Source organism: Peromyscus maniculatus, chromosome 2, assembly GCF_049852395.1.
Source record: "Peromyscus maniculatus bairdii isolate BWxNUB_F1_BW_parent chromosome 2, HU_Pman_BW_mat_3.1, whole genome shotgun sequence".
Taxonomy (NCBI): Eukaryota; Metazoa; Chordata; class Mammalia; order Rodentia; family Cricetidae; genus Peromyscus; species Peromyscus maniculatus.
In genome coordinates this window covers 3,350,790-3,494,260 of record NC_134853.1, presented here as the reverse complement: position 1 = coordinate 3,494,260, position 143,471 = coordinate 3,350,790, and the positions used below count along the sequence as shown (strand labels likewise).

The window sequence follows — 143,471 nt, the reverse complement described above, 5'->3', positions numbered from 1 at the left end:
GGTCTCCGTTTTATCTAGAGTAAACCTTCTCCTCCACCATACCCAGGAGCAGTCACGCCCTTCCTTTTTTTAAATTTCTTTTTTCACTCAATCTCCTCTTCTCACACTGCTAAATTCTACTGCTTTAAGGTGACTTTTGACTTTTGTCCTTTTCAGGGGACAAAAAGAAGGCAGGGCCTGCACTGCATTAAATTGTGGAGGGGGACATGTTTCTGAAATCTTTGTCACAAATTCAGGTTTCATGGTGGAGGAGGCCTTTCCTCCTGGAGGTCACCCCTGTCCCCTACACACACACACACACACACACACACACACACACACACAGAACCACCCAGGTGGGAACTAGGTCAGTGGTTTTATTTACCCAAGGCAGAGCACAGAGGTTAGATGTCCCTGGGTGGAGGAATGTTCTCACATCGTCAAGAGGCCTGCCTGCTTTCCCTGCCCCCTCTCACCACACAGGCCACGGGGGACTTTCTATGTCAGGGAGGCCAGGGCACTGACCTGTGTTGTGCACACTGTTTGTGCTGTTGCCCTGGACGTTGGGATGACAACTGAGCCACTGTCTTTCGCAACTAGCTTACCTGCTGAGTAACGGGTTGGCTCGGGCCCTTGTTGGCCTCCTTCCTGGGCCTCCTGCCTCCTGGAGCCACAGGCAACGTTTTCCTTCTGAAAAGAAGCGGCGGCTCCAGTCAGGGACATGGAGTCTCTGTCCTTCTAACCCTGTGTCGGGGCCACAGAAGCCCATCCATCCCACTGTCTGGGGAGGAAGATGGCAAGCTGAGTACTTCAAGCACTTAGCTCAGCGCCTGGCACATACAGACTGTGCACAGCTCCTGTTAATGGAGCTGTGTCCGTCTTCGTATGCACCAGTCCGCTGAACCCAGAGTGGAGGGCACAGAAAGATGTGTGGCTTCCCCCGAGGATTCCGGTCCATCCGGGCTTTGTCACCCAGTTCAGGGACTAAGGAGAGCTTTTTACGCTCCTGCTTGGGCTGGGAGAACAGAGACTGAGTAGCCAGCACAGGCAGCACCCCTCCTCTTCCCAGCTCCTGGCTTCCCCTGAGCTCTAGCCACATCCCAGCGAAGAGCAAGTCACAGATGGGGAAGTGTCGTTTCACAACCGCGTCCAGCTCCCCGCAGCTGCATGCCGCAGGAGCTAGCCAGGCCCTAGAGAACCAAGATGACGACAAGCAGCTTCGACTTCCTTCTGGTGGCAAGAGGGCAGGACCTTGGGGGTGAAAGCATCCTTTTACCCCTGAGGCATATGGGGAGGTCTCTTTAGATGAGAGAGCTCCCCCCTCTGCCTCCACACTGTACCCCCTATTCTGCAAGCAAGGGCACTATTCTCAGTTTTCATGGTACAGAAGTCTCCTGGATTTGTGGGACCTGTGTGTGAGACGACGTGGCCTGCTTTCCTGGTGAGGTCACTGCTTCTTGAGCTATTGTCTTTCTTTCCTCGGCCTGAGTGAAGAGCAGGAATGTGGTACAGGAATGCCTGTCACAAAGCCACAACCCCTGCCTGCTTATACTCAACTGGACAAGCTTGCCACCAGACCTGGTCCCTCAGTAGTACTTCCATCCTGAGGGTCCTGGACTCTGCCTTGAAGCCTCGTGGGGCTGAATGAGCAGGGCTTGGCCTCCTTCCTCTGGGTTGGAGCACACAGGCAGGGCCTGTGGTCTCCTGAGCCAATGCACTTTGTAGGTTTCAGCTGAGGCTAATTTTGCTGGCAGGGAATTCAGGCAAGAGGCCAAGGGCAGCAGTTGGCAGCACGTAGAATCTTTTGAATTCAAAAGAGTAGTCACCACCCACGCCTTGCTTGTGAGCCAGGGGTCACTGGCCTGTACTGACCTGGTGCAGTGTGTTGCCACCTGGGGCTGCAGGATCAGCCCAGATGCTACAGGTGGGAAGTGGGGAGCCTTGGGTTCAGCCAGCCTGGAGTCCCTCCCCTGCTCCCCATCTTCTGAGAACCCCGGGCCCTGGGCTCAGGAAATGATTCTATTTCAGTCCCTGCCTAGCGTTCAGTCCTCACGCCTGCCTTGCTGCCTGAGTCACCTCTCCCCACCCAGCTCTGCCTCTTCTGAATGGGGCGGATTATCACAACACCACATGTTAATGCCATTCACAATTCCCCAAGCCCGGTTAGGCCTGGGCTTTGTTGAGTTTTCATCAGCCTGTGAGGTAGATCGGGCAGGTAATTTAATTCACATGCATAGATGAGGCCAAAGAGAGGCCCAAGGAAAGGAGAGCATCAGGAAAACTGTTCAGTTCCACAAAAGTGAGGTGGGGTCTCAGCATGAGGCTTCTTGCCCCAAGTCAGGCGCTTGTCCGAAGTTTCTACCCTGTTGGGGTCCATAGCTATTGGGCTGAATGGTGGGACCCTGCCAACAGTTTCCTGTCTTCTTTGTAGAGGACATTTGCTTCTGAAGAGTGTCACACTCTTTGTAAATGCAAAGACTCTAAAACATTACTTTCTAGTCCCGAAGACAGTCTCAGCTCCACCCTGCAACACCTTCTGTAAGGTCTACATGGCCTGCAGCAGTGGAAAGGGGAAGCCCTTCATACCCTGGTCCACTTCACACTTGTGTGGTCTAGACTTCAGACAGGCACATTCCAATGCATTGCTCCAGGGGGACAGTCAGGCAGAGCCTGCAAAGTGACGGATGAGGATGAATACTGCTCATAACACCAAGTGGGTTCTGAGCCTCCAATCCCTCCGACATACGGGGCACTGGCCATGACTACCGTCCATAGAAAAGTTAGTGAGAACCCCAAGGGAGGGGCCCAGTAGCCAGAGACAAAATGGGACGAAGGCTTGGGTTAGCCCTAGGCATTTTCAAGTAGTGTGGAAGTTCTCCAATATTCTCACTTGAGCAGCCATTCCAATACAAATCAGCCACACACTGGCACACGTGACTTTGTGTAATCATTTCTGGGACACGGAGGAAGGCAGGACATTTTCTTTTCAACCAATGAAGAAAGTGAACTCAGAAGTCTTTATGAGGTTCCACAGTGACCCAAGTTCTCATTGTCAGGGTTTCTGCCAGTTGGAAGTGCAGAGCATGGGGTACTCAAGACCAGAGGCTTTGGGTAGAGGAGATGAGAATCCTGGGTGGCCAGGGGGCACTGGGGTCTTAGGCCCTTCTAGAGGTCAAGGTGTAGTGTGTGAGGAAAGCAAGGAAGGGAACAGAGAGGGTGTGTGTGTGTGTCTTTATGTGTGTATATGTGTGTGTCTTTATGTGTGTATATGTGTGTGTGTCTTTATGTGTGTATATGTGTGTGTGTCTTTATGTGTGTATATGTGTGTGTGTCTTTATGTGTGTATATGTGTGTGTGTCTTTATGTGTGTATATGTGTGTGTATTTATGGGAAGTTGGTGAGCAGAGGGGACAACAGAGACACTGATAACAAGCTTGCCCTCACTGATTAGGTTGGTCTGAACTAGTCCTGGGTGGTACCAAGAACAATTTGCATTAGTTTATGCTGCCTCTTGTCTTTATCTACAGGCTGGCATCCGGGGAACAAGCTTGTTCTTGGAGCATTTATCTGCAGAATCTAGCATATTACAAATAGCTGTGTCTTGTTTAGTGAGAGCTGCCGCTGAACTCCTGATGCTCCCCCAGCCCTCGGCCCAGCCCCTCCATTTCCTGACTGGAGAGCATGCTTAGCACAGTGGAGTGTGACCTGAGCAAAATAGCATGACATTGAGATGGGCCCTTGCCAGGAACTCAGGTGTTGAATAGGACACTCAATTTATTTCTCTGTAGTTAGATCCCAGATATGGGTCAGCATTCCCTCAGCCCTCCAGGGAAACCTGCCTATCTGGGGTCAGGCAGGATTCAGACCACCTGCCCTACTGGAAAATGTAGGCTTCTTCAGGTTGACACAACGCCTCAGGCACCTGGGGACAAGGGAATTCGCCTTATGGCAAATGTGCTCCAGGGGCTGGCCCAGAGCTCAACACCGTGATCCCTGCCATAATCCCAGCCGTCTGGGAGCCCAGTGGAAGAGGACTGCAAATTTGGGGTCAGTCTATACAACTTAGTGAGAACTCGATTCAAATAAGCTTTAAAAATGAGACAGGGGAGGGCTGGGTCTGTGGCCCAGCAATAGAGTCCCCGCCTGGTGCTGGAGGACCCTGGATCAAATCCTAATACTGAAGAAAACCGGAGGGGTGAGATATGGCATGTGGTGTCCCAGAAAGAGCACTTGCCTTGGGCCTAGAAGTCTGAGGGACGTGGGGAGAGACTTGGACACGGTTATAAGAGCCTCTTGCTTGGGTCTCCTGCAGACCCCAGCAAGGACCAGGAGTGCAGCCGGGATAGGCTTAGCCACCCCGTCCATGACTGAGCCGGGGTCAGGTTCCCTCTGCTGCTGTTTCTCTGCTTTCCTGCTCCTTCCCAATGAAGGGTATTGGTAGATATGAACCTTGTCCCGGGTCCCAGTGACAAATCAAATGGCCAGGTGTATGGCTGGTCTTCAGAGCAGTCTTCTTGTCCTTTGAGAGAGACAGGGATACACTTGTGGGGGACTTCCTGAACTTTTTGGTGGAGGATGGCATTCTGGTGAACAATTTGAGATGGAATGCAAATTCTAACCCTCCAGAGGCTCATCTTTGCCTGTGTTCTTCCTCCTCATTTATCCCTCTGGCTCTGCCAACTTTGTGTCAGAGACACAAGATTCCTTTTCAAAATCAGGCTTGGCTGGCTTGCTTTTCCTACCCACTGCCCATCTGCCAGCTCCAGGCAACCTTAGTGCTGGCTGGGGTTGGGTATCTCCAGAGTAAGAACTGAAATATGGGACTGGCCACTGTCCCAACAGAGGCAATTTTATTACCCTACATGTCCTGGAAATCCTCTGGTTCAGGCAGACACCGGTCTTGGTTATTGCCAGACGGCAGTCTGCAGTCAGCCTTGGCACCCTTCTGTGAGTGGCTGTGCTGTGAGTCATGGGGTAGTCTCTGGCAAGGAGCATGAGGTGGGTACAGAGGAGGAAGTCTGCATCTTTCCAGGCCAAGGGAGAAGCCAGCAGGCTGGGGACTGTCACTGGGACCCTGGAATTTGTGGTGGGTACTGAAAGGTCACAGCAATGGAGGAAGATAAGCCCTGGAAAAACAGGTCATGTAGCCAGTGCCTCCAGCTGAGGCCTGGTGCTGACTGGTGGGGAGGACCTGTAATATCAGACCCAGACATTGCCTCGGGATGGAAAGAACACGCTGGCTTCACATTTCCCTCTTATTTCAGGGAACGGTGAGGCCCAAATGCATACGTCTTTCCCCTGTGCAAATCTTCCCTCATTGAACAAGGGAGCCTCAGATATGTTCTTGAAGTGGTTTATTAATGTCACAAACAAGGCAGACTTTATTTTGATTTGAATTGGCCATTTGAATTGAAATGCTCTACACGAGGCAAACACTTCACCATGAAATAGTTAAAGATAAATAGGAGTCCCAGTCTGTACATAAATCTGCAGGTGCCACACACACACATTTAAGAGATCCATTGTAAGCTAAATTAATCCAGTCATCGGAGACCATGACCTGTTTCTTCCCTAGCTTTGTTCTGGACTCCAACTTAATATTGTGTACAACATTGGACCGGCCACAGGGACTGGCCCCTTGGTGACAAAGCACTTGAAGCCCGGATTTCCAAACTGTGTTTGGATATGAGGGTCAGATGCTCAGAGTCCAAAGCAGAGCTGAAGGGCAGGAGTCAGCAGGGTGAGAGCCTGGGAGCCCGGGTTTTGACCTACCCCTGCCCTTTTACGGTTCACTTAGAGGGTCAGAAACAGGAGAGCAGAGGCCACAAAGCACCAGGCAGGAGGAAGTCCGAGACCCAAACTGTTCCAACTCTTCCTTGTGCCAAGACAGGGCGATTCTCAACACAATCGTAGGGTCAGTTTACCACAGTGTTTCTGCTTTCGTTAAGAGGACTGGATTAATTTAAACCTCTTAATTAGGAAATAAGACTTCTGGGGCAGAATTTAAACCACAAATGAGAAGTATAGAGTCTGTGTTATGGATCACTCCACAAGCAGATACCACTCATCAATTTCTGCACTCTGATACCTCAGATTCCACCTCCACACTGTCTCCAGCAGCCTCTCCCGGTCCACCGAGGGGGAGGTTCTTTGCTGATTTCAGTACTTCCCTGTTCCTTACTTTGTGTGAAGGAGCAGATGTAACATGGGCATTGAAAGCTAGGTGAATTCGAACTAATCATTTAATCTTTTTGAATTGGTATCTTCCTGTGCAGTGGGCAAATTCACCTAACTTAGTTGTTAGAAAGGATACAGGCCTTCATGTGAAGGGCTCAGCACTGTGCCTGGCACAGGGCGGGTAGGCATCGAACAAATGAGAGCTATGGTTACCATTATTTCTTATATCATCATTTTAAATGAGAGTAAATATTAGTTTGAGCCACAGGAAATGGTTTTCAACCTACAAAAATGGCAATTTCTTCTGGTTTCATCTAATGCATAAATCTCTCTCTCTCTCTCTCTCTCTCTCTCTCTCTCTCTCTCTCTCTCTCTCTCAGTGTGTGTGGTTTTTGAGACAGGGTCTTGCTAAACTGCTCAGGTGTGTCTCAAACATGTGGTCCTCCTGCCTAACCTCTTGGGAAGCTGGGATTTCCATCCTCTGCTCTCACCCATCTTACTAATCTAATACATAATGATGTATGTCATTCAAATCACCTTTTAGTTCCACCTGTACTGGATTCTTCTCTCCATTTAAAAACGTCCTTAATTCAGTTATTAGAGAGAAGCTAAGACCCTCTGACAGTCCTACAACCTGCTGTCTAGTCACATGACTTCCAGGGACCCCAGTCCCAGCGGGGACCTGAAAGTTGGGAACAACAGTGGTTTCTTAACAGTGGTTTTTCGATGGTAGGAAGAGGCAACAAATGGGAAAACACTCTGGGGGTTGACAAGGCTGGTCGATTGCACCGCTTCACAAAATATAAGACACTAAAGTTAACGCTGCAGTTTGAAGCGCTTTTCTATAGAAAAACTGCACGTCAGAGAATTCATGCCACCATGCCCATGGTTAGCAAAGCAGAGAGATGATGCTGTTAAGCAGATATTAGGACAAAGGAAAGATGAAGTGCTTCGTATCTCATCAAGGCGAAAAAGACATGAAATGGGGGAAGTAAGAACTGTTGTGTTCGGAGTACCTCGGAACCAAGCTTTTACATTTATACCGGAAATCATACATTTTGGGAAAACTCACAAAGGAGACAGAGCAACTGCCTTCTGTTTTCCTTGGAGGGCTTTCAAACTGGCCAGGGAGGTTTGCTTTTGGCATAGTTTTCCTAAAGAGAGGGGTATAACCTTTATGGTCTCCCAACAAGACTTTAGACCAATGGCTCTAGCAGTTCTGGGAAATGGCTCTCCCGCCTTCCGGGACGTTGCTTCGTTACTTCCCATGCCCTATGCCAGGGTGTGAGGGAGGGTGACGTGTTTGGACTAGCAACCAGTGGAGGGGAGGGTGGCTCAGTCCCAATCCTCAACTCTTCTCTCCTGTGACCCTTGGCCAGTGCAAGGCTCCCAAGAAAGGTCACCTTTAGTCAGCTTCAAAGGCGCTGTTGGTGGCTCCCACGTATTCAGACTTCTTCTTGTGCCTGGTCCACATTTTTCTTAGGATGCCAGGGACACCACAGGAAGCACTGCCTGTTAATGGCAGGGAGGCTTCGGCCCCCTGGGGAAGGGTCGGGTACTCTTCGGCTATCTTCTTGAGGTGTCTGGATCTAAATGATAAACCAAAGGGGGGCAGGGGATGGAGGGGGGCGGGGCTGGTGAATACTGCACTGAGCCAGACTTAATTTGTAACTTTGAGAAGCATGTCCACCCAGAGTTCTCCTCTCCTTCTCCATTCTATGACCGTGATCTCCACAGCTGGAAGGTCACTGTAGACTACCCACAGGAATGCCCCCTGGGGTGGATCTCTAATGGAGTGAGAAGAGGTGACCATGAGCACAGTGGTTCATGGGATATGGGGTCCTGTCCTCTTGTTTTGAGAATTGCTTCCCTAACCCAGAGAATGCCTGAGGCCTGGGGGGGGGGTGACTCAGTGGTACAGTGCTTGCCAAGCTGGCATAAGGTCTGGATTTGGTCTCCAGCACAGGGATGGGCAGCGTGGCGGGGGAGGGGGGGAACTGGGTTTAGAGAAGCGGTTTGCAGTGCTGTGGACTGGAAAGCTCCACTTCTGTCAAGGCGTGGTGTAGTCCTCCTGGTCTGCCTGAGCAGTCTGCAACAGCTACTGTCCCTCAGAAAAATTTGCTAGCCAGAATGAAATCCAAGCCCAGTGAGTTAAAACACACAAACAACTTTTCCCCGGTTAAATCCCAATGCACCAAATGGCACATAACTTGGTTTTCACAACTCTTTCCAGGGGAATTCTGACATGCAGAAGTGCTCCATCCTGTGGGTTCCCCCCCTAACTACTATGGCTTTACTTCCCTTGATTAATATTTGCCATGGTTTGATTGTGGGTGCTTTTCTACAACTTATCTTGAAATCTCATCTCCATTTTGAGATATTAAGAGAAAGGACCAGGGATCACACTTGTATTCTCAGCACTTGGGAGGCAGAAGCAGGAGATCTCAAGTTCTAGGCTAGCCTGGATGATACAGTAAGCCCCTGCCTCAAAAATCAAACCAGGGCTGCAGCTACAGCTCAGTGGTAGAATATTTGCCACACGTATGTGAGCCTGGGTTCTAGTCCTGGCACCCAAAATAAAAAGAAGATCAGGGTAGGGTCTTTTAGATTAGGGTTTTGCCTCATGAATGGATTAAATGATTCTTGGGTTAATAGAGTATAACCCAAGAGTGGGTCTGCCATAAAATCCAGTTTGAATATATCTCTCATACGTTTTCCTAACTCTGGTTGTGTAAATGTCCTGTATAACCTCTGTCCTCTGTCCACAGAGAGCTCATCTTTGGGCACAGTCTACTGGCATTAGATCATACCCAAAGTAACCTCTATTCTTTATAATGTACCAGCCTGTAAGTATTTTGTAATTAACAAAAGAAAATGGGTTAATATGTTGTTTCAGCCTGCGTCCCTTCATATGTGTCCTGAGCATCTCACCAAACGTGCTGTTTCCCAGTCTCTTAAAAGTTTAAAATTAGAAGTTTCTCAAAAAGTGTTAGCAGTTTGAGTTAAGCTCTCTATGCTGGCTAGTTTTATGTCAACTTGACACAAGCTAGAGTCATTAGAAAGGAAGGAACCTTAATTGAGAACATGACTCCATAAGATCTGACTGTGGTGCATTTTTCTTAATTAGTGATTGATGGGGGAGGGGAGCAGTTTATTGTGGTTGGTGCCATCCCTGGGCTGGTGGTCCTGGGTTCTATAAGAAAGCAGGCTGAGCAAGCTGTGATGAGCAAGCCAGTAAGCAGCACCCTTCCATGGCCTCTGCATCAGCTCCTGCCTCCAGATTTCAGCCCTGCTTGAGTTCCTGTCTTGACTTCCTTCATTAGTGGATGACAATGTGGAAGTGTAAACCAAATAAACTCTTTCTTTCTTTCTTTCTTTCTTTCTTTCTTTCTTTCTTTCTTTCTTTCTTTCTTTCTTTCTTTCTTTCTTTCTTTCTTTCTTTCTTTCTTTTCCTTCCTTCCTTCCTTCCTTCCTTCCTTCCTTCCTTCCTTCCTTCCTTCCTTCCTTCCTTCTTTCCTCCCTCCCTTCCTCCCTCCTTCCTAACTCCTTCTTTCCTTTCTTTTTTTTTTTTGTGTTTTGAAACATGACCTTGATATGTAGCCTAGGCATGGCCTTGAACTCTTGCCGCTGCCTCCTGAGTGCTGGGACTATAGGCATGCATCATCATATCTGGCTCTGCATATGATTTCACCTAATCTCCATGATAACCACTTTTATCTTGCTTGTGTATGTGCATTTTTGTTTGTAGACAAGGCCTCACTGAGTACCTTAAGTTGGCCTCAAACTCTTGGCCCTTTATCTCTACCTCTCAAATATCAGGGTTACAGGCATGCAGCATCATGTACAACTATGTTTTTAAAAAGGATTTATTGCATTATTTTAACTGTATGTATGCATGTTTGTATGTGTTTCTGTGTACACATGAGTGGAGATGTTTTTGGAGGCCAGAGGCATCGGACACCCTTGGAGCTGAATTTCCAAGTGGTTATGAGCAGCCTGGCCTGGGTGCTAACAATCAAACTTGGATTCTCTACAGGAGCAGTACCTACCCTTAATCACTGAGCTATTTACCTAGCCTCTCTGTTTCTAAATAGATGAGAATAATTTTCCCAAAGTCAGAGTGAGTACAAGTGCCAAGCTAGAGAGCAGATTTGAGTCCAAAGCTTTCATTTTTTCATCATCACCTTTACCCCTTGCCATGACCTACAGTGTGGAAGGCAGTTATTGAGACATAAGAGTCCATGTTCAGTTGCGCACTCTGGCTGTCTTCCCACACTGAAGGCCTTTGGGTGCTGCGGGAATAACCTTCCTGCTACCCTAGGCTGGCTCTTTACCAGACGGAATTAACAGGGGCCATGGGTATGGTTTGTTTTCAAACCCGGCCTTTATTGTTTTTTGCAGCAGTGGAGGTGGACTGGAGAGCTGCATTCTCAGCCTGAAAACTATTTGAGTCATTTCTGTACCTGTGGGTGAGAGTTCCTAAAAGAATTCACAAGGCATTTGTGACACCATCCATGGAGGTTCTGCATATGGCTCCTCATTACATTCATCTAATTAAACAAAGCCCCGAAAGCAGTGTTAATGAAGTAGAAGCCATGAAAAGTACTCCAGCTTAATCCTAGGGAAGCGATTGATGTGTCTATAGCTGGACACATGTTTGCAGGCCTCATTACAAGGTCATTTACAGCTGGCATGGGTTTTTTTTTTGGGGGGGGGCGTATATTAAGTGTGAGAAGTGCTGGCCGCCTGTTGCTCTCCTGCATGACTGGGATGGGCGGAGAGCCACGCAGGCAGCATAGCTGGAAGGCACAACACTTACCCTCTTCCCGGAACAGCTCCTTTTTCGGAGCCCTTGGCTGTCACCTCCACCACAGCTGGAGCTTTCACTGAGATGCGGGCCACTGGAGAAATCTGCGTTTTAAGGGAGTGGGGAAAGAGTTGAGGATGGTGCCGCATTCCCACTCTGGCACTTACTGGAACCATTTGTAAGAGGGCTGTCCGGAGGTACCACCCCTAACCCGGACAACTGCCCGCCCTCAGTCAGCATCAGACATGCTGGAGGCTTCTGAGGTTAGTGCCAGGACCACACAGTATCTGACTGAGCAGGCTGGGCGTTGCCTGAGCCGCTGAATTGAACAAAGTCTGTGAAACTGTTGGTCCTGGGACTCTGCTTTAAGAGCCATTGGCCTAGAGACATGTGTGTGTGTGAGAGAGTCATTCAATCTTCCAAAGGATCTGTCGCCCTTCCACCTCCTCTGCTGGTGTCCGATCGTCAGTCCTGTAGGGGCTTTCTTCAACCATCCTGCCCACACCAGCACTAGCCTTTCTGCACTTTTCAAAGGACGGTCTACTCAGACCTTGTTTGTGTCCAGGCCCACTACACTCTCCAGGTCCTACTCGTCAGGAGTCCCCATCCCAAGCCCTCAGCATGGAAGACTCAGGCCAACCCTGCATCCTTCTCCTTGAGGTCTTGCAGGGCTGACCTGCAGCTCGGCCTTTTAGGACTGTACGAGTCAGCAGGTCCTGGTCCACGCTGAGCCGGCTTCCTGCCTTGTCTACTGCTGGCCCACAGCTCTGCATGTCTTTATACTTGTCTGGATCAGGGCGTCATTTCTATCAGCCTTTCAAGCTCACTTTCACCCTGAGTCTCCTGGCCACGTTCCTCTTTCTCTGTCTCAGTGTCCCCAGAGCACTAAACAGACAATGTGACGACAAATTGTGCCTTCTCACTTTTTCTTTTTCCTTTAGTTCTCTAGTTACTGTCTTGGTCCCTAGAGAGGTTACAACGACAAGTGGGAGAGTCTGGGACTGAGCTCCCTTCCAACGGCCCTGTCCTGAGCCGACAATTAGCTGATGACCTAATCAGGGCTAAGTCCAGGGGTTGCTTCATCAGTGGGCATACCCTACGCTTTGTTCTTCTGTTCCAAGCCGCATCAAAGTGTCAGGTCACCACATTTCCAGTCTCTGCAACAATTCCAGGTCAAAGACATCATTATTTACACCTCTCTCCTGGGGTGGGGAAGGCCGAGGGCAGAGTTACTACGGTACCACCGTGCGGCCTCTCCCTAGCTGTTCCTCCCATCACGTCAATGCTCAGCTAACATGAGCCCATAGCTCCTGAGCTCGGGCAGGAAAGCCTGGTCCCCACCCCTTCCCCATCTTCCTCAGTCCCATCTCCTCCACGTCAGCATTGATTCAGGGTTAGATGGGGGCAGGCTCTGAGTCTCTCTCCTGCCCAGGACAGTGAGCATCCGATGGATGGGGCATAGCTCTTCTCTTCTCAGGCCCATGGACATGCTGCTCCGCCTCTTCATCTTCCTCACCACCCTTCACTCTCCCAGCTTTCTCTGGTCCCTTTCTACAGCTGCATACCTGCCAAGGGCACCGTCTAAGCCTACCTTGAGGCCTGGGCGCAGGAATCGCAGCCTACTAGACACTCTTTCTCCTTAACCTTGGCTGTTTCTCAGCTCAGCACCTCTCAAGACTGTCTTCCTTCCCTCTGCCAGCTGCCTCGCCACACTATTTGCTGAGTCTGAGTTTGGAGAGGGGACTTCCTTGACAACAGTTTCCCCTGTCCCATTTGTATAGTTTTTCCAATACAATGACCTAACTTGTCTAATTTGTCCATAAGGACGAGGGGCTGGCCCAGTTAGCTTCTGGCATTTCTTCCGGTTTTCATGTTGAATAGTAGCTGCTGCAAGGGCCTAGGATATCGGAGATGTTCTCACCTCCATGCAACCTTGACTCCGTTAAGTGAAAGGGAACCCCACACCTATCCCTAGAAGACTACAAAGGAGAAGAGGAGATAAATCTGGAGCCATGCCCCCAATCCCTCTTTAAGAAACTGTTCAGCTTCAGGGCGGGCAGAGGGTAGGCAAGAATCTCTCTGCTGCCGAGGACCACCTTGCCCAGAGTCACATGCTTGTTGGGACAGCCCACACACCCTGATGGAGCCAGGAAGGAAGACAAAAGGTTGAGCCATTTGGGCCCAGTTGAGACCCATCTGTGTAGGTAACTCACCCTAGAGCCTACACTTGAAGGTGCTAATCCTGGATCATGGTTCAGTTGCTCCCTCCACACAAGCTGCCTCTCTGTTCTCAAGACGGTATCGATGCCTAATGTACATCTTATGCCTCAGTCCTCAAATCCCAGTGAACCTGGCCTGTAAGAGATGCTCTGAGAAGCACCCTGCCCTCACATGACTGGTGGTTATGGATTGAGGGTTTGTACCTGACTCAAACTCATCTGTTAAGGCCCTACCTACCCTCTATGCGATGGCTTTTGGAGGTGGAGCCTCTGGGCAGTAACTAGGTTAAGATGAGGAGGATATTGAGAGTGGAACATCTATGATAAGATTAGTGCCCTCAGAAGAAGAAAGAGACTTCAGCAATGCCTCCATTTGTATGCACAGAAAACATTTAGCATGAGTCATGCACCTGCAAGGCAAGAGGAAGACCCTCTCCAGACAGCAAATCGGCTGTCACCTGGATTTGGATTCCCCAGTCTCTAAAAGTGAGCAGATTTCAGTGCTCTAGCCTATGGTGTGTGATAGCAGCCAGGCTGACTGAGACACTGCTGTTCTGTGCTTGGGTGGTGCTGGAGCCCCCCTCAGTGCTGGGGAACTTTATATCACTCTACCCCAGAGCTGCACCTGGGAATTAGTCAGGCACTGCTGTCAGGCCAGACCTACCAGTTCTTCCCCCATGCTTGAGATGCTAGCAAGCCACAGCTTCTGTTTGCATGTGAACTGAGTTCCTGTTGAGAAAGAGAAGCAGCCGGGTGGTGTGTCCTAAGCACACAGAGTGGCGTCAATGGCTAGTTCCAAGAGCAAAGAACCACAGGGCCGGGGCTGCTTTCCCAATGATTCTCAGCCCAGGGCAAAGGACTCAGGCTCCCTTTCTGGCACCAGTGAGACATTTCAAGACGGTTCAAGCACCGCCGATACAACGAATCTGGCTTATTTTACTTACCAATGATTTTCCATATGCTCGACTCCCACACAGATTCGAAGCTTTGGGTTCAGAAATCCCCACTGTGAAATTGAACAGAAGAGGCATTACTCAGTTGGACTCTGTGTTCTGCCTCCCTCTGCTTCTGAATCAGTTATCTCGCTAGCCATCCAGTCACAGAGGGACTTCCTCAGGGCCTCCAAAGCAAGTAGCAAAGCAGGGCAGTGCTGGCCACGCAATGCTGACTGTCTAGTGGGGTCCCCCCCACCCCTGCCACACTCTCCCAGGAAGCCAGAACTCAGGTCCATGTAGTTCAACAGACGAGCATGCCATGGCGGTGGGGATGTTCAGAGTGGAGGAGTCTGCCCGTGTGCAGGCAGAAGGCAGATCCAGGAAGTCTGTGTACCTTTCAGCTCACTTTTTGCTGTGACCCTCAAACTGCTGGGGGAAAAATTAAGTCAATTAAAAGAGAGCATTCGGCTCTGTGTCTGCAGGCAGTGGGTGCTCAGAGAACGTGGCCTCAGCACTTCCTCCTTTCCTAAGACCTCAGCTCACAAGAAATCAGTTCAAGGAATGAGTTCTGTTATCATCCCCTTTGGTGCATACTTCATTCTCACGGGTCCTACGGTGCTTTAGGCATTGCTTTGTTCTCACGGTCCTCTCTCTCTCCCTCTGGCCTCCTTCCCTCTCTCATCCCAGTCTTGTCTGCTTCCATCTCACATTTATTTTCTTACACCGCCCCCATCTCTTCTCTCCCTCTCATGCTCTCTTTCCTAATTTCATCATGCACATGCCTATATAAAAACATCTTGGGATCTGGGAGATGGCTCAATTGGTAAAAGCACCTGCCATGCAGACCTCATGGCCTGAGTTTGGAAGCCAGGAACCCATGTGATACTGCAGATCTGTAAATTTTGTAGGCAGCTTTAGATCAGATGCCCAAAGTCCAAGCAAACAGCATTTAATCACAGTAATTGAGTTTACATGGTTGCCTATGGCTTGCTGGGTTAGAAACTAGGTAAATGGGAACTAACTAGTTAAATGGGAATCAATTGACTGGTTGATTGACTGGGTTGTAGCTAGGCCTGCTGTTTTCCGAGCTTTGCGGCAGAGGCTGCTGTTCCCTGCAGATGCTGCCTGCCAGTGGTGCTGGTTACAGCGAGGAAGCTGCTCCGGGAGTTGCCTGTGAATTCATGAATCCCTTTTCCTATGACTTTACACAAAAGCACACGCTACTAACTTCAGCGGGTCTAGGAAAATCCCTTTAACACTGCCAAGGTCAGACCAGAGCGAGTGGTGCCCCTGAGGAAACAGCAACAGCGGCTCCCTTTCGAAGTGCGCCAGGGATTGTGGTGAGCATGAACTGCACAAAGGTGGGCCGCCTCACTACCCGGAGGCCCCACATTCACGGCTAAAAGGTGCTTCAAAGTATTGAGTCTGTGGAGCTGGGGACGTAGTCCAGTGGTAGACCACTTGCCCAGCATAGGAAAGAGGGTGCCTTCCATCCCCAGCACGGCAACAACAACAATAACGGTGAGATTGCATTTGTGTAGCAAAGCATGCTAACACATACATGTAATCCCAACACTGGGAAGCCGAGACGGGAGAATAGGCTAGAGTCCTAAGCAAAGTGAGTCCAAGGCTCCTTGGATCATGAGACCCTGTTTTAAAAATCAAAACCAAACAAGAAAAAGTGACCTTGTACTGAACAAGTACATACTTATTTTCCTTGTTGCCCTGGCCTAACCAATACAGTAACTACTGCTTTTGTAATATTTGTGTCATGTGAGGTGTTTAAGTAATCATCTGCAAATGATTGGAAGTAGACATAAAGACAGATGTGTAAGTTATATGCAATTATTGTGCCATTTTACATAAGGGAGTTGAGCATTGTGGAGTTTGACATCTTAATTGGGTCCTGGAACCAGTTGTGCCTGATCTGGAGACAGCTACATCTCATCTAGTCCTCACTTCACCTTAAGTGGGGAGGACCCTGATAGTTGGCATATTCTAGTTGGGGAAACCAAGGTTAATGGTGATACATAACCATTAACCTGTAGGCAGACAGGATGGTGGAATGAGACGTTCCCTATATTCTCAGGCATCTCAACACTCAGTCCCCAGTGGGTACGCCCACCTGTGCAGGCTTAGAAGATGTGAGCGTGCTGGAAGAAGTATATCATTGGGGGCAGGCCTCGAGAGTTTAAAGACCTGTGCCATTTCAAGTTCACTCTCTCTGCTTCTTGTTTGCAGCTGGAGAAGTGAGCTCTCAGCTGCCGTTCCAGGCGCCATGTCTGCTGTCTGCTCCATGCCATCCTTGTCATGGTCACTCGCCCTCTGGACTTGTAAACCCCAAGTGAACCCTTCCTTGTTAAGTTGCCGTGGCCATGGTGTTCTATCCCAGCAACTGAAAAGCACTAAATCAGGAGATGGAGATGGCTTCAGGAAGTGTGAGACCTCTTGTAGGCCCGGGGAAGCTTGATCAGGGCACAGCATAAAATCCCAACTCAGGAGGAGGCGGAGTTTTGCACACAGGGAGAACCCGCAGAACCTTCATCAGTGAAGATTCAGGGAAACATAATGGAATGGGCCATCAGGGATTTACCCTGCAGCTCAGGGTTGTTCTACCTTACAGAACGGTATGGACAGGAGGTGGCTGTGAGATGTCATCCTGGCGTGGAGGACAGGTGGGAGGGAAGAGATAACAATGTTAAAAAGATGACAGAGGAGGCTACCCGTCTTAGGAGGGCATCCTGGGAGCTGTGTAGAGAGGACTTGGGGGCGGAGGTCCTTCACTGGCATTGTCTACAGACGTGAGGTGTTGGGGTCTGAGCCTGGGGAGCTTGAGGTAGGTTACAAAAGTGTCAAGCCAAGAGCTCTCTGGGGGTGACCCTGTCAGGTTAGTGTATACAGTGGGTGGGGAGGACACAGAAGTATTAGGGAAGGAATCAGAGACTTTCTGGAAAGCTGGACGGTCATCCCCATGATCTCCAAGTTTCCTCACCTGTCCGCTGCCTGAGAAATCTGTAGCATCCAAGACCTTATCCTATAGTTCAGAGAAAGAGCAAGGCCCCTAGACCTGGGGTCCCCAGAGACATGCAGCAAATTGACAGGAGGAAGTAAGAACTCATCCCCATGGGCTGGTGCCTAGCCTTTCCTTGGAGAGCACCAGGGTTTGGCTTCGGCTCAGCAACACTCCCTCCTACCCATTCTGGAATCTATCCGATTGGAGGCACTGAGGGAATTGAATCAATGCCCAGCTGAATCTATTTCTTTCCCATCCGAACCTGACTAGCACACCCCTGCATGAGCTGACTGTCACGTGTCGGGCAGACGCTCCATTTCATAACTTACCGCTCTTGTCTTTCAGAATCCAAGACTGACTTGGGCAGTACAAGATGACATCAACTACCTACAAAGTTGTGAAAGCAGCCAAGCATGGCAGTGCATTCGTAATTCTGGCTCTTGGGATGCTGAGGCAGGAAGATCATGAGTTTGAGGTCAGCTTGGGCTACACTACGAAATACTGTCTCTTAAAGACTGTAAAAGTGACCTCTAAAACTAGACAGTTGGGGGAAGAGGCACTGACCATAATACTAATATGAGAGTCTGGAAGCGTGACAGCAGAGGTCAAGTGTGTGTGTGTGTGTGTGTGTGTGTGTAAAACACAGATTGTGATATGCCTTAACCCTGGAATTTCTAGTGAAATAAAATGTACCTTTCCAGCATATTTCCAGGTGCTGCTCCTGGGACCCCACGTTGAAACTCACTGCAGTAATTTCTCTCTAAAACCTCAGTTTGTTGACCCTGTAGCTGCAAGAACAGCACCACCTGGGAGCAGGTCACAAAGGAAACCTTGGGATTCATAGGTGGTCTAGCATCCCTCTGAATTAAACTCTTCGTCAGGAAAAGGCCCCGAGCTGATTCTTGTGTACACAGTAATTCAAGCAATATGGCTTCTAAATTCACTTTATGATTTTTGGAGCAAAGAGGAATATTCTGCCTATTTTTCTCTTTCCACACACACGCACCCACCCACTCACCTATACATAGACACAGAGAAAAATCTATCTCCTCTTAATTTGCAAGGCAGATTGTGGCCTTCCTAATGCTTCAATTCTATTTACATGTATGCAATCGATCTTGACTGAGAATGCAGCTTGGTTTATGTGTTCTTGTACTGTCCATCACGAGTGCCGGGGGAGACCAAAGAAACCTATTATGACACCTAAGAAAAGCAACAATTAAAACAACAACCACAACAAAACTTGGAACAAAACACCCACAAAGGAGGGGCATGGAATGGGAAAAGATGAGTGAAAGACCATACATAGTCAATAGAGACTTAGTTCCTGTAAAACACAAAACTGTTAACACCAGAAGCTTTGACAACATTTTGGATTTGTGTGTGTGTGTGTGTGTGTGTGTGTGTGTGTGTGTGTGTGTGTGTACGTACCGATGTGTGTTCATATTAGTATATGTGGATGCATGAAATGAAGGGGGACATGTGGAAGCCAGAAGTTAGCCATAGACATCAACCATCTTGTTTTTGAGACAGTCTTTCACTGAGATCTGAGGCTTGCCTATTAGACTGGCCAGGGAGCCTTGGGGTTCTCCTGCCTCCGCCTCCTCAGCCCTGGGTTACACTCACGCTGCACACCCCACTGTGTGGGTTCAGGAGATTAGACTCAGGCCCTAGTATTTGTGTCACAAATACTTTATCAACTGAGCTGTCTTCCCAGCTCCTAGTTTTTGTGGTAGGATCTCCTCCTCAAGTCCAGGCTGACCGTGAACTCATGACAATCCTCCTGCCTCAGCCTCTCAAATGCCGAGGTTACAAGTGTAAGCCACCATTCTTAACTATGTGTTATTGGAATCAAAACATGAGTAACTTTAGGTTGTTGATACAACAGAAAAAAAGCCTAAACTATCAGTTAAAGAGAAAATACTATTAGCAACTTCAGAGGACTAGAAGTTGAATCCTATGTTACGACTTAGGGTAGAAACCATTTCAGAAACATGATATCCAAGGTAGCATTACTGTTTCCAGATTTCAAATCGGTTTGCCCCTAAATTCTTTTTATGGATTATTACGTCATTCAAATGAAAAAAAAAGATACAATTTGGTTGTTATGACTGTGGTTATGGTCCTGGGGATGATTCCAGGGCCTTTAACTGAGCATCTCACTCACACTGCGCCCAGAGAGGCAGCGCTGTGTTCGTGGGCCCGCCTCTGTAGGTCAGACCCAACAGCGGGTGCTTTCTCAATGCAAACAGGTTTTTGGTTTGTTTGTTTTGTTTTGCGTGTTTGTTTTGAAAGCTCAATGCTCAGTCAGCCTGCCTGGAAGGACCACAGGACAGGACATATACAAGCCGCCGCGCTTTTGGTGGAACCTCACTGGCCCTTAGGTCCCCTCACGTACCAGGTCTGATGGGGGTTTTGGTGGGATGCGTCCCCGGTGGCCGGGCAGTTTGCAGCCTGCCAAACCTGCGGTCACTGGTTTGCGGTCGCTCGCAGCGTTGAGGCAGCAGCTCCAGAGGCCTTGGTGCGTACAGGTCCGACTCGATCACCACCTGCAGGGCGCAAGGAACACAGTCAGTCATCCTCCCGAGGCGCCCAGTGCCCGGGCCGCACCTCATGTCCACAAGGGTACTGTAATGGGCCTGAATCAGGGTGGTGGGAAGTGAGTTTTCACCGAGTGGAGATTGCGAAACTCAGAAAAGCTAAGGTGGTTTCGTTCCAATCGCCTGCAAGTGCTCAACCACAAATGAAACATCAATAACCTGACCCCAGGACTCAGGGGCCATTGAGGAACTCACAGCAACTGTGGTCACTCACACAAGATCAAGCCAGTCCACATCCCAGCACAAAGTCCCACCCCCTCGCCCAGAAGCTATTCACAATTGACAGCCACTCTGAGTGACCCCGGGTAGATCAGCCACACTCCAGAGCAGGCGTCATGCTCAGGAGGAGTCAGTCAACACAGTTCTGATCCCGTGATTGGTTGTTGTTTTTGTTTGTTTGCAAGAGAGAGAGGGACCTTGAAGTTGGGTGGGTTGGGGGGGGTTGGGGGAGGGAGCTGGGGGGGGGAGGGAAAAATAAGATCCAACTCTTGTATGAAATTCTTAAAAACATTGTTTAAAAAAACACCTGCCTCTGCCCTGAGCACACATAGAACTTGCTCTTTATCTCCTAGCTGATGGCATACAAAAACAGTTTACATAGCATTTCGTTCTCTTTAGGTAATTTATGATCTGGAGATGATTTAAAGCAGGAGTGTGACTGAGGACTGTATGCACAGGGTATACCATTTACACAGGGAACTAGAGCAGGTGAATGTTGGTGTCTGTGGATGTCTTGGAACCGATCCCTGGGGGTACTGAGGGATAGCTGTACTTAAATCACTGAAATAGTTTAAATGTAAAAACGGGAGGCAAATAATAGCAGCCATTTTATCTTAATATGGGGAGTCATGAAGGGGATCTTGGCAGCCAGGGAGCAGATTCTGCATATTTTATCCATTTCCAGGACACAGGGTCATTCATTCTGATTGTCCTACTCCATGGCCCATTCATTAGAAGCTCCAGTATTCCTCAACACTGCAGCCTCCCCGGGGCTTGCCTTACCCCCAGCCACTTCCTTGTGTGCACAGCTGGTCTGCAAGGGCCCATTCTGTGTCAGCTCCCAGCTCCTGTGCATCTGCCAGTGAGGCGGATGGGCTCGCCCCTGATAGTCTAGCTTTTGGCAGTCCCCTCCAGTTGACCACACAGAACTGTAGTGTTGGTTTTGGGAGATGCCAGAGCAAAATAAATGGGCTCTTAACAACGTGATAACAGGGTGGTGTTCAAGTCAGTGGAGGAAACTGATCTTTGATGGTATTGTTGGAGTAGATTTCAGGCCACTGGGGAAAAGCATCTCTATTCGGTCTGGGTGATGAGTCGGGTCAAAGCTGTGTGTTGAACAACAAACAGTAAAATAGGGTATAGCTTAATATGCTATATTATTACATATGCATTACATATGATGAGGAATTATCCCTGTGCTCAGAAAACTCTTTCCCAAGTAACAACATTGAAAAAGCAATAGAAAGATGGAGGGAAATATGAGCAAAACCCATAAATTTGCTGAACACTAGTGACTAAATGCATATTAAAACAATAAAATCTTCCTCTCCTATCAGATTACCAATGAAGAACAAGGTAACTCCACTTGGGGTCAAGCCAACATGAGTTCAAGATCCAGATAGCTCATTTTTAGATACGGTCTCGTGTAGTCTAGGCTAGCCTCCAATTTGCTATGGAGCTGAGGATGTCTTTGAACTTCTGACCATCCTGCCCCCACCCATAGAATGCTGAGATTACAGATGTGTACCCCCAACCTGGGGATCAAAACCAGGGCTGCATGCATGGTAGGCAAACATTCTACCAACTGAGCCACATTCTAAGACCTTAGGCCCCTGTCTGGACAGTTAGTAGTGGAGCAGAGGAGGGCTATTCATGCCACCCTTGCTGGACTGGCAGAATCAATGCCTGCTACTAGCAAAGACTCCTGATGTCTTCAGGGCACACATTCACCTGTCACATTTCAAGTGTTTTAACGTGTTCCGAAGACTGAATCTTCATGTCTCCCATAGAGGAACATAGGGAAGCCATCTTTCTTTCAGTCCACCACAAAGAGCCCTTCACTTAGAATTTGAATATCACAAATTTGGTCTTAAATGGGGAAGGATAGTCACTCTTCTCATAGCCATTAGGACCCAGTCACATCTTTGGGGGAAAGCTGGGGGCTATTCTGAGCATTTAGGATTCATCATTAGCCTGACAGTCCTTGCCTTTGCCTGCTTTTGGCATTTCAGAAATGGTAATTTGCTGGGTTCCCTGCAAGGCTTTTAGATAGGCTGAGCAAAGTTCCTGTCCACATGTATTCTCTCTGTCTCTGTCTCTGTCTCTGTCTCTGTCTCTGTCTCTGTCTCTGTCTCTCTGTCTCTCTCTCTCTGTGTGTGTGTGTGTGTGTGTGTGTGTGTGTGTGTGTGTGTGTGTGTGTGTGTGTGTGTCTGTGTCTGTGTCTGTGTCTGTGTGTGTCTACTTTCCAGGTCATCATTTAGGGTCACCTACTTCCTTACTGTGTATTCCACAGTACCCCAAGACATGACAATTGCTGGCTGCTGAGACCCTGCCTTATTTTCCTGTCTGTAGAACACACTGCTGATAGCTGTAGAACAAAGCAGTCTGTGAGCATGTCCTTAGCATCCGAGTATAGAGCTAAGATTGGAGAGGTGGGGAGCTCGAGATGTTAATAGGGTAGAGGAGAGAAAGCAAGAATTTAGTGATGGTTTTTCCTGTTCTAGGCCATCACACTGTCTACTGCAGAGTTACCTTACCACATTGCTGGGGAGTCCATCCCCTGACACCTCAAACCCATGCTTCTGTTGGCTGGCCAGCTTGGAGGTCACATGAGGAATTAGTCAGCTGAGACCTAAATGGTGGGGCACAGTCACGGCTTGGGGCAGAAGGAATCTATAGAAATGTTCAAGCTGACTCTAACAACTTACACAGAGGGAAACCAAGGTCAAAAGGAGCTTTGTGTCTTTCTTAAGGTCACAGAACTGCCCTTACAGAACCAATGTGTACCATAGTTTCATGCCTCCTGAATAAATGTTCTTTGTAAAAGCTCAGAAACACCTTCACCCAGCTGGGATTTTCAAGTGCAATTGAATGCTTAGTGCATAAGCCAGGAGATGCCACACAGATGTCCCCGCACAAGCATCAGATCTGGGGACAAAAGTGATATTTTTCTCTGTCTTTCCTCTAGTCAGCTCCCTGCTCATTATCAAAGGGCTCCATTATCCTGGGATGCTTAACAGCTCCACTCCTTGTGTGGGAGCATTCTCTTGAGATATTTCTATGCCATCCACAGACATCGGAATGATCAGGACGTCAATAAAACAGACCGGGCATCAAAAAAGGAGAGGGAGGGAGAGAGGCAGGGAGGGAGGGAGAGACAGCACACTGCTGCGGAAGTGGATGTGCCTTAGGATTTGGAAGAAAATGCCGCTCAAGTGGCGTCCAAGAGGAAGTGACTTGGGCACTGAGGATGACTCAGAGAGGAGTGGTGTTGGCAGAGGAAGGACATGCATTTCCATCCACGTGGCAGCCCAGGGAGCGACAGGAGATGCAGATGAGCCATTGGAGCCAAGGAACTCTGTAAATGTTAGTGTCGGTGCACAGTACGGTGGGTTTTCCTGTGGCACTGTCACTGGAGAAGAGGACAGAAACCCCTGTCTCACCAAGGATTTCAGGCTCGAGTCGCCCTGCCCAGCCTGGCATGTGTTCCGTGGTTAGGCCTGAGCTTTCTAAACTGAGGAGGAGCAGGGCAGCTATTGGCCAAGGCTTAAACACTCGCAATGAAGTTTCCTGACTCTGAATTGTCTGTGAACACCCTTTTCTTTCCATCTCCCTTACGAACTATCTTGTTAATTCCCGGGGATTATGAATGAGGTCAGGATCTCGTGACTCACAACCCTTCTAATATAGCAAATGTTCCCAAAAGTCCTCAAGAAAAGATATACAACTGACATAAAAGCAGACAAAGGAGAGGAATAAAAAACCCACAGGGAAAAATATTGAATGGTTGATAAATCTATGAAAGAAATGAAGAATTACATTCAAATGGAAGAAATACAAATGGTAAGGCATTTCCACCTATCAGCCTGTGAAAACGTAACAACAGGAATATCCTACGGTAATGGCATGGTGTTCTGGAAAGGGGCGGTTGCAGGACTTTGGCGATGACTACAACAGTCTCTTTACATCTACAAATACACCCTCAAAGATGTGTGAGAGGTGTGTGTCACCATACCCAGCTGTCCTGGAGTTTCATTGCTGTGAAGAGACACCATGACCAGGGCAATTCTTATAAAGGAAAATATTTAATTGGGCCTGGCTTACAGTTTAGAAGTTTAGTCCATTATCACCATGGAAGGAAGTATGGCAGCGCACAGGCAGGCATGATGCAGGAGAAAAAACTGAGAGTTCTACAACTTGATCAAATGTATAAGAACATAACAATATTCTCAGGAAGCTTCCTTGGGGTATTGTCCTAACAGAAAAAGTGAAGAAACTCTATTTATTGATGACTTTGGATAATGAATTTAAAAACTCTAGATTTGACTTGGATAAGTAAATACTGGTAATTCATACATTGGAATATTATGCAGACATTAAGAGAGGGATATGTACACACACACACATATTCTACACACATGTATCAGACACATAGATATTCATATACTTTTTTTGGCATGGAAAGATATTCAAGATCTATTGTTAATTGAATAAAAACAACTCACAAAAATAGTCCTTTGACAGACAATAATTAATTATCCTGTAGTATATGGAAAAATTTCACTTAAAAACACACCAATGGCTGGTGTGGTAGTTTGAATAGGAATGTGTTTGAATGCTTGGCCCACAGGGAGTGGCCCTATTAGGAGGTGTGGCCTTGTTGGAGGAAGTGTCACTGTTAGTGCGGTCTTTGGGGTCTGATATGCTCAAGTTAGGCCTAGTGTGGTAGTCTCCTTCTGCTGCCTGCAGATCAAGTTGTAGAACTCTGTTTTTTTCTCCTGCACCATGCCTGCCTGTGTGCTGCCATACTTCCTTCCGCAGTGATAATGAACTGTAAGCTAGCCCCAGTTATAAAAATTGCCTTGGTCATGGTGTCTGTTCACAGCAATGAAATGCTAAGACGGCTGGGTATGGTGACACACACCTTTAATTTGGCACTTGGAAGGCAGAGGTAGGTGGATTTTCCTCATGCCATCTTTCCTACTTGTTACCAAAGGCTCCATTATCCTGGAATGCTTAGCAGACCCACTCCTTGTATGGGCGACTTCTCTTGAGCTACTTCTATGATATCCATGTGCACCAGCTAAAGGTTGCAACTGCCAGGCCATCCTGGTCTACATAGAGAGTTCCATGCCAGCCAGAACTACAGACTGGACCCTGTCTCAGTCAAGTGGAATAAACCCAGATCAAAAACCACACCAGCATTTATTGAATGCTTGGTATGTGACACTCTCTGAAGCAGACACTTGCTGTGTGTTAAGCCATTTGTGCCTTCTCCTTGAGATGCATGTTTGTATAAACCTCATCTTAAAGCTAAGGAAGTAGAGTTCCATGGCAGCTAGGCACCTGGCTCAAATATACAGACATTGATGGAGCTGGGATTTACACACAGGCAATTTGACTATAAAAGTCTCTACATCTTCGACTCTCTTGTACAGCATCTCAGAATCTTGTGACACTAAATTGAGTGTCCTTGTGAGATTTTGTAATGCATACATGCTGACTTGGAATTGGAGTTTAACAAAACTGTAGGAAATGCTGTTGTTACTTCATGGCCACTCTGCCCTGTTCAGGGTGATCAGTGTACCTGTGTTCTTTAAAAAAAAAAAAAGGCCGGGCGGTGGTGGCGCACGCCTTTAATCCCAGCACTCGGGAGGCAGAGCCAGGCGGATCTCTGTGAGTTCGAGGCCAGCCTGGGCTACCAAGTGAGCTCCAGGAAAGGCGCAAAGCTACGCAGAGAAACCCTGTCTCGAAAAACCAAAAAAAAAAAAAAAAAAAAAAAAAAAAGTATAAAGAATGTTTATAGGAACAACAAATAAACTCCCTTTAACTTAAAAAGAACCATAAAACAGAGAAAGGATTTTTTTAAAAAATTACAATGCTTAAAAATCTGTAATAGTATCGTCTAAAATTTTTTATAGCAATCCCACATCATCAAGAGGAGCCAATCAGTCTTCCTTTTGAAATACAGTGCAGATATATTGATAGTTTAGACATAAAGAAATATGTATGTAAAGTGAGAAATGCTTAGCATTATTAGCCTCTAAGAGTGCGTAAACAACTTTAATGCAGTAAAGTACTGCATTAAAAATACCACAACACAATTTAAAATTCAAAACGAGGCTGGAGGAAAAGGAGAGTGCAAGGCTGGAAACCTCTGAATTGTTCAGAATTTCTGGCATTACCAGATAAACCAGTAAGCAAAAACAACTTTTTAAAAAAAATGTTATGCCTATGGTGCCAGCATTTTGGAGGTTGAGGCAAGAGTATTTCATGTTTCAGGCTAGCTTGGGCTACGTGGTGGGCTTGAGGACAGCCTGAGCTACACAAGGACTATTTCAAACAAGCAAGCAAACAGCAACAATATTCCTCTCATACTCTGTACATCTACTTCTCTAACATACCAGAAATGGAAATACTTGAGGGATGAATAGGTGGGCAGATGGATGCTCTGTTCTTATTCTGTAACCTGTTTGTTCTGCTAAGAGGCCTGTCAGATAAGGAATTGTATGAGTGGTCCACTGCTGTCTATAAAGGTGAGAATAGATAACACTATAAAGACATAGATCAGGATGCTACATCCACATCATGAACTCTGTGTGCATGCAGAGTGAGATCTCCCCTGTGCCTGCGGAAAATGGCCAAATGAGGAATCTCCCGGGGGACTATTTGGTGTATGGTTGGTATTTGCCAGTTATTTTGGCTAAGTGAACAATCAGCCACATGAGACACCCTTGCCTCCTCACCCTTGAGAGCATCGGGGAGGGCAGGAGTCAAGAGGCCATCTCGGTTTTTGTACTGAAAGTTCCATCAAAGAGAATGAAAACTAATGAAACACATTTCCTTACGTTTTTGGTCAACAGGTGTTGAGAGCTTTTGACTCTTCTCCTGGATGGACTGGACACTGAAAGAGATAAAGAAATGATTTTAGAAAATGCCTGTAAGGCTACGGTACAGACCTGAGAATGTTTGGCCCTGGTTGGGGGTTCTTGGGAAGGGGGTGGGAAGAAACAGCAGCGTTCCATTGCAATTTAAGATGTCCCCCAGTTTGACTGCAACAAAACTTCTGCAGCATCACTTACAATAGCTAAAGGTTGCTAAGAACCCCGTGCCCACCAACAGATGAATGGGTAAATATGGAATACCCACACACCGGAACACTGCTCAGCCTTAAAAAGTAAAGAGAACATGCACAAACCCTGAACGACTGTGCTAGGTTAAACAAGACACAAAAGAGGAGCTGTTCCGTGCACGAGTCTACATATCCGGGGTGTCTGGAGCAGTCGGTGTCATAGAGATGAAAACAGAGTGGTTGTTCCCAGGGCCTGGGGGGCTGGAGGAGCGGGAGATATTAGTAGTTGGCATGGAGTTTCAGTTTGGGCTAATAAAGAAGTCCGGAGATCAATGGGGGCAGCGGTGTCCAGCACTATGAGTGTGCTTGTCAGTGATCTGCACACCTGGTGTGGTTAAATGGTAACTTTTACTGTGTATGTGCACGTGTGCGTGCGTGCGTGCGTATGTGTGTGTGTGTACCATAACTTAAAATCAGCTTAGTAGGGAAAGATAGCTTAGCTGCTAGGCTGCTTGCCTGCCATGCCTGCAGTTCAGTTCTGGGGTTGACCCTCAGCACCACATAAAACCTGGTGTGTTGGTTCACACCTGTAATCTCAGAATTTGGGAATTGGAGACAGGGGGAGGATTAGGAGTTCAAAGTTCAAAGTCACTTGGCTACATAGTGAATTTTAGTTAGCCTGGGCTAACAGAGGAGACCTTATCTGAAAAAAAAAAAAAAAAAAAAAAACCTTGAAAAAAATCAATTAGCTATTAAAAAGTTACAGTGCTTTGCTGGGCCGAGGCGTGGATCTCACTGCAGTAATAGCCACTGTCCCCAGGCCTGGTAATTAGCATTTCCCCCTTCTCATTTCTATAAAGTTGACCGCTCAAGGTTCCTCACATCAGGGGAACACATACATCATGCCTGGCCTTGTATGTTTCAGGTCCCCCTACACCCCCTCATCTACCTTCCACATGGCTATGATCTACTGGAACCCAAATCCGTCTTCACCCTGTTCAGAACTGAACTGACGTCAAATGAGTGACATAGAGTGCTGCCCGACATCTTCTGCAAAGTCCTTGTAGCTGTGAAGCCTGGAGTTCAACATGCTGACTGATAGCCAGGGACCCCAACTTCCTCCAGGGCATGAACATGACCATGACGGGCCAGCCAATTTTCTCACTCTCTCAGAGTCTCACTTTCTCCATGTGACAGACAAGGATGACTGTCACTTACAGTAAAGGACTGTGTCAAGGAGTACATGAACCAGCCTCCACAAAGCCCTTGCCCAGAACCAGGCAAAAAACAAGTACCCAGGAAATAGTGTGGTCCGTAGAACTTTTCTGCCAGACGAAGGCAGGAGGAAGATACCGTAGTGATGGCTGCCCTTCTGCTTGAGCTAGGAACTCTTCTTGCTGCCTATCTTACCGCCTCCTGCTGTTCCCTGGCTCCCCAACTCTCCTCTGTGGTGCTTGTAGGAAGTAAGTTCTGGTGTAACATCTGAGTGAAACACAGCTTTTATCTTCAGACGTCACCGTGAGCTGTGTCTACGACACATATTTCCTGAAAGGGCTCTTTCTCTCTAGAATGGAAGAGGACACACATAGTCTCAGCTATAGACTTGACCTATTGTCTGTGTTTTTAAGATACATTAGAAACCAGGCTGGAGCCATGGCTCAGTGGTGAAGAGTGCTGACTGCACTTCCAGAGGACCCGAGTTCAACTCCCAGCACCCATATGTCTGTAACTCCAGTTTCAAGGGACTGGAAACTTTCCATGGCAAAACACTAAAGCACATTAAAACAAAGATACATTAGAAACACCATAATATATTCTGTTGCCAAATGTTACAAGGTACTAAGACAGCTCAGTTGAGCAGTGTAGCTATCAGGCTGATCCCAGCACACATACACTGGAAAGAGAAACAGTAAACATGTGATCACCGCTCAACTGGAGCCTGGTGGTGATGGCTGGTCACCCTCATCTCCACTCTGAGTCGCCATGCTTCATGGGTCCCACCACATTGTGAGTTTCTAGGGACACAACATTCACTCAGTTCATGGAAAAATGGAGGCCACACCGTGTATGTTTATGTATGCGTGTGGTGTGTATATGTACTTGTTAGTGTGCGTGTGTGTGTGTGTGTGTGTGTGTGTGTGTGTGTGTGTGTGTGTGTGTGTTGTGGTGCATCTACCCATTAGTGTGTTATGTATGTGTGTATATTGTGGAATATGTACTTTTTAGTGTGTGTGTTTTGGTGTGTGTACATGTGTGTTGTGGAGTATGCACTTGTTCATACATGTGTGTCATGGTATATGTACCTGTGTGTTGTGTGTGTACTTGTGTATGTGGGGAGGGCAGATGATGACACTGAATAGCTTTCCGTCATTGGTTTCTATCTTTATTTTATTATTTATTTTGAGGTGGGTCTCTCATTGAACTCATCAATTGATAGCTCATCAATTTGGCTAATCTGGCTGCTAATGAGCTTCAAAGATCTGTCGGTCTCTGGCCTCCTAATGCTGGAGTTATGGCCAGGTGCCACTTGCCCAGCTTTTTCCAGGTTCTGAAGATCTGAACTCAGCTCCTTGTGTTTGGGAGGGAGGCACTTAGCGTACTGAGCCCTGCCTCCATGCTCTTGGAGATGGGGTTTTCTTATTTAGCCCAGGCTTGCCTGAAGCTCGTGATTATCTCACCTCAACCTCTCTAGTGCTGGGACCTCAGATTGTACCACCACAGCAGATTTAGGGCTTTTACTCCTAACCACCAGGCTATACTGTCTGCAATGCTGAGCCTGTCCTGGGGAGAATTATTGTTCATTGATGCCCATGGCTCATGCATAGCTTCTGAGAAATGGCCCACTCAGGGGACTCAGACCTTGTTAGACAAAGTCGGGCAAACTTGTCTTTCTGCAGTTCTGTAGGTGACCTGGGATAAGGGTCATTTGTTGCTTTCATATGCAGTGGCTCAGAATTGAGAGCATTAGCTCCTCTCCATAGAAGCCTTGTGCTCAGAGGCTCTCAGGAGGCCCCAGAGTAAAGCAAGGCATGGAAAGAGATGTGCTCTACCCATTGAGGTCTCTACAAAAGCTGCAAATAATCCTTTCTCGAAATTAGTCCCTAGCAGTCAATGTCTGTGAATACTTAGTTCAAGGCCCAACGACGGATGAAGACAGAGGGGATATAGGACCAAACATTTATCTTTAATGCACATATTCACAGCCACACATGCAGGCTGAAAACATAAGTCACTTTGAATGTGATATGTTTGATGCTGTGTGATCGTACCAGCTCCATTATAACTGTTCCGTCTATCAATCCATTTATTCTCCATGATAACCTTGGGAGCTAAATTTTGTTTCTCTTTTACAAAAGTGGGAACTCATGTCTGGAGAAGCTAAGTAGCTGGTCCAAGGTCACACGGTACAGACATGGCAGAAGTCTTAGAACCACTTTGTCAAGGACGCCTTCTCCCTTACCTTTTAAATGACAAGAAATAGATATACTTTTTCTCTTCCTTTTGGAACAGTGTGCTGCACTATACCCAGCTGGCCTTGGCCCTGAGATCCTCAGGCCTCAGCTTTCTTGGATTATAGACATGAGCTGTATGTTTCAGTGAAAACAGACATCCTAATATTTTTGCTTCCCGAAGATCAGCGATGAGGTTTAAAGCCCCTTTTCGCCTTGTCTAATTCTCCTTCCTCCCTTCCCCAGGGCCACTGAGCTCGCTGGCTTTATCACATAGGGGCCTTTCTTGTCTTGTTCTCATACTTTGCTCCAAAAATACGTCCATAAACACCATGCGGAATTATCCGTGGTTCCAAGCGCACTCCCGAGCATATACAAATTTTCAGCTTGCTTTTTCTTTCCCCCTCAACATCCATCTGCAGGTCTTGCAGGGTAGCTCAGTGGTACAGCACTTGCTTCCCATGCATGGGCTCCTGGCTCACCACTAGCAATGCAACCCCTCACCCCCCCCCAAAAAAAACCCCACCAAAACAAAAGGCAGAGATGAAATAAATGGAAAGGTCATCTTTATTCACACAGATCTAGCTCATTCCTCTTCAGACGGGCTGCCTTTCAGAATCTCCTGAGAAAATTTCAACTCCTACACATGGGCATACTCCCAACTCCTCTTCTCTCCCCTCCCCCTCGGTAGTAGATACCAAGCACTCAGTTTATGTTCAGCTGTCTGTCTATGTCCAGGCTGCGTCTCATCCCTCCCCCCCACCCCACCCCAGCAAGGCCCCTGTCTGTGGCTGACATGGGAGAAAAGGAAAAAAGAAGTGTTTGAATGTGGGCTCACAGCACCAGCAAACATCAGGACCATCTCAGCCGAGTATCACAGTGGCAGGGGGTAAGCCTGTGCCACAGCAAGACAAGGGGGTGCAGGGTCAGAACAATGGCGAGGCAGAGGGCTCCATGCTGGGTCACCAGTGCCTCCCCTGAAGGTGGTCTCTCAAAGCCCTTCCCAGGGCCTTGCACCAATTGCCAGGAACCAGAGCTTATCAAGTCAAGGTTCTCAGGTGGTGCCTTTTGGCGGTGCCCGGTGAGGTGACCCTGGGGTTCTGTGGAGAAGTCAACCTGGGGTCAGGGCCCAGTTTCATTGCCTTTCTGGGTGTCTGGCCGGCCAGGAGCCTTCCCCCTCCCAAGTCAGACAGAGTTGGCTTTGGGACAGCTGATTTCTCCTTTCAGAACCTGCTTTCTCACTGCAGACAATAAAAAAGCCTATCGGCTACCCTGGAAATTTTGTTTCCATCTCTGTCTGCTTAACAGTCTCTCACTGTCCTGTCTTTGAGCCCGCTGGGTTGCTCGTATTGAATGAAGTGAAGCAGGAAGCGCTACGCTGCCCTCGTCCCCGCCTTGATAGATTGTTTTCCTATGATTGATGTTTGTCCTTGTGCCCCCTCTTCAGAAAGGAGGAGGGGATCAAAAGCCATCAAAACGGGGAAGCCGGCAGACCTCGGGACCGGTGGGTACCACGCACCAGTATACCTTAGTACAACAGCAATCGGTCACCTCCGGCAGGAGATGCCACAGTAGGGGACTCCAAGGGCGATTGTTACTCACCCTTGGACGGAATCACGGTGGTGAAAACTTCAATATTCTCATCGCTGCAGCTGTAGATTTGATGCATGGTCTCAGCCTCCTGCCCTGCAGGGTGTCCGGGAGCCGGTGGCCTCTCTCTGGAGCCCTAGTCGCAGACTTTCCTAAGCCAGTCTGGGTCTGGGATCATTGTGCAGGTCCACAAAAGGCAGGCTGCCTCTCACGCCAGTCTCCACCGCAACATTTCCTAATCCCATCTGTCTTTTTTTTTTTTTTTAAATGAATCCTATTATTGCAAACCTTTGATTGAACACGAAGGCTTCCGTCTCCCCCCAGCTAGGATGTACTTAACATTTTTATTTTGCAGTGTCTGCTGCAGTGAATTTGGAAGTCTTTTGTGAGGTGACGAAGTGAAATCAGTGAAATCGCCTACTCGGTTAGCGCCCAGCTTGGCTGGAGGATTTCACCCAAGAGGAAACGTCAGTTTTGCTATCAGTCATGCCCGGGTCTCATTCCAGAAAGGAAGGATTTTTTTTTTTTTTTCTCCTCCAGGGGAACTGGATCTTCGTTTGTCATGTGTTAATTTGGCTCCCTTCAAAGTTTCTATTTTAAACAAAAGGACTGTTTTTCTACCCGTATTTGCTTCAATCCATTATGAAAGGGCTTACATTTCAGGAGGTGAGCGTTTAGTGTTTCTTTGTACAACCCCACAGGTGTGCACAGCCAGGCAACAGGCAGTGCACACACTCAAGAACCCATTGGTAGGATAGCCATATTTTTATGATCTTCTGTATTCGGATGTACTTATTACCTCATCTTCTATGTTATATATCCTAAGACTATGCTATATTCCCCCCATATATATACAAATGTTATGGTTGATATACATTTCATAAACATATGGGAGCATATACATTTTTATCCAATCCCACTACCTTTATTATGCTGTAACTTCACAATCCTTTTTTTTTGTTGTTTTTGCTTCACAATACTGATGGGATATAATGATATTAACAATGACAGCTACCCTAGTAGGTATTTGTTACAAGCCAGGCAGTTTGCCGTGTGATCTCTCTGCATGTGCATAACTAACCTAGTTATTGTTTTACCATGGTATTCTTGAGAAACTGAAGTAAACAGACTAGCTTTTCTGGTGATTAAAATAGCTATTAAAATAGCTAATTTGTGTCAAAAATAGGATTTAATCCCTAAATTGATTGAAAAGTTAATGTACTAACTCCTCAAATTCTCATTCTGTGTGTGTAGTGTGTGTGTGTGTGTGTGTGTGTGTGTGTGTGTGTGTGTGTGTGTGTGTGTATCTCATGCCATAGCTGAGGTTGGTCCTGAACTCATAGCCAGACCAATGTAGGCATTACAGGTGTGCACAACCACATTCTATTTTCTCTAATTTTATTTATTTAATGTGTATGAGTGTTTTGACTGCATAGGACATCAGATCCCCAGAACTGGAGTTACAAATGGTTGTGAATCACTACGTGGGTACTGGGAATCAAACCCAGGTCCTCTAGAAGAGCAGTCAGTGCTCTTAACCACTGAACCATCTCTCCAGCCCTTTGTGTTCTATTCTTTGGTCCTAAGACTCGCCCTTCTTTGACCTTGGGTGAACCTAGTTCATCACATTTTAGACATGGAGTTATGTCCACTGATATTTCTGCACACATTGGAAGCATTTGTTCCCTAGGTAGTTTTCAGCACGCCAGCCAGCTCTTTCTCTGAGAATTGCACCTCTCATTGAGGGTGCCTCTGGGTAGCCATGTCAGCCTGCTCTTGCCTCTGTGGCCACATTTGATTGAGCCAAGATAGATGGCTAATCCTACCTGCTGCCTCCTGAGTAACTGTAATGGGGCCTTGGCCTGAGGTCAGAAGAAGGGTGTGAACTCCAATACCAGAGGTATGATCTGGGCCTGTAAATCCCAACCCCAACAGTAGAGGCTGGGGCAAGAAGATTACAGCGTGGGTAAGATAGAGCGTTCAAGGCCAGAATGAGCTACATAGCCAGACCTTGTCTCAAAGACAAAGCAAAACACAAGAAACCGAGATGGTGCCATCATGATGATGCAGTGGGAAAAATGCTTATCATGCAAGTCTGAGGACCTGAGGTCAAGCCCCGGATCTCACAGTGAAAGGACACCTCCACATGGACACATGCATCTACACACTCTCTCACACACAACAACAATGGCAATAATAAAATAACAGTAAAGGCAGACTGGAAGGGGCTTGGGCTCTAAATATAAATATCAAGTAAAGAGTTTTAGTTTACATCAAGGCCACACTTGTGTGTGTGGTCATGCACACACTCACTGGGGGCCAGTGTAGGAGGCAGCTAGGAGTGAGGCGATGTGTGTTGGGGGTGGGGGAATTTGAGGTGGAGCGCAAAGAAGCAGAGGTAAGATGGGAAGTACCCCCTGTTTCTGCCTTGCCTCTGGACCCAGTGTCTTTCTCTCGGGCTTGGTAAGATACCCAGTCTTCATATGCCAGCTTTCCTTTGATGTAAGAATAAGCAGGTTTCAGTCATTTTCAACCGAAAAGTTGACTGTTCAGAAGACTTGTTGGTATGTATTGTGTGTGCATTTTATGACCTTGACAGTGATTAAATTTCAGATGCTGTCAAACTCCGAGGGGCATCTACTGGGATAGAATACAAGATGCAGAATTACATTAACAAACTTGAATGGTTGACTAGAATCCACTAGATGGAATTTAGCAAAAAGAAACATAAACATCTGACCTTGTATTTGTAAAAATAGCCAATCCTGATATAGTAGAAGATTATTAATAAGAAACTTGAGGTTTTAATAAACCATAAGCTTAATAAGTAGCAATATTAAAATGCAGGCACTAAAATGCACAGATGAAGACCTGCGGGCCCATCATTAATTAAAATTGAGAGCTTGAGGTTGGAGACATCGCTCAGTGGTTGGTGATTAATGGTGTGTGCTGCTCTTACAGAGGACTAGAGTTCAGGTGCCAGACACCATCAGGTGTCTCCAGCTGCCTATCACTCTAGCTCCTGGGAATCTGATGCCTTCTTTTCACCTCTGAGGGCACCTTCATGCACATGTTCGTGTGCACATACACACACACACATACACACACACACACACACACACACACACACACACACAAAATGAATCTTTAAATATTAAGAACTTTGTTGAGGGGATTATACTAGATCTAATTCCAGGGGATGGAAATTGGATTCAATTTTTATCCAAAAAAGGCCGAGCTTAATCAATTAGAGTATATTGTGTTATATTTAATTAATGAGCCTGAAATATCTAACTAAATGGGCTGATGCAGGAGAACACACTCAGAAAACAGTTCTGAAGAAATAATTTTTATTTGTTTGAGGTATTTTTAACTGCTAAGAGTAACGTGATTGCTCTATCAAATGCAAACGCTGTAGATGGTCTACGGAAAAGTCAAAACCCGCTTCCTGTGACACAGTTTCACTTCCTAAGAGTGTTCTCTGCATATATTGGCAGGTATATTAGCAGGTTTTTATGCTTATTTGTAAGTCTACATTGTGAATTTTTTAAAAACAGAAATTGAGTTATACTATATGCACAAATGCCAACATAGACAATTCCCGTCCTTTATGTAGGAGACCTCTGAATTCTAAGAATTCATGCATCCCTTTCCATAGCTTATTTCTACTTTTAAAAGTTTGGAACAAGGCACAGGGGAGATAGGTCTTCCTTAAGGTGCCTGCTGTGCTGCTGTGGAGACCCACGCTTGATCCCAGGGTGCTTACAAAAAGCCAGCCGTGGTAAAGACTCGAAATGCCAGCCCTGTGGTGTTACAAACAGGAAGATTTCTGGACCAGTCGGTCTAGACTAATCTGTTAGCTCTGGGCAAGAGGGAGATCCTGTCTCAAAGGAAGCCGATGGCGTTGCAGAGGGTGATGTGAGGTCATCCTCTGGCTTGCACGTGTATTCATACACACATACACACTTCTATTAAAAAGGAAGCATCTTTTTAGATGGCCCTGTTTGGCCTCTGTGCTTAGAGCCCAGAATCTAGGATCTTCCTGGGCTTGGTATTTTACAATCCTTGGAGTGGTGAATGGCTGGGCCATTTTAGAAACAGCAAGCATACACCACACCTGTGAATATTAGTGTCAACACCTGCCCAGGATGAAGCTACACATAGTTAGATCTGCTGTGGCCTGAGCACCGACCTCTCTTCTCACCACTGAGCTTTCCTCCATGATCACACAGGGTACTCACTCAATGACTTTTTTTTTTTTAATCAATGCATTTGATCTCTGCAGTTACTGCAAGGCAGTCATATTAGGAGAAGGCTTTCTTTCTTTCACGCTTGCTCTGAGAAATGCTTGCTACCCGTTGGGAAATGGGAGACACTTCAGGGTGTAGTATCCCCCCTCTTTCTCTCTTATCTAAGAGCTCCAGAGATCTAGCTCTGAAAAACCTTCTCTGATGAAACAGCATTTAGGGTGAAACCAAGGCTGGGTTGAGACTCCAGCAGGTGTCTGAACCACCTGGAGCACGTCCTAAAATGCAGATTCTGGTTCCAATGGTCTAATGTGGGTAGTGCTGGTCCCAGGGCAAAAAGGAGAGATCGATTTATCTGTCTATCTATCTATCTATCTATCTATCTATCTATCTATCTATCTATCTATCTATCTATCATCAATCTATCTACTTAGGCAGGGTCTACTTGGCCTGGAACTCACTGTGTATACCAGGCTGGCCTCAAGCTCACAGGAACCTGCCTGCCTCTGCTTCCTGAATGCTGGTTAAAGGTGTGCTCCACCACATCCCGCATTAAAAGAGTTCATAACCCAAGTGCACTAAAATTGAGAGGAGGTCAGGTGCTCCTCCTAACTATTTAAAACCAATTATAAAAAAGATGCATATACAAAAATAAATCCAGTTATCTATAACCAAGGGATATATTTGAAAATGTTCTGACTACTAAAATGTGCTAGGGTTGAGAGCCTTGGATGTGCCACAGTGGTTTTCAAATCGTCCCCACACAGAAGCAGCAACATCTCAGGGGAGCTGGTTAGACATGCAAATTTCTCAGCTCCCTCCTGCCTGCCAACCAGAAACTCTGGTTTGGGTGGAGGCCGGTGGTCTGCCTGAATAAGCTCTCCAGGGGACACTCTTCCTCACAAAGTCGGAAAGCCTCTGGTACACAGAGTGAAGTGTGGTACTGCTGACAGAGCCTTCCTCCAAGATCCGATCTGTGGTTCAACCGTCTCTGGCTGCAGATACCTCTTGGTACATTTCCAGATGCCTGGACGTCCTTCTGATTCCAAAGTTCTGCAGTTGTTCCCATGGATATGTGGCTTTAGAAGTAGAGGGCACCGATTCCATGGCTGAGCAGAGATGGCAGCTTCCAGGCTGAATGGTGACCTGTGGGTCACTTTCTGGCTTGTGCTGAATAGCACCCATCTACCTATCCCACATGCATCAAACCCCACCGCATCCAGACATGGTGATGTGCTGGTGACCAGACACTTTCGATATGAGCCCAACAACCTGGCAAGGTGTACTCACTATTAGAGAGAGAGAGAGAGAGAGAGAGAGAGAGAGAGAGAGAGAGAGAGAGAGAGAGAGAGAGAGAGAGACTGACTTGGAGTTACAGCCATGCTGCGGGACCTCAGCTTCTTTATTGGCTAACTTTGTGAAATGCATTTATAATGTGAGCAGGTGCGATAGTCTCCTTTCGGTTCCTCTGAGAGAAAGAGAGAGGCTTCAGTCTTTAACATAGGCAAAGTGAGGCTCTTTTGGGCATGAAGAAGACACTGCTCACACAGCATGTGCTTGGAGAGTAGTGTGGTCAGACAGGGGTACTCAGGTCAATCTCACTTTACAAAAACAACCAATAGGGTTTTAAAAACCATAACTATGCCCCTAAATATTGCATAGGTCATTTACACTAAAAATTTGTTATTGTTTACTGAGATGTAAAGCTTACTGGCTATTTTAAAATTTATTCTTGAACAATTTCATAAAAGTATACAATGTATTTTGAGTATATCCAACCCAGATCCTCTCTCTGACTCCTCCCCCCTTTCATGACCTGTTTTATTCTTTTATTTTATATATTTTGCAAGCCTCTGAGTCCAGTCATTGCTGCCTGTATGTGCATAGGTGTGTGGCTAGTCACGGGGCATGCGCAACCTGCCAGCGGCTACACATCACGTCCCCCTCTCCCCCACAAGAGCTCCCCTTCCTTCAACAGCCATCTCTTGCAATTGCTCCTAGATAGGGACGGGTCCTCCTAAGTCCCTCCCCCACCCACACTAGAATGTTGACTGGCTTGATCTCACACAGGTCACCAGGGCTGCTGTGAGTTCATGAGGGTGATGGTGCCTCACAGCACCCGCCCCCAACCCCGGCTCTTACACTCTCTCTGCCCCCTTTCTTCAGTGTTTCCTAATCTTGAGGGAGTGGGCAGAACCGTTAACGCAGATGTCCAGTTCAGGGCCGAGCACTCAATAGCCGTTTATTCTCCGCACGTGGACCATTTGTGAGTCTCTTTATTGATGACTGCTGCCCGCTGCAAGAAGCAGCTTCTCTGATCATGACTGAGCCCAGCACTAATCTATAAGAATAAAGACAAATATTTAGAATGCAGCTTGGTCACTTGCATTTAGCAAAACAAATGGTAGCAGCATCTCTTCTGGGGCCGATCGTTCCTCCAGCCATCGGCTTCTGACTAGGTTTACGGTACCAAGTATGAATTTCTTCTTGTGGAGAAGCTGGTTGATTTTCAAAATTGTTACATTAGGCAAGCCAATTGAAGTGGATAGTCTGACTTGCTACAGGGCTGTATTCTCCCTGACTTTTAAGGCAAATGGATTATTGTTGTTTTTATTACTATTATTTTGAGATGGTCCTTCAGTATGTTGCCTAGGCTGTTCTTGAACTCCTGAACTCAAGTGATCCTTCTGCTTCAGCCTCCTCAGTAGCTGGGAAAATCACTGTGCATTACCATGCCTAGCAAAAAGAGAAGGGATTTTGACATAGTGCGCAGGCTGCCCTGTGATAGATATTACACAGCCATACCTCACCACGATGTAAAAATGGTTTCTTTCATTTTTTTTTTGCTTTATTTCTTTTCATTGAAATAAGACTCATGCAACAGAAACCAACCATTTTGATGTATGCATTTGGTGAAATTTAGTACATCACAATATTGTGCTACTTCCCATTACCTAATTCCAAAGCATTGCCTCATGCGTGATGGCCAATTTTCATTGTCAATTTGACTAGGCTTGGAAACACCTAGGAGACACACTTTTGGGGTGTGCGTGAGGATGATTACAGAGAAGTGTAACTCAGGAGAGAAGTCTTGCCCGTGGGTAGCACCATCCCATGGAAAGGATCCCAGACTAAATAAAAAAGAAAAGGAGGACACCAACCAAGTATCAGCTTTGGCCTCTCCCTACTTTTATTGATGCAGGGTGACCCGCACCTCGTGGTCCTGCCGCATGCCTTCCTCACTGGGAAGGGCGGGATCCTCTCAAGCTGTGAGCTAAAATAAACGCATCCTCCCATAAGTTGCTTTTGTCAATTATTTTTGTTAGAACAATGAAACTGTGACTAATACATCATCTGAAAAGGAAACTCCATTGTGGACACCCTTGGAGGTTTCCTAGTGAGATCTGAGCTTGCTTTACCCAGCAGGGCTGCACAGGAGAATGACTTGACCACGGGCGTGGTTACCAAGTGTTTGGAAGGGTCTGCACTTGGCTTTGCAGGGTGCTTTGATCTAGCAAGGTGGAGGTCTTTTGCCCTGCCTCTTGGCATTGTTATAGAAAGCTCTTTTGAAGAGACAGAAGGGGCCGGTGGATTTTGATCCAGGTCCTGTGGTGGTAATCTAATTGTACTGAATTATTATTTTGATTGTATGTTAATAAATAAAGTTGTCTGGGGGTCAGAGCTATTAGAGCCATAGCAAGAGTGTGGCGGTGGTGGCACACGCCTTTAATCCCATAGATATCTGTGTGTTCAGGGTCAGAGCTATTAGAGCCATAGCAAGAGTGTGGTGGTGGTGGTGGCACATGCCTTTAATCCCATAAGATCTCTGTGTGTTCAGGGATACAGTCAGCATTGGAGACATATGCCTTTAAGACCTAGGGGGCTGTACATTCAGACAGTGACGAGGCAGTCATGTGTTTGGGTTTACAACCAATGAGAAGGCAGAACAACATACTATAAAAAAACGAACCGACAGGAAGTAGCTCTCTTTTCGAGAAGCTGGGACAGCAGGAGGAAGGGTGAGATTTTAGCTCTGAGCTCTGACTTCTCGGCTCTCTCTTTTACATTGTTTCTGTGTTTCTTATTTAATAAGACGGTTGGTTACATCTACATCTGGCGCCCAACGTGACAAGAATCCATTAAAAACTGCTTGGCTTGGCGGCAGGTCCGCTTTCCTGCAAGGGCGGCAGGCGGCCCGCGGCGGCCGGCGGCGATCGGCTTCTTAGTCCGAGCAGCGGCTTCTTAGCCTGGGTCTAGTTCTGCTTGACCTCAGGCTGGACTATCGGTGAGCTGCTTGCTTAAATCCTGCTTGCTTAAAGCCGGTGCTACAAACAACTCAGACCTGCCCTGCCGAACAGGGCCCTGCCTGTAAAGCCAACGCACATGGTCGGAGCTTAAGGAAGTCAGACCCAAGCCTTGACTCGGCACAAGAGGGAACACGTGGCTGCATTTAAACTTTAGCCAGCTACGCTTCCTTGTTCTCTCTCTCTCTCTCTCTCTCTCTCTCTCTCTCTCTCTCTCTTTCTCTTTGGATTTACACCTGGGACACTAGGTGGCTGCTTTGAAAATCCCCTCGAATTTCTACTGTTCTACGCAGATTTGGTAAGTCATAATATATCAGATATTTTAAAGGAAACTATCTAAAAGAGAATTTTTTTCCACATTAAAAAACAAATGGGTTTTATGTGTACATTGGAAGAAAATTGGTTTTTGTTCGAAATTTTAGGCAGTCTGGCAATGGAACAACTATATAATATTAGTATTGGTGGAATTATGCACCTTATCACTATAATAATCCACATTTTAATATTTAAAAAGATAGTCAATTTAAGTGCCAGGATAACAGCTTTAGAAGAACTTGTTAAACCTGTAAAAATTCAGACAGAAGAAATTAACAGTGAAGTTGTTTCAAGTCGGGATCATAAGGTTGCAGAAAGAAAGCCTGTTTTCACACAGTCACCCTTAATTTATCCTGTAACCATACAGCAGATGCCTGATCAAATGGCTACACAAAATACTTGGGCTCCAATTGAAATGTTGGATTTAAAAAGGTTTAAGGAGGCAATAGTATCTTATGGCATGCATTCCCCATATGTAAAGCAAATGTTAAACACTTGGTCAACATATAATAGGATAGTACCACAGGACTGGCGGGACCTTGCACAAGGTGTTCTGGAACCCAGCCAGAGACTTCAATTTCTGACTTGGTTTAAGGAGGAGGCTAAAAACATAGAAAAACAATGGAGGGATAAAGGAATACAAGTTTGCCAGGATCAGCTTATGGGCGAAGGCCAATATGCTTCAGCACAAACACAATGTTTATATGATGTCCAAACCCTAATTTTATGTCGAACGGCAGCCTTGAATGCATGGGACAGAGTTGAGGAACCAGGAAAAAAATCTGAGTCATTTACAAAGGTGATGCAAGGCCCAAAAGAGTCTTTTACAGATTTTTTACAAAGACTGGCTTCAGCAGTAAAGAGAATGGTCTCGGATTCAGAAGCTAGTAAGGCAATAATTGAATCTTTGGCCTTTGAGAATGCGAATGCAGCATGCAAAAGAATAATCAGACCATTAAGGGCAAGATCTGCACCTATGGAAGATTGGATTAGAGAAACAATTAATGTTGAAGCTGATGAGCATGATGATACATGGGTAGGAGAAGTAATTTCAAAAGGTTTGAGGAGTGTTAGATGTTTTGGATGTGGAAAGCAAGGACATTTGAAAAGTGACTGTAGACAGGTCATTCCCAGAAACAATGTTTCTTCAAGGAACAATGGCAACAGAATGCCCCTTCCTTCTGGAGTATGCAGAAGGTGTGGTAAGGGAAAACACTGGACCAACGAATGTAGATCAACAAAGGACAGACAGGGTAATCCTTTGCCTCAGTCTTCGGGAAACTCCCAGAGGGGCCTCAGGTAGGCCCCCAGTGCAAATCCAGTTCAAACCTTTCCTGCAGCCATAGAGGAAATGCCTGCTCTGGAGAGCGATTAAATAACCAAATGCCTATTGGAATAAATCATGCTGGTCAGGATGATGAAACAGAGAGAATAGAAAATTCAGGAGAAAACATAAAGAAAATTTTTTGGCAAACTTCTATTAATGAACAAAGACCAAAATTAACAATAAAAATAAATGGTGTTTTGTTGTCTGGTCTGGTAGACACAGGTGCGGACGTTACCATAATTGCACCAGAATTTTGGCATCCAACTTGGCCTCTTCAGGAGGTAAACGTTCAACTGTTAGGAATTGGGGCATTATCTCAGGTGAAACAGAGTGCAAGATGGCTCGAATGTATAGGTCCAGAAGGACAGAGAGGAAAATTAAAACCATATGTGGCTAACATAACTATGAACCTGTGGGGTCGAGACTTGTTGCAACAATGGAATACTCAGATTAACATCCCTCCAATCTCAGAAACAAATCATAAACTAGCACATGTTACTGAGAGAAATATTAGAAGATATTGTTCTAATGAGTGGTCACCAGCCATCCATATTATACAAGAACAGGGCACAATAACTGATGATCTTCCAAAGACACCAACAGCTCTACCTTTAAAATGGTTAACAGACAAGCCTGTATGGGTCCAGCAATGGCCTTTAACAACAGAGAAACTCCAGGCTTTAGAAGAGCTGGTAGAAGAACAGTTAAATGCTCAGCATATTGAAGAATCAACCAGCCCTTAGAATTCTCCTGTATTTGTTATTAAAAAGAAATCTGGTAAATGGAGAATGGTAACAGACCTTAGGGCAATTAACAAAGTAATTCAGCCAATGGGTTCTCTACAATCTGGGATGCCTTTGCCTACTCTGTTACCAAAAGGATGGCCTCTCATAGTTATTGATTTAAAAGACTGTTTCTTTTCAATACCCTTACAAGAAAAAGACAGAGAAAGATTTGCTTTTACAGTGCCTACTTATAATAATTCTCAACCGGTTAAAAGATTTCAATGGAGGGTCCTCCCACAGGGAATGTTGAATAGCCCAACTCTGTGCCAATATTTTGTACAGCAACCATTGGAAGTGATACGTAAAAAATTTCCTAAATCTATAATTTATCATTATATGGATGATATTTTACTAGCTGACTCAAATGCAGATACTTTAGAAATAATATTTGAAGAAGTAAAGAAAATTTTGCCTTGCTGGGGATTACAAATTGCTCCTGAAAAGATACAAAGAGGAGATTCTATTAATTATTTAGGATATAAAATAGAGCTACAAAAAATTAGACCCCAAAAGGTGCAAATTCGGAGAGATAGACTACAGACTCTTAATGACTTTCAAAGATTATTTGGAGATATTTCTCATCTATGAACTATTGTTGGGGTAAAAAATGATGAACTGACTAATTTGTTCAAAACCTTAGAAGGTGACAAGGACTTAAATAGTCCAAGAGAATTATCACCTGAAGCTGAGAAAGAATTAGCCTTGGTAGAAAAGAAAGTGCATGAAGGACACGTGAATCGTATTGATCCAAAGCTGGATTGCATTTTGGTTATTTTACCTTCTAGGCGTTCTCCTACTGGAATATTAATGCAGAGGGAAGATATTATATTGGAATGGATATTTTTACCAAATAAACCAAATAAAAAATTAAAAACTTATGTGGAAAAAATCTCTGACTTGATTTACAAAGGAAAACTGAGACTTCGTCAATTAGCAGGCATAGACCCAGCAGAAATTGTTGTACCATTAACTAAGGAGGACATTGAAAAATTATGGACAGAAAGTGAACCTTGGCAAAGAGCTTGCAGTAATTTTTTGGGAGAAATTAACAGCAAATATCCCAAAAGCAATAGAATTGATCTTATAAAGAGAGCTGATTGGATCTTGCCTCGAATTGTACGGCAAAAACCCATATCTGGAGTTCGTACATTTTATACAGATGCCAACAAAGAAGGAAAGGCAGGTTACAAATCAGAAAATTTAAGTAAAGTGGTTCAAAGTCCGTATAATTCAGTGCAAAAATCAGAATTGTATGCTATTCTGTTGGTATTAATGGATTTTTCAGAACCTCTCAACATAGTAACTGACTCTCAGTATGCTGAAAGAGTGGTGTTACATATTGAGACTGCAGAATTTATCCCTGATGCTTCAGAATTAACTTCACTATTTATTCAATTACAAGATACAATCAGGAAAAGGAATCATCCTTTATATATAACTCACATTCGATCCCATACTGGTCTGCCAGGCCCTCTAGCACAAGGCAATGATGAGATTGATAAATTATTGATAGGAAATGTGCTGGAGGCCTCAGAATTTCATAAAAAACGTCACATCAATAGTAAAGGTTTAAAAAAGGATTTTTCCATAACCTGGCAACAAGCCAAAGAAATAGTAAAGAAATGTCCTACTTGTTCCTTCTACAATCAGACGCCATTACCAGCAGGATGTAACCCAAAGGGTACTCAGAGAAATGAAATCTGGCAGATGGACGTGTTTCACTTTGCAGAATTTGGAAAATTGAAATATGTACACCACACCATTGATACTTATTCAGGATTTCAATGGGCAACTGCTTTGAGTTCTGAAAAAGCTGATTCTGTAATCACTCATTTGCTAGAAGTTATGGCCATCATGGGTATACCTGCACAAATCAAAACTGACAATGCTCCATCATATGTCTCTGTTAAAATGAAACAGTTTTTTGCTTATTACAATATAAAGCATATTACAGGCATACCACATAATCCTATCAAATAGAACTCTAAAGGATATGCTAAATAAACAGAAATGGGTAACAAAAACCCCCAGAAATAGACTGCATAATGCTCTTCTAACTTTGAATTTTCTGAATGCCAATGAGAAAGGAACAACAGCTGCAGAGAGACATTGGATAATAGAAAAAACTACAGAATTAAATCAGCCTATATACTTTAAGGATGTGCTGACCTCAGAATGGAAACCAGGGTATGTATTACATTGGGGACGAGGTTTTGCTTTTGTTTCTACAGGAGAAGATAAGCTGTGGGTACCGTCAAAACTGATAAAGGTTCGATTTGAACAAGAGAGACCTCTTAATTGAGGAGGTGATAGTTCATCAACCAGCATGAACATCCAATTTAAACTAACTTGTATCAATAACACATGCCTTTTCATTTAATCAGATAATAACTTGTCAAAAGGAAACATCCCCAAAATTAGTCTTGGGGAAAGGTTTTTATTTTTGTCTTTTAGGAGAATGAAGGTTAAGGAATCTGAAGAACACTGGACAAATGAGACAACTGAAGAAAAGTGACAAATCATCTATCCCAAGAAACAGAGTGAAACGGTGTATGGGTATATATTATCTAAAAAATTTTATGTCTTCCTAAATGTTTGTTTCTGCTTTTCTCTAAAGATTTAACACTATTGGTTTTCTAATAGTCCCAGTTCAATTAAAATTTAAAGCTGACTTTGGAGTTGGAGAATGGCTCTCTCCTTCTTTAAACTCAAGCATGTTGTTAAAAGGAAAATGCAAACTCCCTGTATCATGCCAGAATAAGAGCCATCTTCTGCTATGGTACAGGACAAAAGCAAAATTAATTAAGGGACTATTCTATTACTAATCTCAACTCTTTGATTCTATTCTGATTCTTTAAACTTTTCTTAAAGTATGAATTTTATATCAAAATTTACAAGATTAACATATAAAGATATATAGATATATATACATTTTAAACTTTGTTAAGATATGAATGGTCATATAGAGTACTAACTAATTCTAGAAAAAAGGCTAGCTGCATATATATGTTTTTGTGTTTGAGTCTCTTATCAGTTTTCTGCAGGAAATCATGGCCAGGCCTAACATCAACTGAAGTCTCCAGAAAGAAGATGGGGCCCCACAACAACAACAATTCCACTTGGACAATAATAATATCATTAAGCTGACAAACATCATCCATAGATCAGCTTTGAACTACAAGGTGCTCAGAGCAATTTTGAGATGACTAGCTGAGATGATCCAGTCTCAAAGACTACTTGAATAAGGACTTGAGATAAACCCTGAACTTTGGCATTATACACAGACTGGATAATGAAGGATATAGTTACCTCTCCTAGAATTTGACAATTAACCTAAAATTTTTCTTTCAGGATAAAGAAAACTTCGCCCATACCCAGCAGGAAGCAATTTTAAGAATACGACGCCCACATTCCCAAAGAGGTGGTGTGGGGCGGGTGGTTTTTTGGTCTTTTTAATGGGTTTTGGGTCTGGGATAATTTTCAGTGTTTAGGGGGGTTGGTTACAAGTTATTGTCAAGGGTTAGGAAAAAGGCTAAGCAAAGGAGATTAGATGTAAGGTTCTTGTTTAAAAAAAAAAAGAAAAAAGAAAAAAAAGAGAAAGAAAGAAAAGAAAAAGACAATTACCAGTTTTAAATACTTTACATTGGATTGAATTGTTTTATATTGTATACAAATTTGAAATTGATATTGTTAGAAAATGCTATATGTATATTTCTAATTGTATTTATACCATTCATTTAACAATGTAATGCAAATTTTTGATCCTTGAATGTTATTATTATCAACTATTAGGATATAAAGAAATGAAAGCTAGTAGTTAGACATTATCATAGAACTTGTAGTCATATTAGATATGTTTTAAAAATTGAGCAGAGATGTTTTAGACAGGTCATCTTCAAACCCTTCAGAGATCTACAGAATATGGCATTTAAAATGTTTTAATAACTTAGAAAATTTTTCTTTTTTGAGACATGTCGGCTCCTGGCAGTACCAATCTACTTTAGAGAAAATATGGGCATTGAAGAAACTGCATATGGAGTCAACTTTCATTCTGGCAAAAGTTAGCCACTGGACAACAAAGTATCCTCGAATCAACAGGACAAAATGGACAGACAGATCACGAAACAAGGGACTACTGATTCTTGCCAAAACAAGTGTGGTTATGGCTTTATCAAAAGGCATCTTCTGAGGCCAGGACAATATGGCCCCATCCCTGAAGTGGCCTTCGCATCCGGAAAAGGTACGGTGCCCTTTTCTTCGAAGGCAACTTAACAGGCAGAGGGCCGATGGATTCTGTTGTACAATGGAACAGCAGCTGAAAGCTCATGCCTCTCAAAAGTAGACTGGCATTTAATAGAGGGATGTGGAGAAGAAGGGGATGCTGAGATGAAGCCATATATACACAGCCAAGAAGAATGGACAGCTGAATTAAAAAACTGTCAACAATTTCCAGAATTTAAAATCCTGAATCATGACAGGACACTAGTGGAATTCAGGTGTTTCTGGTACGTGGACTGCTCTCACCCAATGTGAGGTTGAACTGTTGACCTTGTGTACATCCTACTTCACAAATGAGTCTGTCAGATACACTAAGCCTATAGGCTGAAGATGATGCCCCAACACTGCGGAGAAACCTCAGGTGACTGCCCAGGCAGCTGGCTGTTTCTGTCAACTCACAAAAATTTTTTGGAAGTTGCTTGCATGCACTTCCTGTTTTTATTTTTGTTAGCTAATATTATTTCCTTCTTGGGTCTCTGAGGGAGTTGAAGACTAGTTAGTTATGGTTGAAGATTAGTTAGTTATAGTTGAAAATTAATTAGGATAGAAAGTGCATTAGATACATCTTGGATTTACCAAAATAGGATAGATAATGGAATTATTTTCTCTGATTTGTCAAATACCTGTTTAGGTATTTATTACTTGTATATATTGTATATAGTTATTGTACTTTTGTATATAGTTTTTCTTTTGTTAGTTATAACCTTTTTCTTTTTTTCTTTTTATTAAAATAGAAAAGGGGAAATGTGGTGGTAATCTAATTGTACTGAATTATTATTTTGATTGTATGTTAATAAATAAAGTTGTCTGGGGGTCAGAGCTATTAGAGCCATAGCAAGAGTGTGGCGGTGGTGGCACACGCCTTTAATCCCATAGATATCTGTGTGTTCAGGGTCAGAGCTATTAGAGCCATAGCAAGAGTGTGGTGGTGGTGGTGGCACATGCCTTTAATCCCATAAGATCTCTGTGTGTTCAGGGATACAGTCAGCATTGGAGACATATGCCTTTAAGACCTAGGGGGCTGTACATTCAGACAGTGACGAGGCAGTCATGTGTTTGGGTTTACAACCAATGAGAAGGCAGAACAACATACTATAAAAAAACGAACCGACAGGAAGTAGCTCTCTTTTCGAGAAGCTGGGACAGCAGGAGGAAGGGTGAGATTTTAGCTCTGAGCTCTGACTTCTCGGCTCTCTCTTTTACATTGTTTCTGTGTTTCTTATTTAATAAGACGGTTGGTTACATCTACAAGGTCCTCCCGAAGCTATCCTGTGTTTCTGTCTGTTTCCTCTCTGCTGTCTTTCTAAAAGTTTCTTATTCTTCTCTCCTCCTCATAGGAACCCTTTAAAAAGTGGGGGTGGCCTCCCACAGATGATGCTCCCACACCCCATACCCATAGAACTGTCACTACCCCTTCTTCACCTCGGCCTCTAGCAAGCATGAGTCTGTACTCTGTCGCTAAGGGTTTACAGGTAACTAGAATCACATGAATGGGACTGTCTGTGTCTGGCTTCTTTTAGCTAGCATACTATTTTGAAATTCATTCATTCATAATTTTCAGCAAATATTTAGTGAACATGTGCTATACATCAGGCCTTGGGGATGACAGGGTGTAAATTTGTGGACTTTATGTGCTGTCGAGTGAGGTAAATGGTAAGATGAGCAGTATGTGAGGCATAGGAAAAAAAAAAAAACAGGGAAGAGAGGATATCAAATGTTGGAGTGAAAAATAAAAAACTTTAAACAGAGCCTAGGAGAAAACTGTATCTTAGGTTGGGGAGATAGCTCCGTGGGTAAAAGTGCATGCCATACAAGAATGTGAAGCTGAGTTTGAATTCCTAGCACCCATATAAAAGGTGAGCATTACAGCATGTGCCTCTAACCTCAGCAATGGGGGCAGACAAGTGGATTCACTGATTTCCATAAGCCCATGCAAGCACATGGGCACACATACCTGCACACAGACACACACACACACACACACACACACACACACACACACACACACACACACTCACACACACACACACTTACTTCCAGGAGCACTAAAATAAGTGATCTTGAGACAGAATGATTGCTGAATCACCCAGTTCAAGACTCTCTGGGCAATGTAGCATGGCCTCCATCTGAAAATCAAAGCCAAAAATACAACAAGCAAAAAATGATATTGACGAATAGCTCAAGTGAGCGAGGGAACCTGCAGACACCTGCGGAAGAGCATCTGCTTGGACAGGGGGAAATTCAATGCTAAGCGCCCACCCAACTTAAAATGTGGTAGTACACACTTAAATAGTTGAAAGAAACCAGAAGAATGAACGTTAATATTTGTATGTGGTATATTATGTGGGTGTATGCATGTGGGTACATGTTCATAACATTAATAATATTTTACCTTATTCAATATGTATTTCCTGTATATTTAAACTAGTTTGTGTTGGATTGGACTTTCTATTACTTGCAACTTAAGGACTCTTAAATTGATGCAGTACAATCTACCTTGTTTTGATCTTTTTTTTTTTAAATACAAGGTCTTACTATTTTACCAGGTCGGTCTTTAACTCACAATCTCAAATGATCCAAGCAGTGGGGAGGGGTGGTAGCTGAGCAGTCATGCCTGGCTTCTCTCTCAGTCTCTCCAGTGGCTTTGGTTTGAATGCATCACACTATGCTTAGTGAAAGTTAAGCCATAACTCTAGTCGTTTCTAGAACTGACTCACATACACATTCAGGTCTATCAGTACGACAAATTCTTAGAAGCTGAATTGGAGATCCTTGGATGATATCTAGGGATGCATTTCTAACTATGAAGTTAAAAGTGGTTTTCTCTAGGACAGGAAGTTTGGTGAATGAAGAATGAATGTTCTCCATATATTAAAAGTGTATAAATTTTAATCAAAGAGAGAAAGGATGAAAATAGAAATACATGTGGAACATAGACTCCAAAGCTAAAAATATTATGTGTGATGTTTTTAAAAATATACCAAGAGGGCTGGGAAATGGTTCCATGATAGAATTCTTGCCTAGATGCATAGGCACTAGATTGATGTTTAGCACTGTCCAATGCTATACAAACTACATAACAGGCGAAGTCAATAGTAAGACAAGCTAGTTGAGTATAAATTAAAAAGCTGCGAGTTCATGGAGTGAGGGTGTAGTTTAGTGATAGAAAGTTTGTTTACTCTGTGCAAGATACTAAGTTAGCTGCCCAACACTGAAAAAAAACCTACAAAGGAAGGAAGAAAGAAAGAAAAGAAAAAGCCACAAGTTCAGATGAAGAGAGGTTAAAAAACCAATTTTTATTTAACTAAAAATAAAAAAAAATCCTCATTTTACCACGTAACCAATATAAATGAGGTAGTTGAATTACTACATTTTAACAAAGAAGTTAAGTCTGATTCACTGTGTTTTTTTCACACTGTCTTTGGAATATGGTGTGTATTTCCTATGGACAGCACATTTCAATGGCTCATATGTCTGTTGGCCACCATATTGAACAATGTGGATCCTCATTGGCTCCTGGACTTTGTACTTGACATTCTCGGTGCCAACATCAATCAAGGCAGGCTAGGTGTTCTTTCTTGGTTTCTGTTTTCTGATAAAACACTGAACAAAAGCAACTTGGGGAGGGAAGGGTTTATCTTGATTTGGCTTACAGGTTACAGTGCATCCTTAGGGGAACCCGGAGGCAGCAACTGAAGCAGAGATAACGGAGGAATGCTGCTCACTGGCTTGCTCAGCAACCTTTGCTTTGTTGTTGTTGTTTTTATTTCTACTATCATTTACCAATTGTACAAAATAAGGGGTTTCATGACAACATTTCATGCATGCACATAATATACTTTGATTGTCTTCAACACCTGACTGTATATCCTGCCCCTCACTCCCACTGCCCCTCCGATACCTCCCCTCCATGTCCTATTCCTTTCATGTATTATCTCTATTTTCTTTAATTATCATTGTTACATGTATAGACACATAGAAATATATAAATATAACCTGATGAGTGTATGTATATATATATGGAGAGAGAGAGAGAGAGAGAGAGAGAGAGAGAGAGAGAGAGAGAGAGATGACCACTTGTCCACTTGTTACTGGACAACCAATTAGCGAGGCTCATCCCTGGAGAGACTGATTCTCTCTCAGCAGTCATTAATTGCCTGCAGCCCTTCATTTAGGGGTGGGGCCTTGTGAAATTTCCCACATCCATGTTGAGATGTCAACTGATACTGTCATTGTTCAGGTTTTGTTCAGGCTACCATGGCACTGAGATTTCATGGATACAGCTTTCCTATTCAATATAAAACATAGTCTCTTGGCAGACGCCTTGGTCCTTTGGCTCTTACAATCTTTATGCTTCCTCTTCCATGTTACCTGACCCTCCAATTTGGGTTGGGCCTGAGCTGTGTGTATAGGTGTTTAGAATGCAGTCTAAAAACACACTGATTTAGGAAACAGCAGCAGCAGGTTCTCCTCTAGCCGTGGGTAGCTGGCTAGGTTTGTATCTCATCATTAATTCCCTCCTATTGGGTGGGCCTTAAGTCTGATTAGACAGCTGCTAGTTATGGCCAAGATTTAAGTGTCACTACTGTACTTTGGGGTATATCTTACTGTGTTGGCCTTTGTTGGATGTCATAGGCGTTATAGCTGAGTAGGGCTATTATTAGTCACTTTTCTCTCTTGGAAACTTGTAATATGAGAGCTAGTTCTCAGGGAGAAGGCTTCCAAGTCAGTTCCAGATAAATTCCTCCAAGTCCTGTATCTGAAGTATGTAGTGTCTTCAGCAATAAGGACTTACCTTCAAATTCCACAGGTAACCAAGGCAATGACAATAGCCTGTATTTGGGGGCGAGTCTCTGGGACTCCCCTGAACTTGGAAGAAAGTTTCTCATGTCTGGTACTGGGATTTTTATTGTATAGACTAAGGCTGTTGGGGGGGGGTATTATTATCCTTAGTGGTGTAACTTCATTTAAACTATATATATATATATATATATATATATATATATATATATATATAAAATATAATATGTGTGTGTATACATATGCACATACTCACTTATATATTACATGTAATTTTAGGTAAACAAACAAACAAACAAACAAAAACCCGATTCCTTATAGCGTTTCCAAACATCCTTAGTGGCATCTCCTCCTTCTTCTCTCTCCCTCTGTGCTTCTGTCCCTCCGGATCCTATTAAGCCCCGCCCCTTCCTGGTTTCTGCCCTTGTACCCCCTGCAGCCCACTAGTCCCCTCTCTAGAGTGCCTCCCCCATTCCCTCTTTTGCTTTCCTGGTTCCGTGCTTGCCTTTCTTATACAGCCCAGGCCTACCCAGGATTGGCACCACTCACAGTGGGCTGGCCCATCCCGAAACAATAGCAATCGAGAAACTGCCTCGCAGACCCGGCTGGCCACGGGCCAGCGTGATGGAGAGCACTCCTCAGACGTTCCCACCTTCTCCGGTGTGTCAGGTCAGCAACCAAGACTAGCCATCACACTGGGTTCTACTCATGTAGCACTCAGGCTGGCTACAGCGCTCATCTACCTGCCTGCCTGCCCTGGAAAAGGCCATGTGTGTGGCCTCCGCGGTGAGTGGATCCTGGGGAAAGAGCAGTCAGTGGAACCGATTTCCTGCCTATAAAATGTGGTACAAAATCCTGTGTGCTAGTGATGGCTTTTTGCATTATTAAATGTTTAAACTGTTATGTGAGCAAGTTATTCTAAAAAGAAAGAAAAGAAAAGAAAACAACAACCCCTCAAAAAACCTATAGCCAGGCAGTGGTGACCCATGCCTTTAATCCCAGCACTCAGGAGGCAGAGACAAGAGGATCTCTGTGAGTTCAAGGCCAGCCTGGTCTACAGAGTGAGTTCCAGGATAGCCAGGACTACACAGAGAAACCTTGTCTCTAAAAACAAGCAAACAAGAAACCAACAACAACAACAACAAAAACTACAAAAATGCTTATACTAAACAATGGATGCTCCCATTTCTCAGTTATCTCCATTTTGCAAATGTCTTATTTTCCCTAATACTAATTTTAAAATGTATTCAAAGTGGAGACTATAGTATAATGATCCCCCAGGACCTCTCACTCAATTTTAACCATGATCAACTTTTTGTTTTCATTTATGCTGCTTTCTCCATCACCAAAATTTGATTTTGAAGCCAGCTTTAAGTCAACTATTCCTTTGTTAATTGCAGTCCTGCAGGTTGCAGCCGGGTGCATGCCAGGCAACTGCTCCACCAGGATGTGCAACTTCTACAAATATTCTCTTTCCTAGAGTTTTATGGTGAAAGCAGAAATAAAAGAAGTCAGGTCATCAGGCCCAATGTCAAGGTAAATGCTTAGGCATTTAATCAGATGGCTTGTTCACGACATGAGCAACCAGTATTGCGATTAGCTCTTGATTTATGAAGCCACATGTCAGTTGTATGACGGATGTCATTAACATCAGCGTGGCAGGTTCATTCATCTGTCCCTGCGCAGCACTCCAGTCATGAATGCACTCAACAGATGGGGAATTGCATGGTCACAAATGGAACTGTTTATCCGCCCATTGTTCCCATGTCAGCAATCAGACCAAATCCATTACCCACCCATGAAAAGATCAGCCTGCTGCCAGTTCAGCTGCGGAAGGAACGAAGCTATGTTGAAGGGATTTAGAGTTTTAAGAGATAAAAGACGTAATAAGAAGCCACATAAAAATTAAGACCCCAGAGAAAAATTTGAGTCACTCATTCTAAACGCGGAGGATTAAGGGATTTGAAAGGGAAGGCTCAGCCGTCTCCATTTTCTTTAACATAAATACACTAGAGCCCCCTTTAATTATAAACATTGCATGGCGTTCACTGTGTGCTGACGGCTTTATTATGTCATTTTAAAATTCACTCATACTGGGCTCTGAAGAAGGAGGAAATGTCTGCTTCCTAGCAGGAAGGCTGCTGAGATGGACATTCGTCAGGGCTGTTGTGAGACTTGTATGCCAACCTGTCACCTGCTCTTCAGAAAGTTCTTCTGGCTCAGCTTGCAGGTTCTCTGTACATGGATCTGGTAGTTCTGTGGCTCCTCCAGGCTGACCTCCTAGCGTCTGAAGAGGACTACGAACCTTGTTTCTGAATGTGAATTCTAGAACACTACTTGCCTTTGGTTCTAATAGGATATTACAGGAAGGAAGTGTTGGTTCCAACACTCATCCACAGCAGCTGAGGATCTGGACATGAAGTCTTTCTCACTCAGAATGGGAAACTTTGGTCAACAAAAAATAGTCTGAGAAAAAGTTAGACCAGTTGTTTCATTCTTCTTCTATTTCTGTTCTTCAAATACACAGATTGCCACCTCACTGCTGAGGACGCTGGCTATGACAGGAGAGGATGAAGATCTTTGGGGATAGGACAAGGTCCTTCATCCCTGCTTAACACATTAGACACAGAAATGGAGCAGATAATAAATGACAGGCACACAGAGTAGGTTCTGGAGTTCAGAGGACACCCCAATCAGGGTTCCTTGATTTCTCTGGGGAGAAAGACAGCCACTGAGATATTCTGGTTTTTCTCCTTCCTTCCTTCCTTCCTTCCTTCCTTCCTTCCTTCCTTCCTTCCTTCCTTCCTTCCTTCCTTCTTTCCTTCTTTCTTCCCTCCCTCCCTCCCTCTTCCCTCCCTCCCTCCTCCCTCCACCCCTTCTTTCTTCCTTCCCTCCTCTTCCTTCTCCTTTTTGCTGTTGGCAGTGTGGACGATCAAACCCAGGGACTCACTATGCTACTCAAAGGCTCTGCCACTGAGCTCTGCTTCCATCCTCTACTGAAAGACTTTGACGAAGGTGTAGCTTGTGAAGATCATTCTGGAACAGGGAAGGGAATGGCTTGTGAAATGTTAAGAGATAGAAGCCGGAAAACCATTAGGAAGGTGACCACTGCAACCAGGGCATGAGGTGGAGTTCTGAACCAAGAGTGATGCGCGTGCGTGCGTGCGTGCGTGCGTGCGTGCGTGCGTGCGTGTGTGTGTGTGTGTGTGTTGATGAGAAAATGAGAAAGATAATAAATCATAATATTGTTGAAAAGATCACAATGCAAATGTATAAAGTGCTTAGAACGGTATGTGTGTAATTACCTCAATGTAATTCATATTTTCTCTTTGAGACTGTCTTTTCCAGCATGGACTATTATAACAAATCTCTATAACCTGGGCCTGACATCCGTTTCTTATGGTTCTGGAGGCTGGCAAAGGCAACATGCATATTCTATCTAGAGTCATTTCTGGTGAGAGGTGTCTTCTTGAGTGGAAGGCGTCCAACTTTGTACTGTGTGTTCATGTGTGGAGAGCAAGAGCTCTGGCCTCTTTCTCTTATTTTAAGGAGACCATACCCTTTTGATTTCATTTAAATCTAACTATTGCCCAAAGATCTTACCCCCAAACACAAAAACTCCTGGAGTCTTAGCTTCAGCGTTGGGAGCTGGGAAGATCCATGTATGCAGTCCACAGTAAATCCTGGTGGACACAGTAGAGCAGGATGGAGAACCAGGAAGAGTGAAAAGAGAGAGATGGTCATGGACAGGATGGAGGGACAGCATCCTTCACAGGTCCCTAGGGGTCTCTGCCCTGCAGAGAACCTTCCATGGTGTTGGAGGCCAAATGAAAGGGTGGGAGTTTGGAGACAGAGAGATCACAAATACCGACCATAAGGCCTGTCTGCTTAGTGCCTGTCACTAAGCCTATGCACTCTGTGGAACTAAAAAGTTGCTCTCCTTTATGGGTGACAGGGTTCTAGCCCCTTTTTTGTCTTGATAGTCCGTGATCCAGCAGGCTCCTCCTTTCTATTTCATAGTTTTTAGGCATGGTCACAGTCACAGTTGTGAATACTGATGAGCATGACTGAAGCAGGAGGGTCACTGGGTTTAAGGAACTCCACTTCTAGAAAGTAGAGAACCCTGTCTTCTGTATAAGGTATTAAAAACACCAGACCTGTCCAAGAGCCAGGATCACGGTCTTCTTACACTTAACTGTTCAAGTCATACATTCCTGAGGGTCTTGAAGGCAGCTTAGCAATTAATTTTACAATTCAAATGATGCTGATTAGTTTCCTCTGGTGGATGGTGAGCTCTTTAAGGGGAAGGACTGTGTTTTATTAATCTATGGAGTCCCTGAACCTGGCATAGCATGTTACATGAGGTGGTGACCCAAAGTAAGATCTGTGGGGGGCCAAATCATTTGCCAACAGTGTGACTTTGGTCAAACAGTAGAGTTCTCCGAGGCCTGATTTTTATCATCCATAAGCAGATCATTGCCAATGCTGCTTTATTAAGCTGTTTTAATTATCGGATGATATAATGCATGTGATGTACTTCTAAGGCCCAACAGGCAAGGATGCAAACACTTGATCAATATTAGGCTTACAGTTAACATTCCTGGGTCTGGTCTGGCAAGGTTGATTTGGGAGTAAAATTTGGCGAGGTATTTTACTTTTGGGAGCCTCTATTTTTTTAAAAAAATTACCATCTTAATTTATCAAGCCAGCTAGAGGTACTGGCTTCTAAGAGTTTTGTAACTAATTCCCAAGGCCGTCTTTTATCACTGGCCCTGCATGTGTAACTTGTCAGGAGTTCACAAGGTGAATGTTTCAGGAGACCCTTCACTACAAAGGACATGACGAGATGGTAAGTCAACACATGACAAGATGTCCATCATTATAGCATGAATCAAATCTGTGACGAGAGCTCCCTATAAATTTGCTAGACAGACTGGGGAGAAAAAAAACAAAACAAAGCAAAACAGTGTAGGTCTAGAGAAGTAGATGCTTGCCTACCAAGTCTATTCGTGTCCAGAATGCACGAAGCCCTGAGTTCAGTGCCCAGCACCACACAATCCCAGGTGCGTGCCATGCGTGGTAGCGCGGCAGAGTTGAGGCCAGCTTGGGATACATGAGCTTCTGATTCTAAACAAGTAAATAGAGTTGTGGTTTATTTTACAAATATTTTCCCTCATAGTCAGTCCACGGTATAAAGCTCCCACTGGTTGTCCTGTAATTGTTGTCAAAGCCATCAAGGGAGCATGGGCACATACAGCTTCCAGAAGCTTCTGATTAGAGAAGCAACTTAGACCCCTTGGGAGGGGTCTTGGGGATGGTTCCTTGTCTCACTCAGCTTTCTCAGGGTAGCAATCTTTGCACTAACAAGCCTGGATGACTTACAGAAAAGAGCATTTGGATATTGTTCTCAGACACGCAAACCATAGACCACGACTGTGATAATGCAGGCCTGTTGGCTAGGGGTCCACTCCCAGAGGGTTCAAGAAGGCAAAAAAAATATAATAATAATAATAATAATAATAATAATAATAATAATGTACAAGGCAAAGAGAAAAAAGATTTGGTGATTTATAGTTTCACTTTCACGTCACTACAGCAAGTTTGATAAGTTTATTTGAGTTTATGTACTCTTCTCTCCATCTCTATGCATTCTGTGGATTCAAGCAAGCACAGATCAAAAATGTTCAGGGGAAAAATCGCACCTGACACCTATACACACTACTGTTCGTTCTATGTGGTGCCGTGTGCCCCAACGGGTCTCTGCCAGCACGAAGACAATCCCCAGATGTAGCCCTAGACCTTGCATCTCCAGAACCCTGTGGCTGCCACCTCCAACTCACCAAATGCCAGCTGAAGACAGCGGGGGGGGGGGGGGGGGGGGGGGGGGAGTTTCCTATGCTGTGGCTTGTTGTAAGATGGCCTCCTGTAAATCAGCCAATGGGTGAGGATGCCTTAGTACGACACCACCAGAGAAAAAGACGTGGTCGGAAGTCCACAGAACCCCTACTGTGCAGAGGCCTCCTCAAATGCTCAGTGTGAGAAAATAGGTAGGATTTTAACACTCATCTTTGAGCTTCTAGAGTACAGTTATTGGTATTCTACAGCAGGAAGTCAAATTAAATCGGCACACGTCTACACACACACACACACACATACACACACACACATCCGCCTGTGTTGGACATATACAGACTTTCCTTATTCTTGACATTCCCTAAATAACACAAAATAACTTTTTATACTGTATCAGACAATGCAAGTCATCTCCAGGCGATTGAAATGATATGAGGTTATGAGTAAAGTCTATATCATTTTATAAAAAGGACTTGAGCATCTTAGAATTTTTGGTATCCAAGGAGTGTTCTGGAAACTCCATGGATACCAAGGGTATGCTTTCCTGACATAAAAGAAGAATCGCAGTTCGTTTTGGGGGGTCCATCCATGTGGATGAAACTCCACTGCATTTATCATGTGCTAGAGTCTATCTGAAGGGAAATAAGAGGAAGGAAATGAGGAAGCAATGCCTAAGGGGAAGTACTGGACATATTTAGAAAATGTGTATCAAAATTCACACTTAAAATGTAAAAATTCAATGTGGGGAGATTGAACTTAAAGTGACTTCGGTCACTTTCAAACGTGAAAACTCCACATACATGACCATCATCTGCTCCCCACTACGGTAGTGGCCGGAATGAAAATTTTGAAGTCATCTCAGTTGCCTGTATTATAGATGAATTATTAAAATTCTATCCTGTGAATGATTGTGTGCCTTTTAAAGTAGTGTTCATGAAGTAGGATTATACAACATTTGTCTTTTTCTCTTGAGTGTTTTAATTAGTTTCCAAGGTATAAAAAAATTCTACAGATTGGAAAGTGATTAAAACCACCCAATGAAAAATCCAGTTCTTAAAGCCTTAAAGAATGGAGATTTGAAGTTAACTGTCCTAGCCTCACAAGGGATGCCACATGGGACATTTCAAGCAGCCGCTGCAGTTTGAAGGGAGATTGCATTGAATGTGAGAGTGATTGGAGTTGAAAAATCAGAGGAATAACGGCAGAAGACACCAGGCCCTCCCAACCCCAGCTGCCAGCAATTCATCTGAGGGCTTCGAGAACTAATTTCCGTCCATTCACTATGGTCGTGCTCAGGAGACTGCTCCCCAGGTCATTGTGATGGTGATGGTCACGTCTGCCAAAGGCTCCCAGAGGACCAGGCACTTCATGGCAGCTGTCTGGGTTGGGGTTGCTGGGCATCAGAGACTCACAGCCTGCGCAGTGTTGACCTGGAGGTGAACAGTTACGCTACGCACACCTCCTCCCCAGGGGTAGCATGCCTCATTAGGGTACAGTTTCTAATCCAAACAACCATTCATCTTTTTTCAGGGTTAGAGGGCCAGCCAAGCGATTTTTGTGCACACGCTTTCTGCTTTGATACTGTGCTTGTCTGTGTTTTACCAGAGCAGACTTCCTTCACTGAACACTTAAAAACACCTTACAGCTGTGTCCAGAGCTATAAACACAATGCCAAACTCAATGCTGCCCTTCCTGTTCACGGAGAAGGGACAAGAGAACCAAACTAGTCATCTGTTTATTGTGGCACTTGATGATAAATCATAGTGACGAGGCTTAACTTAGAACTGGTGTTTACCTCCTCAGTAAGCCAGAGAAGTATGGTTTCAGTGAAAATGCTGTCATAGGTCTATGTCATAGTCTATGAACAAAGTGTGATATCAACTCTCGGGTGTCACTCTTATATTTTTGGTTGTGAGCCTAGCCCTTAACGGCTGAGCCACCTCTCCAGCCCGGGTGTCACTCTTAATCTTCCTTCCTTTGCCAAGAAAAGCAAGTAAGTGAACCTGGAACTCCAGAAATGTTTTTCAAAGGAGATCAATAGAAAACTAGGATTTGGGGGGCTGGAGAGAGGGCTCAGTGGTTAAGAGCACTGACTGCTCTTCCAGATGGACCAGGGTTCAATTCCCAGCACCCACATGGCAGCTCACAACTGTCTGTAACTCCAGTTGCAGGGGATCTGATACCTTCACACCAATGCACATAAAATAAATTTAAATAAATTAAAAAAAAGGAAACTAGGATTTGAAATGAGAAAAATGCCCTTGTTGTCTTGGTGACAGTGTTTGATGTGCTGACATGGTCTGCGTCTTCTCTCTCAGTCTTACAATAGCAGGCAAGTTACAAAACACTTCATTCTCCATGTTTTCATAAAGAGCAAAATGATGAGTCTCAAGATGAAAAGTCTATGAAGATTTCCTGAATCCGTTTCTTAATGATTGGCCTTGAAGTTTTTCCTGTGCGGCATCACTGTCGACATGAACACCAGACATTCCTGGTGAGTCATATGCAGGCATCTGGTTACTGTTAGGCAAGACAGCAGTAGTTAGGGATGAAGAATTCATTTTATATCTCAAATTGTTTTTCACTACATTTCTCGCATTCAAAATCTCACATTCAAGAGTAGATAATACATAAAATACAACATTTTCAAGCTAAAGAGGCCTTGGCTAAATAAAGATTCAGGGGGACAAAGATTTAGCTTCTCAAAGCCTCTAAGTAATACCATAGAGCACTACAGAAAAGACATTCCCTGTGGGCACGTCATCTGTGAGTCAGATCGAAAATACTGAGAAAAAGGCCTCACAAGTTTCCAAGGACCAAAGCTCAGTCAGCTGTGCCCTGAACACTGTGTGTGTATATGCGTGTGTGTGTGTGTGTGTGTGTGTGTGTGTGTGTGTGTAGATACGCCTGCTGGAGCCTCCTCTGCCTGGGTGGCTCACCCGTCTCCAACACGATCTAGCATCGCTTGGTCTGACTTGTGAAGTGAGACCCACAATAACATGTACAGACTTCTTCTCATTGCCATTCCCTGACAATACAGCAGAGCAAGCAATTACAGTGTTACTTTGTGCTGACAGAAGGACCTTAGAAGAGATTTAAGGCACTAGGAAGGATGTGCATAGATTACATGGAGATATGGCTCATAGATGTGTGGGGTGTGTGTGTGTGTGTGTGTGTGTGTGTGTGTGTGTGTTTGTGTGTGTAGATGCACACTGTACGTGTGTATATGTGTATATGGAAGGCACTGGTGCCTTCATTTTGCTCTGCACCTTATTTTTTGAGACAGGGTCTCAGTGAATCTAGACTGGCTGACCAGTGTGCCCTGGGCATCTGCTCGTCTCCACCTGCCACCCCAGAGTCAAGTTTACAGATGAATGAAGCTGTGACTGGCATATACATGGACGTGGGGGATGGGGATCGGAACTCAAGTCTTCATGTATGGATGACAAGCACTTTACCTTGCCGAGCCATCTTTCCAACCTCGCCTTCCCTTTTTAAGACTGGAAAATTGCTTTCTTTAACAAACCCAGACGATATAGGCATCTATAACATACAAAGTGTGAGAACAGGCCAGGTGTGGCACGCATTTATAATCTCAGTGCTGGGAAAACAGAGGCAGAAAGACCCCAGATTTAAGACCAGCTCTGGCTATACAGAGTTCAGGCCGGCCTTGAACTGCAGTTTCACACTGAGACTGTACCTGAAGACCCAAGGGCTGAGGACGCTGCTCAACAGTAGGTCGCTTGTCCAGTGTGTACAAGGCTCTCGGTTCTAATTTCAACACCTCAGTATATTGAAAGCATACAGCACCAAGTACATGGTTTTTCCTCAATTTTCTACACACCCAGCTTCATTTCTCCAAAGATATATTTTAATATCTTGATGTGTATCTTTTTTCTCCAGTAGACACATTTGTATATGGTTGAAAAGGTGAGTCGAATTATGCTAATATATAATTTTGCCACTTGTTTCCTGCCAACACCTTTTATGAAACAGACATGTATATCCAAGAGACTTACTTCATCTTTATTAATAACACCATAGTATCCTACCATTTACTACATTAGGATGTATGAGTGAATATTTAGATTTTAATTTTTATTGAAAAGTACTCTCAGAGACATCCTTGTCATTTTTTTTTACACACTAATGCTAGTATTTCTTCAGGATAAATTTCTAGACATGCAGTGTCTGAACATAGCATATTTGTATATTTGATAGATAGTTTTGTCCATTTGGCACACGGACTGAGAGGCAGCATGTTCAGCGGGCTTTGGTGCAGGAACCTCTGGGGTGTGGCCAACAGGTTTTACGTAATGAGCATCAAGGGATCTCCCAAAGGATAAAACCACATCACATATTACATTCAAACCAGTAGCAGGTGAATCAAGTGTGGAGATGAAAGGCAAGGGCGGAGCCGGACCCACTTCCGCTATCTGTAATTTCTGTTACAAAGATGACGGTGATCGTCTCCGCTGACGTAATTAGTACAGTTTCATTGATGCTTCGAACAAGGCAGACAAGTCCTCTTCTGACTGGGCACGGGGTGCCAGCTTGGTGACCCTTTCCTGAGACAGTAAATAAAAGGGGTTATCCGGGGCTTGAGGGTGGCAGCGTCAATGCTATGTGCTTATGTAAATCAGTTTGGACATTAGAAACAATGACTAGGTATTTTAAATATCTTATAGAAATAGCTTGGAGTAATCCAGCACTTGAGAGGCAGGGTCAGGGGATCACGAATTCAAGCCAGCCTGGGCTATGTAGAAAGCGTCTAGAGGGAAAAACAAACAAAGAAACAAACAAACAAACAAACAAAGAAACTCCCACCCTTGGGTCCCAAGCCACATTCTGTGAGTGGTTTGGACTAATTCCCAACTCAGGTCTCTCGAGAACTACTTCCTCATGAGGCTTCGGGAAGGTATCAGCCCTTGCCTTCTGCTCAAATATACAGAAACAACCTTCCTGTCCACTGATCATCTGGCCTGTGCCAACTGTCCCTGTACAGACCGTCTTGTCCCTGGTAATGGTAGTGCTGCTAAGGAAAACGTAACCGCTGTCCTCAACTCAAGACCTCTTACGTCACAGCTTGGTCTTCAGATGCACCCAGAAGGACTTTCTGCAGGACGTGACCCTTTAGGGTATGCACAACAAGGAACCCGTTTTTCCCCCTATTAACCAAAGTTTCATATTGACTTTTCCCAGTTTGGTGATTTCCTTCATTTCTCCAGTGGTCATGATGGGTGGAGTTGGTGATGTCAACAGTCTATGTTCTCTCAGTGGCTCCGTGAGCCCTCCGGGGCAAGGCGCTAAAATGATGGTTACCTGCCACTCAGAGGAAGCGAACAAACACTGCATCTTACAGCCTCCGTTTTCCTGGGTCCTCGGGTCTATTTTCTGGTGAGAAGCAGGTGTTTGGGTGCACACCCCATTAACAGGGAAGCGCAGGAGGACAGAGGCCTGGCTGTGTTTAGTGCTCTGATGTGGTACCCGTCACAGTGCTCACAAAAGTAGATGCATTACCAACAACTGGTGAGTTAATGAAGATGGTGGCGGCGATGGGGGGGGGGGGGACGGACGGGACGGGGGACACTGGCGTCTGACAGGTCCCCCACACAAGAAGACTGCTGACTGCAGCCCTCCCGTCTTCCTCCGTTCAGAAACGACACCCAGTCGGTAGTTCAGACAGCAACAGAAAGTCTCAAGGATATGCTTGTGTGCGGGATCCCTTCATCTGCAAGTCTCTTAGAGCCACCTTCAAGATGAATCACATCCATCTGAGGCACCACCCTGGCCTGCAAGCTGCTGTTTCCATTTTTGCTCCACTATCGCCCCCTAGAGGTTATTCTCTTGGCAGTAGCCAGGTCACCGTTTGCCCCAGCAGAGACCGGCGTTTACAAACTCGGGATCAGAACAAAATCAATCATGCGGCTGCCATGCAGCTGCGGTAGCTCAGCTGGTAGAACACTTGCCCAGCATCCGAGAAGCCCCGGATTCTGTCTCCAGTACAACAAAAACTAGACATGGTGTCTCCCACCGCTGTTAGTACTCACAGAGGCGGGGGGGGGGGGGGGGGGGGGGGTCAGAAATCCGAGGCCATCCTCAGTTACTATCAAATTTGAGACCATCTTGGGATGCGTGAGAGTCAGTCTCAGAAAAAACAAAGCATGGCGTCTGATGGCTCCTCAGCCTGGCTGTTCCTCAGCCCTCCTTCTCCCACTGGCTCATTCCCCCCCACTGGCTCACTCCCCCCCCATCCATTGACTCCCTCCCCCCATGGCTCACCCCACACACTGGCTCACCCCTCCTCACTGGCTCACTCCCCCTCTCACTGGCTCACTCCCCCCTCACTGGCTCACTCCCCCCATGGCTCACCCCCCTCACTGGCTCACCCCCCCTCACTGGCTCACTCCTCCCTCACTGGCTCACCCCTCCTCACTGGCTCACTCCCCCCACTCACTGGCTCACTCCCCCCTTCACTGGCTCACTCCCCCCTCACTGGCTCACTCCCCCCCTCACTGGCTCACTCCCCCCCTCACTGGCTCATTCCCCCCCACTGGCTCACTCCCCCCCCCACTTCCCCCCTCACTGGCTCACTCCCCCCCCCACTTCCCCCCTTCACTGGCTCACTCCCCCCCCACTGGCTCACTCCCCTCCCCCCACTGGCTCACTTCCCCCCCTCACTGGCTCACTCCCCCCCCCACTTCCCCCCTTCACTGGCTCACTCCCCCCCCACTGGCTCACTTCCCCCCCCCACTGGCTCACTTCCCCCCCTCACTCCCCCCCCAGCTCAGCTTGAGACAGGGTGCTATGCAGCCCAAACTGGCTTCAGATTCACTCTTTGGCAGAGGCTTGTACTACTGATCCTTCTGTCCCCTTTTCCTAAGTCCTGGGATTACAGGGGTGCGCCACCATACCCAGATCCACCACATCACTTAAATTTTGGTCTTTCTCTTCACCCATTCCTTCCCTAGCCGCCATGTCTGGGTTGAGGATGTCACAAAAGACACTGACTGCTCTCACTGGAGTTCCCTCCACATTGTCCCCATGGGATCTCTCTCCATCACATTACTTCGGTTTCCATCCCACCCGTGATCATCCTCTGGAGTTCTTATATCTCACTTGTAGATGTACACTGCCTGTTTCTCCTCAGGAGAAGGAAGGTGAGCTCCAGGCATAAACCCTAAAACCCCTGAAAGAACACATCGTGGAAAATCCCGATGACGTCAGGCTTGGCAATGACTCCTTGGATATGACAACAGAAGCACAGAAAACAAAGGAGAAAACCGAAACCTGGAATATACTAGATCAAAATATACAACTTCTGTATACCAAAAGACACTAGCAGGGCACGAAATGACAGGTCCCCGGATGGGTAAATGTAACAGTGTATGTCATATACTAATATCCAGAATGTAAAAAGTATTCTTATAGAACAGCAACACATACAAACAGTATATGTCATATATTAATGTCCAGAATGTAAAAAGTATTCTTATAGCACAACAGCAAAATACCAAAGGGATCAATCCAAAAATCAGCAAAAGACTTGATAGATATTTCTCCAAAGAAAAATGCATAAATAGCCAATAAGCGCAGGCTGAGAGGTCAGTGTTCTTAGCCTTTAGGGGAGTGCAAATCTACTTCTCATCTAGGCACCTCTCCACACCCCTGGGTGGCTATCATAAAAATAATGGAAGCTAACAAGTGCTGGAGAAGATGAAGAGAGTTGGACCCTTTGTGTTGTTAATAGAAATGTAAATGATGAGGTACTATGGAAAAGCTTCCCAGTGCATCAGGAAGTTAAAAACTGGGCTGAGATTGGTAGTACATACTAGATATCCCAGCACTTGGGAGGCGAAAGCAGGGATGATCAAGGCCAGCCTGGGTTACATAGTGAGATCCTGTCTCAAACAAACAAACAAACAAACAAACAAACAAACAAACACACACACACACACACACACACATACACCATAAAACTACCATAGGAATTACTGTTCTACTCCCAGATACTTACTCCAAAAAAACTGAAAGCGGGGATGAATAAAAATGGCCCGCATAAGGCTCATAGGGAGTGGCACTATTAGGAAGTGTGACCTTGTCAGAGGAGGTGTGGCCTTGTTGGAGGAGGTATGTTACTAGGCTTTGAGGTCTCAGATGCTCAAGCCAGGTCCTTCAGATCCAGATGTAGGACTCTCAGCTCCCTCTCCAGCACCATATCTGCCTGCATGCCACCATGTTCCCAACCATAATGATGATGGACTAAATCTCTGAAACTGTAAGCCCCAAATAAATGTTTTCCTTTATAATAGTTGCTGTGATCATGGTGTCTCTTCACAGTAATAAAACCCTAACTAAGATAATACATTTGTACATCAGTGTTCAAAACAGCCAGAAGGTGCAAAGAACCCAAGTGTCTTTTAACCCATGTATGGAATGGATAAACAAAATGTGGTATATCCACATAAGGAAATATTACTCAGCCATGAACAGGAAGAGAATTCTGACACATGCTACAACATTGGTCAACACATTAGGGTTGTGCATGATTCCTCACAGGAGGACTGGCAGTGCACGATTCCACATACATGAGGCTCCTGGCACTTTGAGAGACAGGAAAAAGATCTTAAGATCTAGGGGCTGTGAGAAAGGCAATAAATAGGGTAGTTGTTCAGTAGATGTAGAGCTATTTGGGATGCTAAAAAAAGGTCTCCAGGGGATAGTGGTGATTGTATTGTACCATAGATGTATTAAATACCATTGAGCACTTAAAAGTTATTAAAATGATAAATTAGTTTTAATTTACTACAATTAAAACATAAAAATGAGAACGAAGGATAGATGACATCTTAGAGAAAGTGGGAGGAATGCTGTTGAATATGGGTGAGACAAAGGCAAAATTTTTATAGTCTAGCAGATCTTGTTATCTATCAATCAATCTATCATCTATCTATGTATCTATTGTCTATCCTATCTATCTATCATCTATCTATCTATCTATCTATCTATCTATCTATCTATCTATCTATCCATCTATCTACCTACCTATCTGAATTTTATCATCTACCTATTTGCAGTCAATCATCTATTTATTTATAATCGATCTACATATAATCTATCTACTATCTATCTATCTATCTATCTATGTATCTATCTATCTATCCATCCATCCATCCATCCATCCATCCATCCATCCATCCATCCATCCATGTAGTTTGTGGCAGGATGGAGAGCTGGCTTTCAGTATGTGTTGTGGCCAGAGATGATGGTGAGGATGGTAACGGTTTCCACAACATTTTGTTATAACAAAGAAGAAAGTCCTCTGATAAGCCCAGAGTCTTTTGCAGGATCTGTTCCCCTTTGGGGAGGCAGCTCTGGACTTTCAGGAGCAGCTATTCAAGTCACTGCCAGCTTTCTCTTTCACATTTCAACCCCAGTGATTGGGCAAATACACACAGAGACAAAGTGTCTGATCCTATGCCATATAAAAGCCAAATGATTTCAGAATGAAGATGTGTTGAGCAATGTGCTATTATTTACAGACATGAAGACCAAAGAACAGCTGATTAGCACGGGCACTGAAATAAATACTTCTACTTTTAGCACATTCATAAAATAACACCATTTCAGCTGGTCTGTCTACCGAGAGTGGGAGTGTTCACTTGGGCAGACAGCTCTCCCCAGTCAGTAATGAAATGTTTGGATTTGAAATGTAAATGTTTCTTTCCAGAGGTTTCGGAAATGTAGCTCTGAAGATTAGTTTGCTCTTGCCCACTGCCTCTGCAGCTGGCCCTGCAGTTGGAAGCCTCGGCACACGGGCTGCCATTCGCTGCCACCAGCACAGGCTATGTTTGGTTAAGGAAACTGGCCTGCCCATTCTTTCTAGAGAAAACTGACCCCTGGCTGCTGAACATAAAAGAGTCTTTATCAGACGCGGACTCTATAAAACAAACTTTCTGGTAAGGCTCTTTGCAGGGACCAGTACATTCGACTACCTCAAATCTGGTAGATATTAATGAGGGAAGACTGGCCCACTGTGTGAAATTCTGAGGTTGCTATGGCATTCCTGTAAAATGTTCACTGCTGCCAACAAAACAAAACAGAAACCCCCACACCAGTTCTTCATCTGATGGTTATTTCTGTTCTAGTGAGGACTCTCTGTTACTGTGATAAAACACTGACCAAAACCACCTCAGGGAAGGAAAGGGCTGATTTCATCTTAACAGCTCCCCAGGTCACAGTCTAACCCTGAAGGAAGCGTGGGCAGGAACTTAAGGCAGGAACCTGGAGGCGGGATCTGAAGCAGTGACCATGGAGGAACACTGTTTCCTGGCTTGCTTTCATGCTGCCCAAACCCGTACCATGTGGGAGGCTCTTACATATCACCAAGTTTGGCTACCAGCTTGAGATGCAGCCTTGGTCCCTCTGGACAACGGCTTCTGTGTCCTGATCCTGAAGAAACACTCCCCAGGAGGGGTCTCAGAGATGTTGGTCTCTGATGTTAATCACAGTTGATTTTTCAGTCCCAGCTAACCAGGATCAATTATCTCAGGAAAGCAAAGGTTTTGTTTAAGTGGTGCTGGTCTACTCATAACCACAGTTGATTATTCGGTCCCAGCTAACCAGAAACCACATTCAAATATTCAAAATATCAACCAAATGGTCCAATAGTCCTTGAGGGACTCTCAGTCTTCCCGGTGAACTTCACAAGCCAGGCCCCGTCGTCTGCACCTCTCCTTAACACTGCTGTCTTCCAGGCTCCCATAACAGCCTCACGAGCTCTGAGCACCCAGCGGCCTTCTCAGGCCCGAACCTCCCAAATTCTTCCATAATTCTCCCAAAACAATATGGTCATGTCCATCACCACCATAGCACACTCTCTGGAACCAATTTCTGTCCTGGTTTGGTTTCTGTGCCTGCGATAAACACCGTGACCGAAAGCACCTTGGGGAGGGAAGGGTTTATTTGGTTTATAGGTTATAGTCTACCGTGGAGAGAAGTCAAGGCAGGGACTGAAGCAGACGACAGTGGAATGCTGCCTACCGGCTTGTTCTTCAGGGCTTGCGCAGTTCACTTTCATATGCACCACGGAGGACCACCTGCCCAGGGGCACCGCCACTCCCAGTGGGTTGGGCCCTCCCACATCACTAATCAAAACCACCACCAACAAAAAAGCCCTACAGACAAGAGCACAGGCCACTCCGACGGAGGCAATTCCTGAGTTGGGAATTTCCCTTCCATGGGGAGTCCAGTTGTTTCAAGTTACAAACCCCAGCTAGCCTAATAATTCTTGGAAGTAAGCGAATTCATATTTTTTTATTTTTAAATTACATTATTATTTACTACGTGTGTATGTGCACACCATGGCACACGTGTGGCGGTCAGAGGACAGCCTGTGGCGGTCAGTTCTCTCTGTCATGTGGGTCCTAGGCACTGACTCAGGTTGTTCAGGTTTAGCAGAGGACACGTTACCTGCTGAACCACCTCACTGGTCTCAAACACTCGTATTCTTGTGCACAGTCCTGGGATAAACGTCAGAGAAGACAGTGTCCCTGAGACAACGCTAGGAAGCCAGAGGCCACTGTGACATCATGGTGGCCCCTAGGTCTGTGGAATTCCTGGACAGGTCTTCATGGCTGTCTTTGTTTCACTCAGCCTGAGGAAACCACTCGCTCACCTGGACAGAGGTTTAGCAGGAGAAGCTGCTGCAGGGATGAGCTCACTCGGCATGCCAGCCAGCCTGTTCTGGGTGCAGCAGAGGATGCAGGAGCCGAGCAGACCCTGCCTTCATCAGTTCTAGGCTGGGCTAAAATAACTACAGAGGCCTTCCTTACATTTTGTGGGACAGCTCAACACCTATGCTATGTCTCAAGACACCTGTGTTCCTCACGCCTTTACACTGTTAGATGCAAATGGATCCACTGGGCTTGAATCTGAGTCAGGGAAACCAGTGGTCCAGGGGCCATACTTCACTAGTATACTGAGAAGCCAGGAAACTGGGAGCAGGAAGCACCCAGTTGATAATTTTTCTTAAAAGTAGGAAAGTCTACCCACACAGGAATCGAAATTTATACTTAACGATAACTGTAGCTAAAGGTTGCTCATCCAGGTGGATGGGACGTGTTTCCAGTTTACAGAGGTTCCCTACGTTCTGTTGCCTCGGATTATTTTGCTCATTGCTGTTCTGTTCATTGCTTCTGTGGACATAGGAACCTGGGAGATCAAACTGCACAAACGTCTTCTATGAATGGTGAGGTCATCGACAGTGACGGGGTGGGGAAGGCCGGGCTAGGTTGAGCCCTTGCTCTCCTGGAGTCGGGTGAGGAAAAGGTGCTTGTGGTAAGTAGGGTGCTGCATGGGTGGTTTTCTAGCTGTCTGGTGTCCCAGAGCCAGAGGGGGGTCTGTGAACGCTTACCACTGGACAAAGCAGCCCCACGGCCACCCCTGCTTCCCTGCTTTTCCATATTGACTAGGGGGACTCGGAGCACACTGGGTGTGTAAGCAGGGCGTGGTCCACCCACTCCGGGCTGTGGATCTGAGTGCCCTACTTTAGAGTACACTGCAGTGAATCAGGATCTTGGCCCATTTGGTCTGGTGTACTAGCTCCAGAGAAGTCCAAACAGAGATCACATCTTCATGTGGTTCTTGGGAGGGGGAGCTTTATATCCATAACGATTCTACTTTATAAGTGTGAGCCATTTAGTTTACATTCTTTAGTAAAATCTAAATAAATGAAATAAGGTGCAGAGGGACACAGATGTGTACGAAATGTACAATTTCCCCAAATGACCCAAATATAAACTAGTTTCAGCTGAAGAGCTATGCTTGTACTCCACAGGACAGTAGGAATCTGATGATCTAGAGTGGAAAATCACGTCGGCGGTCCTTTTGGAACGGCTCTGCACTTCTCATAGGGAACTCCCCAAACAGCAGAAATGTGGGGAGGGAGGGGGTGCCATAGATCACGTCAGTGTAGCGGTTTGCATCTTGGATTTTTCATAAAGGATCCTTTTAGTTTTGCCACACGGACGGTCATAAAGGCACAGGGGCCAGGCTACTTTTGCACTGGGCGTCCTCTAGTGGCCGAGAGGGGTGTTGCAAGGTCACTAGCAGCCCTGGGTTATTGGTCCCCTCCGGCTCTGTGCTTCGCAGGCATGAAGGCCTTGCCGTGCTTCTTACCTGGGGCAGCGTCCCTTTCACCAGGGAAGGGATGTCATTCTTGGAGTAACCGAGGGCAGAGAGACCGTCATCCACATTTAGGTCAAACAGGAATTGTCGGAGGGTATCTGCCAACACAGGCCCGGCATCTTGGGTCCTGGCAGTGCGGATATCGGCTCCTAGAATAAAAGTGCAGACCATAAGAAGACAGGGAAGCAACTTCCAGGTGTATCTCAGTCACGGTATCACTGAATATGTGAATTGTACCTAACGCCACCTCCTAATACTGAGGTCCGGGGCACTGCTAGGATTCCCTGGGACGTCTCTGTGGTCAGTGGTCAGGCCCACAGAGGACACACTGGCAAGACCAGGCTGAGGAGCCAACAGTTCTTTAAGACGAGCTGCCTGGGGCACTCAGCTCTCACAGTTGGAGGGGACTTGTGATTTGTCCCGGTCCACGCTCTGAGCGGTAGGGGAGCAGAGTGACAGAGGGCAGGAAATACGGCTGGCGCTGGGATGTGGGGATGGCGTATTTGTAGGGCACAGCGTATGAGGCTCTCAAGACTTGGTATTTACTGACATCTAGAGGTGTGCGCGCGCGGTCAACGTCTTCTAACAGCAACATAGAAAAACATGAGGCTTTTGCAACAGCTTGAGGCAAGGATGTGGAGTTCAAACGCCACATATTGACCACGAAAAGGAAGAAAATGCGATGACAAAACTCTGTTACGTGTGACTGGGAAAGGAAAGGTTTCCTCTTTATACCTTAAAATTTAATTTTTTTTTTGTCTATGTTGCCAAAGGTTAGGGGATGTTCCTTTTAGAAAAATGTCTCTGTGTGAGCTGAGCAGAACAAAGCCGCGAAGACTCAGGGAACAGTGCTTCCTGTGAAGATAACTATGTGAAGAAGGCTTGGAGATTTTGAAGGACAGAAGTTTAAAGACTCATAGCACAAACAATGACGGAGATATCAGTGTAGAAGGGCAGAGTGTGAAACTTCCCAGGGGAAGGGAACAGCTTTCCCACCCCTTAGCACCTGCCCTGCCTCCCAGGTAGCTAAGCGGAACACCTGTGCAGCCCACAAGGCTAGCTCTGCAGACGGGGGTCGCGCTGGATAACGCAGAAACAAAATGCCTGCAAAGGAGAGCACCTCGTGGCAGCACGGTGCAAGTCAGACTAAGCCTCTTCCTTCTGCGAGGGTCAGGACAGCTTTAGACCCAGGAAAGGTAAACAGAACCAGAGACAGGGCCAGACGGAGAACAACAGGATGAAAGGTAAACCAGGCAAGAGCGGCCTGCAACACCCAGCGGCGGCTGAGAGCGGATTAGGTGAGAGGCGTGACCCCGGGTATGGGGTTACGGTTTTATGATCCTGGGATGGCTGCCACTGAACACACTGTACAAACTTTTATGCTCTCCTACCAAGCAGTTTTTAGGGGGGAAAAAAAGATCATATGAAAGAAACTGAACCGGTCTAGCTAAGAAAAACAAAAAAACAAGCTTTCATAGAGAATTAACGTCGTCAACTGGCAATATGGGATAATATTGAAATTCCTAAGCAATTAGGAAAAACCGCAGTGTTCTTCACCCAGTTTTGTTTAACCGAGGATCTGCCTTCTCATATGTCTGTGCTGCCTGGAACACGCCCTGTAAATCCACTAAGGTTTCCCTATTTACAGTAGATCTAGCCTACAGTTTGGGGGCCCCTCCCCTTAAATTTTACCATCCTCATATTTACAAAGGCCACAGCTGTATCCCTCATGACCGTGCATTCCCGTCCCTAAAGGGAAAAGGGTTTCAGGCCCCGGTAAATCTGCCAGTGTGCTCACACAGAACACACTGCAAACTGAAGCCTGGGTTTGGCTCCAAGTCCTGGGCTGCTGACATTAACATTCTCAGCACAGCACCTGGAGCTGCAGGGCACACAAAGGGGCTGGTGTGAGAGGGAGGGCCGGGGCAGCAGCCTGGGGGAGGATGGCTGCGGTCGGGTCGTTCCTGCCTCCTTGGGAATAATCTCTCCAACGGCTCAAGCTACAAGGGCATAATGAAGAATCAAGTTTTCATTGCGACCTTTCTCTTCCCACCCACCCTAAACACAAGTAGGGGAATAAGACGTTCTACAAGTTAATCAAGTCCTCCAAGTCACCTAAAAATAGAGCTCTTTTTCAGAAAAATACCAAGATTTTTTTTCTTTACCTCGTACTATGGCTATCCAGAATATAATTTTATTTCTGTGTCAAAAGGCACAGTGGGCATCTCATTAGAGTGATTCCTTATTCGGCAGTATGGCAAATAGATTGCTCATTTGGAATTGCTTTTGTTCCTTGTTTAGCTTCTCTGTGGTTGGGGGTTACTGCTGCTTTCTTGATTCATTTTATCCATGACTCAGCAAAGCAAAGGTCAGTGAAGACATTACCTGCATGCCGAGCAATACTTCCTATGGCAGTGAAAGCACAGCAAATAGCATCAGGACAAATAGAATCAGTATTAGGTTCCATTTTATTACAGATCCTTAGAAGCCTAAAATTATGGTATTTAAATGCTGCCCAGGGCTTTAGCCAGGTGTTAGCATTTTATCACTGGGCTGCTCCAAAGCAACAGCTTTTGTTATTGTTTCTGGGAAACACTCTGTTGTGTTGCATTTGTTTAACTATGTAAAGATGTGTTGCTGTTTTACCTTGCCTGCCCAAGGCACCTGATTGGTCTAGTAAAAAGCTGAATGAACCAATAGTGAGGGAGGAGGTATAGGTGGAACTTCTGGGCAGGGAGAGTAAATGGGAGAAGGAATTCAGGCTTGAGGAAGAAAGAAAAGGAGATGCCAGGGAGATGCCAGGGACCAGACAGACAGACACAGAGGAAGCAGGAAAGTAGGACATACAGAATGGAAGGAAGGTAAAAGGCCCCAAGGCAAAATGTAGATGAATAGAAACAGGCTAAATTAAGTTAAAAGAGCTAGTGAGACAAGCCTAAGCTAAGGCCGAGCATTCATAATTACTAATGAATCTCCATGTCTTTGGCGGCCAAAGGAAATGCCAGCTAAAACACTCCATCTTGGAGGGCCACAGAGGGGTGAGTGATGGCTCATACCTAATATTTCTGCTGTCTCCAGGTGCCGCTCTGGAAACATCTGAGCTGTGAAGGTGAAGACCGCTGGAGATGTGAGCACCACAGAGAGGCCATGGGGCTGGGGAGAGAGGGACAGAAAAGCTTTCTTTCGTAATACTCTAGATATGACCAGAATACGCAGAACAGAACTTGCAGTATGGGCTGGGGATGCAGCTTAGTGGCACAGTTCTTGCCAGTATGCATAAGGTCCTGAGTTCCATCCCAGCCCCACCCCCACTAAAAAATGCACTTGTAGAAATTGTGACAATTATAAGATTTAGTTGAGTAATTTATTATTAGATTATTATTTTTTTTTTTTTTACCACCAGAGGGTGATCCACATTGTATTCCTTGGCTTTATATGTCTTCACTAACCCTGAAATTGGGTAAGACATGCCATGGCTGGAAGAGAAAAAAAAAATCTGTTGACACACAGATGCCAGAAATCAATAACATGGACATTATTATGGGAGTGGCCCCTCTTGTCTCTGGACTGTATTGTATGTATTGTTACCTCACGGAGTTCTCCATGATGCATTTCTTGGATGTAGGGATGTACTGTGATGTACTCCAAGTTTAGTGTGTTCATTAACAAAAACCTCTGAAATGGTCAGACTCCAGTGATCAGAGAGGTGTATGCACTGGATAATGTGCAAGCTGGATCCACTAGCGATCCGTTCTGCAAATAATCGACAGACTATTCCAAATGTTGCATATTAATGGTGCTGAATTATAAAGGACTAGTCTAGCCTATGAAGCTCGGTTAACCAGTTCTATTTAATTGACTTTTCTTTGCCTGCATTTTACCTTTGCAGATTGGTGTATGAGCACAGGGCAGAAGAGGATGTTGGGCGTTCTGCTCTATGGTTCTTTTCTTCATTCCCCTGAGACAGGGTTTTGAACCTAGAGGTAGGCTGGAAGCATCAAGCCTCAGAGACTCTGCGTCCCATAGTACTGGGGTATAGGTAGCTTTGGCATGCCCAGCTTTAGATTTTTATGTGAGTGCTGGGATCCACACTCATTCTCCAGCCCACAGTGGGTTTTGCTTTTGCCAGAAAATAGGAACTTTATATTCTCTTGAACTTCTAGTGAACAAATAGGAAAACACCGTAGTTTAATAGATGGTTCAGAATATCAATATTGTAACAAGTTCATATGTAACATTCACAATTAATATTGTAAAAGTGAAATGTTTAACATGAGCAAAAGGTCTCATTCTTTTAGTATGGCCTATGAACACTGGAGGATTGCATGCTTATTCAGCAAAAGATTTCATAAGAAGAAATATTTTGATGAATTACATGATTATTTTTCTAAAAGTTCTCAGACATCTTACATGAGATAAATTGGAAGCTCCTGCTTCTCTGAGTGATCGAATACATTCTTTACTTTCTTGGAATCAGAAAATTACTGCTTAGTATGCTTTCAAGAAGTGCTAGGGTTCGTGTAGCTTCCAAAGGCAACTTTGTAGCAATACTTAACATTTCAATTGTTTTCAATAGTTGTCTACTTACAAAATAAAATTATTCACATTATCTTTCCTTCTAGTCACTTTAACACATATATTTAATTTATAATCATATTGGATGTACAGTTTTTAGATTTTTTCTTTATTTTTTACTTTGTGTGTTTTGCCTGCATGTATGTTTACGCACCCCCTGCCTGCAGTGCCCATGGAGGCCAGAAGAGAGCATTTGAACATCTGGAACTGGAGTTATAGAGGGCAGTAAACTGCCACGTGGGTGCTGAGAATTGAACCTGTGACATTTGGAAGAGCAGCTGCTGATCTCCAAAGCGCCAAGCCTCTCTCCAGCCCCTGTGCACCTGTGCATATAATTTTGTGCAATGCTTTTGTTGCTAATATTCTGTTTGTTTGTTTTAAGACAGTCTCATGTAGCCCAGGCTGATCCTGACCTGTCTATGTAAGGATGACTATAAACATGTCTATGTAGGATGACTTTAAAATCCTCCTGCCTATACTCATAGGTGCTAGGAGGACAAGCATGAGCCCCTGTGCCTGGTGTTAGATAATAATCTTTGCAAACATTTTCCTATATAAACCTGCTTTAAATACTATTCTTAATGACATTATTTTATTATGTACTATATGTTAGGTATTAACTATTGAAAATCAAACATGCATCCAAAATTTTCAACTATTCATTACACTTAGGTGAACATCTTTATAGAGAAATCCATTGCCCATATCATGGATATTTATTTAGGCTCAATTCCTAAGAGTGAAACAGTGGGCCAAGGCAGATAAACATTTTCTGGCTCTCGTACATTTCATATACTTGCTTTGGGTCTAATTGATTCATGCTTCTATACCACAGAGCTTGATGATCACCACTGCCTTGCACCCTAGCAAAACCCTATTCAATTTTCAATGTTCTGTTTTTCGATTTTAAAGCACTATATCAATAAAGTTTCAGTCAAAGATTAATGCAGGGCTGTTAACAAAGATTCTGATTGTTCCCTCTCTCCTTTGTATATGAGAGATCAAAGAAAAACCCTGCATTTGAAATTTTACAAATTACAATATATAGCAAGACACAGAAAAATGAAAACCTGCGTCACTGCTAGTGTGAATGAAAAATGGTATAGGCACTAAACAAATTAATACAAAATTGCCATAGATCCAGAAATCCCATTCATTTGTACCAAGTAAGAGAAATAAAAATGTGCACACAAAAACATGTACAGAATATTATTCATAGCAACAAATGTCCACCAACTGATAACAAGTCAAATAAAATGTAGTATCTCAGGCAGGCAGTGGTGGTGCACACCTTAAATCCCAGCAGTCAGGAGGCAGAGGCAGGAGGATCTCTGTGAGTTCGAGGACAGCCTGGTTTACAGAGTGAGATCCAGGACAGCCAGAACTATACAGAGAAACTCTGTCTTGAAAAAGAAAAGAAAACGTGGCATCTCCATACAGTAGAATATTATTTGGCAGAAAAAGAAGTGACGTAAGGTCCTAACAGTATCTAAATGAAGCATGGTAGATAGAGGACCATGTGCTTTCATGTCTATGATATGCCCCAAGTGGGGAATTCCAGAGAGATGGAAAGGTGCTCAGTGGTCTCGAAGCTTTGAGGGAGGTGTGTATGGGCTTTGGTGAGCAGTAGCTGAGGATGTGGGGATGTTTTTTTTTTTTACGGGGGTAATAAAATGTTCTAAAACTAAAGGTTGCAGGACTTTGTGCAGAGATTAGAAACCACTGAATTATATATGTTTTAAATGAGTAGACTGTATAGGATATGAATTGCATTTTAAAAGCTGTTATAAGAAATCCATGAACTAATTAAATGAATTCAAATTAAGAAAATATTTGGGAAACCTTAGATTTCTCCGGTGTATAGCATATTGAAAACCTGTCACTTGTCCTGAGTTATATATATTAAAATTTAGAAGCACTACCTCAAGTTAAGAAAATAAATTGTATGGTCACTTACCACAGATGAACACCAGCATTTCCAAAGCCGATGCCAGCGAAAGCACTTGCCAAGTGCATACTAGACCTTGCTTCCAGATCATCAGGATTCCTGACAGCCCTGTGAATTAATTATATAAATACAGAGCAACACATCGCCATGGGCATTTTCTTCTGAATAAAGAGCTGCCTTAGGGAAAGGCGAGAAAGGGCCGTCACTCAGTAGGAAGACAGATTAGGCAGGTTACTCAAACAACTTCTATCTTCTCAATGAAAACTGAAGGCAAACATATTTTTCTCATCAACAGTTTTACTGAGGGCATAATAAACACACTGTCAGCCCCTCGGCTGGTAGGAAGGTGCCAGGGACGCAAAGCCCTGACCTTGTACTGTGATTGCTGCTCTAGGGAGGTGACCTGGGACTCCCTCTTCCTCGTCTGTCAGCGATCCTGACGGTTGTGAACAGACTGAGTGAACACATTCTCAGAGTGCGCCCAGAGCTGTCACCCTAGGCTACCTGCGGGCCAAGCCAGCCTAGACATCTTTCTCTCCGTGACATTGAACCAAATTGAACTGTATGTTTTTTGGTTTTGCTGTTTCGGGAGTCTGTTCCTATTTGTTCTTTCATAAATAATGGCTATAAATATGTATACTTGGATATTTGTATTCTTTTAAAAATGTGAAGATTAGTCAACTTTTAAAATATTTAATTTAAATTTTTGCTTTTAGATGGGAGGTCTTGCTGCACGGCCCAGGCTGGTCTCCAATTCCTACTGAGTGACCCTGAGCCTCAATCTCCTCTGTAGTGGGGACTCCAGGTGTGGCTGCCACACCCAGTTTCTACCTGTTCTTCAATCTTTTAAAACCTCCCAGGAATCCTTTTACATCTTCTGTCTTTTCTGTCTCCTGAGTGGCTACGTTTTTCTCTTGACTTTAATTTCCCAATGGGTGACTTCCGTGTGCCTTTGGGGTGTAGATGACACAACCAACACATGCCTGTGTGGCTCTCATTCCTGCTCAGTCTCAAAGACATTTTCCCGCGTCCCAGCTTCACAGCGGTGGCTGTTGTCTTGAGTCTGGCTTTGTCGCCCTGGCTGGTTTAGTACTGTGTGGCACAGACTGGCCTCAAACTCATGGCCATCCTCCTGTGTCAGAGTCCTCTAAGTTCTGGAGTTACAGGTGTGTACCACCATGTCTGGCTAATTTGGGGGCTTTGGTGAGCAAACCTCTTTTTAGTTTATCTGTCTCCTTTACAAATTAGGAGCTTCCGCTGTATTCCGGAACTGTTGCCTATTTGAACTGGAGGGATCAGTTTTCACCTGGCTGTCCTCAGATCCCTGCAGAGGTCACTAGTGACTGCCCTGGTGAACAGACCACGTCACCATGTCCCCTCAATGTGTCAGCATCGGACATGTCAGGTTTTACCGGGGAGCAGCTCATGACCTTCCGTTCCATCTCTTTCTCCTCAGGGTGACATACCTCTTCAGATACTTGGCAACAATCCGCAGTGCATGGACTGCCCAGATGTCACTGATTGGGTTGCTGCCCTGGTAGGCTGGTCGTTGGATGGGGTTGGAAGGGCAGGGGCTCCGCATGTTATAGGGAATGGCAGTGTATGACTCCAGAGCATGGCTGAAGAGAAAGGTTTAAAATACATGCAATGAGTATTGCCTTTCTCGCACTTCATCTCTTGCAAAGCTTATTATTATAACTACATTTAATTTTTTTGTTGTTGTTATTTTGGTTTTTCAAGACAGGATTTCTCTGTGTAGCCCTGGCTGTCCTGGAGCTCACTCTGTAGACCAGGCTGGCCTCAGACTGAGATTCGCCTGCCTCTGCCTTCCAGGTGCTGGGATTAAAGGTGTGCGCCACCACCACCCAGCCATTTTAAATTCTTGACCTTAAAAAATTGGAGTCTAGGGCTGGAGAGATGGCTCAGAGGTTAAGAACACTGGCTGTTCTTCCAGAGGTCCTGAGTTCAATTCCCAGCACCCACACGGTGGCTCCCAACCATCTGTAATGGGATCTGGCTCCCTCTTCTAGCCTGCGGGGATACATGCAAACAGAACATTGTATACATAATAAATAAATAAATCAGGCGGGTGGTGGTGGCACACGCCTTTAATCCCAGCACTCGGGAGGCAGAGGCAGGCGGATCTCTGTGAGTTTGAGGCCAGCCTGGGCTACCAAGTGAGTTCCAGGAAAGGCGCAAAGCTACACAGAGAAACCCTGTCTCGAAAAACCATAAATCAATCAATCAATCAATCAATCTAAAAAATAATTGGAGTCCATTTTTAACGTGCCTTAAACTCAAGGTTGGCTCTTTGAATGTTTCAGAGCTGCCCCACCTGCTGGCCTGTGGCTCAGCTGCAGATACAACTAAAGGCATCTAGTTAATGATGCACGGCGGCCCCAGCGGGACACAAATGTTTTCTGCATGGCATAGTTCCCAGTGTTAGGCAGAGGCTTCACTCTCTCCCCTTCAGAAGCAGGGAAGGCACCTTTTGGATGAATCATTAGAAACTAAGGAAAAAATGCCCTTGGTAGACGGACGCCGTGGTTACGTAGTTCTCCACCGGGACTGTAGGAGATGAGCAAGAATCAACGGTGCAGAGTGGGGGGCCAGAGCAGCATTAGTGGTCTGATCTGAAATGTCCCCCAAAGGGCCACGTGGTAAAGAAAAGAGGTTCCTAGCCAAAGGCCCTGTTGAGAAGTGGTAAGACTTTTATAGTAGGTGAGGCCCAGTAGAGGGAAATCAGGCCACTGGGGGTACGTTGAAAGGGATAACGGGACCCCAGACTCTCTCTGTCCCTCTTTGTATTCTGACTGCCATGTGTTCTCGCCATGATACAGTGTGCCACCACTCAAAACAGTGAGGCCAAGTGACTGTGGACATATCTAACCACAAGCCCAAACCACGCTTTCCTCCTTTTTTCAATTTTTTCAATGAATTATTTATTTTTATTTTTTTCCTGTGCATTGTTGTGTTGGTGTGAATGTGTCACACCCCTGGGAGCTGGAATTCTAGACAGTTGTGAGCTGCCATGTGGGTGCTGGTAATGGAACCCGGGTCCTCTGGAAAAGCAGCCTGTGCTCTTAACCACGGAACCATCTCTCCAGCCCCAGCTTTTCCTCCTTGTAAGGAGATTATTCCAGATATTTTGTCAGAGTGATGGAAAGCTGGCTACCACAAGGAGGGCTGATGTCTTCCCTGTACCCACTCCCTCTTTAGACAGTGAGGTCTGGGTCTGAGGCATCCCCTTAGAGGTCATTGGTGGGCCATGGTAGATTTACGTACTTTTTGTCTGGGGAGGGTAACTTGATTTCTAAGCAGCTGGGAGACATCTCATCAAATTTCTAATAATATCGAACAGGGTAGAGTCAGACAGTTTTCTAGGCAGCAGAACAGAGTCAGGAACAGACCAGGGGTTAGACAGACGAACGTCACTTCTGGCTCATATGACAGCAGCCAGTACCTGTGACATGACAGTCACATGCCCTGGGGTAGTGCCAGGGCCCAGAGTAGGGTGGCCCTGTCCTCACCAAGCTCATAGGGCGGTGGGGGAGACAGGCAAACGAGGGGCATGGTGGGAAAGCCAGGCTCACAAAGCAGGGCTTAGGGCAGTGTCTGTGTGTTGACCAGATAGACCAACAAGCACAGGATAGGACGAGAAGTAGAGCCAGGCTGTAACCCCCAAAGGTCTGCCCCTAGTGACATATTGCCACCAGCCAGGCTCCACCTCCTCAAGGTTGCATGATCTGGGGACCAAGTGTTCGAACACATGAGCCTGTGAGGGGCATTCCAGACTCAACCCACAGCACAGACAGAGCTGTGGGTGCATGTTCTGGCAGGTAGGCTGGTCACATTGTAGTCTGGGAGCGTGTGAGAGAGATGGAGAGACGATGGAATGGAGTTGGGGAAGCCCATAAGGCGGCTATGGTCTGAGTAAGGCCGAGACTGACTTGAACCGAAGGGGAACAAGAAGCTTGAGGAGATAGACAAGTGTGAGAGAGTCAAAGAAACCGGATCTGCTGAGTGTGGGCGTGACGAGAGAAGAGGAGCGTTTATACCAAGTCCTGCTCCCGAGGAGATGGTGGATTCAGGAGAAACAGTGGCGCTTGATGATTAAGAGAACTGCCCCATTTCATTGACTTTCACATGCCACCATTTTGAAAAAGGTCCCGCTGAGAACCTTATAACACGCTGATGTTAAGACGAGGTATTTTGAAACACACTGCTGGGATAAAAAATACACACCATGTACAGATGTTAAGGTATGCTCTGACAGCTGGATGTGGTGAGGCACACCTTTAATCTCAGCACTCAGGAGGCAGAAGCAGATAGATCTCCATGAGTTCGAGGTCAGCCTGGTCTATATTGTGAGTTCTAGGACAGTCAGGGCTAAATAGAGAGACCTTATCTCAAAATTAAAAAAGAAAAAAGGTATTCTGATTTCAAGGACACAAAAATGTGGCAAAATGTTCTTGCACCAGTTGGATGAACCATGGTGGTGTGAGACTTGCTGAAAGTGAAGAACCTGGGGTGCCCCTCCAGGAGACCGGCAATGATGGCCTAGCTCAGGACAGGATCTGTCCTAATATACAGATGTGATCTTGGCACATCACAGCCCAAACCGCAGGAGCCACTGGGAGCCTGGGCAAGGTCCTAAGCACTGGAAACCCAGTCTCCTTTTCTACTAGTGAGAGTCTCACGCTGCACCGTGTTCCAGAGGGGATGTATGGGGTACTGAGAGCACACGACTGTCCTACGCCCTGGAGACACCAGACCCCTTTACTGACCCCCCCCCTGGGGTGAAGCCCTAATCCTTCCCCAGTTTGTGTGGCCATAGAGACAGGTGGTGTAGTCTGGAGGTGCTTCATGTCATCTTAAACTGACACTATCTGTGCCCCATAGCCACAGACGTTGTCTAGGGTGGGGGTGGCCGGTCTGAGGCAGGCTTTTGTCTAATTTGACACATCATCAACGTCTCCATCTAGGAGAGGGACAGTGACAGCCGATATGACGGGTGCTATACAGTGTTAGTCACTGAAGGCTATCACCGACTGCACACAGGCCCTCGGGTGGCAAAATGCTGTTCGCAGAGCAGTCCTGAAAAGCCTCTCCAGGGGGCACCGGTACCTACCAAAGGACATCAAAGCCACTGTTGGCCACCACCCGGCAAGGCATGTGGAGCGTGTGCAGAGGGTCCACTAGTCCCAGGGTGGGTTTGATGGCTCGTGAAGCGATGCCTAAAACATAAGGAATTTTCGTATATTAAAGGTGTGGGCTCCATTAAGCATGAAATAACCTTAGGACAACAAATGTAAAAACAAGAGTATGAGAAAAGACTCATTTTCATTTAGCGATGCAAGAAGCAGTGGAAAGAGATTGGGGGCCAGAACCTATGCTGTCAGTGGTGTGCTGGCTGGCCTCCCGGGTCCCAGCAGCCAGGCTGTGCAGCTCTTCCAGCTCCTGGACACTGCTGGACACTGCTGGACATTGCTAGACACTGCTGGCCCTGCTGGACACTGCCTGCCCTGCTGGACACTACTGGACACTGCCTGCCCTGCTGGACACTGCTGGGCACTGCTGGACACTGCTGGACACTGCTGGCCCTGCTGGACACTGCTGGGCACTGCTGGACATTGCTGGCCCTGCTGGACACTGCTGGGCACTGCTGGGCACTGCCGGACACTGCTGGACACTGCCGGACACTGCTGGACACTGCCGGACACTGCTGGACACTACTGCCCTGCTGGACACTGCCAGACACTGCTAGGCACTGCTGGACACTGCCGGACACTGCCGGCCCTGCTGGACACTGCTGCCCTGCTGGACACTGCTGGACACTACTGCCATGCTGGACACTGCTGGACACTGCTGGACACTACTGCCATGCTGGACACTGCTGGACACTACTGCCATGCTGGACACTGCTGGACACTGCCAGACACTGCTGGACATTGCCGGCCCTGCTGGACACTGCCAGACACTGCTGGACACTGCCGGCCCTGCTGGACACTGCTGGACACTACTGCCCTGCTGGACACTGCTGGGCATTGTTGGACACTGCTGGGCACTGCTGGGCACTGCTGGACAGTGACGGCCCTGCTGGCCTTGCTGGACACTGCTGGACACTGCTGGATACCGCTGGCCCTGCTGGACACTGCTGGCCATAGACTACACAGAAACTGACAGGAACTACAAACCAGGGCTTATTTCCTGTTCAGTCTAAAATGTTGTTTACTAGCATGCCATGGGCCATTGTTCTACATCTGGCTACGTGACACTGGACAAGTCACTTAACCACTCAGTTATGCCAAGATTAGGCCTTACACAGGTGTACATGCGCACACACACACACACACACACACACACACACACACACACACCATAACAATACTTGAAGCTATAAGAATATGATTAGATAATATGTACATAAGCCTTTTAAAAACCATAAGGCTGAATTTAAACATTGTTTTTATTTTTGTTAACAATGTCAAGGGTCATGTAATTTAATGAAGAAGTTACTCTAAATGTGTAGTTGAATGTCAGCCTAGTTTGCTGCAAACTAAAAAGGCTGGAAGAAGTATATTGAGTCAAATTCAAGGATTGCTACCACAGCAGCCAAGGGTCCAGGGGTAGCCCCCAATGACTAGACGACAGAAAACAGGACAGGAGTGACCTGGGGATGGGTCTGTAGGGCCTGGCTGGGGTGGAACCCGAGGCAACTTTGTGGTGTTATGGGGATGTCTAGAACCTTGATTGGCCATGTGTATTTGCTAAAACCCACCAAGTAGACTCTTGAAAAGTGTGCATCTTATTGTATAAAATCCTGTTTTGATAAATTGATTTTAAATGTTAAAAAATGTCAGAGAGTGGAATGATACCCACTTCTCATAGATCCAACCATAGATCCTGACATGGGCAGGAGACTGGTCTATTAAAATTCACGGATTCAGGGCTGGCGAGATGACTCCAAGGCTAAGAGCAATTATTGCTCTTTCAAAGGACCTAAATCAGGTTCCCAGCACCCAGTCAAGTGGCTCCCAGGGCATCTGACACCTTCCAGCCTCCAAAGGCATTCCCTAGCAGTGGAATACATTTACACATACTCATAAATACAAAAAATAGCCGGGCAGTGGTGGCGCACGCCTTTAATCCCAGCACTCGGGAGGCAGAGCCAGGTGGATCTCTGTGAGTTCGAGGCCAGCCTGGGCTACCAAGTGAGTTCTAGGAAAGGCGCAAAGCTACACAGAGAAACCCTGTCTCGAAAAACCAAATACATATATATCAAAATGCATTTTGATAGACTTTTTAGGTAATTCTCAACAAGAAGCTTACCAGCCTATTTTTACATACACTTGGGAAGAGAAAAACGTGTGTTTGAGTTCCCTTAATTCCTTGATTTCTAAATAATGGCACCAAAGACATGGGGGTGAGGTAGAAAGGTGAGAGAGAGAATTTTGAAAGAATTATGAATAAAAGTCTTACCAGTTTTTACTTTCAACTGCTCATAGTCAAAAATGGCAACCCCTGTAGTCTCACTGCCAGTTCCTGAGGTAGTTGGAACTTGAACAAAACAATATTAATATTAGATTAATACTTAATTCCACCTCAGAAATAACAAGCGAAGACAGAAAAGGAAGCGTTGCTGATCTCACTGTTTGTCTGACATCTGTATAACATATATGCTAAGGAGTCATGTGATGTCCATGCTTGCTTTAATACAAATGTGTGTTCTCGTCAGCATGTTATATCTGTGGCTACATTAGCATGCATATATGCAGTCTGTATCTGTGCTTGCATATATATGTTTAACACATATTATGATGTTTGAGTGTACATGCATGCTTAAAATCTATATCATATCTATCTGTATTAACATGTGGTCCATTTAACATTTACATGGGTTCTACATCTGTTAACATAATATAACATGGCTTCATTAACATGTATGTATGGTTAACATGCACGTGTGTTTAATATGCATGCTATCTGTATATGTACAAATGTGTTTTGTGAATTTATATTGAACATATAATAAAGTGATATACATGTATGGTTAACATGCATGCATATTTAACATGCATGCTGTCTGTATCTGTGCAAACAGGTTTATACATATGTTGTCTATATCTGCACTTAACATGAAATTGTGTTAAACATATGATCTCTGTCGCAACATGCATGTATGATATCTAGGTCAGTATTAACATGTGTATGTTAATCATACCTGTGTGGGAAATCAGTGCCATACTAACAGCGAGGAGCTCTGGGGAGCTTGGTTTTCTAGAGCCAGAGACTGAGCTGCCCAGCACCTCCGGCAGGAGCGCTCACACATCCTGTCTCTAAAAGACATCTTTATTCGCTCTTGGCAACAGGCACAGGGCCGAGCTGCTTTGCTGGGTCCTGTGGTTTTGTAGCTCGTCAGGTTTCTAAACTTTACTAATCACCTCTCTGTGTGACGCCGACACGGTTTCCCCAGTGCCTTCCATCCGCCAGACTCCAATTACGCTGCTCCCTGCTGATTCCTCATTCAGGTCACAGCAGCTCATCTGCCCTCGACCCCCTCAAGTCCCTGCTGTGGCTGTTTACCCTGGGCAGAAGGGAGAGCAGGGAGGAAACCTAACCGTTCCCCTGTTCCCGGTTACTGTTTTAACAGCAGAACTTCCGTGAGCAGTGCGCTAACGGCTGTAGAAAAGAGAGCGAAGAAAAGTCTAGAACATCCCAAGGCCCCCCTGTGGAACACTCAAGATACTTTTGATATGGATTTGTGCACTGGGCACATGCGCATGCTGGCCACATGTCCCAGGGAAGACACAAAGCTCCAGGTCAGCTGGAGAGCCATCATGTGGAAGAAAGGCTAGAGCCGTTGAGAGAAAACACCAATTGTTCTCCCCAAGCTCCCGGCGTCTGGGAGAGGAGACCAAGCAGATGGGTCTGGGGATCAGGCTGCCAACAGAGGGACCTACCAAGTGTCACCCAGGGTCCCTCCTCCTCCAGCAGCGACACCACGGCCTGACACTGTAAGCCTCCTTCCACTGACCCAAATCGTCTGTGTGCAATGACGGAGGCCAGAGTTTTCAATAAGTGAACTGCTGCCTGCTTGGCTCTCTAGTTAATGCACTGGTTTGAAATGAACAAAGCAGAGGTTCTGGAAATGCAGACTTTGAAAGGATCAGCTGGCAGAGCAGCACAGTACCCAAGGCCGCCGCCACCTTCTTTTTTTTCCAGTTGTAAAATGAAGCAAGTGAGCGGAGAGCTTACCTGCAATCAGAGGTTTCAGAGGCACAGTCACCGGCTTCCCCTTCCCAATGGGGGCGTTGACATAATCCAGGAACTCAGAGTCGGGGCTGGACGCGTACAGATTGGCAGCTTTACATGTGTCCATGGTGGAGCCCCCACCCACAGCCACATAGGCGTCAAAGGCTCCCCTTTTGGCAAATTCAATCGCATCCATGAAGCTTAGAGAATAGAAAACAAAAGAACATTATGCTATATTAAAAAAAATATACTGTCATGCTGTTAAGTAAGGCCTGGGACAAATTTTCAATGCAGCCATTTTTTTTTGTTTTGTTTTGTTTTGTTTTTCGAGACAGGGTTTCTCTGTGTAGCTTTGCGCCTTTCATGGATCTTGCTCTGTAGACCAGGCTGGCCTCGAACTCACAGAGATCCACCTGCCTCTGCCTTCTGAGTGCTGGGATTAAAGGCGTGCGCCACCACCTCCCGGCCAATGCAGCCATTTTTGTTGGCTTCTGCTTAAGTAACTCAAGCACACTAAGACCTTACCTTCTGGCTGTGGGCTCCACCCTCACGTCATCATAAACCTGAAAGCTGATGCCATTCTTCACTAGGGAATCCATAACTATTTGTACAGGAGGGAGCTGGGAGAGGTTCTTGTCTGTCATCAAGCAAACATTCTTAGCTCCCATATTCTGAAGATCCTATAATAAAAATGAACTCAGTGTTATTGACTACAAACACCACTGGGCTAGATACTTGGGCAAGTTTAATTGATCTTTAAGAAGAACAAAGGATTCGACTGTTGTCCATTAACGCTGGTGTTTACAAGACACAATGCTTGGAGGCTGCAGACGCCTCCGATACTTGCCATGCCCACTTCCTTCGTAACCCCTGCTCCATATCTAATGTTTGAAACAGCCATCTGAAACGAGAGAAAGATTCAGTGGATTAGAGCTGGCCAGTGTATCTCTGAAAACCAGAGGTGATGCCTCGATGTTCAGAGAATCAATCGTATGCTCTGCAGCACCGACCTCTGACTCCCCAGCCTCCTGGCTTCCCGCTTCTTTGAGCAAACCGTGGCTCCAGATGTGCTGAAAGTATACATTTGTCTTTCCCCAATACCCAACAAATTCCCATTGTTTCTTCAGCTGTCAACATCTGTCCTCCTGAACCCCCACATCGAAATTAACTCTCAAATTTCTTACTTTCCAATTTAACTGTCTGTTCTGTAGCTTTTACCCCTTTATTTATCCAGCCCTCGTGTGCATCTGTACACATCCATGTAGCCTCCCACCCACCACCACCACTGAGAGGTGCTCTGTTGAAGGCCCTCCTGCTGGACGCCAATGAAACCGGAGAGGCACGAGCTTCTGAGTTTACACACAAAAGCAGAGCCTTCACACTAAGGCACACAGGCCACTTTTCAATTCCAGAATGAAACAAAACAGCCATGGTTTGCTTGATTCATGTTATAAAACTCTTTAAAACGGGGGTTTGAACAATCCAGGAGGGTCACCTGGATCTCTACCACTCTCAAATGATCTAAAAACCACCACACATTTCTCAAGTTTCAGCAATCATGAGGGGCAGAGTGAGGCTGGGCCTTCAGAAGTGGCTTGGGCTGTCAGAGGGCCCCGAGTGAACTAATTTATCACTCTAAACTAGGGGGCCAGGGAGTTAAGCAAACAATTAAAGCAATTATGTAATTAGCATGGCACTTTACTCTTCTTCCAAAAGATGACTTCTTTTGTTAAGTAAGGCCCGGGGCAAATTTTCAGTGACTCCATATACAGCACACAGAATTCAGTCTGTAGAACTGGGAGTCTGTCATATTTTAATAGCTATATAAAAGACAGTGTTTTGAACATTCTTCCTGTTTCCAGACTACATTCCACCATTGTGCACACTGCTGCCCAGTGCCTGATCAGAATGAGGCTGCAGAACGCCAGTTAACAACAGATTTCAAACGAACACTGACGCATCAGCAAATGCTGTGCGCCACCCATAAAAGAAAGAATGAGTCAATGAAATCTACCTCAAATGCATATTCTGTTGTTTTTCCAGAAGGTGAGATTCCGGGGGCTGGAAGTGCAGAGAATAACATCAGAGCACGCACCAAAAAATAAGCCAAATAATAGTGTTTTTTGATAATAAAATCCAGCAGTAAACATAAACATCTTCCTAAAACCTTACCTCAAAGCACACCTTTTTGGCATTTCATGGTTGTACATAAAATATAGATCAATATTTACAAAACAGTACTGAAAACTGGTTTCTAAAATTTCTGTGTAAAGCTAGTTGTTATTTGGGGGCAATAAGAGGCCATCAATAAATTTAATATTTAAAAAAGTTATTGTTGTGTGTGCATGATGCCTGTGTGTACGGCAGCAGTGTGTACCACAGCAAGCATGTGGTGGTCAGAGGGCGATTTTGTGGAGTTGATCCACGTGTGTGCCAATTCTGGGGCTCCAGCTCAGGTCACTGGGCTTACATGGTTAAATGTCCTCATCACTGAACCACCTTCCTGGATGCTTATCTTCCCTTTTAATCTACTCACCTATAATCAGTTCTGGTCAGCCACAAGATCAAGGGAAGTCAACAGCATCACGTGCACTGCCCAGTTTTTGCTGTCAACGAGACCTGAACTAGACACCACCAACGCCACGCTGTTCCCGAGGGCAAAGGCGTCACCCTATCCAAAGCCAGCTTTCTCTGGCTCCTCTACGGCTCTGCAGACGTTCTTGCTATAGTGTTTCTGCTTCTGCTGCTGAAGTTTAGGTCAAACAGTATGCTGGGGCTCTCTCTTTCTAAGCCATTCCCCAAGCAGAAAAAAAGCCAAAAAAGTTTAGCACAAAAGAAAATTCTGCCTGTTTTCCCAAGGGCCTTAAAGGCTGGTTCCACTTCATGGCTGGTGGTTAGAGGCCCCATCTGCCCCAGGGGGTTGGGGGGGCACCTCTTCCGGAGCAGGAGAAGGCCTTGGTCACTGACCTCTCTCTTTCGCTCCTCATCAGGCCTGCTGTGCCCTCCCTCTGCTCGGGAGCATGCATGGCTGATCTCTCTCTCCTCGCCTCTCTCTTCATAGCTTACCTCCTTCCAAGAAGAACATTTATACTTCATGTGTCAATAATTCATGTGACATCCTGGCGACAGGCGAAAGCTACCGCGAACTATTAGGGACCCCGGGGTCTGACAAGGATTAAGGTGGTGGGAGCTGAAAACTTTTGTTATTATTTTTAATTGTTAAGAAATAGATTATTTTTAAAATGTATACAGGCCAGATTTTTTCTTCTAGCAATCACCTTACTTTAGCTTTTAGAGTTGTCTTTTAACCCCAAAGCCTTGTTCCTGAAGAACCTAAACATTCTTAAAGTATCATAAGTGCGTTTTCAGTTTTGAAAAACATTGTATTTCAAATTGAAAGCATAAATAGCATGGAATATTGTGCACATAGCGAACGTGGCACACTTGGAGCTTGTATTATCAGTTTCCCAGTGAGAGAAGCTATTTCCACCAGCCTCCCTCCATGTGCCTTGATTTCCCTTCTCCACACTTGACCCAAATGTACCGCCCACGCTAGTGATAGGAAGCAAAACCGGCTGATGAAGTAACTCAGGTTACGTTACCTTGGGAGTAAGTATGAGAATGTGTTGGGCACTGGCATCTAGGGAAAGGAAAAAAGGAAAACATAAATAGAAACCGGAAACCAAAAGTGAAAGCCTTAAAGTACTCTTACACCGCATTCTAGTCCTGAGACTGAACAGGTCTCAGCTGGCAGAGTAGCGAACAGAAGCAACAGAAACAACAAACTCAAGATAACCCCGGAGACAAAAGCCAGCCCACCACCGTCTTGTCAGCCCAGACAATCCTGGTCGTGAGGGTATTTGTTCAAGCGATGTCCAGCAAGGCCTGCAGGCAGCAGCTCTGAGGAGCATGCGGCGGGCACACACCGATGGGGTCCTGGATTCATGAGGCTCCAGCCATGACAGGTCAGGGGCTTTGACTGAACCACGAGGCTCTTCCCACTCAGCTCTCAGCCCTGGGGACTTTCTACGTGATCCCCTCACATCTTCAAGGTATCCAGTTTATCTTCAAACTGGCTCTGCACTTGAGCTCCGGGAAGCTCTGAGCCCACTGGCCTCCCTGGTCAGCTACTCACATCCCAGGCTGGTCCTGTCTCTATAGCACGCACACCTAGCACATCCTCCTTCTGAAGCCCTGCGTCCTGGCACTTTCCACATGTTCTTTCCTGGAGATTTCCCTTCCTTCCCTGCCACATCCGCTACTTCTTGGACAGTCCCTCCTTCTGGCTTCAATTTCTCCTGTTCATTTGTTTCTCTTTATGGCTCGGAGAACCTTGCCTCAGCGGGGTGTCGGCAAATACTTGACTGCATAGCCTCCTCCCCACCGCGCCAAAATTCAAATCTGGAGTTCCCACCCAAGGAAGGAAAAGGTAAAGGAGGAAAAGGGTGGTCACTACTCCCAAGGCTCTCGGGATCGCAGAACTTCCCGGGGTCCAGACAGATTATAAAGCAAGGCTGCCACCTAGTGGCCACCTGCTTCCTGCAGGGGCAGGAACGTGGCCAGGCTTAGAGAGCTTGCTCTTTCCGGCACTCAACCTTCTAAGGACAAGAGAAGTGAAGGGGAAAAAAGACACGAAACCAGCGCTGGGGGCATGGCTGCCTCTTAGCGCGATTCGTGTTGAGTTCTAAGACCAATGAACTCACATGCGACCCTTCGCTGAGGTTCCTGCTTGGTCCTCTCTTCCTTCTGAGGTTGCCCACCTGTGTTGACTTCCTCAGCTCCCTCCTCACTGTGCTATCAAGAGATTCGTGTCTGAACCCCCCAGGCTTGCTCATCCGTTGGTTCTCCCCCTGGCCTACATTTACAGGCTGTTTCCTTCCGTCCAGCACACCCCTTGGTCCCTGAAATCAAGTCGCAGCTTCCAGCGGGGACCCTTACTTTGTTCTGGAGCCTTTCGCATAGGAGTGTGAACTCTGGCAGTCTTAACCAGGCTCAGTTGCTTGTCCTCAATAGGCCAAGGAGAGTCAACAAAGTCAAAGGCAGCACTGGAAAGGGGGCTCCAGTGATCCCCCAAATTCATCATCCAGGATCCAGATGTAGGGTACAGGTTTAAATGGGGACGGACAGACGGCTCATCAGTTAAGAGCATGTACGGTTCTTCCAGAGGACCCCGGTGGGCAGCAGCACTTTCTTTGGGCTCCAAGATTCCCTGCTGTCACTTCTGTGACCTGGGCGGTCCCTTCTGCTCCTCCCTCTCTCCGCCACCCCTTACACATTCCGTTCGCTCCTGGGCTGCCTTCAGCCATGTGACCCTTCTTTCTCCCTTACGCTTCACAGTCGCACGTACCAAGGCCCCCGACAGCTCCCCACGCGCCTCCCAGCCTTCCCACCGCCGGCTCCACTGTCATTTCTCATTGAGATGTTCACCAGTTTCCAAAGTGGCTTCGGGCTGCACCTCTGTAGCTCTAGACCCCAGCGTGGTCGGGGGTGGGGTGTCCCCAATGACCCCATTGCTTCAAAGCTGCTTCCGGGGCCAATCAAGTGCAGACCCAGCCCTGCCCGCTTGGCTCCTCATCGCTGGCTTTCTCCTCATCTCTGGGCTTGCTCAGCTCTGTGTTTTAGCTCCTGAAAAATGAACCATCTCTCCTTTCTCCTCCCTCTCTCCCTCCCACATCAGGAACTTGGCCCTAGTTATTTCCCTGCTTGGAATCCACCTTCCTTTTCTTCTAGATAAGTGTGTTCTCTCCTGTCCGTTCTGGGGTGGTCTTCTGAGGCCCCAGGGAGGAACCCTTTCTCTGTGGCCTGATGGGCCACACTTCCAGAGGACTTGGCTTTGATTCCCAGTACCCACAGGTGGCTCACAACCCTCTGTAACATCAGGTCCAGGGAATCAAATGCCCTCTTTTATCCTCTCCAGGCACACAATAGATGCACAGACATACAACCAGGCAGGCAAGGCACCCATATACGTAAGATCACCTGCTTCAAAACTCACTCCCCACTTCCTTTTCCACTCCACTTCCCACTGGCATCAGAGTGTGCTGATGTAACTGCATCCCACGCGGTTGTTCCAAACACGTTCTGAGTGACATTGGTTCTAAGGGATATGGTTGTTATTAAGTATGAATGCACAGGTTTACACAAAAGAATGCACTTATTCCCATTGCAGGACTCCTCAAAGCACTTTACAGATCGACACAGATGTCAATACAGTAAGTAGCTCCCCACGTTTATTTGGCCATGGAATTACTGTATCACCAGGCACCTTGGTAAGTGAGGCATGAGGCTTTAGTAGCCTTCTGTTATTCATAGAACATAACTTACCATTTTACCATAGGCCGGGGGGACAAGGATCGCAAAGCCAAAGTTCAACCTATGCTCTGCCATTGCTTAGCCACGGGCACTGAACACATTATTTTCATGTTTTTCTCATGCTGGAGCATAGTAATCAGTATGCCGGAGTTATCAGAAAGCTTATTTACTGCTACCAATAGTTCATGTGCAGTGTATGCTACCTAGTATGCACCAGCTGTTTTCCTTTCGTGTCTCAGTCCTTACTGCCTCCTAGGAAGGCCGGCTCAGACTCCACTTTTGGGCCCTGGAACGATGACAACCGTCCCTCTCTGGTGTGGCTCTCTCCTCTGCCAGAATTCCTCCCCAGTCCCTCTCCTTTCCTGTCTCCCAAGACTGTGGACTTTCACATTTTCTTACTCAGCCTTTCTGGAGGGAATCAGGTCAGGGAGGGTAACTGCTTTTGGAGCTCATCTGCTGAGATAAGCTACAGGTGTCTATGCCCTTAACTAGATCCCTAAGTAGCGTGTGCTTTCCAGCCTTCTGTTGTACGCTCAGAGAAGAGCAGCCTCTGCACAGATCCAGTACACACGCGTTGCTTTGATATGTTAATTGTCTCAGCCACGGGGCCAAGTTCCTCTTGCATGCCACTCTGCGTGGGACCAGGCCGGCTTCTCTGGGACTGTTTCTTTAACGCTAGCTGTCCACACTGCTCCAACCTGTCCTACCATGGTTTCAGCCCCGCACAGCCCACCGCGTACTGCGGTGCTGCTTTTCTGAATTCTGCAAGTATTCGGATTCCGACTGCCTGCCCGGAGGGGCGCACCCGGGGGTTGCCCAGCCCCGTGGCATCCTCGGTGCCGCCTGTACTCACGCTGTGCTTTGCAGGTGCCTCAGCAAGTGTGTGACCCGAGCGCGTGCAGCTGCAGCCATGGCAGGTCTCCTTGGCCTCCGCCTGCTCCACCCCCACGGCCGGCCAATCCTGGCGGCTGGACACCAAGAGGCAAACTTCTGTCTCTGACTGGCTCTGCAAGGTCACCTGACCCAGCTTTAGCCCATTTTCCAGGAATCAGAACCAGGACAACTGCCCCAGCTGCCAACTCAGAAATTGCCTCAAGACTCCACAGTCGTGTGTACCCTTTAAAACCAGAGCTGTGTCTCAAAACAAAAAAGCCTACAGCCGACCAATCAGAGCAAGTCTTTGAAAGTTAAGCTCTCTGTGAACAGGTTCGCTTTTGAGAAAGTTCTCAAGATGAATACTTAGAACTGTGAACCAGCAGGGCTCTGCAGCCTGTGGAAGGGGTCTAAAGATGGCCAAGTCCAAGGAACTTACTTAGAACATTATCCAAGGCCAGTAACAACTGAGTATTATGAAATGATTTGAACTTTCCTTGCATTTTCTAAAGTAACCTTATAAATATGAAACATAAAAAGGTACCTACAGCCCAACTCCCAGTTCCAAACCTGCTGTCAACTGACAGATAAAGAGAGCAGGGTGGTGGCCACTCGATTTACAGAAAACACCCCTCCCTCAATCCTGGATTTGCTATTAATAATTTTCGGGAGATACTTATGCAAAGATAAGTTTATTAAGATCAAAATAAGACAGTGATAATGGAAAACACCCAGGACAGCACTAACCATAAACTCTCCTGTTGGGTGTGCACGCTCATTTATAATACCAGCACTTGGGGGACAGACACAAGGCCTCAACTTCCAGGTCAGCCCAGGCTAAAAACTAAAACCCAAGTCAGTTAAACAAAAACCACCGGTTATAAACAAAATGACAAGTATTTTCTGGAGTGACAAGGCTAATTATCATTGTATACTATGGTTCCAAATTACCAAGTAAAGCAACGTGTTCATTTGGCCAAACGCATCACCTTCACAGACAGCAGAGTTCTGTGATTTTAATACTATAGTTCGCGCCAAAAGAACTTCGGAGTTTTCCGAATACAAGTGGCCTTCCTGTAACCACTGTAACTACTTTGTGTTTTTTCCAGCACACCCTATATTGGCACCCAGGTCATGGGCTTCACGTACAACTTCTACGGACAATAAAGTTAAAAGGGACGCCAGGTACCGACATACTTTTATTAAGTAACCTTTACAACACTTGTAAACCGCAGGTAGACTTGGTTTTTCCCATTCTCCCTGCTTTGATAAATACACAAGCTCTGTTACAAAAATAATGCAAAAATGTTGACACCAATCCACTATGCCCCAGAATTCGGATCAACTCTCACCGAGTATCCAAAGTCAAGGTAAAAAAAGCAGGCGGTTAACTTACTCCCGATTCTGACCACATTATTTCTCAAAATATGCCCTTAATTTCCAGCCAGTGTCTCTGTTGTGGGGAAAAGATTACTCGTAGTCCAGCACCGACTCTCCTGAGGGGAGGCAAACCGGTCCCTTTAATCTCGAGCTCAGTGGGGGCAGCGGCCACCCCCTGCGCCAGCCTGCGGTGCGCACAACTTGACCCTTAGTTCAGACAGTCCTGGCTTTGCAGAACGGGTCTGCAAAGGAACCACTACTTCCTCCTCTTCCCACCTTGGTGCGGCACCCCTTTCTTCTTGCCGCCGAAAGCGGGAGGCCGGGAATGCTTCTTGCCTCCCAGGCCGCCTTTCCTCTTCTCTCCCTGGCCCGGCGGACCACCTTTTCTCTTGTTCGAAGGTCCCTGCCGGCCCCCCTTTCTCTTGCCCTTCTGGCTCATTTTCCTCCTCTTGGCGGCCTCTTCTTGGTCCTCCTCCCTCATCTGCTTGTTGGTGGCCCTCGCCACGTCCAGCTGAGGCTTCTTGTTGTTCATGACTCGAAGCAGCTCCAACTGGTGCTTCTTCTCGGCTGCAAAGTCCCCAAAGAGGGGCTGAAACTTCCTCTTCTTGCCGGTGCCCCGGGGCGCCTTCTCCTTGGGGAGGCGCTCCTGGAAGCGCCCCACCGAAGCGGTGGAGACCTTGGCCACCTGCATGGCGCGACCCAGCTCCTCCTTACTCTGGTGTCCCGTGGGGTGCAGGCCGGCCGCGCTGGGCACCTGCGCCTTGTGCGCTCGGGCCAGGTTGCGCAGCCGGTTCAGCTCGTTCTTGGCCACGCGCTCCTTCTTGGCCTGAATGCGCTTGGCGAACTGGTCTTCCATGGGGTCGGCGCCCCCGGGCACCTCGATCAGCCACTCCTTGGTGTCGTCCCGGGCTCGCCGGTAGCCCCAGCGGCGCCGCCACTGGCCGCTCACCTCGTCCCACACGAGGTTGGTCTTCTTCTTGGGACGGATGCCCTTGAGGCGGGCGAACTGCTGCCAGCGGGTGGGCGGCCGCGGCCGGGGCAGCGGCTTCTCGCGGGGCAGGCGGGTGGCGGGCTCCGGCAGGCGCGCCACCACCGCCTCCTGCACGCGCTCGGTCGGCAGCTGCCAGAGCCGGTTGATGAGCAGCTGCGTGTTGTCCCGCGCCAGCGCCCGCAGCTCGGCCTCGGGCGAGGGCCCGGCCTGGCGCAGCAGCGTCGGGGGGTTGCGGTCCGAAGCCAGCAGGTGGCCCAGGTCGAACTCCAGCTCCAGCTCCTTGTGCACCGTGATGCGCCGCAGCTTCTCCGCCTCCTCCTGCTCCGCCTTGGCCAGCAGCTCCTCCACGCTCGGGCCTTCCATGGCTCCCCAACTCCGGGCAGCAGCTCCACCACCACCGCGGCAGCGCCGAAGTAGCCGGCAGCCACGTGCGGACGTCCGGACTCGTCACCCGGAAGATCGGTGTTCACTTCCGGGCTACCCGGAACCGGCTCCCCGTTGGGCCGCTGGGGAAAGGCCGGCAGGGGGCGGCATTGGAGAGCTGATGGGTTTGGAGGCGGGACCTGGGCTCGTGACCGGATGTGGACCGGCGCTGGGCCCGGCCGGGACTACGTTTCCCAGCGTGCTGCGGGGCAGGGGGCGGTCGCTGTAGGACGCGGGCTGCTCAAACTCCTGGGGTTGCAGGAATGGCAGCTTCCGGGTGGAGCGTGCTTAGCGCTGTCTGCGGGTGGAAGCATTACTAAAGTGTTTGATCACCTCGTCCTGGGGCGGGGCAGTTTTTCTCCCCGTGTTCAGGGTGTGAGCGGAGCAGATCCTACGACTGTACTGAGAGGCAGGTACAGAAGATTGTTTTGATTTAGCAGGCTGGCAGGTAGGCCGGGCTGAGCGGTGCGAGCGTCCACGGGCCCCAGGTTGCTGAGGACTCGCCCTCTTCTCTGGGCAGAACGCTGAACTTTGCAGGTTTCATGGCCTGGGCTCCGATTCTGGCTGTGCTACTTTGGATCCTAGGATATTTATTTAGGCCTGAAAGATCATGGAAGATGGAGTCTCTGATAGTACTTCGTATCCAGGACTGTTTTAAAGCCAAATGTGTTGATAAGCTTCAAAGAAGGCTTACGAGTCAGTGAAAACCAAATGGCAGTTTTCATTCAATAGGAAGTTGAGGCGGTGTTATAGCCTGTCTCAGTTTACTGCCATTGACTTTGATAGGTTGTTCATACGCTGGTAAATGTGATTCCTTAATTAGTAACAGGCACACAGGAAGGGTTCAGATGAGATCTGCTGTCGTTTCCACTAAATCTGGCCAAAGCAAACTTTTGCATATAACAGAATCATGGTTATTCTTGGTCCTGTATGCTTATCATCTGGCTTCAAGTCACTCTGAAAAATTCTGTCAGAACAGTCCTCTTCAGACTTGCTTCTAACCCCACTCTTTCCATTTCAGCTCTCTCCAGAGCTCCAGGAATTTTCCTCAAGAAAGCCAAAACGAGATGCAGGGCAGAAAGAGCAGCTCTTAAGAGTTTCGTGACAGTTTCGTGAAATTTCTCATGCACAGATGTGAAGAGAGGTTTCTGTTCCAACCTCACCCCAAAGAGGGACAAGAGGGCTAAAGACCTAAAATGAATACCTTTAGCTGGCTCTCAATTGGCCACTACAACTAGCTCTTAAGGCAATTCATCAGTCTTTACTGTCCCATTAACTTAGATTTACTTCCTTTCTAAAATGTTAAACTAAGTAATTTACTTGTGTAGATGGGCATATGTGTGCTTTTGCACATATGTGGAGGTCAGAGGACAATTTGCCTTGGGTGCTGGGAACTGAACTCGGGTTGTCAGGTTTGGCAGCAAGTGCCTTTACCCAGTGAGCCATCTTGTTAGCCCTTGCTTTTTCCTTTCCTTTCTTTCTTTCTTTTTTTTTTTTTTTTTTTTTTTTTTTTTTGTCTTTCGAGACAGGGTTTCTCTGTGTGGCTTTTACCTTTCCTGGATCTGGCTCTGTAGCCCAGGCTGGCCTTGAACTCACAGAGATCCACCTGCCTCTGCCTCCCAAGTGCTGGGATTAAAGGCGTGCGCCACCACCGCCCGGCTTAGCCCTTGCTTTTTCAATGCTGATCAGTTTTCTCTCTTTTTGATGGGGGGAATTATTAAGGATGATCCAGCCAGTTTTCAATTCTGCAGTGAACATTGTTTTTTTTTTTTTTTTTTTCTCTGTGAATATTTTTGTCCAAGAAATTCAGTATACCAGTTAATTTGATAAAATATTAGCTAAGGGCCCTTAAACTACTTAAATTGTTTGCACATGGCTCACTTTTACTGATTTGTAATTTTAAGTTGGAGGTACTTCAATGAAGAATTTTTTAAATTAATTTTTTGTGCGTCCTGTGTGTATGCATGTGGGCATGTGTGTGTCTGTGGGCTATAGGACAGTGGTTCTCAACCTTCCTAATGTCACGACCCTTTAATACATAGGTCAACGGCTCTCAACCTTCCTAATTCTGTGACCCTTTAACACAGTTCCTCATGTTGTGGTGACCCCAACCATAAAATTATTTTCATTGCTACTTCATGACTGTACTTTTGCTACTGTTATGAACCATAATGTAAGTATCTGTGTTTCCCAGTGGCCTTAAGTGACCCCTGTGAAAGGGACATTTGACCCCCACAGGGATAATGACCCACAGGTTGAGAACCACTGCCTTAGGAGGGCACTGTTTTGCTCTGTGAGTTTCCACTTTATTCTCCTGAGACAGGATCTCTCACTGAACCTGGATCTACACTAGTGACCAGCAGACCCGAGGATCCTCCTGTGCACGCCCCCGACAGCTCTGAGGTTACGGCCACACACACACAGCCACACTGACGTTTAAGTCAGGTCTGAGTATTTGGAGTCAGGTCTTCATGTTTGTACCGCAAATGCTCTTACCCATAAGCCATCTCTCCAGCTCTACCTTTGAAAAATTTCTTAGTCATGACAAAATTTGCTTCAGTTTTAGTCAGAAATCTTACTAAAAATCCATTATTTTAAAAAGAAACCACAGAGGCATCACTATTAGATTTTGTGTAGTTTGTGGAGAAGCAGAGAGAGTAGCTACCAAACACTGCGCCTTTCTCGACAGCGAACTTTTAACACTGAAACTGAGTCTGCTTGTTCTGCTGTCTGGAAAGGCTTAATAATCTTTGTTTTCTAAAAATTGTTCAATGAAGCTTTCTGCACTTGCCGTACTCATCACCACCTGTAAGATGATTTTCTTATTCATAAAACACCATATCCCAAGAGAATGAGATTCGAGTTCACTTTGAGATGTTACTCTTAGAAGGAGGTTAATTCATAGATGAGAAATTCATGTATAAAGAAAAGCTGTAGTTCTAGAATTTTAGAGGTATTTGTACTCAATGTAGCCAATAAGATAGAAAATTTAGGTTTACTTACTAAATATTTATTTTAACTGCATTTAAATTTATGAAAGCAAGATTACAATGAGCAAGAATTCCTAACTGGTTATGGTAGTATGTTTATAATCTGTGCATGCAGGAGGATTCTGAATTCTGAGGCCGGTCTCGACTATATAACTGTCTCTAACTAAACAAATAGCCTTCGTGGTGTGTGTGTGTGTGTGTGTGTGTGTGTGTGTGTGTGTGTGAGAGAGGGGGGGGGATCTTATTATGTAGCCCTCACTAGACTGGAACTCACTGTATAGACTAGACTGGCCTTAAACTCACAGAGTTCTCTGCTTTCTGAGTGTTGGGATTAAAAAAAGTGTGTGCCACCATACATAGCAACACTTTACTTTTTTTTTTTTTTTTTTTTTTTGGTTTTTCGAGACAGGGTTTCTCTGTGTAGCTTTGCGCCTTTCCTGGGACTCACTTGGTAGCCCAGGCTGGCCTCGAACTCACAGAGATCCGCCTGGCTCTGCCTCCCGAGTGCTGGGATTAAAGGCGTGCGCCACCACCGCCCGGCCACTTTACTTTTTTAAAGAGTTGATTCACTTAAGACCCAGCAATTGAGTCCTCAGTAACTTTGTCTTAAGGAAAACAATGTTCAGTTTTCATTATACTTGCGGGCCCTGTCTGAGTATATATTAATCCTGGCAATTGAAGTTTCAATTTTTCTTCCAAATGTTCTGTGCTGCCACATTAAAAATACATGGAGGTTATGTTGATACCTAATAAGCATTAGCTGTTGGCTCTTGCTAACAGTGGTTTGTTTCTAAAGACTAACCCATTATTTTGTAGACTACCAGGAAAAGTGAGAATGGAAACGAAAGCTGTTGTAGGCTACACTTGTCTTTCCTAGGTGTTTTCACTTGCCAAAGGGAAACAGTAAGGAAAAGAGCCTCCTTGTGGCAAGTAGGTGTCTCTGCATCCTTGGGAATCAGCATCCGCAGCCTCCCCAGCCTTGGGAGCTGCTGAAGTTGCAGAAGATCCGTGGCTTGGGATGTGTAAACAAGGACCTGGCATTTCCCAGACCTGACTCCCTTTGTCTCATTATCTAGGATGTGTGGATTAGGGATGGATGAGCTAAATTCAGGGGTGCTCCTGGTTTCCTTTGGGATGTCAACGGAGCACACTTTAAGTCTCAGGCTCTACCTTACTCGTTTGAAGGGTTTAACTAGGTAGGTTTTACAACTCACTTCTGTGATCTTTTCCTCTTGGTACAGTCCTGTATTCTTTAGGTGTTCCAATATTTTTTTTTAATAAAGCACTTTCCTCTCTGGACGTCCTCCTCCTGGGCCATGAATAGACTTTTCTGTGTGAGATGACCTCACCTGTGATTCTCACTTAGAAAGCTCATCTATTTCCCTGAGATAAGGTGCATGTCTGATATTGAAAGGAATTTCCCTGGACGTCTCAGACCTTTTTAAAACGAGCTACTTCTTTGCCTGTGTTCTGGAAATTACTGGCCTGCGGTGCTGACGGCTCAGCTGGTTAACATGCTGGCCATCAAACCCGCCGACCTGAGTTTGATTCCCGAAACCTCCCTGGCAGGAAGAGAGAAGTAACTTCTGCAGGTTGTCCTCTGACCGCCACATGTGTGCACAAACACACAGCGTTTAGAAAAGAAACCATTTCTTAAGCCCACTGCTGTGTGAAATCTTGGTTCATGGCACTCTGATTTGAAAATTGACTCCCTTATGGTAGGTAGTTCAGCATCTAAAGAAGTCCCCCCCCCCCCCCCCCCCCCCCCCCCCCCCCCCCCCCCCCCCGCCACATTAACTGCTTTGTTATGTTTGTAGTATTTGTTTATTTCCTTGGCCTCTCATTTATCTAAAGTTAACTTCAAGATTGGGGAGTTGTCGTGATCTCTGCAGGAGCTGTTGTGCCTAGGACATACTAGAATAGTACCCATAATATTTACTGACTAGTACTCAGTAAATGTCTCCTAAGTGAATAAAATACAGTCCTTCTTTTCAAGGGATGTATGGTCTAATAAGGACATCTAAGTAGGTACCTCCCGACAGGAAGCAGTGAGGAAGCAGTCCACTGCAGCAGCAGAGTGCTTATGAGTTTAGACTCCGATGTCACGGACCTCTGTTGAAGTCCTGGCCCTGACAGTTCTGGGCTGTACTGTGTCTCTCTTCTCTTCTTCATCTCTGCTATCTCAGTTCTCTCTGTCTCATCTCTGTTTCCTGTGTGTGTGTGTGTGTGTGTGTGTGTGTGTGTGTGTGTGTGTGTGCTTGAGTGTGGAGGCCAGAGGACAACGTTCCTCAGGAGCCATCTAGCTTGGGTTTTTGGAGACAGGATCTTCCACTGAGACTTGGGACTCATCTGCTCAGCTAGGCCGGCCGGCCAGCAAGGCCCAGGGGTAATCCTGTCTATCTCCCCAGTGCTTAGATTACAAGCCCAGGTTACCCTGTCTGCCCTCTGATGTGTTGCTGGGGACTGAACTCAGGTCTTCATGCTTAACCAGCAAGCACTTTATTGACTGAGTATCTCCCCAACCTCCTTACTTTACCTTTTTCTTATGTTTGTTTCACCATTATATTTTCTGTTATTATTTTGTTTCGAAGATTCTTTTTGTCTAGTTGATACATCTTATTGTGCCTTTGTTTTTCATCTAACTAACTAATTAATGCTCCTTTTTTAAGAATAAATTTTTCCTTCACCTCTTGTTTTTTATTTTAAATAAAACTTTTACATGTTCAATTTAATTTCACCAATTTTTGGATTTTGAATATGTGTATGTATGAGTGTGTGTACATGTACACAGATGTTTGTATGTATTTGGACCTCTGTCTTCTCTGCTACCATGTTCATGGTTCTTGGCAATGTATACTTTGTTTTTTACACTGCTCTGTATTTTCCTGGTATTAATATTCTTTTAAACCAGGATTTCTATGCCTTTGTGTTTTAGGTCTGCTTATGGTAAGAAACTAGATTTTACCTCAGATTATGTTAGTTTATTATTGTAACACCGAGCATGGCTCTAAGGTAGGAGCCATTCATCTGGAGACGTCCTTGCCGGCACTGAGAACCCTGTCCTGACATTTGCAGTCAATTTCTGACGGCTTAAATCTTTTAGTGACACCACTGTCCTACAGTGACCACGCCATCAGCTAAAGGAATTGTTCATTAACAGAGCCAAGTTTCCCTACCTTCGAATGGCAATAAAGATAGTTTTCATCTGGAAAGCACACCTACTTTTTTTTTGGTTTTTCGAGACAGGGTTTATCTGTTTAACAGCCTTGGCTGCCCTGGAACTCACTCCGTAGATCAGTTGACCTCGAACTCACTGAGATCCGCCTGCCTCTGTGTCTCAAGTACTGGGATTAAAGGCCTGAGTCACACCACCCAGCTACTTTTTTAAAAAATTATTTTTTATTGATTATTTGGGAATCTTACATCATGCATCCTGATCACACTCATCTCCCGGGTGTTCCGTGCCCACCCCATCCACCCGCTCCCCCCCCCCCCCACACACCCTCAACAAGTCCATTTGTGTTGTCCATATATTCTGTGGAACATGATCAAATTCCTAGTGGCCAGCCCCCCACAGGAGGATGAGTCTTTCTCTGGCTGGAATCGGTGCCAGAAGCCATCAGCTGAGAAGAGCCGTGAGGTGGTCAGTGTGGGGTGGGGCTGGCTCACACACCCACACCGCTGCTGGCACCCCCAAGCACACTTTAATAAGCTGTAAGTTAAACTCAGCATGCTCTAAAGCAGTGGTTCTCAACCTTCCTAATACGACCCTTTAATACAGTTTCTCATGTGACCTCCATCCATAAAAGGGTTTTTGTTGTTACTTCATAACTGTAACTATATTGGTTATGAATCATAATGCAAATAGCTATGTTTTCTGCAGAGGGGTTGCAACCCACAGGCAGAGAACCACTGCTCTGAAGGATAGGAAACAAGGCTTCTCAGAGTAAACACAATAAAACCGGTGTGGTCCTAGGGACTGGGGTATTGCTGTGATGGGCCTGACCATGCTTTTGTTTGGAGGAATGTGGACTTTAGGAGTTTGGGTTAGGAAAGCAGCTGAATGTTTGAAGCGGGGCTTCATGGGACATCCTAGTAGGAGCATGGAAGACAGTGGTGCCGAGGGTGATTTGAACTGTCGGACACTGACTCAAGAGGTTTCAGATGAGAAGAATATTAGTATGTGGCCTAGAGACCATTCTTGTGATACTTTGGCAAAGAATGTGGCTGCTTTTTGCCCTTGTCCAAAAAGTTTGCCTGAAGCTAAATTGAAGAGTTTTGGATTAATTGTATTGGCAGAGGAGATTTCGAAACAGCCTAGTGTTGACTGTGTCGTGTGGTAATTTGTAGCCAGTCTTATGCAGATCTATAAAGAAAAGGAGCAAGCTGAGCAAGGAAAAATACAAACTGTACGGTTTTAAGGGGGAAGGGGCACCAGGAAGTGTAAACAGGTTAAAAAAAAAAGCCTGACGCTAAGTGGAATAAAGTGAGTGGTGATGTCAGGCCAAGATCCCATCCAGCTAAGCTTCCAATGTGTGAAAAGGAATCAAAGAAAAGCTAAGGGTGGGTGTGATGGTGCACACCTTTACTCCCAGCACAGAGGCTGGTAGATATCTGAGTGTGAGGCCAGCCTGGTCAACAGAGTGAGTTCCAGGACAGCAAAGCTCAGGCAGTGAAGGAAACCATCAAAACCAGAAAGCTAGTAAAAATGTATTTGAATGAGGGGGCCCAGCAAGCAGCAGAACTTGGCAGTGTCAGCCACAGTTCTGGCCTTAGAGTCAAGGATACAAGAGAGGGGTTATGGACTCTCCCTCCATGACTGAGGAAAGCTGCTGAGGCCAGGTGTGCCCCTGCATAGAGGTCTAGAGAGGCCATTGTGTGAAGCTTTGAAAGTGAAGCCTGGATTTCACTGGACACCCCAAAATGTTGGAGGTGCCAGAGTAGCTGTTGGGAGTGAAACCAGCCCAAGAGAGAGAAGTGTGTTGCTGTCAACAAAGCTGAGAGGAGTTGGAGATCTGAAGGGCACTTTGACATTAGACATGGAGATGAAGAGTTTGGAGTTTGTCCAGCTGATTTGTGGTCTTGCTTTGGTCTAGTGTGGTCACGATGTTCCCTTTACTCTCTTTTGGAAGGTAATGCATATTCTGTGCTATTGTATGTTGGAAGTATGTGATCTGCTTTCTGATTTTGATTTTATAGGGGATTATAGTTGATGGCTTGAGTCTCAGAAGAGACTTTGAACTTTGGACAGTGTTGAGTGTTATAGCAGTGTGGAGACTGTCACAGACTATGGGAACTTTTGAAGTTGTACTAAATGCATTGTTCATGTTGATATAGTTCCAAGCCTATGGTGGTCAGGGAGTGGAATGTGATGGTTTGCATAGGAACGGGCCCATAAGCTCATAGATTTGAGTGCTTAGCTATCAAGGAGTAGCACTATTAGGAGGTATGGCCTTGTTGGAACAGGTTTGGTCTTGTTGGAGAAAGTGTATCACTGGGGATGGGCTTTGAGGTTTCAGAAGCTCAAGCCAGGCTCAGTTTCTCTCTTCCTGCTGTCTGCTGATCTTGATGCAGAAATCTCAGCTACCTCTCCAACACCATGTCTGCCTGCATGCTGCCATGCTCCCCACCATGACGATAATGGACTAAGCCTCTGAAACTGTAAGCCAGCCCCAATGAAATGTTTGCCTTTAAAGTGTTTGCCCTGGTCATAGTGTCTCTTCATAGCAATAGAAACCCTAACTAAGACAACCAGCAAAAGTAAAACTCCCTACTAGAATCTTTTTATCAATTTGCAAAAAGAAAAAGTGTTTGTGTCTTTGTAACCATTTCTTGCAAAGGTCTTGCTGCATCTTCCAGAACCTACAGAGGACTTTGCAGGCTCCACAGACAAATGGGCTGCTTGGGCAATGCTTCCCAGTCACTGAAGTAGCCAGATTTTCAAACACCTATTGACAGTCTACCTTTACCTGGCTAGTTTATCATTGGTAGTCCCTGGAGTTTAGGGTGTGTGTGAATTTGCTGTCTTTAACCCTTTTATTTGTCTGGTCCCCCATTCCTATCTCCCTCCATATTTATCTTGAATGAGAATTTACTTCCCATTATTTATTTCTTCTAATTGTTTGAAGTTAGACACCTTTTTCAAGTTTTCTTTTGTTTATATTCAATTTAGTGAAGTCTAAGGTTAATGCCTTAATACTCTACAGAATGGTCCACCCTTCATCAAGCTATTTACTCTTATTAGCTAGTATTTTGCTTTTATCTTAAAAAATTACAAATTAAGTCTGAACATGATGGTACAATCTATAATCCCGGTGTTTGGGAGCTGAGGCAAGAGGATGTGAGTTCAAGGTCAGGCTGGATCACATAGTGAGACTCTGTTTCAGAAATAAAACAATGCCAAGTGACCCAAATTCGACACAAATCTTATGATAACACATTTTCCAGGTTGGTTGGGTGTTAATGGTTCTTGCTGCACTTCAGAGCCAGTGTTTGTTTGCATTCCTGTTCTTGAGCAGTGAGCTCCTTTTTCCTTCTTTTAATTCTATAAAATAATATCACTATGAACTTACAGGGATTTTACTAGAGTCATAGATCACCATCATTCCTCATATACGTCATCATGTCCATGAATACTTAGATTACATTTTCTTCTTACTGAAGAGTTTCTGTCTCAAATTATTCCCAGTCACGGGGTGTGGATGGTAAAAAAAAAAAAATTACAATTCTTTTACATTTAAAAATATGTTTTATGTTTATATATGTTTTATATATAAAAGATAAGATATATCTTTTATGTTAAACATATTTCTTGAGGCTGGAGAGATGGCTTGGTGGTTAAGAGTGTGCACTGCCCCCACAGAGGTCTCAAATTCTGTTCCAAGCATCCATGTTGGATGGGTCACAACTTCTTGTAACTCTAGCTCCGGGGGAATTCATCATCCCTTTCTGGCATCTTCTGGTCATTAGGGGCACCTGCACAGATGTGTCAAATACTCACACAGACACATATACAGAGGAATGAACTGTTTTAAATCTTAAAATTACCTTTGACTTCTTTTGTGGTCTGAGCTGTAAGAACAAGGTATTCAGATTTGTCACTGGCTCAGCCACAGAGTGCTGGAAAGTCCAGGGGAGGGGACCCTCAATGACAGTGCCCCTCCACATCCAGATAAACGATGTTTTGATCAGACACAGAATTCTTGAATCATTGTCTCTAAATACTGATACTGGGGTTCAGTCGGTTCCTCTGGAGGGGTTCTAGGTTCTTGTGTCCTGGAGTAAGAAGTTGGACAGAGCTGGGCGGGCGGTAGTGGAAGCAGAGACATGTTACTAGAAGATTCACCTCAAGGTAAGAAGCAGGCTGGAGCATGGGAGGGGTCAGTCGCTCATGGGGCTATGCTGTGCAAAGGATGGGAGCTTCATTTCAGACTTCCTGGGCCGTTTGCATAGCACAGGCTTCCTTGCACATGTGTGGTCTTGCGCAGTACATGCTCTGTGTGCCGTTACATCTTCCCTGTGTGTTTTAGTATTGGGGTCATAGGTCACCTTCGGGCACTGCAGGGCCTCTGCACACTGTGCCCAATCCTCTGGCCTCAGCGCCATCCCCGTGCCTTCCTCTGGGTTCTAATACTGCCGACTGTGACAGCAGTACTAACTCTCTTCCCCTTTTCATTTCGTTCTGACCACTGTGTGTGTGTTCATGTTGGTGTGTGTGTGTGTGTGTGTGTGTGTGTGTGTGTGTGTGTGTTCATGTTGGTGTGTGTGTTCATGTTGGTGTGTGTGTTCATGTTGGTGTGTGTGTGTGTGTGTTCATGTTGGTGTGTGTGTGTGTGTGTGTTCATGTTGGTGTGTGTGTTCATGTTGGTGTGTGTGTGTTCATGTTGGTGTGTGTGTGTGTTCATGTTGTGTGTGTGTGTGTTCATGTTGGTGTGTGTGTGTGTGTGTTCATGTTGGTGTGTGTGTGTGTGTGTTCATGTTGGTGTGTGTGTGTGTGTGTGTGTGTGTGTGTGTGTGTGTGTATGAGATGCCTCCCCGCTTGGATCTTGTTCCCGGCTGTGGTTACAGCAGGATGGGGAATCTCAACTCCAGGCCTCAGATGCTGTCTGGCGACATTCTCAGCCTTTGGGTTGGAAAAACTAGTAGTTAAAGCGCAAAGGTTTTTATGTGTGCAGTCACAGGGTGTCAGTTCTGACACAAGCTGGCAGAGAACGGCTCCGGACCTGCAGTACTCCAGGCTCTCCACGTCACTGCAGTTCCCACCAGTCAGTCTTTGCAGACGCAGCTTCTTCCAGAAATTCCCTCATGTTTTTGGTTGCGAAGCTAGCCTTTAATGGCTGAGCCATCTATTTCTCCAGCTCCAGGAATTCTCAGTTACATCTCTCACTTGGTTTGGTAGGCTGACTGGCCAGTGTGTCCCAGGAGTAGTGACCCCATGTCCCCAGCTCTGGGATAATATGTCAGTGCCGCTGTGTGCTTGTGGGGTCAGAATTCAGACCCTTGGGCTTGTGGGCAAGCACTCTATTGACGGAGCCGTCACCTCAGCTTATTATTTCCTTTTAAGGTAACGAATCCATTTCCAACACACACACACACACACACACACACACACACACACACACACACACACACACGCACGGTTTTTTTTTTTTCTCATCTTTGAAGCTCCAACATTTCAACAGAAATTGCCTACATTTTCCATTAATCCTGCCTGTCCTGCAACTTGAAATCTCTTGGCTCGTTTTTGCTTGGAAAAGAAGAAAATTTATTTTTATTGTGGCATCTTGTTTTTTCTTTGCTCTCTAAAATGGTAGTTTTGTTTGTGTGTGTTCCTCAGAGCTGCTTCCCTGTGGGCACCCCTTTCTTTTGGTCTCTGATATTGATGACCCTGTTTAGTTCAATTGTTGGAACTTGGAAAACTACTTGGGTTTTCAGCAGTAGTGGTTTTGAGTTGTTCCCTTTCTTAGGTATTTAAGTCCAGAAGTAAAGTTTATTTTATTTTTTTTTTTTAAAGATTTATTTATTATGTATACAGAGAGGGCACTAGATCTCATTACAGATGGTTGTGAGCCACCATGTGGGTGTTGGGAATTGAACCCAGGTCCTCTGGAAGAGCAGTCAGTGCTCTTAACCGCTGAGCCATCTCTCCAGCCCCGTAAAGTTTATTTTTTAATGTGCCAAAACATTTCTTTCCTTCAAATAAATATACCCCAAAATTGTCATTTTCATATATATATATATATATTCATATATATTTTCATATATATATTATATAATATATATATATATATTATATATATATTTATACAGGTGCTTTATCTGCATGTACGTCTGCAGACCAGAAGAGTGCATCAGATTGTGAGCTGCTGTGTGGGTGCTGGGAATTGAACTCAGGACCTCTGGAAGAGCAGCCAGTGCTCTTAACCTCTGAGCCATCTCTCCAGGCCCTTTGTTTTAGATTGTTCTCCCTAATTACATTTGCTAGATAGGATTCATCTATGTAGTAAAGGTCTGCACTTTCCGTGCCTGCTCATGTCAGCTGGAGGGAGCTGGATCCCAGGAAGACGGCACCTGGAGTCTCTGAGCAGCTTGTCCTTAACACTGAGGAGGGCAGTGTCCATCTTCTGGACCTCTCTCGGAGAACCTCAGCACCACCTCAGGCTTGGCTTGAGAAACCAGGTTTTGCTGTTGCAGGTGGATCCTCTTGAAGTTTGACACAAGATACCAGAGGTGTCTCCATTAACTGTTACACCCCGTTTCCTTGGGAACGAAGTGTCTTATGTATAAGTAGCACTGCCTCTGTCTTAACAGTGCAACACATACACACACACACATACACACACACACACACACACACACACACCTTTTATGAGCTGTTTATTTATTAAATGACAGTGAAGCACAGTACGTGAAAACTCATAATTCAACTCACACCTCTCTGCTTCTTTACACATAAACATTTTATGTTCTGAGTTTTCCCTGTTCCTAAATATGTGCTATATTTTCTCATTTTTATGTTTTAGATGAGAAAGTAGACAAAAAAGCTGTAAGCATACTAGAAATGTGGACCCAGCATCTTTTAGCCAACTACTATTTTATTTGTTTTTCAAGACAGGGTCTATGATGACCTGCTATGTAGACCAGGTTGGCCTTGAACTCACAGAGATCCTCCTGTCTCTCCCTACCAAGTGCTAGGATTAAAGGCGTTTCAGAGGGGGATCTGTGATTGGTATGTAAAATCAATAAAAAAATTCCTTAATTAAAAAAAAGGTGTGCTCCATTATGCTGAGCAGTATTAGGTTTTGATGTAACATAAGCATGAAGAGGTGAGTCTGGAATTATGTTAATGGGGAAGTCTGGTTAAGGTTTTGTAGGAATAGAGGCAGGTGCTTAGGAAAATTGTTAGCTCATTTTCACTCACTCATTCGTTCATCAGATACCTATGATTGAACACAAATATCCGAGATTCAGAAGACATCTGTAACTGGGGAGGAGAGGGCAGAATTAAAAATGGGTCAAGAATATATTTACACTTTTATCTTATTTTTAATTATGTGAATGTGTGTGTGTGTGTGTGTGTGTGTGTGTGTGTGTGTGTGTGCACATGCATGCACTTGTGAGTGCAGATGCCCTCAGAGTCATCAAATCCCCTGGAGCTGGAGTTACAGGCTGTGTGAACCACCTGATGTGGGTACTAGGAACAAACTCAGGTCCTCTGCAAGAGCAGCAAGCGCCCCTCACCACTGAGCCATCTCTCCAGCCTCTGAATAAAGAATATTTTAAATACAAAATGGCTTCATCAAAGATCAGGAATGTAAGAGTGCATCCTGTGTTTGGGATGCAGAACAGTTCAGAGCTGTGAACTTATCTGGAGAGACAGTGGACCAGGTTACAAAGGGGTTTCATGACACCTTTTGTTCCAAAAATTTTCAACTGTGTGGCAGCATCTGTGCTGAGTCGTAAGGATGTAAGACAGCATTCCGGCCTTCCAGATACTGTAGGCGTTGAGGGGCTGGCGGAATGAAAATATCATGTTTCTACTTTGGGGAGCATCCACTCTGGTGACATTGAAGCGGAGGAGACTCGGGGCAGAAAGTCCAGACAGGAGATGGCTGCAGTAGGTGGTGGTGGGGAGGATTGAGTCTTGACCATGTAGAGAGAGAGAGCAGTTGGCAAACAAGATGCAATAGACGTGGAGGGATGGGGAAAGGTGGAGATGGCTGGATCTGGAGAGAGATGAACCATCACATTCGGATGCATCCTTTTCTGTGTGGCCTTAAGAGGGTGGTGTGTTGTAGTGTTTGTCTCTGGAGGGAGGAAGGAAAGAATGGGGGCATGGCATCCATATTCCTGCTATCCTGGGGTATGCCAGGCACAGGCATAGGCATGCTATATTATTTTTGTATCATTATTGCCTTGTTGGAAATACTCCCGTGGAGGGATAATTTTCTAAGCCTTTACTAAAACAGAGTTTCTTTGAGACAGTCCAGTAAATTGTTTCTTGTGAGTGCTGTGAAATAAGACAGCAGCATATCCTTCAATTAAAAATTATATAGTGTGAAATGTATACTTAGGGATTATTAATCTCTGTTGCCCCTGTTGTTTTAATAGGATTGAGATGAGGGAAATGGCAGCTGCTGTTTTAACAAAGAGCATCTTATCACCATCTTTCCCCTTATCTCTCCACTTTCAGCATCTTGTTAAAAGGCATTTCTTACACTATGCAACAAAAAGATTTATTCCCTCGACAATATATTTAATAACAGACAATTTAGCAGACACTATCAATACCTTCTACATCTCGATTTCTCCAGTTTTTCTAAGCAAACAAATGCTAAGAACATTTTGTTACATTATATTTCTCCAGCTTATAGCTCCCAGGCTAGCCATATATGTAAACTCCACGCCGCAGCTGCTTGTGTGAGCCTCTGTGACAGCGTCTCCTACGTTTTGCTGCTGTGAGGACAGACATGCAATAGAGCATTTTACACACACACACACCCAGCTTGTGTCAATCGTGACTCAACACATACTCGGCGACTCGCTAATGCAGTGGCACACAGGTGCCACAGAGAGCCGAAATGACTGTAGTGCAGAGGCGATTAGTCTAACCGGAAAGACAAAATGTCACCTGGGGAAGGCAGACGTCATGAAAGGTATGGCAGAACAGACCAGATATTGTAATGTAGTTTGGTTCATGTATTAACCCCTTTCCCATAAACCCCAGGATCAAACCCAGTTCCTATCATTGAACAGGTATGGCCTACACCCTTGTGTTAAAAAAAGGAAAAGTAACAATATGCCTCTATGTTTTGAAAGTGAAATTGAAGACCTTTCTGAGAGAAACAGTCTTATAAATTACCCTTTTAAAAACGGAGGGGAGTGGGGGCTGGAGAGAAGGCACAGCTGTGAAGAACACTTGTTACTCTTCAATTCCCAGAACTCACATGGCATTTCGCAACCTACTGTAACTGCAGTTTTAGAAGATGCAACACCCTCTTCTGAACTTAGTGGGCACCAGGCATGCATGTGGTACACAGACATCATGCAGACAAAACACTCACACACATGAAATAGAACAAGGAGATCTAAAAAATTCCTAGAAAACTAAAACGGGGAGCAAAAATATTTATGAAACCCTTTCTGATAGACTGAGTAGTCACCAGCAGTAAATTAGAAAGCCAAACCAAGCCAATGCTACCTTGTTTTCGTACTAGTCAGACTTCCATTGCTATAATTGCATGCTAGAGGCTCTGTAATGTATAAAGAGTAAAGGTTTATTTAGCTCCCAGTTTCAGAGATTCAAGAACATGATGCTAACATCAGCTCAGCTCTGGTAAATATTCCGTCCTCCAGCTGCGCGTATCATGGCAGGGCATCCATGGCAGCTCAGGTTAGAGGGGATCGCGTGTGATGAGACAGGAAGCAATGGCAGGGCATCCATGGCAGCTCAGGTTACGGGGGAGAGCGTAAGATGAGACAGGAAGCAATGGCAGGGCATCCATGGCAGCTCAGGTTAGGGGGGATCGCGTGTGATGAGACAGGAAGCAATGGCAGGGCATCCATGGCAGCTCAGGTTACGGGGGAGAGCGTAAGATGAGACAGGAAGCAATGGCAGGGCATCCATGGCAGCTCAGGTTAGAGGGGATCGCGTGTGATGAGACAGGAAGCCACAGAGACAGAAAAGCCGGGCTTACTCTTTTATAGCAACCTTGCAAGAGAACCCACTAGGGGGAGCTACACCAGTTCCTCCCGGAGCGCACAGGCTCCACCTCTTGAGCGCCCCCTGCTGTTTCTCAGGAGGGCGGTGCTAGGAACCACAATACATTTGGCACAGGGAATCATGTCCAACCACAGCAGTTTGCCGCCTTCACATTGTTTCCGCCAAGAAAACCTTGAGCACGAGGGTTTGGATGGCCAGTGTTAGTGCTGTCACTCATTTTGAGAAGCTGCTGTGCTCGCTTTGCAGACAGACTTCCAGCTTCGCTTGGAAACCAGGGCTTCCTGTTACAGTCTGGGCTGTGTGCAAGCAGCACCAGACACAGACCAGAGCAGACGCCCCGGGTGTCCTCAGAGTGTCCCCTCAACTCAGCCCTTTGCCTTCCCTTCTCCTGGGTCCTGTGCCCCTGGGTCCCTTCTCAGGCAAGTCTGAGGACATTTTAGAGATGTACTGGTCTGGTGGCCTCAGGCTGCCTCCAGCCAGGCACCACGTTCCTCTCACATCCCATCTCTGTTCTGGGCTCTCACTTCTCGTGCTCTTGTTGAATTTAGACACAACTTATAAATCAAGCATATTAATGTTTTGTATGACCAAATTATTAAATGTAGCGCATTATTATTTTAGAATCTGAGACAAATGAAGAGTGACTGCTATAATTTAAAATGTAAATTTTTTCCTAGCAAAGCTGAAGTCAGAAATACTTAGGATTTTGGCGGTGGTAGTGGTGGGGTAAGGCCTAGAAATATGTTTGTGTTTTGTTATTTAAAAATGGTAAACATACTTTCTTAGGATTCTCTAATAAATATCAAATTCTCCCTGGCATATCATGACTATGTCTCTCCCTTCCCCCCCCCCTCTCTCCCCTCTCCCTCTCCCTCTCCCATCTCTCTCCCCTTTCATTGCAACAAAGTAGATTGAAAACATAGTCTCAATGTATCAGAGCCCCGAACCCCCTGTCTGTTGAGGATCCAAGCTCCAGCATCAAATGTCCCTGCAGGGAATGTTTATGAACCCAGCCAGACCATCAGTTAGGTGCTGATGGGAAGATATGAGGGATCCCTCCCACCCCTGCCCAACAGGACAGTCCCCGCTGCTGGGGAGTGCCAGCCTGCAGGGGCCGCTCGGTCTGGCTCTTTGTAGTCTTTGGGTTTATGGTTCCCACTCTGAAGATTTTAGAAATACTATTTAATAATTATAGGTTAACCCGAGCCTTAAATAACTTCCTAAGGAATGTGTTAATGTATTTCCACTGTCTTCTGGAACCAGCACATTTTCAAAGGAAACCTGGGTAATCCTCCAGTTGTCAGGTGTGTGTGGCTGTTTGAGTAGTTGAAATAGTGTGGCAAGTGAAAAAAAAATATGTCATGGGAATCCAGATTTTCAAATGTTGGTGCTGAAGACTGGAAGCTGAGAAAACAGCAGCTGAAGCATTACGGTTACCCAAACCAAAGATGCTACAACTCGGAACAGTACAGAACCACCGCAAAGGTAAATGATCAGGGTTGCTTTGGAAATGGTGCAGGAAATGATTCAGAAGCCTGCCCAGAAAAACGTCTTTTTAAAATATTTATAAATCCCATTCACATGCATTTTCTGGGGCTATTATTTGATGACTTATTTGTGACATATACAAATTGTCATGGCACAAACAAGGGCGCTCTGTGCCCAGAGTTATAGATACGTGGTGTGTGGTTTTCAGATCTGAATGTACATGAGATTCACTGTCTGTACTTTTAACAAAAAAAGTAGGCTGTGTTCCCATTTCAAATGTCTGCAGAAAATTCTTCAAAATGGATGAGTGGATGGGCCAGGCAGGCGGTTCATGGGTAAAAACATGCGCCACTCAAGCCTGAGGACTTGAGTTCAAATCCCTAGAACCTGTACAGCACAAACATCTCTAGTCATGGAATTCCATGGGTAGATGGGAGATGAAGGTTGCAGGATCCCCAGAAGCTTACAGGCCGGTTAGCCTGGCGGCGTCCACGGAGGTAAACAAAAGACCCTGTCTCAAATAGAGTAGAAGGCAGGGACTGATATGTGAGATTGTCCTCTGACCTGCAATGTATGCACTGTGGTATGCATGTGCCCACATTCCCAGACACAAATGTGCGTGCACATACATTCATAACACACACACACACACACACACACACACACTAAAGAAGGCGAGCTGGGTATGATTGTACATGCCTATAATCCCAATATGGGGAAGCCAAGACAGGAAGCTCACTGATTTTACTTGACTTGCTAGTGAACTTAAGGCCAGCCTGGCATATATAACAAAATTCTGCCTCAAAGAAGACAATGCACATTCCTTGACAATTCATATACCGCAGTATTGAATACTGAGTGTGTGTGTTACATCTCTGAGGGGAAAGGTATCCTGGCATTTGAGAGCCAAGGCACACCGCAAAGCCACACCACAAACAAACCTCACACAGGAGCTTTATTGGGAAGGAAGAACACAGGAGGGTGGCTGCCTCTGCTCCGAAGAGAAGCATTAGGGAACTGAGCCGAAGTCAGGCTTTATATAAGGTTTCTTGGTGGGGAGGGGGGCTTTCCAGAGTGGCCTGGGATTGATGGGAGTTTTGTGGCCTCATCTTGGGGCAAGCTCAGGGATTGTGGGATTCTGTGGCCTGATCTGGGGCTCCCCCCGCCACTCTGTAGGTAGGGCAGAGCTTGGCCACCTGCTTCTTGAGGGGCTGGAAGCTGCCCTCATGGCCCTTATGGCTGTTAGAGTAGTCTGGGGCCAGGGCCTGACCACTTGTGTGCCTCGAGGGTCTCACACTTGATAGGTGATGTTGCTCTGTATGCTGTGAATGTGTTGCTCTGATTGGTTGATAAATAAAATGCTGATTGGCCAGTAGCCAGGCAGGAAGTATAGGTAGGATAAGCAGACAAGGAGAATTCTGGGAACAGGAAGGCTGAGTCAGGAGTCACCAGCCAGACACAGAGGAAGCAAGAAAACAAGACGGAACTGAGAAAAGGTACCAAGCCACATGGCTAAACATAGATAAGAATTATGGGTTAATTTAAGTGTAAGAGCGAGTCAGTAATAAGCCTGAGCAAATGACCAAGCAGTTATAATTAATATTAAGCCTCTATGTGATTATTTTATAAAAGGCTGTGGGACTGTGGCTGAGAGATTTGTCCTGACCACGGGCCAGATGGGACACAGGAAAACTCCAGCTACACACACACTGAATCCTGTGCTAGACTAAGGAGAAACAGGATGAGGTGATGAACATAACCTCTGTCTTCTTACTATGCCATGGGTTTGGTGAAGGATGTTTGTGTTTGTTGTCATAGTTAGTACACTTGATAGGTGTACTAACTAATCTATGATATATATCTAATCCTATGATATACAAGGGAACAATCAAATCACTTTATTTCATTAGAAATACTGATTAAAATTTGCGATGGTTCTGTACTGTTCCGAGTTGTAAGATAGACTGGAGAGATGTCTCAGAAGATCACTGACTGCTCTTCCAGAAGACCCACGTTCAATTCCCAGCATCTTCATGGTGGCTTACAGTCTTCTGTAACTCCAGTTCCAGGAGATCCAATGGCCTCTTCTGGCCTCCACAGGCACCAGGCTTGCAGGTGGTACAAAGACCATATTTTTGCATATAGGCAAAAACACTCATACACATAAAATAATAAGATAATAATTTAAAAATTAAAAATCTCAAGTAAATAGAATTTATATAAGGTTATGAGTCACACCTTTCTCATTCATTTTTGTATTTATTCCAAATAGGATAGTACTTAGTACACAGTATGTACTCAGCAGTTCCCTCTTTTTTTTCTTTTTCTATGAATGTGTTTCTATGTGTATATATGTATGTGTGCATTACATCTATCATCTATCTCTCTACCTATTTATTATATATCTATCTACCTATCTATCATCTATCTATCTATCTATCTATCTATCTATCTATCTACCTATCATCCATACATACATCAATCTGTCTATCTGTCTGTCTGTCTATCTACCTACCTACCTATCTATTATCTATCTAATATATCCTGGGTCCATTTCATGCTGTTTGTATGTACATGTGTTTAGGGCTGACCATTTGAGATTAGATAATCTATCAGGAAACTCATCCCTGGAAAAAAAAGAGGATTCCTTCTCTCTTCAAAAGCCAGTGATTATTTGTAGCTCTTCATCTAAGGATGGATCCTTGTGAAATTTCCTCCATTCATGTTGGCATGTTGACCAGTGTGGTCATTATGCAGGTCTTGTTTAAGTAACCATACTGTTGAGAATCCAAGTAAGTTCTCTAGAGTCCATGATCTCACCAGCCATGTATGGTTGGCTAGATTTACAGCACAGACATGAATCCCATCCTACTGAGTGAAGTTTAAGTCCCATTAGACAGCTGTTGGCTACCACCAAGATAGAAGTGTCACTGCTGCTCCACTAGGGACCAGTTGGGGGCTGGCTCTCACAGTGTTGGGGGTACTGTGCCAGCTGCCATGGGGGAAAACAATCAGTAGTCCCACTCAGCTGTGAAGAGTCCTGTAAACCACAGCAGTGGCTGTCCTGGCACGCGTGGGTTTTTTGTGGGGGTGATAGGGATTGAACTCAAGTCCTCGCTGTCCGGCAGGCACTTTACTGGTGGTGCTCTCTCCCAAGCCACCCAATAGTTTTTAAATGAATAATGATGCCATAATTCATTCTAATGACACCTGACAAAGCCAGGCATTAATACCTATACATAATGAGTGGAAAAAATCATGGCATTTAAGAAAAGTCAGAAATCAATGACCAAGCCTGAAATAGAACCAAGGTCTCCTGATCTCCAATCTGATGCTTTGTGTCTTTGGTCACACTAGTGGATAAAATTAGGACCGATGTCCCACCTTTCTGCGAAGGATGTGAACTTGAATTAGGCGCAGTCACACATAGTATAGAAGAGGCTTAAGACCATTAAATTTCCTAAAAATGATAATGAATCCGATTCTAAAATAAGCCTGTTAAGTGCTGTTCTTAAATTGAAGGGATAGTAGCTTATGATGAGTCGCGTTTCTGCTGTGAGGGGTGAGGGATCACTTTGCTGCCTGCTTGGCAGGGCCTCCTTGCCAGGCCAGGCCTTACTTCACATTGTGTCATTTCTCTGATTGCTCACCTCAACTCCATCTCGGGATCTGGAAACTATATCTAATTCTCAACTGTCAATGAGTTATTTTGACTTTTTGCATGCTTTTGAACAAGCTGGTTTGAAAACATCTAATCCTATGATATACAAGGGAACAATCAAATCACTTTATTTCATTAGAAATACTGATTAAAATTTTCTTGAGTGAGAGGTTGATAGCTTTGGTTATTAAAAAAGTTTTTTTTTTGATTGCCTATGGATCTTGAAGACAAACTGTTCTAAAAATTTCAGATTTTTCTAACTTCAATAAAGCCTTTAGTGTTTATATTAAGAGATAGTAAAACCTATGTAGAGTACAAACAGAAAGATCCAGGAGGGCATAGGCTAAATTGGTGTCTAGTCACAGGTGGTCAAGACCTGGATTCCTCATTAGTCCATGACTTTAATTCATAGGGAAATAGAATGAAGAGTCTGGCATTTAGAAAGAGGGAATTAAGCGACATTATCCACAAGAACTTGTCAAGATCAAGGCACACTCCCCCCACTTTTGCCAACACTCACCCCAAAGCTCTAAAAGACTTGGAGATAGTTGGAAAGAGAACGAGACTGCAGGCCGGGTGGGCTTACTGCCCGTCTTAGTTCTCAGTCTCTCAGATGATGAGTTTGAGTTTGCCTGTGTGACCGCAGGCGCTGTTAAGAAGCCTTCAGACACAACATGCCATAAGAATGAAGACAATCCGCCAGTTTTGTTGTTAGTGCATTTCCCCACGGTATCTCTTTCTACTGTCAGGAGCAGGAAGGCAAATGGTCACATGGTAGCCCACGCCGCTTCTCCTTCACTAGCAACTTATGTGGCCTTCCTGAAATATCAACCACTGTGAGCTGTGGCAGGGGGGGTGGGGGCCACAAAGAGGAGACAGGCGGTGAAATCAAAGACATGGGAGTGGACGTGACTACTGTGTGGTCTTGTGATGGAGTCGGTCATAAGGTGGTGTTTTCATTCTCTGTGTTTCAGAGCATGGCTGGGCTGGTCCTGTCTCATGCCACCCCTCTTCCATACCCAACCACGTGTGAAGAAAGAACAAAGCATCTTCCAGGTTAGTCGGTTCCTCTGCGGATCTTGCCAGACTGCTGTCACAGCCCATAAGAAGAGAGGGTCGCAGTTTCCTCGTGTGAATCTTCAGGAGTATTTATTGTTATATCATACATCTGGAGAGGGAGTTGGTAGGCAGACAGAGGCAGGAGGTGAGAGAAAAATAGGAAGATGGATCTACAGCCAAGCATTCTCTCTGTCAACTAGGACTAAGACCAGAAAGCAAACACGTTTGGTGGTCCTCACCGCTAATAATACAATGTATTTATTGGCCCATGCACTGTGCTAAACCTTTTAAGGGTTGCATCCCATTAAAATTTTACAAGATTCTATGAAGCAGGTTGGGGAGGAAAGTGTTCATTCAGCTTACACTTCCACATCATTGTTATCATCAAATGAAGTCAACACAGGAACTCAAACATGGCAGGAATCTAGAGCAGGAGCTGACGCAGAAGCCGTGGAGGGGTGCTGCTCACTGGCTGGGTCTACATGGCTTCATCAGCCTGTTGGTTTGTTTGTTTGTTTGATTGATTTTTTTGTTTTGTTTTTTGATACAGGATTTCTTTGTATAGCTCTGGCTGTCCAGAACTCACTCTGTAGACCAGGCTGGCCTTGAACTCACAGAGACTGGTCTGGGATAGAGTGCTGGGATTAAAGGTGTGCACTTCCCTTCCACTGCCTGGCCCAGCCTGCTCGCTCTTTCTTTCTTTCTTTCTTTCTTTCTTTCTTTCTTTCTTTCTTTCTTTCTTTCTTTCTTTCTTTCTTTCTTTCTTTCTTTCTTTCTTCTTCCTTCCTTCCTTCCTTCCTTCCTTCCTTCCTTCCTTCCTTCCTTCCTTCCTTCCTTCCTTCCTTCCTTCCTTCCTTCCTTCCTTCTTTCTTTCTTTCTTTCTTTCTTTCTTTCTTTCTTTGTTTCTAAATTACTTATTTCTTTTGCATCCCTACTGCAGTTTCCCTCCCTCCTCTCCCCCTAGGCCTCCCTTCTCCCTCCCCTCCTCGACTCCTCCTCCACTTCTATTCAGAAAGGGGCAGGCCTCCCATAGATATCGACAAAACATGGCATATCAAGTTGCAGTAAGACTAAGCACCTCCCCTTGTATCAAGGTGACCTAGTATGAAGAATAGGGTCCTAAAAGCCAGTAAAAGAGTCAGAGGCAGCCCCTGCTCCACTGTTAGGAGTCCCACAAGAAGACCAAGCTACACAGCTGTAACATACATGCAGAAGGCCTAGGTCAGTCCCATGCAGGCTCCCTGGTTGTTGGTTCAGTCTCTGTGAGCCCCTATGAGCCCAGGTTAGTTGATTCTGTGGGTTTTCTTGTGATGTCCTTGACCTCTGTTCTCATACAATCCTTCCTCCCCCTCTTCTGCAGGATTCCCGAAGCTCTGCCTAATGTTTGACTGTGGGTCTCTGCATCTGTTTCCATCAGTTGCTGGATAAAGCCTGTCTGATGATAATTGGTGTAGGTACTAGTCTGTGAGTATAGAAGATTATCCTTAGGCATCATTACATTGAAATTTTTATCTTCCAGTGTGTTTGGTTCTATCCTAGGTCTCTGGGCCATCCAGCCTCTGGGTCCTGGCACTTCAGGCGATGTCAGGGGTGGGCTCACTCTTGTGGCATGGACATAGACCAGTCACTGGTTGGCCACTCCCACAATCTCTGCACCACCCTTACCCCAGCACATCCCATGGGTAGGGCAGAGTGTAGGTTGAAGGGTATGTGGCTTGGTTGGTGTCCCAATCCCCCACTGGAAGTCTTGCCTGGTCACAGAAGATGACCAGTTCAAGCTATATATTTGCTATTGCTAGGAGTCTTAGCTGGGGTCATCCTTGTGGATCCGTGGGAGTTTCTCTTGCACTAGGTTTCTACCTGACCCCCAAATACCTCCTTTTCCAGTTGGCTCTTTCAGTACTCCCTCCCCTCACCCCACCTCCACCTGGTCCCTTGTGTTCCCATCTCTACCTGCCCTGTTTGCTGATGAAATCTCTTCTATTTCCCCTTCCCATGGAGATTCATGTGCTCCTCTTGGGCCCTTCTTGTTTCCTAGTCCTTCTGGGTCTGGGGATTGTAGCATAATTATCCTTTACTTTACAGCTAATAACTACTTATAAGTGAGTACATCCTATGTTTATCTTTCTGGGTGTGGGTTGCCTCACTCAGGATGATTTTTTTTTCTTGTTCCATCCATTTGTTTTTGAATTTCATGGTGTCATTGTTTTTAACAGCTGAGTAATACTCCATTGTGTAAATGTACCACATCTCTTTATCCATTCTTCAGTTGAGGGGCATTAGGTTGTTTCCAGATTCTGGTTATTATTAATAACACTGCTATGAACATAGTTGAGCAAGTGTGCTTGTGGTATGATTGATCAGTCTGCTTTCTCATAGAGTCCAGGACTACCTGTCCAAAGATGGCTCTACCTACAATAGGCTGGGCCCTCCCCCATCAATTACTAATTAAGAAAATGTCCCACAGGCCTGCCTATATCCTGATCCTATAGAGACATTTTTTTTCAATTGAAGCTTCCTCTCTCTGATGACTCTAGCTTGTGTCAAGTTGGTGTAAAACTATCCAGGACATAGGTGTTATTTATCCTCTAGCTCTACTTTTCAGATAAGAAAATCCAAGTTGGGCTCATGGTGCATGCCTTGAATACCAGCACTTGGAAGGCAGAGGCAGGCAGATTTCTGTGAGTTTAAGGCCAGCCTGGTCTACAGAGTGAGTTCTAGGACAGACTCAAAAAACAAAGGGAGGGGGCAAGATCAACACAGAGTAAATAACTTTTCTAAGATGTTGCTGCAATAAAGAGCAGAAAGCAAATGGTAAACCCAGGTGTGGTGTCTTAGTTACTGTTCTGCTTTTGAAGAGACACCACGACCAAGGCGACTCTTAAAATAGAAAGCATTTAAGCCTTGCTTACAATTTCAGAGAGTTAGTCCGTGAGCACCATGGCAGGAAGCAGACAGGCATGGTGCTGGAGCAGGAGCTGAGAGCTTTACATCCTGCTCTGCAAATAGGGGGCAGAGAGAGAGGGAGGGAGGAGAGAGACAGGGACAGACAGACAGAGAGACAGAGACACTGGGCCTGGCATGGGCCTTTGAAACCTCAAAGCTCATGACCAGTTACATATTTCCTCCAAAAAGGCATGCCTCCTAAGCCTTGTAATCCCTCTCAAACAGTTCCCTTCCCCGGTGACTAAGCATTCAAGTATATGACCCTATCGGGGCTGTATTCATTCAAACCACCACATGTGGCTTGACTCCCAAACCCCGGTGTCATCCTACATTTCCAGGATGAGGAGATTTACCTTCCTTCTCCAGTGCTAGGTGCTCTATCAGGGACAGTTCCTTCATCTGGATGGCTTCTCTAGAACAAATGACCATTGTGACGTGGATATGACAGTCTGAAAGTTCATGTGTGGAAGGTTTGCTCACATGTGGTGGTAGAGCTGACAGGCGATTGAATCACGAGAATGCTGATCTCTGTGGTCTAATGCATCGATGAGTTTGCATCTGAGCGGGCTGTTAGTCCAGGGGCAGTAGGGCCTAAACAGAGGAAGTAGAGTGCTGGGGACATGTCTTTGAAGGTCTTTCCTGTGCCCTAGCCCCATCCTGACAAACACTCTGTCTCTCTGCCTTTTAGTTGCCACAAGACAAGCGGTTTTCCTCCGCCATGTCCTCCCACCATGGTGTTTCTGATTCATCACGGGACTAAAAGCAGAGGGGTGGCCAACCATGGCTGAAACCCCTGAGCCATGAACCAAAATCAACCTGGATTTCTCTTGAGTATTTTGTCATTGTGACAGAAAGGTGACCAGTACAACCAGCTAGAGTCTCAAGCACTCACAATTCTGGAGGAATCTGGCAGAAGATACCTAGGTATAAGTTGACTATCTGAATGTACACTTCCTGCCATGGGAACTAGTTTGCAGAATCGGGACTCCTGTGCCCAGGGTGGTTGTGCCACTCTTAGAAAACTTCAGATCTTTGTTTTCACACCTCTGGATTGTCTTACGCAGTTGTCACCAAGCTGTTACTTTAATACCACAGTCAATCATATATAATGGCATAGCCAACACACCTGACATGCTCATTAAAACAAATATCACATTTGCATAATCACCGTCAATAGAAAGATCCACATACCAGGCAGCTGGAAAGCTAATGAGGTTTGTTCGGGCAACAGTACCCTCCTCATAGTGCATGTGTCCCAGGGACCTCCATGGGACTCGACAACCTCTGCCTGCCCCCCTCGCCCACTTCCTGGAGAGGTAGTATTTGTGTTAGAGTCATTCATTGGAAGATTGTAGAGGAGGAGGGAGTGACCAGGAAACACTGAAGCTGGTTGTGTGAGACGGTGCCGTTATTGGAACCACAAAAAAGAGTATTTAAGAGGCAGTGTTACTGACTATGGAGCCGGAGGACACCTCCAGGAGGGGCTGCTATGTGATGTGATTGCTGGATTCATGTGTTTGAAGAGAGGCTGGTCTATTTAGTGCTGCATTTGAGAGCAGAATGGAGCTCACAATCCAGGCTCATCACAGCAGGACAGGTAGAATGTCCAAGGCCCACAGTCTGGTGGATGTCTGGGGACAGGTAGGGCAAGAGGGTCTAGAAGACGCTCCCTGGGTTTCAAAGGCTCTCAATGTGTCAGCACATGCGGTCATCCCCATCTGCTGTGAGGTGGGCGCTGTCACCCTCGTTGTGTGGATGAGACTCTAAGGCTGCAGTGAGCAACCTCTCTTAGTTCACACAGTGAGGAAGAATCAAAATGGAGACCGGAATTCAAGACTCAGCTCCTAAGACCAAACAGGCTGATGTTCTAAGAGTCCATGGAGCATTGTCCTGCTTTGTGGGGAACAGGAAGCCTCCAGCTGTGGTGATACCTCGTTCCCACCCACCCCTCTCCTTGAGCCTAACTTCATCTTGTCTTGTACATTGACTTGAGCCACATGGCTTCCTGTAGTTCAGTCCTCCTATGAAGCAACAGAGTGGGGACATGGTCTGCTGAAGAGCAGAGTAGTCTCCTGTCTCAGTGCAGTACATTTCCTACCACACAGCCTTCTCTGTCTTAGTTTCTGTTATCTTATTCTCCTATGACCAGGAGAGGCCCTTAGAAAAGAAGGAAACAAATGGTGTGTGACTGCTCAGTCAACTCCAACAAAACGATTTATTTTAATTAATTAAGTTCTTTGAAAAAAAAGCCAGGCTATAGTCAGAGTCTGGTGAAGCCAACAATAGTGTCTTTCTTTAGATGAAAGGCCTTTGACCATCTTTGGTCCGTGACATCCTATTTGAGAAATGCTCATGTATTATTCGTGGCTAATGGTCGGAGGACGCTGTGAAGTAAAGATTGAAGGTCAGTCGTCAAATGGACCTGTTTGCTCAAAAGTCTTTGGACTGTTTCTGAAACGCTTTGAACCCTGATGTGGATGATGAGCAGCTAGAGGTGTGAGTCATTAGACTCTTGCTGGACAGCGGCTTCCTTGGGGTAGCAGCCTGAATGTACTGAATTCTGACTTGCCACAGTTCCTTTGTTAAACTGTCATGGCTGGTGAAGGTGACAGTGTTCACTGTGGAAAGCTTTGGGGGCAATTATGGGAAAGTGCTTGTCTCGTGCATGAATTTTGTCCCTGCCAAAGAGACCCAAGTTACTGTTTTCCCTCAGTGGGGCAGGTCTGGATAGACTGGGAATGCTGATGGGTAGGAGGTGATGGAGCGGTGATTGTCAGAAAGGTAATGGATGTTGCTTTTTGAAGAGCTTGACTTCAGTCCCTGAGTCTGAAGTTGTATATTGAACAGGAAAGCATTTTCACTTTTTCTGTCCTTCAGGACCTTTTTAAAGTTCTAGAATCTTAGAAATAAGCATTAGAAATGACCCATCCAAAGTATTTTTCAAGTTTCCTAAAGATTACCATGGCAACTAAATTACTTCATGACTAAAGGAAACGTGTTTAATGATGTTTTTCCTATCACTCATGAGTTGCTGTTTATTAAAGAGGAAATGCCAGAGGTGGGGACTGTCGTGCTCTTTGTAAAGGAAGAGTATGAACTTCTCAGGAGGGGGTGGACGCCCTGAACAATATGAAGGAAGTTTGTCAGAGCCTCCGCGTGCTCCTGTGAGTAAGTGCCTGGCAATGACAGAATGAAATCATTTCGTGGGACATTGTTGCTCCCTGAAAGGGACACAAAAGAGCAGTTTTACTACGGGTTCAGTTTGGGGACAATTTGATGGTAGCTTCTTTCTTTATTAGAACATTTTGAGTCCCCTTATGCTGTATCCCTTATTTTGTGTCCTACCAAGTGATTTTTTTCATGATCTGAAGAGGGAAGCAGCAGTCAAAGTTAAGCTCTGCCATTCCCATTTACTCTCTTTTGATGGTGGTATAGAATTGCATCCTGAGGTTTCACTTAGGCTTTTTTCAAGGGAAGTTTTTTTCCCTTTGGCATTTATTTGTGTCTTCTTAGAAAACCTGTTTCCTTGTACTGTATCAAAGCCAGCTTCATCCTTGGTGACGGAGAGAGCATGGCACTATTTGAAGTGAAGTTTTGTCTCCTCATCTAGATTAAATGTGCAAGGCAGGTGTGCACCTCGAGCCACTTATTTCCACATCTGGGTAAATCTTCCATTGTTCCGGGTGAAGCCACCACCTCACAATATGTAGATGCCGAGGTTGGAAGACTTTAAGGCCACGCATCTTGACTCTCCCATATTCCTCAACGTTCACTGCCAAAGCCACCGCTTTCCCCAGAGGCGGCCTATTGCATTAGAAAGCAAGAATGGATAAAAGTGCTTTCTTAAAAAAATCTAAAACTGCTATAGAACTTTGGATTGTTTTTTTTTTATTTAAGAATTTTTAAAGTTCATTTTACATACCAACCACAGATCCCCCTCTCATCCTTCCTCCTGCTCCACCGGAGCCTGCCCCCCTCCCATCCCCTCCTCCAAAAGGGTAAGGGCTCCCATGTTACCTGTGGATTCTTACTTGACTCTTTGGATCAGTGAAACAGAAATGCCAGCAACAGCAAAAAGCAATCGACTTCTCGTGGACTAAACCCTGTCACCCGGCCAGCGGTTGGAGCGTCGCACAGCTGGAGCGAGACTGAGTTCTGTGGTGTCATTTCTGTTGCTGTGGCTATTTCAGTTTTTACCAACCTTAGTTCTTGTCTACCTAACAGCCTTCAAGTATCTCAACATAGCAGACCCATGGTCTTTCCAAGATAGCTCTCCTCACGGCTATTCCTCTCGGCTCTGTTAACAATTTTATGTGGAATGAAGTCAATGGGAGCTCATTCTTCTCTGCTTTTCATTGTACTGAAAAACATTGAAACTGTTTTTCTCTCTTATGTTTTACTTATTTTGTAAATTTATATTGCTCTTTTAGTTTTATAATAGATAAGATCACAGGACACATATAGTTAATATTGTATTTGTATGTATGTTCGTGTGTGGTGGTCTGGATGACAAATGCGTGCATACGCATGTGTGTGAACACCTAGTTCCCAGGTGTTGGCACTGTTTGGGGAGGTTTGGAAACTTTCGGGATGTGGGGCCTTGGTGAGCAAGTACGTCCCTGGGGGTGGGCTTTGAGAGTCCATCTCTGCCGCACTTCCTGTTGCTCTCTGCGTCCTGTTGGCAGCTGGGATGTGACCGCTCAGCTTCCTGCTTCTGCTGCTTGCTGCCTTCTCTTATCCCTCTGGGATTATAAACTCAAAAAACATGCTTTTATCGAAAATTTGTTTTTATCATGGTATTTTATCACAGCAACATAGAAGTAACTGATTCAGCGTGCACACACACACACACACACACACACACACACACACACACAAACAGAAAAAACAACTGGTTGTTTGGGGTTTGAGACAAGATTTTGCTGGCCTTGAGTCTACAATCCTCCTGCCTCTGCTTTGTGAGTGGTAGGATTATAGGCAGGTGACGCCATGCTTGGCTGTATTAATATATGTTTAAGTAGTTAATGTATATATGATAGCTTACTTTAACTTTGGGCACTAAAATAGCCTTACCCCTAAGTAAGTCAACACATATTTTATAAACTCTGTCAAGATATATTTAGTCAGAATCTATGAAAAATGACCCCCCACTCATGTGTGTCACACACTGGGGAGAGGGGCCTGGCCATGGCCGCAGTTAGCTCACCAGGCCACCAGCTCCCGAGGCAGCACTGTGACAGCATGTACAGTTGTGTGTTGTATAGCAGGGTTCAGTCAATGACTGACCACAGTGGTTCCAAAAGAAACAAAGTCCCTGAAAATTCCCTACTGATAGCATAGGCGTCATAATGCCACGGCACAGTGCATTCCTCACGTGTTTGATGTGATACTCACATGTGCAAACCTGTCATACTGCCCGGTGGATACGAGGATGACCATTACAGAACCTAATAACGAGGTCATGATATTGGCTTACAGATTTTTCTTACTGTATTGTACTTTTTCATTACCTTAGGGTATACCCCTTTTACTTTAAAGGTAAGTTTGCTATGGTCCAGGATGCTTTATTTGACATGTCTCTTGATCGCATTAGGAGACCACCTCAAGTGACTGACTTGTATTGTGAAGGGTCACAGAAGTCTATTCTGTGATGTCTACATAACAATGGAATTGCTTCACAACGAATTCCCCAGTGTCCCCGCCAGTCAACAAATCACAACTGTACAGATGTACTCCTTATGACAGATGTTGAGCAGTAATGTCCCAAGATCGTCAACGTATCAAGACACGTCTTAATTCCACCCTTACCTCAAGACCTTTCCCCTTCTCCCAAGGCTGCACGCGCTCTTAACTGATGAATCATCTCTACAGCCCCACAGCCGCCGTTACCTTCTGTTCTCTTTCCTGCTGATTAGAAAGCATTTCCTTTTTAAAAAATGTTAGCTATGTTCTGGACCTTGGTGCATTTTCTGTGGTGCTACTGCTTGATTCTTGACGCATGGGGTCAAGACACGAAGCTCTGAACTTGTGATCCTTACAGAAGCTCTGGCTATGGGCTCATTCCTTGCTCACAAAGAAGATGTCTGCTGTGAGCTTGTCAGCAAGGAGACAGAAGCAGAAGGGACTTGTGCGAATGCTCCTGGTGAGCCACGAAGAGTAAACACTTACGTCACCATTTGTACTATTAGTATAAACATAGAAATGTAATCTAAAATGCACATGTATTTATAGATAAGGACTTTCGGGGTTCTCATCCATGTACTTCTCCTTAAACGTGAATCTGTACTCATCTGATGGATCCATTAGAACTTGGGAGGCCTTGTTAGTGCTTTGCCTATGAGTTTGTAGTACTGGGACCAGCTCCTCAGCAACTTCTGAGCTGTGCTCATCCTCTTAGCTTTCATTTCTGAAGTGTTTCTTTAACATATTGTAAGAAATCCAAGAGAGAGATAAGTTCACTGTTGTATTCTTTTATATTTTCCCATAAAAAACTAAAAACATAAGTTCCTTGAGTGAGGACACTGTGTAATAGCCATTTGGGATGAAAGGAGACCTCACAGTGTGTCAGCATGATGAAATTTCCCAAGTATGGTGATGACCACATTCACTAACAATGCTCCAGAGATACACTCAGGTCTTACTTTACGTAGTAGGAAATGAGCCATGAACAGGCAGATAAAGCATGTGGGCTTGACAGTGGGTTAGAGAATGAAGACTCATAGGTATGTATCTCGGTGTCCAAAGTGCAGAAACTGTGTGCTAGAGGCTGATATTGCAGATTAGGCGAGAGCCCAGGGCTGCTTGTGCTTAACAGTTCTACAGATGTTTGATATAAGAAGAGGCAGAGATGAGTCCCCACGATGAGCTTTAGAGTGACGTATGGATGTCTTCTATCCATTGTTCCATCAGGAAAAAGCCGTCCATGTAGCAGGATCAAGGCTTATGGGTCAGATGACTGGTTCCAATCTGGCCGTCATGGGCTAGGGGCTCAGAAGCAGAACTTTTGTGTTCTTTGGAGACAGGATCTTGTTATGTAGCACAGGCTTGTTCTCTTGCCTCAGCTTCCTGCCACCTAGGATTATAGGCATCGGATCCACACCTGCCAACAGACAGAGCTAGGCTTGTAGAGAATCTGCAGCCATCAGCCTTGTGGACAGGAGAGGGAAAGGAACCGAAGTGTGGGGGTCAGAGGTTCAGGAGAGTCTTGGCTCACTCATTGGGGAACCCTCAAATATGTACAACACATTGCAACTGTCCCTCAGAGAGACCCAAACCTAAATGCTTATAGCTCTGTTGTCATCAGCCAGGCCTGGGAGAGGGGTGCGATCTTCTCGCAGTCTCTCCACAGCCAATGGCGACCAAAGCGCACTTGCATCGGCCGGCATGAGGCTATCCTCACAGGCCTGCTAGGTGCATTTCCATGTTAATCACTTCCTTTCAGCATGTCAGGAACCTTAGGCATGTTTGTTAGTTAACCTCGGTGGAGGTTCAGTTTTCTCGTCTGGAAAATAAGCTTATTTCAAAGGATTTTCATGAGGGTTTTGCAAATTACAGTAAGGGCTTTAGTACTTTGCCTGGCATGGGGAAAGCATATTGTAAATGTCAATATTCCCTTTAGGTAAGCCACAATACCTGCAGTAGTTCATTTAGTGGGGGGAGGGGGCTAACATCTTCAGACTCCATAGGATGGTTCTCACTCTAGGCAGAAGGTCGTGACAGCCCTTTTCAAAAGACATCATCATTGAGATACTTCACGTCCTCCTTGTCACTCTGTATTATGTGATCTATATTACTTGAAGAATGTGCTAATGACCTCTGAGTAATAGGATAATAACAGCCCCTAATAAGCTGAAATCACAGGGCGCTATTACAAAGTGATTTGTAAATGACATGATTATGTTCTTAGTGCTTGTGCACTCCTCATGAGATAATATGTAAGACTGATAATTCGGGGACTTGGTCTTTAACCCTCTAGTGATTCATAAATGCTCATCTCTACTGTGTTGTAAGAGTCTCGGTGGAATTTTAGGGCTCACTGGAGTATTCAGTTTCAATAGTTTTGAATTTTTCAAGTTTTCTTTGAAAACCACTGAATATATCAAAATAAAGCCCTTTAAATTCCATTCATGACTGAATTTGAAAGGACTGTGCTCTCATCCAAGAAGTGGCAAATTAGCGATTCCTACGCTGCTCCACTGAATTATCAACTGGGGAGGAATACTGAAGAGAATCGGGGGTGGGTGGGAAGAGGAGAAGCTGCTAGAAAAAGATGGTTACTTCTGTTTGTCCACTGGAAAGATAGGAATCTATGGTACCTACTGTGCCTGAGACAGGAGGCTGGTCCTGACATGAATAAACCCCAATCTTTGATTTGAAGAGCTTGTGGCCTATTGGGGATGTGGAAAGGAGACGGTGGAGCGTGGAGAGACACACGGGTGCACCAGAACCACATTACAGGAGATACAGCAGGTACATACAATGCCACCCCAGCGGGAGCCCTGATCTTGCAAGTGTGATGAGGCACCACAGAAGAAGCCCCTGGCCACCAGTTACAGAGATGGCTAAGAACTCTGCAAGAGTGAATTCCAAATGCACTCAGAGAGGAGCCTGGGGCTATCCTCAGAAAACCAGGTGTTTTGTGTGTTGCTAGACTCAGAGTTAAAAATGCTGGGGTTCCTGGGTGGAAATGCCAATCAAGCAGGTATCCAGATTTGTGAGAATTCATGGACCAGAACGGGAATGATAACTAAGGGTATATTGATAAAGTTGAAATGCAGTATGTGTTTATGAACTAGAATAACTTGAGATCAAATGGCTAATATAAATTTCAAAATAAAATGTTCACAGTTCTCTCATTTATTATATTGAATTTTATTCTAATAAAAGAGCTAAAATGTCACATAAAATTATGTACTTAAAGCTTCATTTGCTAGAGTGCTATGTCTGATTTACTTTTAATTTTTCTGTAAGAGAAATATCTCAAAAGTATGAGGCCAACTAGTCCTAAAACCATAAATACCACCTGCTTCCATTCAAGTTTCCATGAAAGAAAACTATATAGTAACTAGTGAAGGGCTATTCTGTGCCACATCCAACCCCAGCGCATTCCCCGGAATTAATTATGAACAGCCTGATGTATACTAACTACTCTTGTCTTTTACACGCAAAAATATTTATACACCTGTACATTTGATATAAACGGGAACATCATATATACATTGCCTTGTACCCTGCATTACTTTTAGACAGAGTCTCTCTATTCCGTAGCGCTGAGTGGCTTGGAACTCTGTGTAGCCCAGGCTGGCCTCGGACTCAGAGATCAGCCTGTCTCTGCCTCCTGAGGGCTGGGACTGTAGTGGTGTCCACCACACGCTGGACAGCACAGCAGTGTTTGCAGAACCTTTCCCTCCATGGCGTGTTCCCCATGCTCTTTACTTTCTGAACAGTCTGCTCCACTGTAGAGATGAATCATAATTTATCCGGTCCTTCCTCTCTCGATGCATGTTTACTTTGCCACTTTCCAGATTGCAAATCTCAAATTGAAAAGTGTGTCTGCAATTATACCTGCCAGTGTCTTGGGACACTTGTGTAGTTAGTGTCCTAGAAAGGAAATTGCTAGGTCAAAAGGGAACCACATTTTAAGATTTGGTGCATTCCAGCAAAATGTATCTGAAGAGACTAAACCAATTCACAACCTCTTGCAGGCTTCTTTTAAATTGGATTGTCATTTCTTTCTGTCTGTTGCTCCCCAGAGTGTCCTGTCTTGGGCTGCTTGAGAAGGCCACATTAAAGACCCTTTACTGAGTCACTTTCCTAACAAAGCAAGGTCCTGTGAGGGCAAGAGCTCAAGCCACTGCTGGCTTCACTTCCTGTGACTGTCCTTGGCCCTGGCTGTGGCCTTACGCCGGTATGACAGGCTATCTGCACAAGATGGGCAGAAGAGAGAAAGGGCAGACCCCACAGCTCTCCTTGTGAATATTTAAAAGCCATTTAGATAGGTCTCTTTTTATCCCCTCTTCTTATTTATGACAGCGGTGAAACCATTTGTCTCATTTTCAAACTGAAGCTTCCTAAAGCAAAATGGCCAGGAGAACAAACAGATCTCACATCATCTCTATAACCATCCCAGCCTGTAGTGGAGTGGGAGCTAACGTACCTTCTGGGGAGGGAGAGAGTGGTTCAGACTTACGACTTCCCCACATCCCTCTGGTTCCCTAGCCACAGGATGTGCGTGGCGCTGGAGAGAGCATTACATGGTCATCTGGGAGCGGCCATCTCCTCTGTTTCAGGACAGAGGGATGTGGTTTGGAATCCTGCCTTAGCTGTTGTTACCTTGACGACACTGGGCCTTTCCTTGCCTTTGATGTCCCCATTGGGACAGTAATACTATTTCCTGGGTTGTTTTTAGGATGAGCAATAAAGCTTCCTGTGCCCATCTTTGGTAAATCAAGTGCTGGCAACTCCTTTAGACTATTGAGTAGCTGCCTTCTCTGGCTGTGATGGTTCCTGTTCATGGCCAAGTTCACAGAATCTAGACCGGGCGATGGGGATTATCCCGATTACATTAATTGAGTTGGGCAAACCTGCCTACGCTGGTCTCACCATTTCCTGGTTGGGATCCTGGACAGTGTAAATAGAGAAGGGATTGATGCAGCATGCATTTGTTTCTCTGTTTTCTAAATGTGATTGTGATGTGACCAGCTGTTTCAAGCTCCACCACTGGGGCACCCCACCATGATGGATTGTACTGTGGAAACGTGAGCTGGAACAAACCCTTCTTCAAGTTGCTTTTTTTTTCCCCAAAAATATTTTATTACAATACCTGGAAAAATAGGTAAACCACCACAGGTGGCCCTTTCTCCCTGGCATGACCATATGGCCGTACTCTGTTGGTAGGATTCAGAGTTTGAAGCTGCAACACAGGACTCTTATGTAAGATCAAGAACACACCAGGAACTCACTTTGAAGCTTAGGCTGGGATGGTTATAGAGATGATGTAGGGTAGGGGCCCTGAGGCCACTAAAGGCCCCTTTCCGCTGTCCATTCCCCACCTGCTTTAGCTTGAACAAGTTACTTTTTCCTTTACAGATTCTTATTCCTAAAAATAATTCAGCAGTAAGTTGCTGTAAGGATTAGCAGCGCCTTTCATGCTCTCACAGACTTTATAGTTCCCTCCTCGTCCCTGCCATGGCCGCTTCCCCCGACAGCAGCTCCATGGGCTGTTTTCCCATCGCTCTGTCACCTTCATGCAGCACCACACCAGGCTCTTGGCAGCTCCTCAGCGCCTGTTGGTTGACTGGCTAAGGGTAAGATGCACAGAATGGCGTCTGACACACAGCAAGCCTTCCATACCTGTGGCCCGCCTAGAAGTAACTATGTTTGAGGAAACAATGTTTATGGAGTCATTATTTGTGGAGATATATTGCTTTATTTACTATCCTCCAATAAGTGTGACTGATACAGTCACAGTGGCCGAATGTCTGAAGGATAATTATTCTTCCTCCCTGCGGGGAGCTGAGGAAGCCTTGAAATGTGTGAAGAGTAGATGAAGTCCTGAGTGAATGTGGATTGTTGACATGGGCACAGCCATGTCAAGGGCCCTCGCTTCAGGCCATGGGAAATGTCAGCCTCTGTCTGGTCTGAGTGCAAATGTTAGCCATGTGTATAAACTCTAGCACACAACGCCCTCTTCCTGGGTCTTTACAGTCTGGGTGTGCTTGCCTCCAGAGACTTTCAGATGAGACTAACCAACCCCTCCGCCTGTGCTGCACATAATAAAGGTGCCAAGGTTCAGGTTGTTGAGTGGTTAGTGCCACTCCATCAGAGTGCACATGGCCATCTGATCCCAGGTTTTCTCTATGTGTGTCTATCATTGTTGTCCCAGTCAGGTTTCTAGGACCATGTCAGTCACAGCACCTCCCCAGCTTAGTAATAGGTGATTTTGAATAATAAAAGGCCATATAAACATCAATTTTTAAACACATGAAGCTATTTAAAAAGAGAACTTGTGTAATAAAAATCATTAGCTACTGCATACAGATAACTAAATGTCCCTCCTAGACTAGAAGAAGAGCTCCAATAAACACTGCACTGGGTAAGTACACAGTAGGCGCTCTGTAAATGGCAGCTGTGTTAAGCATAAACGGCACACTTTTCAGCTAGCGTGGTTTTTCGTTTGGTCGTGCCGGGGACCAGACCCGGGGCTTCACACACACTAGGCAAGTGCTTTCCAAAGAGCTGCATCACCAGCCGCCAGTAAAACGTGTTGTGGAGAATGTGCTCGTGCTGGGGGTGCTGCTTGAGATGCTGAGGCAGGAGGATTGTGAGTTTGAGGTCAGCCTGAGATACATTGTAGGAGTTGGGGGAAAAGAGTGAAAAAGACAGAAAAGAAACAACTTGAAGAAATTGCGTTCTCTGCCAGGCTGGGTCTCACATCGGTATTCTAATAAATGGGCTCTGCCCTCGAGGAAAGGGCGCAGAAAGGGTAAAGGGAGAGATCTGGAGGTGGCCTGGGTGCTAGGAGTTCAGTTTGTATAAAGTATCGGTCAGTTTCTAGTTATGTTTCTAATCACGCTGTGCTGAGCATCAAGGTGATGACAAAGGTCAGAGGTCAGAGGCCCCTTCAGTCGGAATGAACAGCTTTCCCAAACTGCCGTCAGTTCTCCCAGGCAGCTGGCAGAGGCACCCTCCCTGGAAGGCTTGGAGTGACCTCCCAACCAGCTTTCACCTAGGAATCATCAGTGACAAATAGTAAGTAGATGTGACCCACACAGATATCTCAACATCCACACATCAAACCAGCTGCCGTGGTTTGCTCTCTCTGAGACTCACGTGTGCATTTGATCCCGTTATGAGATGCTGATAAATGGGGTCAGGTGGGACCTTTAAGAGGCAATAGGGCCCTGTCTTTGTGAACAGACTAACCATCCATGTGCTTAGTCGATGAATGAACTAACAGGTTATTTTAGTAGTGGGGCTACCATAATCCAGTCCAGCTAGGTCTCCAGGACACTTAGTCTCTTGCTATGTCATGCCCTCGGCTGCTTCAGAATGCCACCAGCAGCGAGTACACAGACAGATGGGGCCCTTCAACTTTGTACTTTGAGCTAAACTAAAACTCTCTTATAATATACCCAGTCTGTGGTATTGTGTTAGCAACAACAGTACAGTTAGTCACTTTCTTCCTGAACAATCTTTCAGAGCTTGAATGTGGATAAGAGGTGTGGAACGGAGGTCCTTGCGCTCACAGATAAGCACTAGAGGAACCAGGAATGTTAAATACACAGGGTTATCTCCTTAAAGGGAGAGATGGATAACCTGGTTTCTGCCCAGAAGGCTGAGAGCAGAGGTGGTTAAGAGCCTGGTGACCTCTGGGCTATCTGTGTGGCCAAGACCTCACCCAGACCCTTATCATGAGCTTGTTTTTCTCAATCTACAGAACTCATCTTTATGGAAGCTGTCACATGTCGTCTATCTACAGAACTCATCTTTATGGAAGACGTCACTTGTACTTTACAAGGAGCTTCTCTGAGTACTCATGTCTCAAGCCTTATTTGCACATAGAATTGAGTTATCACCAGTAAATTTTTTCATCAAATTGCGCTGTGCTTAAATTTGTCTAAAATAAACTACTTAGGGTCAGACTTTCAAATGAATCAACACTGGCCACTGAGTTATGTTGAACCAAATTTCCTCTTGTCTCTCACTGATCAGCATTCTGCTGGCTTTGGTGGCCTCAGAGGACTCCAACCTCCACAAAGAGCAGAGATGTTTATGTACTAAATGTATTTGTGTTTGTTACAAATTTATAAAACAAAGACAATGAAGAACTTATGTAGTCTATAATGATTATCAAGATTCCTACTATTGCCATTCAAAAAAGACTTATTTTTCTTATTTTTAATTATAAGTGTGTGTGTGTGTGTGTGTGTGTGTGTGTGTGTGTGATTACATGTGGGTATGTGCATGTGAGTGTAGGTGCCTTCAGAGACCAGAGGCATCAGATACCCTGGAGCTAGAGTTACAGATAGTTGTAAGCCACCTGACATGGTGCTGAGAACCAGCCTGGTTGACATTTGGGACAATCACCTTTCCCTGATATGAATAAGTGAAGCCACATGGATCCCACCCACTCTACTGGCTTTGTCCAAGACTGTTTACAAACACTTACTAATGCATGAGGTGTTGTGATGGAATCTTTTTTTTTAAGAAATTTTTTATTCATTTTACATGCCAACCACAGATCCCCCTCTCTTCCCTCCTCCCACCCACTCCCCATCCCCTCCTCCAAAAGGGTAAGGCCTCCCATGGGGAGTCAGCAGAGCCTGGTACATTCAGTTGAGTTAGGACCAAGCCCCTCCTCCTGCGCCAAGGCTGCTCAAAGTGTCCCACCATAGGTAGTGGGCTCCAAAAAGCTCTCATTCACCAGGGATGGATCCCAATCCCACTACCAGGGGCCCCTCAAGCAGACCCAGCTACACAACTGTCTCTCGTATACAGAGGACCTAGTCGGGTTCCAAGCAGGTTCCACAGCTGTCGTTTTAAGGTCATGAGTTCCTATGAGCTTGGTTCAGTTGTCTCTGTAGATTTCCCCCATCATGGTATTTACCCTCCTTGCTCATAGAATCCCTCTCCCCTCTGTTCGACTGGACTCCTGGAGCTCGGCCTGGTGCTTGGCTGTGGATCTCTGCATCTGCTCCCATCAGTTACTGCATGAAGGCTCTATGATGACAGTTAGGGTATTCACCAGTCTGGTTACTGGGGCAGGCCAGTTCAGGCAAATGTGGTAAACTTCTAAACGGAGGCTTGAGTGGAGAGGTCTGGGAGTTCTCCAGATGTCAGGCTAAGAGGGATTATGAAGCCTCAATGTGAAGAGGGTACTAGAGCCAGGTGTCAAGGATGCACAAGGCTCTCAGCTGGATTAGGGGCCGAGTGCCACAAGATTGACCAGCTTCCTAGTTGAAGCTGATGAAAAGTGTATGCCACCCGCCTGTACAAGATACAAGGGAGGGCTGGAGAAGTGACTCTTGACTGGGCTATGACAGGTCTATGATGCCAGTTGAAGGTGTCAGACAAAGGAAGCAAGTTCCCAGCCCCACCCTAAGAGCAAGGAGACAACTTCATGGGAAGAAACATTGGTCCAGGGTCTTTGGTGGTCAATAGTGGAAACTGGTGGAGGAACAGGTGTGAGTATTATCTTGGAGAAGCCATGGATGGGAATTGAAGACTGCCAATGAGGAGCTGAAGATAAGATGATGCGCCAAGTGCATATGTGAATTTGGGGGATGGAGAAGATAGTGTCATCATTAATGGAGCAAATCATGTAAAAAAAGGTATTTTGAGGGTAATGATGGGTTTGGTCTATAGCTCGTTAAAGTGAAGCTGCCGAAAAGGAGTCAGTTTGTGGTGAAATGTGAGACCAGAGCAGGATAAAGGTAGTTCTCACGCCTTCTTCCATTTGTCCCCTCAGTAGTATCTAGTGTTTGCCTGACATCGTATCAGGCATTGGGAACAGAAAGGAGAGAAGTATAAACCTGCCTCTAAGAGTTCCTTTTTGCTTTATGTAGCTTTTTGATCCATGAAAGCATTCATTTATTGATATGTAATTTCAAAGTATCTATAATTACAGTGTAATTATTTTAATGTACATCTATGTTTTTATTTTTAGCTTCATATAATAGATCTAAATCAATAGTTTTATTATACACTCATAATCAATTACAATGTATAAATTATGGTTGAAGGGAATCCCAATGATCACCAAACTCATTTGAGGATCTTTATGCCTTTGGCTTTTGACCCACAGCAGGACACTTTGTCTGTATGTTTGACAAGTGTAATGACGTCAAAAGAAGTTGCAGAACATCAACTCCAATGTCCTGGGACATGGAAGCCTTAGGCTTTTCACTGGAGCTTTTTGAGTTTGTAAATTTTGAGGACAGTTGCGGCTAGGCTGTCAATCTGAATTGTTCTTCAAGATCTGCCCACTTTCAGCCTATAAAGAAGCAAAGTTGACCAATTAATGAAATTCTTGGCACTATTTTTCTGTTTGAGGAGAATACAATATTGAATGTAAGTTGAGGACTGTGAGACAATCGGGAGGCAGGAATACACAGTGAGCAGGGAGAAGAGCCTTGATAAAAGTGTCATTTATTGTCGTCAGACCCTTTCATTTGGTACCCTGTTTTATCAGCACTATGGCATAGACATTGAACAACAATCATCTTTACACTCTATGGGAGGACACTGGAGCATAGGGTGGTTAAGTGAATAAGGTTACAGGACGGAAGCCAGCAAAGCTGGGGACTGACCATAGATTTGATCCCAAGTCTGGCATTCTTGGCACTTTCTACACTGTGGGGAGATGCTGTGTGCTCTGGTGTGCTGCCCTACACTGTGGGGAGATGCTGTGTGCTCTGGTGTGCTGCCCTACACTGTGGGGAGATTCTGTGTGATCTGGTGTGCTGCCCTATACTGTGGGGAGATGCTGTGTGCTCTGGTGTCCTGTCTTACACTGTGGGGAGATGCTGTGTGCTCTGGTGTGTTGCCCTACACTGTGGGGAGATGCTGTGTACTCTGGTGTGCTGCCCTACACTGTGGGGAGATGCTGTGTGCTCTAGTGTGCTGCCCTACACTGTGGGGAGATGCTGTGTGCTCTGGTGTCCTGTCTTACACTGTGGGGACATGCTGTGTGCTCTGGTGTGCTGTCCTACACTGTGTCTTTGTGTAAGCCTGCAGCTTCATCAATATCCATCCTGCTCTTCTCCAAAGACTACTTATCCTCAAATCCAGCTTTATGAAACTTGGTCAGATCCCATCCGTTAGCACTTACCAGCCCATTCTCTTTACCTTTCTAGGGAGGCTCACTTTCTCTGTGGACTGAGTCACACTTTCAACTGGCCATGTCATAGCTAACAATTGTATTTCATCACTACTGGTAGACAGTTAACATGGATAAGCCCTGGATCCGAATCACTTTTATCCCTTACAGTATGAAGTACACTAAATACATATGTATGGATGAGCAAATGCATCTTCTCCAGCTCCCCTGCTCTGAGACAGCTGAGAAACAGGATCCTGCCTGCCACCTTAATATAGGATCAGACTGATGCCACTTGGGTCTCTTGGAGGAGAAAGCCAGGCGAACGCAGAACAATACGTGTTTTACTTTACGAAGATGAAGACAGAAAGATGTAGGCACACTGCATGGGTGGGTTTAGAACTGAAATGTAGAAGCCATGGTTACACAAGGGTCCTAGTGAAAATGCTCACGTAAATTGGAATGATTAGCTTTCTGGGCAGTGCTGTTATGTTCTGGGGCCCAAAATGACCAGGAATCTCAAGACGAGTGTCACAGGGGTGTCGTCAAAGGCCAAGGATAAATTGAGACTGTGGCCTTTCCAGTCATTTTCCCCTGGGGCACACACCACAGAGGGCTGATGTCCTAAATTATCTTTCCTTTGGTCACATGGTTTTGTCTGCTGCCAGACTGCATGGTGTGCTTGGAGCAATGGCAATTAATTCAGCAGCTCCGAGACTCCCTCCCGAGGACTGCAGTGAAGCAGTGTGGCATAGCAGTGACAGAGTGTTGAAGATCAAAGACCAGGAAGTTAAGGAAGCTTGCCACGTGCCTGGATGAAATCATTCCTGTCCCAGAGGTATGAAGCACTTGTCAGGAGAGCAGATCTTTGGGACTATGACAGAGAGGAATTAAAGACTGTCAGATTTTGAAGTTGGGAGCCAGGTGATATGGTATGAAGTCTGAGGACATGGGGCCACACTTTTAAGGAGTCTATATGTGCTGCAGACACATGGGTCTCTAGTGTTCACTTTCACTGACAGCTTTTCAAAGAACCGTAATTCCCTTATTATAAGCGGGGGGGGGGGGGGGGACACAAAATTCAGAATAATGTTCATTAACACGTTTTGATCCAGGTAAATGAAAAACTAATAGACTTTAGAAATTAAAAAGTCTAAGCCAGACTTTCTAGGCTTGAGCCAGTGGAGGACAGAGGTGGTAGATGATGTAGAGATGTAGAGCTGCTGCTAAGGACCATGTCTGGGTCTGTGGTCCTGCTGCAGCTGGGGTCTGTGATGATGACCAGGCCCGTGTTAGCACAGGGGGTCACTGGAACCATGTATGTAAGCAAATCCCACCCTTCACTGGCCCTTGGAATAGCTGGTCCTGCCCCTCACCGGATACTGCAGCAGGAGAGCTGGCCCCGCCCCTCATGGGAGAGCTGGGAAAGATGGCCCCGCCCCTCATGGGAGAGCTGGGAAAGATGGCCCCGCCCCTCGGCACGGGCCTACATCTCACCTGGGCAGCATAGAGCTGATCCTTGCTGCTGGAAGACCAGCTCTCAGCAGCTCAGAGAGACTGGGAAGGAGGTGTGATGTCGGCAGAGCTGCACACACAGAGACTTTTTCTCTGAGGACCAAAGCTTAAGTCTTCATTTTCTTTTTCTCTCTCTTCTTCTTCTTTTTCCCTTTATCTGACATTTTCCATTTATCCCCTTTATACCACCTAAAACAAAGATTTCTATGCAAGAAAAGATTACCTCATGGCGACAAGTTACATATTTTCCAGAACCAAAATATTTACATAAGAAGGAATCATATTAAGACCATAAGTTACATGTTTTCCTTAGAAGCCCTCAAGTAGTTAAACATTTTTCTTTGTATTAATTTTCCCACCATAACGTCTTCACCCCAAAGCAATGATTCTTTTATTATTGACTAACAAAGTTTTAAGCAGGCTAAGTGTATGTCAGCCCATTCCTGGTGGCTGTTTACGGTTTCAGTGTAGCAGATTTCTGTTCTTAATTCTACTCTAGAGAAACTTTAAACAAGTGGTCAGCTAACGGTCTGTTTTTCTTTGCACACAATAGGGTCATTTAATTTCCCTTTACAACTTTGTGTTTTCAAGGTGCACACTGGGGCCTGTGATTAATTCTGTAAGTTACACGCCCAAGGAACTCAGCCCCAACCTTGGGTGTAGGGACATAATTGTTTTCTTTGACCATCAACCTGTTTTTTCACAGGCAGAATTCATGGACCTATAACCAAAACAGCAGGCTCTCCATGACACAGGACAAGAGACTAGCCAAGAGGAGCCCCAGTGAGACCCCTTATTGATGGCCTAGCAGAAGCCAGAGGCCTCGGGCCACTGACTCTGGGCAATGCCTACTTGCAAGTAAAGAAGAACGGACTAGAGGGTAAACTGTGACTCAATGGGCCACCCTACAGCTTCCCAAGGTTCTTCTCCCCCACCACCTGCCCTTTTTCTGTTGTCGTTTGTTTTTGTTTTGTTTTAAAATTTTGTTTTGTTTTGAGCGGCATTCACAAGGGCAGAGGGCAGACGTGAGGGGGTGGAGAGATAAGTGGGACCGGAACACGTGATGTGAGATCCACAAGGAATCAATCAACGTAAAAAACCAGAAGCCTTGGCCAACAAGACGGCTTGGCAGGTGAAGCCGTTTGGTGCCTAAGACTTGAATTTGGTCCTCAGGATGGAAACAGTTCCTACAACCTGTCTGCTGACCTCCACATGTATGGTGTGACATGTGGACACACACACCCAGACACACACCATAAATAGTTAAAAGCAATTAAAAAATTTTAAAGCCAGTTGCTTGAAGGGAGTTGTTTTTGTTTTTCTTTTCTTCAAAGCATTCTTGCAAATAGCATTGCAGACAGAAGATTGTCAACTGAATACCAATTAAAAATAGGAACAATGTTGGATCTGGGTTTTTGAAAACAAGATCATAAAAGGAAAGGTTGTATTAAAATCTATAATAATTGACTGTACATACATCATAGTCCTGGAATGGTCACCAGGAACGGTCAACTAGAATTTTACATTTCAAAATATTTTTAAAACTATGAAATAAAGCCGGGCGGTGGTGGCGCACGCCTTTAATCCCAGCACTCGGGAAGCAGAGCCAGGCGGATCGCTGTGAGTTCGAGGCCAGCCTGGGCTACCAAGTGAGCTCCAGGAAAGGCGCAAAACTACGCAGAGAAACCCTGTCTCGAAAAACCAAAAAAAAAAAAAAAAAAAAAAAAAAAAAAAAAAAAAAAAACTATGAAATAGTATATAGTTAAAAGTTATTAGGAAAAATGGAAATATTTTTACATTAATTTACATTAAAGAGGTATCCCTTGCCATCCTGGAACTCACTCTATAAACCAGGCTGGCCTCAAAATCAGAGATCCATCTGCCTCTGCCTCCCGAGTGGTGGGTTTAAAGGTGTGTGCCACCACTGCCCTGTAGTTGGAAATTTTCCTGTGTCCTGCCCAGTCCCACAGCTGCTCAGACCCAAATAAACACACACTTATATCATTATATTATTTTCAAACTATGGCCACGGCAGGCTTCTTGCTAGCTAGCTCTTATATCTTAAACTAACCCATTTCTATAAATCCATACCTTGCCACGTGGCCTGTGGCTTACTGGTACTTTACATCTGGCTTCTCCTGGCGGTGGCCAGCAGTGTCTGCTCCACTCTCCTTTCTTCTCTCTGTCTCTCTTGGATTTCCCCACCTGGCTCCATCCTGCCCTGCCATAGGCCAATGCAGCTTTATTTATCAACCAATCAGAACAACACATAGTCATAGCATACAGAAAGACATTCGACAGCACCGCCCAGCCTGATAGATTATTTTATTATGTTATACATTTTAACATAATAAAGATATATGAAGATATATAGATATCTTTGTTATGTTAAACATTCATTTGTGCTGTAAGGCATCTACCCACCAACCCCACAGTTCCCCAGAGTTTTCTTGAGTGAGAGCAGCAGGAAATATTAGCTAGAAGGATTTAGATTGTGGAGATAAACAGATAGAAAATACAGGATAGCCTCGAGAGGGCCTGGTACCTATTCCAACGGGGCCCTGACTGTCTCTGCTCCAGGGTATTTATAGAGACACCAAGGGGTGGAGCAAAAGACCTCCTCCCCCAGCACAGCCAAGTGCAGACCATCTCAGACACCTGCACTCAGACCTGTGGTCCTAATCATCCTCTTTGCGGACCTGCTGGGTAAAGCCACCAGGAACCTGAAAATGGGCTCCCACACTGCGCTTAACATGTTATTTAGAAGAAACAATGATTAAACATTCAATTAGTTACAAGTTTTCTTAGAAATTCTCACCTTGGTTTTGCTTCTTTCATTCTTCTCAGTAAGACAGGT

At 45.5% G+C, this 143,471-nt stretch overlaps 3 protein-coding genes and 2 long non-coding RNA genes across 9 annotated transcripts; 1 reads left to right on the top strand and 4 right to left on the bottom strand.

Annotated features, from left to right (window-relative positions):
- Positions 1–5,316: 5,316 nt before the first annotated feature.
- Vxn (vexin) lies at positions 5,317–32,550 on the bottom strand. Of its 2 annotated transcripts, XM_006974679.4 has the most exons (6): positions 32,073–32,550; positions 26,798–26,853; positions 19,529–19,679; positions 14,127–14,188; positions 10,976–11,067; positions 5,317–7,745 (listed from the first exon to the last, which is right to left on the bottom strand). In XM_006974679.4, exons 1-6 carry the CDS (start codon positions 32,137–32,139, stop codon positions 7,562–7,564), a joined length of 612 nt encoding a protein of 203 aa, XP_006974741.1. In that variant the 5' UTR covers positions 32,140–32,550; the 3' UTR covers positions 5,317–7,561. The 2 variants fall into 2 exon arrangements, with proteins under 2 accessions (XP_006974741.1, XP_076419787.1); XM_076563672.1 differs by lacking the exons at positions 26,798–26,853; positions 32,073–32,550 and adding an exon at positions 19,802–19,938.
- A 27,914-nt stretch (positions 32,551–60,464) lies between these two features.
- Adhfe1 (alcohol dehydrogenase iron containing 1) lies at positions 60,465–94,253 on the bottom strand. 4 transcript variants are annotated; one of them, XM_006974677.4, is made up of 14 exons: positions 94,101–94,253; positions 90,538–90,575; positions 88,950–88,996; positions 87,783–87,836; positions 87,461–87,615; positions 86,939–87,135; positions 85,163–85,240; positions 82,812–82,917; positions 79,147–79,299; positions 77,690–77,788; positions 74,555–74,633; positions 74,214–74,310; positions 71,149–71,306; positions 61,975–62,537 (listed from the first exon to the last, which is right to left on the bottom strand). In XM_006974677.4, exons 1-14 carry the CDS (start codon positions 94,157–94,159, stop codon positions 62,454–62,456), a joined length of 1,404 nt encoding a protein of 467 aa, XP_006974739.2. In that variant the 5' UTR covers positions 94,160–94,253; the 3' UTR covers positions 61,975–62,453. The 4 variants fall into 4 exon arrangements, with proteins under 4 accessions (XP_042126612.2, XP_006974739.2, XP_042126613.2 ...); XM_042270679.2 differs by lacking the exon at positions 94,101–94,253 and adding an exon at positions 92,915–93,032; XM_042270680.2 differs by lacking the exon at positions 88,950–88,996 and having other exon boundaries at positions 94,101–94,183.
- A 1,048-nt stretch (positions 94,254–95,301) lies between these two features.
- On the bottom strand, positions 95,302–96,935 carry Rrs1 (regulator of ribosome synthesis 1). The gene has a single exon (XM_015993521.3). It carries the CDS (start codon positions 96,852–96,854, stop codon positions 95,757–95,759), a length of 1,098 nt encoding a protein of 365 aa, XP_015849007.2. The 5' UTR covers positions 96,855–96,935; the 3' UTR covers positions 95,302–95,756.
- Positions 96,936–97,120: 185 nt separating this feature from the next.
- On the top strand, positions 97,121–126,667 carry LOC143271784 (uncharacterized). Its single transcript, XR_013048914.1, has 5 exons — positions 97,121–97,327; positions 119,250–119,331; positions 119,885–119,984; positions 120,695–120,798; positions 122,969–126,667. It is a non-coding gene; the product is annotated as an uncharacterized LOC143271784 (long non-coding RNA).
- Positions 126,668–128,734: 2,067 nt separating this feature from the next.
- On the bottom strand, positions 128,735–132,582 carry LOC143271785 (uncharacterized). Its single transcript, XR_013048915.1, has 2 exons — positions 132,437–132,582; positions 128,735–129,379 (listed from the first exon to the last, which is right to left on the bottom strand). It is a non-coding gene; the product is annotated as an uncharacterized LOC143271785 (long non-coding RNA).
- Positions 132,583–143,471: the final 10,889 nt, after the last annotated feature.

What these genes read in the sequence shown, in the direction of transcription:
- Adhfe1 (XM_006974677.4), bottom strand. Translation starts at nt 94,159, where the DNA reads ATGGCTGCAGCTGCACGCGCTCGGGTCACACACTTGCTGAGGCACCTG. An exon ending in AGGCACCTGCAAAGCACAGC is followed by an intron (nt 90,576 to 94,100) that starts GTGAGTACAGGC and finishes TCCTTTCCCTAG; the next exon opens with ATGCCAGTGCCCAACACATT. An exon ending in ATGTGGATCACCCTCTGGTG is followed by an intron (nt 74,311 to 74,554) that starts GTAAAAAAAAAA and finishes CTCTCTCCCCAG; the next exon opens with CCCCATGGCCTCTCTGTGGT.
- Vxn (XM_006974679.4), bottom strand. Translation starts at nt 32,139, where the DNA reads ATGCATCAAATCTACAGCTGCAGCGATGAGAATATTGAAGTTTTCACC. An exon ending in AACACCTGTTGACCAAAAAC is followed by an intron (nt 19,680 to 26,797) that starts GTAAGGAAATGT and finishes TGCGCCCTGCAG; the next exon opens with GTGGTGATCGAGTCGGACCT. An exon ending in GAGCATATGGAAAATCATTG is followed by an intron (nt 11,068 to 14,126) that starts GTAAGTAAAATA and finishes CTTAAAACGCAG; the next exon opens with ATTTCTCCAGTGGCCCGCAT.
- Rrs1 (XM_015993521.3), bottom strand. Translation starts at nt 96,854, where the DNA reads ATGGAAGGCCCGAGCGTGGAGGAGCTGCTGGCCAAGGCGGAGCAGGAG.